Source organism: Micromys minutus (genome assembly GCF_963924665.1).
Source record: "Micromys minutus genome assembly, chromosome: 21".
In the NCBI taxonomy this organism is placed as follows: Eukaryota; Metazoa; Chordata; class Mammalia; order Rodentia; family Muridae; genus Micromys; species Micromys minutus.
In genome coordinates, this window is record NC_137956.1 from 28,257,153 (window position 1) to 28,401,331 (window position 144,179).

A 144,179-nucleotide genomic window follows, 5' to 3' on the forward strand; every position below is an offset into this window, starting at 1 on the left:
AATGGGATCTAATGCCCTCTTCTGGTGTGTCTGAAGACAAGTTACAGTGTTCTCATACAAACATAAATAAATACTTCTATAAAGGAAAGAATCTTAAAAGCTTCACTTTAGCCTAAATTAAATGACCCTGGTGAGTTGAATTACAGTCATTATAGAGACATTTAGTGGTCCACATTTGTTGTTTATTTCTTTAAAATGAGGGCAGTACTCATGGATTCAGTTATAAGGAGGAGAAATAATATTAATTCAAGGTATTATTCACCATATAATTCAAGTAATTATACACTATAATCCAGTGTGTAATTCAAGATATGATTCAAGGAATTGAGTGTATTAATGTATTAATGGTAATACATTTGTTTTATAGTGGTATAGTTCTTGTTTTTGCAAGAAACTGTACGCATGCTGACATGGTTAAGCATGTGGACTTTGACCTGGGAATATAGTTTAGTTGTCAAGTGTTTGCCTAGCATGCACTAGGTTCCGGATTCAATACTGAAAAAAAAAGTAGGCATTTATAATGTCTGTTCTATTGGTATATTGTGCTGTGCCATCCAAGTTCACTGTGAAGGTGGTTCCGCAAGCCCTGCTTCCTTCCGATCTAAGCCTGTTTGTGTCAATAAGTAGAGGCCTCCAAGACCTCTGTCTGGGGGTGAGCCAGACTCTTAACTTTGTTAAGAACAGGAGGGAAGAGAACAGCCCAAGAGTTAAAATGTATGATTTTGAGGACAGCTAGAACCATCACCAACAACCATTATTATTGTTTAGGTCACAATATAAAAATATAATAAAAATAAAAATAAAAATCCTGCAGTGGGAAAGGGAAGTAGGGTTCAGCCACAGGGAGCTCAGCCACAGGGAGAAAGCTCAGTCAGGAACTCCAGCTGCTGCCTCAACATCCCCAGCTGGTTTCTTTCTTTTTTTCTTTCTTTCTTCCTTCCTTCCTTCCTTCCTTCCTTCCTTCCTTCCTTCCTTCTTTCCTTTCTTTCTTTCTTTCTTCCTTCCTTCCTTCCTTCCTTCCTTCCTTCTTTCCTTTCTTTCTTTCTTTCTTTCTTTCTTTCTTTCTTTCTTTCTCTCTCTCTCTCTTTCTTTCTTTTCTCTCTTTCTTTCTTTCTTTCTTTCTTTCTTTCTTTCTTTCTTTCTTTCTTTCTTTCAAGACAGAGTTTCACTGTCCTAGAACTCATTTTGTAGACCAGGGTGGCCTTGAACTCACAGAGATCCACCTGCCTCTGCCTCAGCTTCCACTCTGGTCTTTAAAGCAGCCAGTCACACTTGGTGTTTTGGTACAGCAGTCCAGACTGAGGCCGGGTAGAAAGCCTGCAGTGCTGCTTGCTCCGAACATTCTCCACCAGCTGCTTCTAAATACTTTCTGAAGGGCAAGCTTCAAGTGCGCAGACCCTGCAAATGTTCTCCATTAAGAAAATTTGTGTTTTAAAAACTTACATTCTGTGTGTGTGTGTGTGTGTGTGTGTGTGTGTGTGTGTGTGTCCAGAAGGTCTGGAATTCCTTTCTCAGGGACAAAACCAGGCCAGCATCTAGCTATATAACAGGAAAGCTGCAGGCATGAGGTAATGTCTAAGGAAGAATGTCCTCTGGCACGAAGGGGACCATAGGGACAGCAAATGGCAGACAAACTCTGATAAAAGGTCACAAAGACTTTTTGTTCAAGCTTGGCTGGCTAAATGCTATATAAACAGCAACGGAGGATAAACAAGAAAACGATTGTTCATTTTTAAGTAAACTGAGTCCTGTGTCTCTGGCTAGCATTACCTTTTCAGTTTCCTGTGCTGCGCTGGGCTGTGTTAGCCACGGCCCTAAGTGTGAGTCCCAGAATGCCACAGTGAGTGCTGTGGAGGTCAGAGGACAGTTTAGAGCAGTCAAGTCTCTGTTTTTGCCACGTGGTTTTGAGAATTAAAAACAGGCTTCTCAGCTTGGTGGCAAGTGCCTTTTACTGAGCCCAACAAGTAGGTTTCTGTTCTTAATTATTTTATTTAGGGGGCTGGAGAGATGGCTCAGCAGTTAAGAGCACTGACTGCTCTTCCTGAATTCAATTCCCAGCAACCACATGGTGGCTCACAACCATCTGTAATGAGATCTGACGCCCTCTTCTGGTGTGTCTGAAGACAGTGTTCTCACATACATAAAATTAATACATCTTTAATTATTTTTCTTAAATAACTGGTCCAAGATATTGCTCACTGGTGCAGCAGGGACACAAACGTTTATGGGAGTTACCAACTACATTCTGCTTAGATATGATCCCAATCCATGAGGTGGAACTTATGCCTGGCACTGTTTCCGGGGCCAAGAATACACGGCTGGGTAGGTTATAGACCAGGGGGTGAATCCCTAATGCTCTGCTACGGTGGCAGAGCCTTGTAATGACCCCTAATGATTCCCTATTGTACTCATAGATTTGAACACTAAAGATACCACCCTCTTCCCCACCCCTCAGGAGCTGTTCTGTGCTTTCCCATCTCCAGGGTGGCTGGGATTCGGCCATGCTCCCTTGGGTAGAGCTGCTCTGACTGTTACCACCTCCCATTTCCAAGGTGACACTCAGAAGAGGGAGAATAATAGCATTAAGCTCTCTCCTAGGACCTGTAATTTATTTAGCCGCAAGTCCTCAGCCCCATTAGCAGCAGCATCCAGAGGATGTTAGGTCGGATCAGAAAGTGGCTGGTGACTCCCAGCACATCTGTGTCACCTTTGCACTGTTCAGTCCTTCAGAGAAGCTTCTTAAAGTAGATAAAGAGACCCTTATCTGGTCAGGGTGTGGGGATTACGAGAAAATGGAATGCTGGCCACTAGAAGGGTTATACATACCACACCCTTTCTCCCAAAGTTGAGGGAACTCCTCTAAACTCAGGGCAGAAAGATCCTAAGAACAAGAGGTACTGGGCGACCTCATGGAGACCTTGTTTCCAGACACAGCAGAGCAGGCACACATGTGAATTCACAGTGTCGGTGACAATGTGCACAAGAGTTCTATAAGCTCAACCCAGGCAAAAACCATCGCACGGAAGGGGGAGGGGCACTAGAAAGTCCCTCAGTAGCTGAGGAGTGTACACTGGGACTTGTGAAGAGGAAGGAGTGGGGAGAAATATGATGAAACAATATTGCATGACATTCTTAAAGAACTAACAAATATTATTTAAAATTATTTAATGAGAGAAAGGTGAAGGGAGGGAGGGAGAGGAGAGGAGAGAGACAGAGACAATGATGGAGACCAGATGGCAACCTAATGCATTGCCTGCATCTATAATTTGTTCGGTACTGGAGATCCAGCTCATTTTGGTGGTTAGGCTGTTAGGTCAAATGGTGCTGAGACAACCAGTATTTTGCCACAGCACTTTTTTTTTTTTTTTTTTTTTGAGGTCCTTTCTGCAGGCATTTGGGGCCGGGTGCTCCAAAGTACCTCTCATTAATCCCGAGCGAACAGTCACTGAGGTCTCAGCTGTGAGCCTTACCTGTGTAGCTAGGCTTTATCATCTCATCTGGAGGCCACTCTCCTTCCGCGGCCCCTCACTCTGGAAACAGGACCAGAGCACACAGTCAGAGGAGGTGGGAGTCAGCGCTCAAGGGAGCAGAGAACCCCAGGTACCCTGGAGACAAGGAAGCGCAGAACAGGTCCTGCGGGGGTGTGGGTGGAGTGAGGAAGGAGGGCAGTGTCCTCCTTTGAAGGACCTTTGAAACCCTGGCTACCCACAGGTGCAGGTCCTGAGCTCTGTCCAAGTGTCGCAGTCCTGTTTCCCCGAGTCAGCTGTCTCCATAGAGACGGAAGCTAGAGCTTGCGACAGAGGCTGAATGCGAAGAGGGAAGTAAGTAAGAATCTCGCCACAAGCAATGGCTTTGGAGTTAAAAAACCTTCCAGGCCTCAGGAAATGGGGAAAGGCCTCGAGGGAGAGACGTTCCCACCCTGAGGCTTGTGGCAGGCCTTATCTGGCAAAGACTGCTCTGATCGGGGGTCCGAACCGTGAGGACAATACTCTCTTCATCCTGGACAGTCTGGATGGAGCCTGAGAACCTCTCAGTCTGTGGTCAGGGACCGGGATGAGACAGGAGGACTCTGTGAAGCTGCTGGATTTAGAGAGGGAGGGAGGAACAGTGGAGCCAGGGAATGCGAGCGGCTTCCAGAAGCCGGAAGAGTGGAAATGGATTCTCCTCAGAGCTCCATAAAGAAAAGCAGCCTCGCAGAACCTGCTTTGATTTTAGTTCAGTGAGACCCCATGGGGCTTCTTACCTCAACAACACACATCTCGTCCCTCCCTCCTTCTTCCTTTCCTCACCCCCCCCCCCCTGCATGTGTTCACACAGGTACGTACTTCTGTTCAGGTGCACATGATCTCCAAATAAGTTATCTGTACACTTATTTATTTGGGACAAGGTGTCTCACCCATCCTGGAGCTCACCAATTCGGCTAAAACAGCAGCCCCCCAACCCCGGGGCGGGGTGGAGGATCCTCCTGTATCCAACTCCCCAAGTGTTAGAAATTGCATCCCCATGGCTTGGCCCTGGGACTTTTTATGAGAGCCGGGTATGTGAACTCAGGGCCTTGCATTTGCGCCTACGTCACGGCGGGCTTTGAGGGAAGCGTCTGTGCTTCTGTGGGAAACTGGTGGAAGTAACCCTAGTAATCGCACTGGGTCCGGACCTTGGGGGTGTTACCTTGGTCTGCTGCTGGCTCCCTATCTGGGCTGAGTAAATCGTGTCACATGACATTCCACATCTTGGCTCCTACTCCAGGAAGTAATTTAAAGGTAGGAGTTAGACAGCGTTAATAAGATATCTATTGCTTAGATCCCCCCACTATCCCCATTCTAACCTTATTTGCATAACCACATCCAGCCACACTCAGTGTCCAGCTGACACCCCATAATTCAGACACTCTGGGTTGAAGGATGGAAAATGTGATGAGAGCTTGGTGCAGGAGACAGAGATAGAAGGCAGGGGACACAGATCCCTGCACCCGAGCTCACTGTAGCTGGCCCCCAAGCCTCGATGCTGTAGCTATAGACGGGAGTTGTTACCGAATATGCTTCTCACATTCTAGATCTGCCAGAGACAGGAGACTGTCAGCCCTTTGGTTTGCTCTGCACGGGACCTACCTCTCTTTGTTGACACCCCCAAGCCTTCTGAGAGCTCCCCACAGCTAATTGGCTAGCATCCCACTGCTACCAAGGGTTCAAACTGGATACGTTTAAATTGTTAATTCCCACATGACAGTCTGTTTAAAGCTAATTAACCCCAAATAAGCAACAAAGCACCCGTGCCTGAACATTTTTCACTCTTCCCATCCCATTCTTGGAAGGATGCTGGACCACAAGATCATGGCTGGAGACAGTAGATGTCCCCTGGCTAGCTGCTCTGCATACAGTGGTACTATCAGCTGCTCTAGGCCATGGTCGATCTCAACAATGGCCAGTTAGAAATGTGTGTGTGTGTTTTTTTTTTTTTTTTTACAAGAAATACTACCCCTAAGTCTCAGGAACACAAGTCTCTCACTGTGTAATGTAGAGATGCCTGTATACCCCTGAGGTGCAATTTCCAATAGATGCGGCTCCCACAGTGGGGTGGGCATTGAGGTTTGTAGGTTGTATGGCTTCCTAAATAACACTGAGGAACTGCAGAAGGGGGGGAAGGAGGGGGGAGGGCCTGGAATAAACAGCCAGCTGTGCTTTCCCCAGAGAGCCATATTTTTCATGCAAAGATGCTTAATAGAGTGTTATTTATACATATTAAATATGGAAACTGTGTAGGTCAGAAAAGACAGTGCATTATCTGAAGGAGAGTCATTGGAATTAAAATGAGAAGAACTGGCTTCCTACCAGGTCTGTCTGACTCCAGGCCCACGTTCTTACGGCCAACCCTTCGAAGAGTTTAACAAAACTAACGACAAGCACTGAGAGTAACAGAAAGCCTCCCAAAACTTCAGAAAACACCTAAAGCACCACGGTGCTCTGCTCTCTAGAGCTGGGACCAACGGGGAGTCTCCTGTCCTGTCCACTTTCCAGCTGCCCTCCTTTGTCCCTGCTCCCGCTGGAGAGGGAACCCAGGGCCTTGTGCATGCTAAGCATGTGCTGCACCACGAGCTGAGCCCTAACCCTCAGCTGTCACTTTTGGGAGATCGGTGGACTATTCTGAGATCCTCTGCTTGACTCTTGCTGATAGGGTGAACAGCTGAAAGTTTGAACACTATCTCCCTGGGTTCTGCCAGCTTTGCTGGATCAACTGTCGTAGAGGAAGTTAGTCACATCTGGACAGCAGGAACCAGCCAAAAACTTCAGCCAGGGGAAGGGCGTGTGAAAGGAAGCACGGGAGAGAGGCAGCTCTTTTGCTTCAGGTCATTGTCTGAAGCCGTGCACCCTGATGTCATCACTCACTATACTGCAACCGTGCTGCCTGGTTACACTTCTCAGGTCAGCTAACTTCTAGAACAGTCTGTCCCACCCTCTCCCCTGATCTTCTGTGGCACAGTTAGTAGAGTTAAGGGAAAGCCTGATTCCCAGTGAGTCTCTCTGTTCCTTAGAAGCCCCCAAAGCCATGCTTCCATTTACCCAGAATAAACACAGCACGTTCTGCTTAACATCACCGGGCCGCTCTGTTTGCTTTGTAGGAAGGGTGCCCAGGGACTCATCCCGCGGTGGCCGGGAGCTCCTCGGCTCATTTCGGATGGGTTACTCAGAACTGTTCATGCCTGCCCGGTTGTCTCTCCCTCAGGACCTCATTTATCACAGAGCTTACAGGTACTGCTGGAGCAGCTTCAACAAACAAACCCAATCACGTTGCTTTCAGCTTTCATCAAAAAAACAAAAATATAGTCACTGGGGAAGTGACTCGGGGTAGACCAGTTACTTAGCCTGTGCAAGGCCCTGGGCTCCATCTCCAGCACTGCAAAGAAATGGTAACAGCAACAGCAACATTATTATTATTATATATTCATTTATTTAATGTGTGTGAGTACGCTGTAAGTCCTGGTGGTCCAGAATGATGTCCCTCACAGACAAAGTCTACTCTCAGCCACTTTCGCTTTCACATTCATTTGATATTTTTGTTTGTTTGTTTGATGGTACTGAACTGCAGCTCCAACCAACAACTCTTCACATGAATCTCAAATCAGCTGTTCAAAAGCCACAGGAAGTTCTGGTGGGAGTTTGATCTCAGGGCCAGAGAGGTGACTTAGTTGGTACAAGTGCTGGCCGCACAAGCCTGACAGACCGAGTTCCATCGCCAACCCAAGTGAAGAGCCAGGTCTTTATGCTTGTCTGATTTAGCGCTCCTACAGTGAGAGGGGAGGCAAAGACGGGAGCTGCGGCAGCTCAGGACAGCCTGGGAGCAAGGCCTGGACTTCATCCGAGGTGCTTTCTCATCCTAAATCTTCTGGTCTGCTGGGGGTCCGGAGCAGATCTCAGATTCAGCAAATGCTGTAGCAGAGGGGGTGGGGGGTTGGCATCCCTAGAGCCTCCAGGCCCGGGGAGAGGTGGTGAGGAGTGAGAACATCCAATGAAGGGGCAGTGGAGGATCTAGAAGCGAGAGGGAGTTCAAGAACCAAGGCTTGCTGGTGGGTCAGTTGGTGGCTTTCAGGCTAGCTTTCAGTACGAGTTGGCTGGCTTTCATCCTGACCTCACAGAAGCACTGCCCAGCTATTTTGTATAAATGGCAGATAGTAAATGCTTTATTATATCTGTTGAAACCATTGCGGTCTGGCATTTAGTGCAAAAGCAGGAGGCTTAGGCGATGTGCAGATGAGGGGATATAGTGTGTTCAGGAAGACAATATTCATGAATACAGAATTTTGAATTCCATGAGATGTTGTTTTTCTTCTGATTTCCAACAGTTAAAAATATAAAAGCAGGGTTGGGGAGATGGCTCAGCAGTTAAGAGCACTGATTGCTCTTCCTAAAGGTCTTGAGTTCAAGTCCCAGCAATTACACAGTGGCTCACAGCCATCTGTAATGGGATCCGATGACCTCTTCTGGTGTGTCTGAAGACAGCTACAGTTTACTCATATAAATAAGATAAATCTATCTATCTATCTATCTATCTATCTATCTATCTATCTATCTATTTATCTATCTATCTATATATATGAGTAGTTCCTGAGGATAGTGGCTCCTTCCTGTAACCCTTGGCCTTTCAAGGCAGACATAGAAAGATGGCTGCTGATTTGAAGCCAGCCTTGTCTTCATAGTTCTAAGCCAATCAAGGTTACATAGCAAAATTCTGTCTCAGAGAGAAAAAGAGAAATCATCAGAGGTGGGCACAATGGCCCATCTCTGTAACCCAAAGGGTGAGGCAAGAGCATCTCAAGTTTGAGGCTAGCCTGGCCTACACAGCAAGACCCTATTTCAGTAAGAACAAAACAGAACCCCAAACAAACAAAAAATGGGTCTGTCTGCACACCTTTAATCACAGCACGATGGAGCAGGTGGATGGCTGTGATATTGGGGCCAGCCTGGTCTATGTAGAGAGTCCCAGGCTAATCAAGATGATATAGTGAGACCTTGTTTAAAAAACAAAATACAACAACGACGACAAAAACACAAAAAAGCAGGGTTGGAGCTGTGGGGGCTGGGTTGGTGAGATGGCTTGGAAAGGTGCTGAGTTCAATTGAGTCCAACCCTGGGCCTTACATGCAGGAAGGAAAGAACTTCCTTTGGCAGGTTGTCCTCTGACCTCCACACCTGTCCTGTGGCACACAAGTCCCTGTGCTTACTCGTGAATAAATAGCTGTAATGAAGGGAACTTTTTAAAGAATACCATGACTACTACCAAATACAGAGAGAGAGAGAGAGAGAGAGAGAGAGAGAGAGAGAGAGAGAGAGAGAGAGAGAGAGAGGAGGGAGGGAGAGGGCGCACACACAAATGTTGCTGCAGGGACCCGAGGAAGCCTTTGTTCATGAGTATAAGCCACTACAGAAAACAGTGTGACTTAAAATAAGATATAGAATGACCATATGGGCCAGTAATTCCATTTCTGAGCATATAGCTCCAAGATTTTGAAAACAGGATTTGTTCCCCCATGATCCTGGTGATATTTACAAGAGCAAAAAGGACAGACAACCCAAATGTCAGTGACAGATGAGTCACTGAACAAATATGGCACACACCCAGCTTTACACAGAAGGAAATTCTGACACACACACACACACACACACACACACACACACACACACACCATAGGTGGCCTGGAAGAATAAAGTGAACTAAACCATTCCTAAAAGATGAGAACCATATTCTACAAAGTTCACAGTAGACTGGAGAGACGGCTCAGTGGTTAAGAGCACTGGCTGCTCTTCCAGAGGTCCTGAGTTCAAATCCCAGCAACCACATGGTGGCTCACAACCATCTGTGATGGGATCTGCTGCCCTCTTCTGGCTGTGCATATAGGACATTGTATACATAATAAATCTTAAAAAAGCCCACTGCAGGGTCTGGTGCCTCAACCTGAGGACCTAAGTTCAAATCCCTCACACCCATGTAAGAAGGCTGTAAACCCAGTGCTGCAGAAAGATAGCAACAGTCTTCAAACCAACCTCAGGTTCACTGAGGGATCCTGACAGAAATATGACAGAGGTGATGAAGATGGGCACCTGACATCCTCCTCTGGCCTCCTCTGGCTTCTGCACTGGCTCAGGGACACCCATGGCTGCACACACTGCCACATACACTCTCACAGAGTTCATATACTACACATGCTTACACACAAACATCAATAAAACAATTTTAAACGTTCATTGGACTAAGAGAATGGTTCAGAAAATAATGACTATTTGATTTCATTTACATAATTTATATAGAGCATAATTTATACATCCCCATGGACAGAATGTAGATTGGTGACTCCCAGGGCAGGAGGGAGTGAATATGGATCATTTAATAGGATTAGAATTTCAGTGCACTTAGTGCATTTTAGCAAAGGTATTAGTTGTGTGTGTGTGTGTGTTTTAGAGAGACAGGGAGAAAGAGAGAGTGAGCAAGAGACAGACAGACAAATAAGGGGGCAAATGTGTGTATACCATGGCCCGAGTGCCACTGTGAGTGCAGCAGTGTCTTAATTACTTTTCTATTGCTGTGGACAGACAGCATGACCAAGGCAACTTACAAAAGAAAGCATCTCAGACAGGCATGGTGCCAGAGCAGCAGCTGAAAAGTTACATCAAGCCGGACACACACACACACACACACACACACACACACACACACACACACACACGGGGTGGGGGGGGAGCGCTTAGTATAGGTTTTCGAAACCTCAAAGCCCACCCCTTCGATACACCTCCTCTAAGAAGGCCACCCCCTCCTAATCCTTCCCCAAACAGTTCTATTAACTAGGGACTAAGCATTAAATAACTGAGCCTAACCACACACATGCCTGCATGTGGAGGCCAGAGGACAATGTGGTAGAGTTGATTTTCTTCTTCTGCATTCCCTGTTGGTTCTTAGACTTAAACCCAGGTCAGCAGGCAAACAGTTTGTCCCTGGCCCATCTCAGCAGCCTGAGTTTCAGTTTTGCAAGATGAGAACATTTCAGAAAATGGTTGTCCGACTACGTGAATAACGATCTGTACTTAACACTCTGAACTGTACATTTAAAGGTGGTCAAAGTGTTAAATGTTGTTTTTCTGTTCATTTTACCATTTATAAAATTTTACCTTTTTTTCTTTTTTTAAAAACCAATTTACCCTTTTGCCAATTTTGAAAACTGAACTGGGGCTGCTGAGATGGAGCTCATGTTTGGCCTCACAACCATCTATTTCAGAGATTCTGACACCCTCTTCTGGCCTCTACAGATACTGCGTACAGGTGGTATATAATACATGCAGGCTAAACACCTATGCACATAAAATAAAAAGACATAAAACTGAAAAGCTAAAATGTCCTCCAGAGAACCGAGTATACAACATGGTTGGCCCTTGTGCTGTAGTTGGCCAATCCTGTCATGGGAAACTGAATCAGCCTTAGTCCTCAGTGCACGGATGCTGCAAATCCCATGAAGTGAGACAGCCAACCCTCGAGGCCCCCGAAAAAAGATTAGGGAATGTTTGCTTCCTAGCGAAGGAAAAGGCGGACATAAACTTGGATATACCGCATTCCCATTTTTCAGTGGGAGAGCTCTTCCTTCTAAGGATGAAGGAGTTAATTTCACCTGGGTCCAACCTCCCACCCCAGTCACTTGTCTGGAGTGAAACTTGTCAGGGCCTCTTCACCCCAACTGCTGCTCTCTCTGCTACTTTTTTGGGAAGAACTTTCAGCTAACTGGTGCTTTTCTGGCTCCTTGACAAATTGCATTGTTTTCTATAAAAAGCTCACTCATAAACTGTAGAAAAGGGAGCAAAGGACTATAAAATGTCAGCTGCGCATCACGTGGGCCTCTAAAGAACTGCATGTGGGGCCCTGGAAAATATTCTTCAAATAGTTTGAAGGGGAAAAAATAAATGGGACCTCAGCTGGTCTAACCTTGCACCATATTACTGAGAATGGAAAGTGTTCTTAGGAATCAAGAGGTTGGGAGGCATTCGGCTGCCTGTGGCTCTGACGTCCTGAATCTGCAGTCCTTTGTCATCTTTGATTCCTGCTGGGTCTCATTTCTACCTCACGGGCCAATGTGAGCACTGAAATATCATCGCAGAGTGCTTATAATCACTTTAAGGCAAGGATATTTTTGGTTAATCACACATACTTTTATTATAAAAAGTTTCAGAAATAAATAAGCACAAACCAAATCTACTTGTAAACCCACCAGCTAGAAACGGTCCCAGCTTGACATCTTAGAGGACGGCTCTAATGCCCTGTTATAAATTTTGATCACCTGCCACACAGTATTTTCCTGACACTAATTTCACCCTCTGTAAAGTAAGTCCAATAATCCTATTTAGAAGTCATGTGAGAGTTAACAGTAAGACACTGTGTAAAACGTTCAGCCTGGCAGATCATAGGTGCTCAAGTTGTTGACTGCTCACCTGTACTGTCCCAGAGGAGAGGAGGTCCTTATTCTCTGCTTCTCCTTCTCAAAGACAGGTGCGCACTTCACCCAGAATACACACACTCTCCCTCCCTCCTTCTCCCCTCCCCCCTCCTCCCTTCTTCCTTCTCTTCCCTCTCTCTCTCCTTTTCTCCTCCTGCCCTCCTCCCTCCCCTTCTCTCCTTTCTCCCTCCTTCCCTCTTGCCTTCCTCCTTCCCTCCTCCCCTCCTCCTCTATCCTTCTGTCCTCCCTTACTTCTTCCCTCTTCCCTCCCTCCCTCCCTCCCTCCTTCCTGACCTCTCTCTCCCTTTCTCTGTCCCTTAATAGCAAATCACAAACTTTTATCTGGGTCCATGATTCATTCCAAGGCAGGAAGAAAAGCGACACTAACAGAAATGGGACCTTTCTTTCAAAGATGCAGATCACCACGCCAAGCCTCCCCTCCACCCCCCCCCCCCCCGAATCTGCACACAGACACACCATGCACATGTGCTACTGACATATGGTAAACTGGGTAAATTTGAGTGTATAATCTGACACATATTGACATATGAACCGCTCATTAAATTAAAAGGGAGGAAAAACATCTTCCTAGTTGGGGATGATGGTGAACAACTGTAAACCTAGTTCTTTCGAAGCTGAGGCAGGAGGATTACTGTGAGTTTGACAGCAAGCTGGAGCTATACAATGAGTCTGAGGGTAAGCTGAGTTACATAACAAGACCTTGTCTTAAAACAAACAAGCAAACCAACAAAAAAATCCCCAAAATAGAAAAAAAGTGTTTAAAGTTGTCTTGGATTTTATGGCTCAAGACTCTGTAAAGAAAAGGCTCAGAGGGCAAAAGCACACATGTCCTTAATGCAAGCTGTGAAAGCTACGTGGGAGACTCTATGAGAAGAACCTGAAGAATGAGTTGAACACACATATGTGTGCACTTGATTAGCATGAACACTGGCTGGCTGATGTCTGACCCTCCGCTGAGGGCTGGGCATATGCATCCTGGTCTGTTTGTTCATGTTCTTTTCATTAAAAGAAATATTTGTGTGTGTGTGTGTGTGTGTGTGTGTGTGTCGACAGAGGCCAGAAGAGGTCATCATATATCCTGAGTTGAAGTTATGGTGGCTGTAAGCCCCCAGATTCTCTTCTGACCTGTCCTGCAGGTCGAGGAAAGGAACTTCCACTTGAGGGTCTCATCACCTGCTTCAAGGGAAGGCAGACTGTGAGGGTGACTTTCCTGTTTCTGCCATTTGCTCAGATCCCTTCAACCTGAAGTATTTCATCTGTCAATGTGCTGTATTTGCAGGATCTGAAGTCGGGCAAGCACTGAGCCACATCTGCAGGCCTCACTATGCTCTTCCCGGACTGTTTCCCTTTCTGTGATGTCTCATAGCCCAGGGCAGCCAGCCCTTCTCACTTGCATTAAACCCTCATCGTGGGGATCAATAGGGATTTTCAGGCAAGAAGTTTCTGGTAGCTATTTTGTGGCACCTGCAGTTAAGAATCCACAAAGCCAGGTTGGCTTGAGGCAAGACTGGCAGTCTTTGTCCACAGCCACCTCTGGCTTCTCTCAGGTCCTCTTTGTAACAGAGAAGGAACTGGAAACTTGCACAGAAAAGGCACTGTGATTTGAGATTTGAGGCTATTGGGCCAGGCCCCCTCTGTCAAAACTGGCTTCTTTTCCCACTTGCCGATCTTACACTTTGTTGAGACACAAGATGGTTGTAGTCTTGACACTAAAACGTAAGGATTTATGCACTGGGGTCTCCATTAGAAGGGAATGGCTACATTATTCACCAGTTAATGCTCATTCCTCCTTAGGCACAGGGCTTTAGCCCCAGGGTTCTATAATCTTGTACAAAATATTTCCACCATTACGAATCTCATTCAAAAATAAATAAATATCTGCAGCCCCGCAGATGTTTCCTTATTTGCCGAAGGTAAAAGAAGATAAACACACTTACTGTGATTCACAATATTTGTGTAAAAGGCACCACACTAGAGCTGTCCTAAGTCCGCTCAACAATAATATTTGGAGAACTTTAATTTCTTATCTTGCATGGCTTCTTGCCACATGGTTGCAGCTTCAGCCTTCTCCCCCAGTGTCCTGTTGACGCTTCCCAAATCAGAAGAACCTGAGCTTCCAGGAACTGCCTTTCTCCAGCAAGACGAGGACAAGTCTGGGTTCCCTCCTCAGTGGGTATCAACTAGAGGCTGGTTGCTCAAGGTCTGCCACCCATGGCCACTATTCCAGACCAGTTCAGTATGGCTCACATGGGCTCTCCAACTTGAGGAGCCTCTAAACCCCTGGAAGGCACATTATAGAGTCTCTTGCTGGGCTCTCTGTTGATACAGGGTGCCTGGGTTGGCCTGAGGGCCGGTCCCTCTAGTAGGTGCCCAGGTACTGTTAGGGCCTCCCTTTGGGAACAACTAGCTTAATACACTTTTTTTCCCCTCTCAGTGCTTCTAACTCATGGCTGGGAAACAGGTTTGCGAAGGTTGGAGAAGGGACCTGTTTGCACTTTACTTAGTTCAGTTCATTCTAGGCCAATGGTGCATGCTTTTTTGACCATGAGCCTCTGGAGGCAGAGACAGGAGAATAGTGTGGAGTCTGAGGCCAGTTTATAACTGCAGGATGAGTTCAAGGCTAGCCAAGACTATTTAGTGAGACCCTGTCTCGATAATAAAATACTCATTAATTAAAACAAGGCCACCCTGGCTAGTTCCTCCGTGTTGGGCACAGAGTCACACTCAGGGGATCAAGGATCTGCCTGGCACCATACTCCTGGGTAGACTCAGATGCAGGAGACACTTATTCTTTTGTAGCTGGCTGAACTTGCTAAGGTTTGGGTACTTAAGCCTGGTGGCTAAGACTGAGACAGAGAAAGGAGGAGCCAGAGGACAGCTCTGTTCAGGTGGTCAGAGAGGGTGTTCACAGGCTGGCTGAGTCTCGGAGCGTGGGGGGAAGGCCCTATGAGTGAACGAAGTGTTGACAACAAGTAGATTCTGGTTAAAGGCCTGGGGACAAGTGCTGACAATGGTCAGCAAGCACATTAAGGGAGCTGAGCAGGGTGTAGGGAAATGTATGTGAGGACAGTTTGCAGCCAAAGGCCTAGAGTGACAGCCCCACTGCAGCAGTGCCTTGTTCTGGAACTGACAGGCAGGGCTGACCTTAGTTATCTAGGCCCAGAGCTGTCATTTACTGTATCTGTCATATGGGGCTCTGATGACTGGCGTGGTTATCCCTCGAATTTCCTATTGGCCCCACTCAAACCTCAGAGGAACATTTCTGGGTCGTGTACTGTCAGATGATGGTTCTGAGCTGGATTGTAGGTCAGACCTCCTGCAAAGGCTGACCCGTGAATGCTTTCCTGTGGGGGACCGAGGGCTGAGGCACTCACCGGGTGCCATGCAGTTCTGAAGCCTTACACTCGGGTTTGCCTGGCACCAAACTTGCCTTCTCTGTTTTTGGCGTCTTTGTTAAGAATTATACGGCTATAACTGCATGTGTTTATTTTTGAGCCCGTTATCCAGTTGTGTCCATCTGTGTTTTGTGCCAGGCTCCACGCTGGTTTGGAGCTCCAGGATCCTTCCTACAGCTCGGCTGTAGAATGTGACACGGAGCAGTCTCTGCAGTACCATTTCTCTTAGCTTTGAATTGCTTTGACTATTCAAAAATTTTTGTTTACACTTTAGGATTTTTTTTTTCTATTTCTGGAAAGAATCTCATTGAAATTTTATAGGGATTATGCTGAATATGTAAGTTATTTTTAGTACTATGTTCATTTCTACAAGAGCAATTCTGACCCATGAGTACTGGGAGGTTTTTTAGTTTCCTAATGTCCTTGTCTGACTTCCTCTTTTTCCTATTTATTCTCCCTTTCATCCATCTTATCGCTCTGGCCAAGGTTTAAGCAACCATTTCTGAAGCAGGAATAGAGAACAGACATGTTTACCTCATCCAGTTTTTCCACTTAGCATGGTTGGCTATTCATTCGTCCTATACAGCTTCTGTTATGCTCCTTTATGGTTTGAGAATCAACATATGTGAAATTTTGTTAAAAGCTCTGCTCTAACTGATGTTTTATTTGGGCTGTTATTACATTTGCTAATTTGTGTATGTTGAGGTATCCTTAAATTCTGTAGTGAGATCAACTTGATCTTGGTGCATGATTTTTAGCGCGCGCGCACATACACACACACACACACACACACACACACACACACACACACACATCCTGTTTGCATCTGTTGCTGAGGGTTCCACACTGGTTTGTCAGTTACTTTCTTCACACACACACACACACACCTGCACAGTCACACACACACACACACACACACACACACACACACACACACACACACACACACACACATCCTGTTTGCATCTGTTGCTGAGGGTTCCACACTGGTTTGTCAGTTACTTTCTTCTCTAACTATAAACCACACTGCTGACTATTTAATTCCCACTTCTTTTCTCAGCCCCATTTCCACCGGCAGATTCTGATCTGCCTCTCTGGATCCAGGGACTCCATCAAGCATCCATCCCAAATGAGGGCTCCTTACCTTTACAGGCAGTGTGGTTCAAGATAGGAGTTGAGAAGTGTGTATTTGATTTAGTAGTTGTCTCTGCTCCCAAGAATTCTTTCTTGTTGAGTAAAATTTACACATCTAAGACTGAACTCCATCTCAAAGAAACAAGTCACAAGTCAGGGAAAAAAAAAAAAAAAACAACAAACCCAAAACCAGAAATGTTCAAATAATATGAAACAATAATATTCTTAAACAGAAGGCACAAACCAAAACATACTTAATAGGGCTTTAGACAAGTTCGACCTTCTCAATGTCAGTGTGACATATGGGCCTCAGAATACAGATGCTGTTCCTAAAGTTACAGGATGCAGCATTTTAAGGCATGAGCTTTTTAGTCACTGTTAGTTCAAAACTGCCCCTCAAAATGGCAGGATTTTTGACTGGGTAAACAGAGGCTTAAAGGTGGGTTTCTGCTAACCAGAAACCTCTTAATCTTGGCCCCAAAGGTCAACTACCTTGGGCAAGGGATCTGGTTCCCTGTCAACATCAATAGTCTGTATCAGCTCAAAGACTTCCACCCTGGTGACTCACATAAAGATCTCTAGCTTTCCCACCATTTTGCTCTTCTTTTTGCCCTTGCCACCTCCCAGAGCCTTGGCAGTTTGATTCCCAATGAACCTTTCTTTCTGCCCAGAGACTGGTCCAGTTCAGTGGCTTCACTGCACCTTACATTTGGTGCTGAAACCCTGGAACCAAAACAGTCACCAAAGATGGAACTTCAGGTGAAGATGCATATGAAAATTAAGATCAAAGGATACTAGTCAGTTTAAGAATATCAAATCATCCAAAAAACTCACTGTGAAAAGCTTGCAGAGGAGTGTAGCAACAGGCACATGCATGGACTAGAAAGGAACTATACTTGGTTTTAGGCATTTTTTTCATTCTGAAATCATTTAAGTTGGGGAAATTCAAACTATGGCTCCTGTCTTTAAAGAGCAGCATGTTTACTCAGGATACAGAGCTGGATATGGTGGTGCATGCTTCTAATACAGCACTGGGAATTCAGGAGGATTAGGAGTTCAAGGCCAACTTGGCTACGTGAGAATTAAAAAAAAAAAAAAGGAAACCAACCAATCAACCAACCTCTGCCCTGCTAATAAACTGTCAGAAAGAATACTGGTATTTATTACAAGTTTTAGTCCAAACATGACTAGCATGAAAGAGGTTCAGACCCCCAACCCTTTGTTAATGTTAAATTCTTACGGGCCCACAGGGGCTGTTGTTTATTTGGGGGTGCTACGGGTTGCTGAGGTACACAGGGAAAGGTCTGCTTCTCCTGTGGGACATCAGTTATCTCTAGTCGTTAGTGCTGCCATATATATTCTCAAGATAACTTGTTAACATGGCACATGGTGAAGTGTTAACACCCAGAGGATGAGGTACTGAGGTTACACAAATGGGCAGCTACACTAACATGTAGGCTTTGAGTCATCAGTGGCTTTAATGTTTGTTTTGCTTTTAAAGAGCAGAAAGACCTTCTTTAAAATGTCAACAGGCCCAGTTCTGTTTGCCCAGACACGAGTGGAGTATATCCTTCCGCGCTTCCCTCCGGGAAAGACGGGAGCGGCACTGATGAACTGCCAGGTCATAGAGAAAAGTGAACGAATAAACAACAAACAAGAATGGGCCTGGTCAAGTGCAAGCAAAGCCCAGGGCTTCCTAGCTGCTGCTGCTAGAGCTTTACTGTCTGTCTCATCCACAGAAGGCAAGGTGCAGACATTTTAAGTAAAAGTAAGGTTTCACAAAGAACAGGCTTCTTGTATTTTATTTGAGTTATTTCCAAATGACAGTTACAAAAGCTTTTAATTTTATAATACTCTTCATAAGAAAATAAAATTTAAATAAAAATACATTCTCAACAATACAACATGGTTACACAAATTCACTATATTACGTTCTGATAACTTACATTTTCCAAACAAGACATTGTAAAAACCAGTATTTACTAGCAACACATTAATTCTCAAGTTAAAAATGAAAGCAGATAACATCAACCAAGATCAGTCATTTAACTCTAGAATGAGTCACATATGTGAGGACACTAGAAACCTTTACAGAGTCTATATAGGCCATTCAACAGTATTTAAAGCAATTTAGAAGGTGCATTCACTTAAAAGAAATCTGGTTTTTAAAACCTAGCTTGAATGAACTTTTCCAGCAGAAGAATGCAATCAGGTCTTGGAAACACAAACAAAACCCCAGCCATCAACAACATGATGTTTTTTGTTGGTAAAATAAGAGCCCAGTTTTGATGCCTAGTTATTACCCGTGATATTAAAAACATAGTTCTTTGGTAAACAAAAATAGTTTGATTTGATAAATTATATTCCTGGGAGTAAAAAAAACCTTTGTTGTTGCCCAGTGTCTTATCAGATGATGGTTTAAAACCAAGCACACAGAGCACGCAGCCGATAAGTACAACCCCAATAGATGGACGCAGCCCCGCCAGGAGTCAGAGCTAGTGAGTGTCTATGGAGAGAGTCCCCCCGTCATCTTTTGTTCTTTCTGTCCTTTCATATATGTATGCTTTTTCAAATGCTCTTTGTAAAAGACAGAGAAAGGAGAACATGGAATTAAGACTCTAAGTACTCAAGAGCATAGCATAGCAGAAGGGCCCCTAGAAGGGTCCTGATTGTCTTAGGGTCCTGTGGACATAATTTCTGATTGGAAGACTTAATTGAAAGAAAATCAGCTTTATATTTCTCTTTTTACACTGTGCCAAGCTGGCAAATTGATTCCAGTCAAGCTGGTTGTTTAAAGGATCATGTGAATAAGAGAACGAGGACATTAACTCTTAGAATTATACATGTATACAGCTTTGGCCCCTCTGACCCTATGATCATTAAAAATATTTGTAACTGGAATTTAATATTAGAAATGTTAGGTGAGTAGGTCGTGGTGGTCTACACATTTAATACCAGCACTCAGGAGGCAGAGGCAGATGGAGTTCTATGAGTTCTAGGCCAGCCAGGACTGCATAGTGAGACTACGTCTCAAAACAACAAAAAGAAATCATTAGGAAATCATCCTTTTTTTTGGAAAGTGTGGTGGGGAAGAAAAACCACAAACAAAACAAACAACAGATGATTCAAAATCACTCAAGAGTCTTCAACTCTTTAATGTCCTTAGCTCTTGTCCTTTTCAGGTAGACATTTTGGAGAATCTAAGTAGGTATTTTAATATGAGGTTCGTGATTTATTAAATGGCTAATCTTTTTAAAATTTGTAATAGTATAATTAATTAGGTTTATAAGTTTGTCAGATTTAAAGTAGTCTTTTAAACTTTAGTACAGACAGAGTTACAATCTAGCACAATGCAGGCCAGTACTCACGTAAAAGTCATTTTTAAAAAAATACATTTTTCAGTCATGATTTTTAATGGGACAATTCTCTGTGTTAATGATCTTTAAAAGAAATACCTAACAATGAAGCAAAAATAATTACCCAGCAACAACATAGTTGGTAAATATATTCTGAAATACAGCTTAAGCTCAATGAAATAGAAGATCACAGCTAGTTAGACTTACACCAAAAAAGTCACAGTTTTCAACAAAAACATATGTAAATAACCCAAGGTCCAAAGTACCACACTCAGAAAATGTTTTGAATTAAAACAAGTAAGTACCATAGTCTTTAATACTGATGAAGCCACGTGTATCACTCCTCTTCAGGGAGCACTGGCCTCAACTGCTTATTTACAGTTAGGGTTTTTAGGACGTCGAGTAAGGAAAAACAGGTATCCCAACAGTTGCTGCCCCCAGTTCCCTTTGGCTAGCAGGCAGTGAGGAAACAGCAATACATGTCAACATTTTCAGGAAAGCACTGTTCAAAATCTAAACACTGATCATTCAACTGATCAAAAGATAAGATACTATGGAGTATCCAAACTACAATCTGGAATGTGCCAGATTATTATTAAAGTGCGCCACGTGACCATTCTCGAGTTAGAGCAGGACCTAACACTATGGAGGGTATCCTGACACACTCTTACTATGATGTAGGACAGAAGGCAACGTCAAGTGATCTCCTCAGTACTCACTGCTTCTCTTCTGGGTGTGAAGAGGTGCCCTCAGGAGGAGTGCTAAACTGAATTCTCTAATCAAGAAAACGAGTACCTGATAGCTAAACACTGAAGAACACTTTAGTGGTCCACTGTCTCGTGCACCATCACTCACTCTAATGTAAACATGGTGCACACAGGAGTACACATTCCCTGACAGCTGAGCACTCTCACACCTGGGACCAGGCCAGACACCCACCAGCTTCCAAAGGTGTTCTGACATTTGTGCGTCTGTCTCTAACCTGTAATGGCTAACACAACAGAGGAAAAGTTTTTGTTGTTCTTTTTTAAAGATTGAAGGTCCAGATGAACTTAATGAAAAGTCCCGAACTAAAACAAGGAGCTGGAATTCTCTGGTAAAGCTCAATGTTGGCAGCACAGAGCAGGCACTAATGGTAGTGAGTCACACAGGAGTGCTCCAAGTAGAGATGGCTTCTTACTATCAAGTGCTCCCTTATTACAAAGCTTCTTGGGAACCTTCCTATCAAAAGGAAGCTGCAGAGACATGGATTTGGATGTATGGATATGAAGGAAATCTTGGTTTTCAAATTCTTTAGTAATAAATACATCAGTATCAGGATCCCCAAACAGTTAATTTCAATCATTAAATATTAAATACATTGTGAGAGCAGGTGTCATCGAAGCCAACGTCTGCTCTTACACTATGAACAAGATGAAATGAATTGAAAAACTCGATGAAAGAGTATTTCCCAGTTCGCCATCAGCTGGTCAAACTATGATATTTTTCCAACAATTGGATTTTCCCTAAAAAACAGTAAAAAAAAAATACTCTTTAAAAGAAATACACAAATTAACAATGTGACAGACACAGAACCCACCAAGTAATTTTGACTTTCTTTGATTGTTCATGCCGAGTCTTGTTTTGAAGGACTTCAAGAAAACTAGATTAACTTTTGTTGACAGGTATTCAAATTACTAATAAAGAAAATGCAGAATTAGAACATTTACAACACAACTTTTGTAATGTGCCAAGCTTTCTACCAAGGAAGAATGTATTTATATCAATGAAATTGATTTTTTTAAAATTCAGAAATATAAAAGTACTAACCAACATAATTTTCAAAGACTATAACAAGGATTTAGAGTCCTCCCACAAAGATCTTGGGAAATCATCCATCTTCCTTGCATCTCAACTTTCTACCTAAAGTAGGATGGAACCATGCTAGGCTGGCATGGGGATCAGCGACAGAGGAGCAGACACCGTGGAAAATACTGTTAATTGCTGGTCCACGAACCAACTTTCCCCATCTACTGTATTACCAGCAGGTCCTTGATCACACTTTGAACGCTGTGTGTCAGGGAATGCTGGAGGTTAACTGTAGACAAATTTTTTTTCTAACACTAGGGAGAAAATAGTCTTTTATTTTCCTCCCCGTGGACATTAAAAAAGAAATGGGGCTCTGAGCGACTGTGGCTCCTCGGATGGGATAGAGCTCCCAATGACAGTGCTCAGTGGTTACATTACCCACTGTATAAGCTTGCTCTGCAGTGGTGAGACTGAAAACTTCCCTCAGGAGACCGCTGCTGCTGCTGCTGCGAGGAATCTAGCCGACTGCTGTCCTGAGAGGAAAAGTCCCACTGCAGGTCAGCTGTTGCTGTCCTTAGCCGACTCATCCTCTTCATCTGAGATGCAGCACTTGAAACCAACCTTCAAGTGCTTCTAGGCACTGTTACAACTTACTTTTGTGGTATTTGTTATAAAGATATTTTGAGAAATATGAAGGAGACAACAAAAAGAAAAGGCTACAAATGATTCAGAGTGAATTACAACTGACATGGCACTCAAAGCAGTGATGCAGCCCAGCACTACCCTGCAGACAGCTGCTGCAGACCAGGGAGGGAGGGGCGGGAGGCACGGGAGAGGCAGGCCTGGCAGATGCAGGGAGCGAGCCCGCGCCACTTACTTGCTTCCATATTTTGCACTACTCGATCTTTTCTTCCTGTATTTCTCATGAGGCTCATCTAGCTTCTCTATGGTGCTTTTTATCTGCTGAATTGTCTTAAAGGTTGCAACAGAATCCTCAATGGTGAACTTAGAATAACCAGGTTCTTCCTGTGGCCCCTGATAGACAGCTATAGACCCACAAGCCTCTGTAAGAAACAGTGAATCTCTGATCAGAAAACTAAATTCCACAAATGTTATCTGTAGTGCAATTGAGGAGTTTCTTTGACAAGAACACAGGCGCTTATATTATAACAAAACTGTACGAAACAGAACAATCACATTTGCATAATTTCTCAAGCAGACAAGATAAACGCCTCCTCTGAGGGTTTGTAAACTCCATTATCAGTAGCAGGGAATCTATAAATATTCCCAAATTTTTAAAAAAGAAATAACCCAGAAGTGAGTAATGAAAAGTAATTGGTTTTATAAATGTAGAGTGTGTGTTTACCTTCCATTTTCTGCAGCTTAAGTAAACTGAGGGTAAAAATGGAATAAATTCTTTCTGTTTCTCTGTCTTCATCGATATCTATCTGGATGTCTGCAGGGATACCCCTATGGTAAAAAGAAATATTAAGGACATTGGAAAAATTCTTTGTTAACATTAGAAAGATTTTTGGTGAACTGAGACTAAAACTAGGATTAGAATTTTGCAAAAGAGACTTCAGAAATTAGTGTCCAAAATTTTAATTTAAGTTCAACAGGATCACAGGTCTTGTTAGTAAGGACAAGACCTTCAAGTCTTAAAAAGGATTTTGAGGTAAAATCATTTAAAAAGTATTTTAATGTGTATATGTATATATGTGCATGTGTGTGCATATGTGTGTGTATGCAAGTGTGCACATGTGTGCATCTGCAGAGGCTAGAACAGGGTATCCAATCTGTGCCCTGGAGCTGGTGTCACATAGTTTTTGGAACTAAACTTGGGTCTGCTTTCTACAAGAGCAGTTCCTATTAAATGTTTTTTTAACCTATGGTTCTCCACAAGACAACGCACCAACAGTAAAAGGGCGACAGTCCATCTAGTTCCTGGCTAACACTAGTTTACATTTGTGTCTATAGTAACTTACTCACTCTCTACAGTTTACTTTTTGTGATCCTAGGATTCAAACAAAGCCCTTGTGTGTCACTAGGCAACAACCCAAGCCTGTCTAGACACGATTTATAGAAATGTTTTCAACAGTATGCAGCCTTTGTGTCCAGCTACTTTTACTTAGCATCATGTTCCCATATCCACGTCCACATATGGTCAGGGGTCATCACAAAGTTACTTACGCAGTACACGGCTTGCAGCCTGGTGTATTTTCACTTGACTCCTGGCAGCAGAGCCAGTTTCCATTGAGATACGCTGAAGGATGGAAAGAACTGAGCCTGTTGTGGTTGCATCTGCTCAGCCTGCACAGCATATCTATCCACTCATTAGCTTCCACACAGTTATTTGCTTGGATGTACAGCGTTTTCTCTGTATGTATCACTTGGAACATCTTTATTGGCAATTAAGATAAAAAAGTTAGAGAAGCCTTAAAAGCAACATGTCATACACAGACGGAAAAGGCACTTAGAAGGAGACCTAGCTTGTTGGCTAAGAGATGGCTGCTAATGTGTCTTAATGAATGTAAAGTGTAACGCCGTACAAGTGTGAGGAACTACAAGTCAGCGAGGGGATGGTACGGAACAAAGAGCCATCTTAAGGACTGCAGGATCCTGCACCAGCTGAGTGGCAACAGCTGACCTCAGTTGGGACATTACTTGGAGATCTGAATGGCAAATACTACAATGACTTGCACGTGATGATTTAAAATGTTTCAATATTTATACAACTTACATTTTTCTTGTTGAAAGAGCTTTCTTCCAGTTTTTCCACAGCAAGAATGTTTTTTACTGGAATAGTGTAAATTGCATCTTTGCCTAAATAATAAAAGACAAAATTAAAAGAATTACTGTAATAACCGAAAGGTGAGACTTTGATTCTGTAAGGCTAACTCCATAGCTGATAGAAGCGCGTGTATCTTCAGTAGATGTCTGGTGATGGTGTTTCTACAGCATCACAGCTTTGTTTTCTCTTCTTCCTCAAGCCTTTCTTCAAGGACATGAGGGTTGAAATATAAAACGCTAATAACATTCTATTTTATATTATTCAAAGGAGTAATGCTATGACCTTCTTTTGACAAAGAACAATATCTGGTTAATTGTGATTTAGGTTTTGTTGTAAATAAAGACATTAATACAAAACAGTTGTTTGGTCACTATCTTGGTACAAAGCCTAAAAATTTAAGGTGATTCAGACGTGACACATAATTTTTAAAATATACACACTGATTGTCTACTATATGCCAGGTACTGTTTTAATTTAAGACAGAACAATAAACAGAAAACAGGTTCCTAGTGAAATCTGTATTGGGTTCTGAAAAGACTGGTAGAGAAATACTAACTAGAGATGAACACTATGCAGAAAATAAATTGAAGTGATGTAAACAGAATGTAACTGGAAAGTTAGGTGAAACTGGGTGGTCAGAGAGAACTTCTTTGTGAAAATAACATTCAGAGGATGGTTAACAGATGAGCTCCATCTGCAATGGTTGGGCCAAGCACACACAGGCTGATGTATGCAAGGCTGGAGGCTGGGCTGCAGGGCAGCACAGTGTGTAACCTGCCCCTCCCTCATGATCATGTGAGCATGTTACTGAACCCTAAGGTAGGTAAATGGATGACAGAACATAAGATGAGCAAACTGTCAAAGCAAATACCAAATAGGTAAGAAAACTAGCATTCTAAAGGAGATACGTGTACAAGACAACATCTGAGGGAACCAGAGGTATAATGAGTTGGGGGACAAAGGAGATATTATATTGTTGGGTGCCAACTATACAGGACATCAGAGGCTCTAGCCAGAGAATTTAGAAGTATTCTGTCTTTAAATTTGTTACATATTTACAACATGCCCATACTCCAAAGTTGTTCTATTTATTCATTTTGGAACAGATCCTAATACTGCAAGTGTTAGATGCTCTAAGGAACATCTATCTGTTCTCACTATGAAGGCTAGTTTCTGTTAACCACGATAATGGGAGTAAATTACAATGGGAGTTAGAAACAAAAGATCTTTCCAAGAAGTTTCCAAAAATAAAACACAGGATGACATAGAAACACAAAGTACAAGCTTAGGTTCACTGGACTTGGAAGTGTTGACAAATGACTAAATGCTCTTAAGAAAAAGATAAGGAACTTTTAAATGGAAACATCTATCAAGTGCTAGGCAGGAATAGAAGAAAAAAAAGCAAAAAAGAAAAACTTCTAAATTATGGGTCATAAAGTAGCAAAACTTACTAAAGAAATGTTATAAGAGTTTTCAGAGAGATGCATCAAAAGTTTAATAATCAGATTTGATATAAAAATTTCCACCAGTACCAATGGAAGCTAGTAAACAATGGAGTATTATAAATAAATAAATACACGTACATATATATTTATAATACACACACACACACACACACACACACACACACACTTAAGCCTACAGCACCTGTTATTCCTACGTGGCTTTCCATCTAACTACTAACCAGGTTAGGGACCTACTTATTTTCTGAGGTTAAGTCAAGAGTGGAAAACTCAAGGCGGTATGGCCATAGGTCAGAGTATTATAACTTTAAAGTCCTGGGGAAAACTGAGAACCATTAAACAAGAAGGATAAAAATGTCTTGGAACATGTAAAGACTCAAACAACAACAACAACAACAACAACAACAACAAGAGCAACATCAACAAACCACTTATTTTAAAAATATTTCAAGGAATTATCCCTGTAAAATTGTAGCGAATCCAGGAAAAAGATAGGTAATATAAGAAGTTATGTTGGATAAAGAAAGAAGAAACACAGAAACCATTACAACATATGTAAAAGAGACAGTGTTCTTCTACTGCCTGGGTAGAGCAAACTCATCAGCTGATGGACAGTAGGTTGGTTCCAGTTTTTGGCTATTATAAATAATGCTCACCTAAACATTCAATAATGAAAGTCTCTCTGGGCATCTGTTTTCAATTCTTTTGGGGCAGATCACAAGCACAGAACTGCTATGAAACAGTTTTATGATTTATGATTAATCATTTTAATATTCTTTTGTATGTTTATTAGCCTTGTTAATATTTATTGCCCTTTAAGTTAAAAAAATCCTGGATAGAAATTTTATCAGGTAAATGTTTTGAAAAGTTTTTTTTTTTTTAGTTTTGTTTATTTTGTGTGTGGGTATATGTGCCTAGTGCCCACAGAGCTCAGAGCTCAGAAGAGGCCCCTATGAAACTGGAGTTATAGATGATTGTGAGCAAACGTGGATGCTGGGATCTAAACCTGAGTCCTCTGCAAAAGCAGCGAGTGCTCTTAACTGACTCATCCCTGTAGCCTCTTAAAGGTATTTTTTTTTAAGTTGCCTGTCATCTTTTTTCAGGTGTGTGTGTGTGTGTGTGTGTGTGTGTGTGTAAATGTGTACTATTACAGAAAATGGATGCCTGAAGTTGACATAACATAACTTTCTCAATGGCTCTCCACTGTATTTACTAGGCAGGGTTCTTCACTGCATCTTAAGCTTACCAGTTCGGGAGGCAAAATAATTACCAATGTAGGCTATCGAGAAAACTCTAGAAGACAGAAGTAAGCGAAGCTGCTGAGCAGCTATCAAATACAAAGCTCGTGCACTTTATTTATGAGGAAAAGTCCTCAGAGCTGTACTCAGAAACTTTGATTTTACATGTACTTTTGCAATTGTAGTATCTGCACCTTAATCCACAGGACGTTAGCAATAAGGAATGAAGGCTGGTATAAGGAAAGGGAGTGAGACATGTCACTGAGAGCAAAAGAAACTTACGGTGACAGCCTGACTGAAAGGTGAGAAACTGTACAAAGCCAATACATGGACATGAAAGCACAGCTTCTTTGTCCCTTTGGGGACAAAGGCTATCAGCTGGGAAAAACAGCCGTGCCTACCCTTCAGCACTCTAAAAATGCAGTAACATTACCAACGACCATCTCAAGAAATCAGAAAATGTCAACTTATGTTCTATGAATTCTTTTTTAGACAGTAGGAAAGGATGTAATACAATTTAGAAAAATCCACCAAAATAGTTAAAACAATAAGCATACATGCTTAGAACTATAGGCCTTGGCAAATAATCTCACAATCCTATGTATTTCCTCCAAGACAAAACCAACACAGATCCAATACATCATTCTTACGGCTCCACTAGCTTAATTCTGTGAAAGTCTATACATTTTTAGCATCACCATATAGAACAAAAAGCTAAATGTGACAACTGTAGGTGCACTTTTGGCCTATGAGGTCCATGAAATTCCTATGCAAACTCCATGTCTATGTGTACATAACTGCACCATTCTCAGGTAATTCACCATGACTACCATCTGATTAAAAGGGCTTTCTAACCAGCAGACTTTGAAATGCTGGCTTAGATTAGACAGTGCTTTAACTGGGGAACAAATAACTTGTTTATTCACACAAGATGACTAATTTACCTTAAATTTTATTTAATTGCAATATTGTTGTTAGTTTTTTTTTTTTTAAAGTAGTCTCTCTTTATGTAATTCGGGCTGTTCGAGAACTCACAATGTAGACCAGGCCGGCTTCAAGCTCATGAAGATCTGTCTGTCTCTGTCCTATAATTCCCCCACCCTTAGAGCCTGGATTAAAATAAACATTATAAAGAAAAGTGGTATCCATAGGTGAGAATATTTATATAAAATTCAATATAAACTAGAATTCTGAAACATTCAAAGACAGCTTTAAAAAGAAAGGTAAACCTGTTGATCTTTGGTTACATATTTATATACTGTAACAAACTATGTGGATGCCTAAAATTCAACACATTGTAAAGATTTCTTATTAATATATTTGGATATATATACACATGCCCGTGCGCGTGCACACAGACACACACAGACACTCAGCCACTCACTGTTAGCTGATACATTAGTACATGCCAGTAGTCCCTGCTATTTGGGAGGTTGATACAAAAGGACTGCTTAAGCCCAGAGCTCTGAGTCAAGACCTCATCTTCATCTCTCTCTCAGCTGTTCTACCACTCAGGAGTTCCCAGTGAAGCACTCTATATTCTCTTAACCACCCATGTCAGGTATTTATGTCATCACTTCAGTATTTATAGGAGAAGCTCTCTTAGTTGGTGTTTACCCATCAGATTTCATGGGACTTCGAAACCTACTGCGCACCATGATATGCTGAATGCTTGTGTTTGTGTGCTAACCTGTTACGTCTGTACTTTTTTGCTTTTATTGTTGTACTGTCTTACTAAGTCCGGCAGTTTTGTTCTTACACTGATTTACACCAGACTTTTATGTCATAGTTTTATTATATACTACATAATATGTTAAGATCAACACTTCAGTTTGTGTCGCTGTGAGACACTCTGAGCCATTTCCTGTGCAATGATCCACCGCAGCACCAAGAGCAGCAGAGTAAAGCCACTGCGAAGCATAGACAACTCTACCTTGTTGTTTGTGGTAGGTGAGCTCTTTGCTTGTCAAGCAGAACCATCGTTTCTTGAAGTTCTTTTTTCCAATACGGGTTCTTCCTTGAGCTCTCTTATACATCTCCCTGCCGACATATCAGACAGAAAATAAACACTGAACACTCAGAGGTTAAACCATCACCTGGACCAAAGAGCTGACCTGACTGTTAGTGCCATTGGCAGTCATGTATAGTTCCTAGTGCACTGCAGTGACTTCCACTGATGGTTGGGAACTGTCTTTATTAATATTAACGTACGGCTGTTTTAGCTTTACTTTTAGATAGGGCGTAGCCTGCATGATATCAGTGCACAGTGTGTATTGTCTGTGAAAATCAGATCCCTTGGAGCTGGAGTACAGACAGTGCTATACAGAATAAAAAGGGTCATGTAGGTAATTTCCATCTCATGATTCACCTGACTGGAAGCTGCTGGAACAGAATGAAAACCCAGGTTTCTTCATTTTCAAAGCCATGTTCTTTGTACTTACTGTCTACAGTGACATATAATGTTTAATTAATTACCCTTCTTTCAGGTGCACAGGCTCGCTCATGCCACTGGACTCTTTCGTTTCCGTAGATGAGATCTCATCCAGGAACTAAATGGGGAGATGGGGAAGTATTACAGTATGTGAGTAAATAAGATACATCATAAAAAATTGCTTTATCTGCCACATGGTGGCAGCAGTGCACACCTTTAACCCAGCACTCTAGAGGCAGAGGCAGTCAGATCTCTGAGTTTAAGGCAGCCTGGTCTACACAGTGAGTTCCAGGACAGCCAAGGCTACATGAAGAAACTGTCTTGAAAAACAACCAACCAACCAACCATGTTTCATCTTGCATGTCATTGATTGTACTAGGAAATTCCTCATTACTAGAGACTATATATAATGCAGGTTGAGAATCTCTTTTATACAAAATACTCAGAACCAAAGTGCTTTAGATTTAGGATTCTAAATCATTTGTATATACAGTAAAATATCTTGGGGACTAGACTCATAGCTAAACAAAATTCATATACATAGCCTAAGGGTAATTTTATACAGTGTTTTCTACTACACCTACATTTTGTGACCTATCACGTGAGGTCAACTGGGTATTTTCCATGTGACATCATGTCCACTCAAGTTTTAAATCAAGAGACTCATCTACAGTAATCTATAAAATAAAATACATTTGGTTATACAAAGATCCCAATTTACAAATGAAAGGTTTTCTAAGAAGTTGTTTCTTAACTTACTCAAATTCTAAATGGATTTCCCTACAGAAATAACTCAATCTATAATCCTTAACTGTAATTCGTTTTGAGACAATGCCTCACTATTTCTGAGGCTGGACTTAAACACACTGTAACCTTCCTGTCTCAGTCTCCTCAGTGCTAAGATGACAGGCACATACTACATCTGTCCCTTATCCACATTTTTGGTACCATGGCTGTCCTAGAACTCACTCTGTAGTCCAGACTGGCCTCAAACTCAGAGATCCACCCCCCTCTGCATGCCAAGTGCTGGAATCAAAGGCATGTGCTGCCACCTTTCTCAAAGCATTTATTTTTAACATTTGAAACTGTCATCTTCGATTTTCAGCAAACACTGGCACACAGCTCTCATGTATCCTCTTCCAGTGTATTTTACATTGGGACAAACACTGGGGTGTAATTGCTGGATGGAACAAAAGGGCTGTTTAATATAGCTTGTTCCCATTACTTTCTGAAATTCTAAAAAATTAATTCTGAAAATTCCCAAGTCCATAGATTTTTACTTATAGGACCATGAATGTTTCTGATAAGCCAGTAACACAAAATTATGAACTGAGCCAAATTTGACCTGAAGTTTGCTTTTATAAGAGCCACAGTTATGTGATAAAGCCAAAAACGAAATATGGTCTTATGCAACCAATAAATCCTACCATTTGTTGGCTAGTCACAGAAAATAACTCGCTGATTTCTATTATATATAACCAATGACCTCAACAAGTGAGATAACCTAAAATCAGATATAAGTATTTACAAACTTTCTATGCAGAATGTGGGATGTGGCTCAAGAAGATCTGTAACATCTATTGCTAGAAACAGGCAGCCACTTAGTGAAAAGCATTTAGCTTCATGAATATGTAACTTGGACTAGTCAAGGGCTTCCCAGCATGTGGACTCCTCTTAAAAAAAAAAAAAAAAAGTAACTCTTGCTCTTAAAGAGGAATTCTATTTGCCTCCTAAATCAACTATCCATTTGCTTATCCATGAGATATTATGATCCCAGTTGTCTGGCCTTCATTGCTTTCTTCCCTTTTGTTTCTACCTTTATTTTGTTTAAGATTTTATGACATAAACAATACAAGCATATAGTTTTGTAAGAACATCAAGGGACTAGTGCTTCCTCTATAGGACTGAAGGCATAGAAACTTAGGCCAAAGAATGCTATGATTTGCCCTCCAGAGCCCACCGAAGAGGCTTCCCAATGTGTTCCTTCTAGTTGCTGGAAGGGAATGTGGTAAGTGACCAAACTAGAACAGAATCATTTTGTCCTGTGGGTGACGCATGATCCAGTATGGGCCATCTGCCAGTGGAGTTTAAGATTGCTTGAAAATCTTACTTCTTAGTATCATATGAAGACGTGTAAGATAAAAAAAGTGTGTGATGTGAAATGTAAGAAAACACTAAGATGAAGGGAAAGTAACTGTAGGTAACTAGTAGGCTCAGGTTCACTCTACTTGGAACCATAATCATCTTCATTCTTTACAGTGTGTGGTTCTGTCACCGAATTGTATAACCACCCTGTGTCCGGAACTCTTCTAGTTACCCTTCCTGTACTGTGTGAGCAACAGCTTAGTCTCTGAAAGTCACTAGTATAAATGCCCATGTGAGTGAGAAATACATGGACACGCATAATTCCTTAATTATAGAGGCTGGAGACAGAGCTCAATCTTAAAAAGAACAGTCTAGGATATGTAAGGTCCTCGGTTTAATCTACAGACAGACAGAAAGACACATGGACACACGCAAAGAAATAGTTAAGATTTTAGGGCAAACAATCTTATGTTACCTAAGGTCTACAGATATACATAAGACAGTAAATGTACTATGGTTAGAATCTATTTGTGAGTATACAAAACTTGTAATTTTATTTTACAAATTAAAAGCATATTTTTAAATTTTCTTAAAAGCTTTCAACAATTACTTTTAAAAAGTTTTAGTTGAATTTCCATTATTCTAGATAAAAAAGAAAAACCTAGGTTCAGCAGAGTGGTGTAAACCTTTAATCCCAGCATTTAGGAAGCAGAGGCAGATGAGTTTGAGGCCAGCTTGGTCTATACACCAAGTATTAGGATAGCCAAGACTATATTATAAAACTCTGTAAAAACCAAACCAAACCAAACCAAACCATCTGATGGCAGCGTTTTCACTCATGGAGTCCTTGAAAAAGGAGACCACCAGTCTAAACATGTAGTTCAGAAAAATGTTCTTGGCAATTAGCAACTAGATCATTTATAGAAATTCAACAGACTTTGAAGACTAGGCTTGATAACTTGGTTCACTGAGTTAGGATTGTGATAATGAAGACATAGTACTTTCTCAAAGTTTAGTTTAGCTATATCCTAAGATAATTTTTCATTCCAAGTTTTTCAGGTTTATAATACTGTATTTTATGCGGATGACTAATGAATCAAGGACCAAAAAATTAATTACTTAAACAAACTTCTCAGTTTCTAATCACACCCCTATTTACATTTTGTAGGCCTTATATATACTCAATATATTGAAAACACTATTTTACATTTTTATGATTTTATGTGAAAGTGTGTGGAAATGTGAGTGTCTCAGCACGCATAAATGGCAGTTAGAGGATAACTTATGGGAGTTGGTTCCCTCCTTCCAATTATGTGACCCCAGCGATCAAACTCAGGTCATCAGGCTCTGTAAGAGGTGCCCTTACCTGCTGAGCCATCGCTGACCCATTTGGTTTTGTGTGGCAATTGAGTGCCCGCTCTACTACATAACAAGCTCTATTAAGCTTTAGTCCTAGATCAAAGGTTCTTAACAAAAGATAACTCCATCCTCCAGGGGACATTTATTTAGTAACAGCTAAGATCATTTCTGGTCTTCCAAACTGGGGATATGCTATTGGCATTTAATTCATGGATGTTGCTAAATATCCTACAATGCAAAATCAAGAACTACCTAGCCCCAAATGTCAATCGTGTTACATAGGAATTTGTATTGTATAGCTAAGACAGCAACAGCAGTTATTGCTAAGACTTGCTTATCTCACAGCTTTATTTGATAGAACTGGAAGACTTTTTAAGAAAAAATTATTTACTTATTATGTTACACAGTGCTCTGCTGGCACATACGCCTGGAGGCCAGAAGATGGCACCAGATCCCATCACAGATGGTGGTGAGCCACCATGTGGTTGCTGGGAATTGAACTCAGAACTTTTATGGAAGAGCAGTCAGTGCTCTAAACCTCTAAGCATCTCTCCAATCTGAAAATGACTTCTTGATTGGCAATTTCAACATGATTTTTTTTTTAAAAGCTGGAAACTGACTCTTTGGAAGAATATGAGATGTTAATTCCTTTAAACTACATGACAATAAAAAAAACCATACCTTTTTCACATCTGTAAAATATTTTTCTTCTTGAAACATTTTGAGAAATTCACACATGACTGACTTTTTGGACCGTGACTACGAGAAAACAAAGGATTTATGTATGTTAAATATGCACAGTTCTTAAACTCTTAGTTGTGACTCCACATGTGGTCATGAGAAATTTGTCAATAGTTCAGGTTTCTAAAGACACACACAACAAGAACTAGTTCAAAATAAAAAATGTCACGATTCCGAGGTGTTTCTGGGGTACCTGTGCTGCATGGTTCTGTGTCCGACAACACACATGCTTTGCACACTGCATGCTAATACATCACACACCACCAGTCACTGCTACCCGGAAGACCTGAGCACAAGGCACTGGGCTACTGTATACTAGGAACTGGGCTATTTTTACCTGACATGCAGGCTTTTGCTCCAACAACAACATAACAGCTTAGTTACAGGAACAGAAACATATACTATTCTCCCACACCACTTGTCAGCATGTATCAATTAGAAGTTTTGGATTTTATTAGAATGTCTGACTTTAATTGCTTAATGTTGCTGACGTAAGTTTTACTAAACAAACAAACAAATCCCCAAGCCAACCAAACAAAAACAAAAAAACACTAAGTAAATTCTGGCTTGAGATTAGGACAAAATTTAAAAAAGGGTCTTAAATCTACTCCTGCCACTTTATACTATGTGTTTATGCAAACTGAATGATTATAAAGTCAAAATACAATCAACTCTGAAAAACAAGAAGATGCTCTCTATACTCCACTCTAAATACTCAATTACTATTTATTATGTAAATATAAATAAGTGTATCTACCTTATTAGTATGCAAATTTATATTTTGTCTCCAATAAGTGGTAAGACTATATATACAAAGAATGGTTTAAAATGTTTGACCAATATACAATGTAAATATGTATCAAAACATATTGCATATATAAATTTATATAATTATATGAGAAAAATAAAAAATTTAATACAGAATTTGAAAACGTACTTACAAATGAGTGGATAGTTTTAATCAGCATATAATAAGGTATAGAACCATCATTACTCAAAGGCTTAAAGGGACAAGTGAGAAATGCAAATCTACTTGGGGTCTCCTGACAAGAGCAACTGTGGCTCACAGGCTCTCCCGCGGCACAGAGTAAACAGGAGGGATATAGATCTGAATGGGCAGATGAAAACTATGCAGCCCAGTGTCTAGTTTCTTTTTTGCTTTAAAGATGGTAGTGAGAAAGAGCCCCACCGGGCCTTAGGGAAGGTCCATGAGTCTCCCTCCTGCATAGCCAATTATCCAGCCACTTGAAGATATGAAAGATCCTTGAGCCCCCTTCCTGTCCAGCTAATTAATGTAAAGGTCACCAGGCCCACCAGTCATTATGTGCCTAGTTGCTGCTGCTATAACCTGCTCTCAAGAAACTGTATAAAAAGTTTATAAAGAATGAGAAGAGGTTGCCTCTCCTCTGGATGCAGCACACTCCAGCATGATAGAAAATAAACTTCTTGCTTTTGCATTGAACTCCATTCTTCAGTCTCATTTGAGGGGTCTCCCGGTAGCTAAGGCTCACTATGAGTCTTACAGTAGTAGTGGGGACTGAACTCAGGGTTTGATTTATATGAGATTAGGGCTTTACCACTGAGCTACATACAGCCCAGCCCTTCAATTTCTAGTTTCAAGGGAAAGGAAGAAAGCAGGTAGAGAAAGAAAGATCCTCAGATGTGAGGATCAGTGATAAAGGAAGGTGATAATGTACGGGTGAAGCCTCCAGGTTACGGGGTCTGCTCCCACAGCCAAACAGGAATGGGCCCAGCTTAGGAGTATTCAAATGTACTTATCACAAATGAAAAATAGTGAAAACTGTTCTTCATAAAATTTCCCTGTATAATCTGGAACTTACAGCACTCTAGTGTGGGAGAGGATGAGGCACAGGGTGAATGTGAACTGATGACAAGAGCACAGCCATGTCAAGGACTGAGCTGCCTCAGATCCCTGTGAGTGACAAAGCCTTCCATTTACTGGGATCCAAGTACTAGTGTTTATCTAAAACCCGAAACTAGCAAATAAAACTTCCTCCTCCAGGAAGTTTACAGCCCAAGACTGCTCCCTATAGCCTTCCCTTTGTTATAATAAAGGTACCTAATTTATAGCTAGTTGGTAGCTATATATATAATATAGCAGCCTATTCTTTTGTAGAGTCAGTGAACCCCAGTTACTTTATTAGTCAGAGCCTTGCTCTTATCCCTTTGTTGAACATTCTTAGTGAGAGAGAGACTGAGGAGCAATGAAGGTCCTCCAGATCCTGGACACAGCTTTGACCTCTCCTCCTAGATCTTAAACTAGGGAAAATCCCAAAACAGCAGCTGCAGAAGCAAATGGAAGAAAAGGCTCCTCAGCATTGGGGGCTGGGCATTTCAAAATGCTAAAGTAAGTTATTACCAGTAAACGTTTGATTTTTTTTTCTACCTAAGATTGCATAAAAGTTTGAGTAAAAAGTCTTCATGAGAGAAGTCATGAAGCTCTGAAGTAGAGCACTGAGAACATGATGAAGAGTTTATAAGAAGATAAAGGAGGGATGTGGAATGTTCTATGGAGGTGTGGGGGAAGGGGGTGCCTCTGGCGGGCCCATGTTGAGGCATCCTTTTCCCCTGAGAGACCAGCCACAGACAGTATCTATAGATAGAGTCTATCCAGGGCATGGGAAGGGGAGTGAAGAGGGTAGTAGAGGCAGAGGGAGGGAGGGGGGAGAGAGAGGAGTAAAGAAGTAGAGGAACAGAAACCGGCCATGAGCACATGGAGAGAGGGGAGGGGAATGGGGAGAGAAAGGACAAAGGGGGAAGAGAGCGAGAGAGTGAGGAGGGGGCAAGCAGCCCCTTTTATAGTGTCAGACATACCTGGCTACTGTCAGGTGATTGTGGAGTGGAGCTCAGACAGAATGCTAACACATGATGGGTCTATATTTTGGAGCTAAGGATCAAGCCAGTCGCACATTTCCATGAATCATTCATCTTGGAGCTAAAGACTTGTTTCAAAGCTGTTAGGTGACTATGGCACAGACCATCACATAACTCAACTGTGTCTGTTTCCTTTCTTCCTAGTTGTTCCTCCTACCATGGGTATTCAGGTTAAGTACCATTGTCTCCTTCAAAAGGTGACTACAGCAGAACACCTACTGAAAGATAATTACTGCATCTAAATATGTATTCTTTTCAGTTTTATTTTTAATATGGAAGAAGGTAAGTGAAGAAGGAATCTTAGTGTACAATAAAATTTGTTAAGTATTCAAAGAAGGAAACAATTATACACTCACCTTTCTTCTGGATTGACACCCCCAGTTTCCAATAATCTGAATGGTTTTTGAGATGAGAGTTAATGTCCGAACTGTCTGTGTATCCTAGGAAATGTAAGAATGACCACAATTCTTGTTAATTTTTCAGGAAGCAGAGTTTATATAAAAAGCAGAATAGAGTGAATGGCTATATGGCTGTAAAATAATGGCTAAAAAATGTTCAATCAAACCAAGGTAGTTAAGATGCAGCTAAGCCTAGGACACCTTATAAAACGTGGGGTTAGGAGATGATGAAGGAAGTTGGTGGTATAGGCCTATGACCTCAATTCCTTGGGAGGCCCAGACAGAAAGACTGTAAGCTCAGATCTGTTAAAGCTGCAGAGAAAACCCAGTCCAGGCAACTCAGTGAGATTACCTTGTATAGTATAGTAAGTACAAAGAGGGCTGGGGGTACAGCTCAGTGGCAGAGTGCTCGCTAACATGCATAAGGCCTTAAACTCCGTTCTCAGTACCATTAAAAATAAAGACAGAGATTAAGAATTTAATAACTTGTGCCTTTGAAAGACATAAGTAATCAACTGTATCTTATGGCTTTGTGTAGTCTAAAGACTGGATTACACTACAAATTTTATTTACTTTTGGAATATCAGAGATAACTACTTTTTTCTACCTTATAGATGCTTCCAACTTTCTGTGCTTAGTCTGCTTCTAAGCATATTCAATTAACACATAAGACTTCTGCAATCACCTGTTTCCACCACAGGGGTGGAGGGAGAATACAAATTCAGACAAAGAAATGAAGTCACCCACTCACATAGGATCTTACCAGAAGGTAACCATTTGGGTCTGTTATCCAAGTTATCTTTCAAGTCTGTCTACCTGATAGCAGTGTAGTTTACATTAAAGTAAATGTAAATAAAATGGACTTTATTGATCTACATTTCTACATAACCAACTATCCTACCACAGTAAACAATATTATCAAAAGACATATCCAGGATAATATAGTTAATACTATTTTATTTTTTAGTATCTCACACTGAAAACAGGCAATGACTAGAGTATGGGAAGAAAGGACCAAAAAATGGAGAAATCTGAAGAAGGAATATCTGGTATATGATCATTATATCTGGCAAAAGTTATAAATTATGGTTATCCAGATAGGATTTCAGCTGGGGCACCCAGGACTCCAGCCCATCCTTAGGAGCCCCACTACAGCTGTGCCCGTGAAGGAAGTAACATTCTTTAAAAGTTCCAGTAACACTAGTTTGAACTGAATTTCACAAGACTTCTCCATTTAAATTTGTTAATTTGTTTTTTTTTTTTTTTTGTGCAGCCCTGGCTGTCCTGGAACTCTGCCTCTGCCTCCTGAGTGCTGGAATTAAAGGCATGGCTTAACCTTGGCTTTTAAATTCAGTGTTCATTTTATCCAGTTTCAGATAACCACAGGCTGAGACCCATCTACCTGTGGCTACGGCTGGGCAGCCATGTCACCCGGCTACTCTCATTCCTTGCTACTCTCTACATGGAAACATAATAAAAATTTCCCTTTGACATATAATACCCAGAACCCTCATCACCTGGCTTCTAGCACACAACTTAGCAAACACTAGGTAAAAACTATTAAAGTCAATCAAAATATTAAATTTTTAATTCAGGGTAACTCAGCATACATTCTCTTTTTGCTCTTACGTTGTTGACTCATGGAATTGTGCCATTTGACTGTCTTTTGTCTACAAAAAAACCAGTGTCACAGGTTTTCTATAATCTTTCAAAGAGCGGTCTCTCTGTTCTAATTTCATGCCTTTCCTTAGACTCCTGTGGGTTCTGACCTGGAGGCAGCAAAGCACTCTTTTCACTTGTCTGCCTCTTCCCCTGGATTTAAACCATGAATCTGTTTCTCCATTAAGAAAAGACTCACTTGATGATTTCCTTCTCTCAACTATCATTTTTATTAATTAAACTGAGCATGTGTCTTAGCTACCATATGCTTTGGATACACATATTTGGAAAGATTCTGCCTTGTTCTGGAGATACTGGCAGTCTGTGTGCAGAGATCTGTTACACACAGATGTTACTAATCAGAATACAAAAGCCATCCATGGCAGAGAGTGTGCACAGGGTGTTACACGGATATACAAGAGACATCAAACAAAACTAATGGTTAAAGAGGTCTCCACTGCGAAGGTCTTAAAAGGGATTATCACGGGAAGAATGAGGGACATAATAAGAATCATCCAATTAGTTTCCTTTATGAAAATTTCAACAGTGGTTTACCAAATGTTCATATAATCTGTATTAAAAAAACACAACAATTGCAAAGGAGATTCAAGTGAGGGGTTTCTGTTTTCTTTCTTACAGTATTAACAGCTGAATGCAGGCCTCGCAAATGCTTGGTAAATGCCTGAACATTGAGCTCTAGTCCCAGCCCTTAGTGCATCTCATTATTTACACTTCCAAATTTTATTTTTAAAAAAGATTTATTTTGTATGTGCATATGTGTATCTGTGTGTAGGCATGTGCACACAAGCGTGTGGGGGCCCAGAGGGATTAGATTCTCTAGAATTTGGGTCCTTTGAGAGAGCAGTACATGTCCTTAACTGCTAAGCCATCTATCCAGCTCTTTTTTCTTAAAGATTTATTTTATGTATATGAGTGCACTGTCTTCAGACACACCAGAAGAGGGCATTGGATCCCATTATAGATGGTTGTGAGCCACCATGTGGTTGCTAGGAATTGAACTCAGGACCTTTAGGAAGAACAGTCAGTGCTCTTAACTGCTGAGCTATCTCTCCAGCCCTATTTTTTATATTTTTAATTGTTGGAAATCAGAAGAAAAATAACATTTCATGGGATTACTCTGTACTCTCAGCTTGTACAGTAGTGCTTACTCATACTTCTTACTTGGTACTAATTAAGTGCTAGCTTTAAGTTGATACAACAGTTTCAGTTATTCTCACCTCTACAGCACCAATGCTAATACTGTGTGTTCTCTATTCCCACTACTTTAAAATTTCTTTAAAATGAAGGGTTACAGTTAAAGATCTGATGGAGATGCTGTGTGGTGGGAATGGGGGCAAACAACAACAAAAAGGGACCAAAAGAAAAGATGGATAATCTGGAATGAATAATAAAGCTTCATGAAAAGTGACCTAAAAGTGTTTCTGGTTAGAGGGATTTTATTCAAATTCTATCTAGGAATTCCATATTTGAATATGAGGCAGAGTCACAGTTCAGAGGTGGGAGCTCTGTTTATGTACAAAATGTCCCTGCCCCACGTCATTATAGCTTTAGTTAACACAGCCACAGGAAGGAGTCCAACAGAAGGATAAAGGCTACACAGAACATCTATCTTCTGCCACTATCTATGCATCATGGCTCTCAGCTAACACTGTGAGGTACCCAGAGGAGAAGTGGGCATTTGCTGTTCATTACTTGATAGGCCATGAGTACACTAAGGTAAGGAATGTAAAGTAAGGCTGCATGTGTCTCCAGCACCGAGCACTGATTCAGTGGTTGCTGTGAGATTTAACACCAGTCTGCTAATAGACTGTGGAGACAGGACTAGTCTCATTTGAATCCAGTACAAACGGTGTAGGATCCAATCATAATGTCTTAATTATGTGAGCCTAGAGAAGTTATTGCATGGTGATTTCCTTACCTGTGCATGGGACTAATAAAATCATTTACTCCTACAGTGACTAGGAAGACCTAGGTGAGTTAACCATAGAAAGTGATTAAGGCAAAACTTAGAACAAAGTTATCACTAAGTGTTTCTTACTATTCTGTGATATCCATCAGCAGCTAAAAGCATCAAGAGTATAGATAAGATATTTCAAACACTGAAAGGCTAAAGAGTGACTAAATATATGCTGTATGAAGAAGGACCAGAAATAGGTTAAAAGAGAAAAGAAACTTCAAAATAATTAATATAATATTAGGTATATATTCAAAGCAGATTTAGACTTAGGTAACTGAATAGAATTTCATTTTAAATCTCATATTTTGATATAACTTAGGCAAACAGAAAGCAAAAGTATAAAGATACCAAGTAAGTTGGGCTCCTATATATTTTTGAAATAAACTTCATTTTTATTCAAATTTCTGAGACCTTAAATACTGTCATGATTAATCCACTATAAACGGGGTGCAGCAGGTTTGCCTGACCTCCTGTTCGCTGCAGGACAAGGCAGGAAGGCTGTTGTGAGTCACGGTCCATCTCGGCTATATAAGATTCTGCCTCAAAATGTAAAACTAAAAAATAACCTGCTGTAATGAACCAGGAAAGGGTCTGTTAATAACCAGCCAAAACTACGCCTACCAATCAAACCCACCACCCTGTAACTAAGAACCCACGGCACTTGAGCAACAGCAGAGAAAAACCCTGATGCAGGATCCCGTCTGCGCACCAGCAGACTCCAACTTCTCAGCATTTTATTAATCATGAAATGTCTTAGCATAGCAAAATAAAAGTGGCTTATTTCTTTCTTCATTTTACTAAAAGTAAATAAAATGGAATAGAGCTTTGAGAGGAGCAAACACTTACTGGATAATGAGGTCGCAAATGAAAAGCATGAGGTGAGAGTATCGCTACAGCAAAGAAACGAAGGAACACAAAGCTGCTCACGGCAGAGTACTGAACATGAGGGTTATCTGCGGGGATAAAATGGGGACATGTCATGCAAAACACTAAAAACCAAGGATGATAAAGAAAAAATCATGTAAACTGTGTAGGAAAGGAAAATAACTTGTAAAAACTGAGTTGAGAAGTGACTAAGAGAGAAAATGCTGAGACTGAACAAACAAGAGCAAAGCTGCTGTTTAAAGAAACATTTTTAATTTGAAAAATAACTTCTTGATAGAAAAGATTCTTGAAATGATAAAAAAAGTAATATTAAAGCACTATCTAGCACTAGCTAGTGGCAACACTGAATACCTAAAAACAGCTTCCAGTTTTATATTGTTTCAAATTCACCCCCAAAATGTTCATGGTGTCTAAGGTTATATTATGGTTAGTCTTGATTATCCAGTTCATTGGATTAAAAATGCCTATGAGACCAGCAAACCACCATTTGAAGTATTTCTGTAAGAATGTTTCCAGAGATGATTAGATGTTCTAATCAATGCTTACTACACTGATGGATTCCAATTAGGCTGTTGTATTAGGTGGTGAAGTTGTGGAAGGTGGAGGCTTATTAGAGGAAGCAGAGTACTTTGGGTATGTCTTTGAAGGGTGTATTTGGCCCTGGCTCATCCCCCCCCCCCCACAAGATGCTGGCACAGTATTTTTTGCCTTGCCTCAGACCTGGCTAAAGCAAGGAATCCAGTGGGTGTTGGACTGAGGCTTCTGAAACTATGAACCCAATATTACCTTTTATGTTGTTTTTCTCATGTACTTGTTACAAAAAGAAAACCAACAACTTAAAGACTAAAAGCAATTATGTAGGGACATTACTTTCAAAGCTACCAATATTTCACACAAAACTGCAGGTAAACTGAAGGCTACGTAGAGCGCTGATCAGTCACTGCCAGGACTTGTTTTAGACTGGAGAAAACAACTAATTCAACAACCAGATGCTGGAGAAGTGGGTGGTGAGGGAAAGACTCTCTGGATTTGACTCGGGGTTTAGCTCTTACAAATCACTCAGCAGGCAGCAAGCTGCCCATGTTCTGACTGCTTGCCCGCCTGGCAGAGAAATAGGAGTCCAGGTAGTAAGGACAACTGAGACCTCAGTTCCATTAGCTAATCAATGGGTAATGGCTTCAAACAGTGTTTGGAGTAAAGAAAGATCAGAAAATGTGGTTATAATCAATCTAGCTCACTGCTTGAAAACAGAATCTAATTCCCATTTCATCTTTATGTATGCAAAATCAAGTCTCTGCCACCTCTATTGATTATGAAGATTAGATATGTTTATTTAAAGCTAAATGTTTTATCTCTTTATTTTAATTACCCAAAAGACAAAAACCTGAATTCAAGTAAAAGTTAGTATTGGGTAAATTAAATAGAGGGACAGATAAATGCAAACTTAACAAAATTAAAAAAAAAAAAACCTTTTTAGATGGCTAAGAAAGTTAATTTACAGTTTTATGCAGATAGATAAACCCAATTATTCATTAGGTAGCTGCCTTGTCTGCACCTCCCTCTCTGTTATGGGTAGATCTGCAATACGCTTCGGCAAATTTGTCTGTGTAGCAGAAATGAAGTGAAGTCTGAGCATCCCGAGCACTAAGAACAAGAAGTGCTGCTTCCTAACTTTACAAAGCCTTTCCAAGCAAAGTCTGAATGGAGCTAATTTTGCAAAACTGGATCGATGATCCCTAACAGTTCTGTGTATCCTGTGACAAGTACTCACAAAGCCAAGACTATTACTGAAATATTCTCCCCACAGACATGTTAGCATCCCACACTGTCAAACCTAGTCAACTGTATAAAACTAATGATAACTATTGTTTGAAAATATGGAATTACACCAAGGTTTATTCCACAATCTGTTAATTATATGACACACAAAATGTTTAATTACATATTATAGAGAATTTTACAGATAAAACTTTTCCTTCTTGAAACTAATGATTTTGATTTGCTCTCTATATAGTTGCCATTATATTGAACTAACGTGAATTGCATGTTTGAGATTATAGGAAAAATAAATCATGAAGTCTCACAAAGAAGCTAGCACCATTTTGAAAAACTTAGAAGATTGTACCTATGCAAAAATATTTCATACAAACCAAATAAAGAGCATGGAGAAAAAAATTGAAAAAGAAAATGTGATTAAGTATAACAAGGCACTTACTAGGAAATCTCTTAGCAGCCATTTGCCTCAGAGAATAAAAAATATCACACATCACAGTGGGGCAGCTCACACTTGATCCTACAATCGTATTGAATACTTTGTCCACATAGTAGTACAGATTCTCCTGCAGGTTTTAACAAAATAAATGCTAAGATTTTGATTGTCACACATCTTCAACACATTCATAAAAAAAGTAATGGGCATGAGATTTATTAGTGGGGACTATCTTGTCTCCTCAAGCGCTGTTGCTTGTCCCAATTCCCCAATTCCGCTAAAAGGTCGATCAGCATTTGGCTTAATTTAGTAAGTTAAATTCAGACTTTCAAGACAAGCGAAAGAATATATGAGTAATTTTCACAAGAAGCACAGTTAAGAAACCAGGGAAATAATTCATGATAGTCAGCGTTAGTACACAGTGACACAGTTACATACTGCAGTGAAAACTTGTGACCCCCCAATACAATTATAGATTTCCCAGAGGCAACTAAAATCAGTCTAACCTAAAAGGAATAGTCAGAATGGAGATTACAACTAGCTGCAGTTTAGATCTGGTTTCATTGGCTATTTCCAATACTGTGGGCTGCTCACTAGAACTAAATGGTAAGACCCTACTCTCCTTGCTAGTTAGATTTCAGTGTTAGAAGGTACAATGCAGGCTGCTCAGGGAGAACTGTCATTAAGAACTGTTCAACTGAGACCTCGTGTACTGCACTACTGACCTGACAGGCAATGGGGCCCTACTGTTTCGGGGATAAAATAAGCACTTTCTGATATGGATCTGATGCCTGCTTCACAGGAGAGAATCTCACCTAACCCAGTCAAGAACCCATAGCTGGTAGTAAGAGCCATGGTGTAGTGAAGAGGCTCCTGCTGTTGATTTGCTAAATGGCTATACCTATCAAACTGCCCACAGATTAGTGATGCTGTTGGCTTTGGTCAGAGAAGCTTCTTTTTGCAGTGGGTGGCAGTCAACGCAGAGGCTCACAGTGCTGGGAATAAGTGACTGTTGAGTACTTAGCCCTAAAATGGGCCATCTATCACACCATCTATCACACCCCCTCAAGGTTCGAGTGGACAGAAGAATCTAGGAGAAAAGAGTGATTGCTCCCTAACAGGTTTTTAAGGATCACATGACCACTGTACTCTTGAATTCCGAGTAGCTATGATCACCAGAATAAGACCTATAGAAAATCAGGTCCACAGACAGTTTATCGACTTATAAATCTCTACCAGCTCTTGAGAACTGACAAGCAATCAGTGGTTGCCGGGGGAGGAGAAACACTTTTTGTGGTACAGTTGTCTATGTGACTATCGTTAACCCTTGCTTCTTGTACCTAAGTAAGCTTACTTGAATACACATGAGGATGCACACACTCGTGCCATGATGGTGTACAAAAGCAGAAGGGTCAGTAATTAAAAACAAAACATTAAGAGGAAAGAAAAGGCAGGTATCTAGAGAGGCTCAGCGGCTAAGATCACACATCCTTACACAGAAGCACTTAGGTTCTCAGCACCCATGCCAGGCAGCAACTGTCTGCAACTACAGCTCAAAGGAATTCAGAGCCTCTGCATCCACAGCACCTGCTCTTTCACATGCACACAACCACAATTATAAAGTAAAAGAGAGCTGGGCAGTGGTGGCATACACCTTAATCTCTGCATTTGGGAAGCAGAGGCAGGTGGATTTCTATGAGCTCAAGGCCATCCTGATCTATACAGCCAGAGTTCTGGGACAGCCAGAGCTAGACAGAGAAACCCTGTCTTGAAAAACAAGAAAGGAAGGAAAAAGGAGAAGCTGCAGGGGAGGACTTTCTGGGACTAGGGAAGAAATCCGTAGAAAAAGGACAAAAAGGACAAAGGGTTAACATGATCAGACACCTTGTATACATGTATGAAAATCATAGCAAAATCTGTAATTAATTTATGCTAACAAAAGATTAGCTTCCAGAGAACCAGAGTTCAGTTCCCAGCACTAAACTGTAACATCTGCCTGTAACACCAGCTTCTGAAGATTCCCATTCAGGCCTCTGCTGGCACCTGCATTCATTTGCACACATCCGTACGCACACCTCCAAAACACAGATATAATTACAGACTCTAAACTAAACATTTTAAAAATAAGCTAAAATCAGCACTATGGCATGCTTTGGAAAGTAAAGGCTAATGTAAAGAATAAATAGCCCTGTTTCCAGACACATGGCATTATTAAAGTTTAAGAGTGTATGTTGGAGGGTAGAAAAATGGCTAAAAGGTTAAGAGCACTTATGTGTTTGCAGAGGACCTGGTTTGACTTTAGCACCCACATGACGGTTTACAACCAGCTATAACTCTGTTCTCAGATGACTCAACACCCTTTTCTGACTTCCACAGGCATCAGGCACACATGGCACACTGCATATATGCAGGCAGAACACTCATACATAGAAAATAAAATAAACCATTTATGGGAGACAGGCTTAACATTAAGATCAAAAATTAATGTAGTTATAAACTCTATTATGTAGCCATACCTTATTATTCTCTACATTATCTCCCTCTTTCAACTTAACAGGATCTATTTCACAGGATTTCGAGGAGTCACATATCTGGAATATACAAGTATTTTTCAGTTACTCTTCTTTCTTAGGCAATTTAACAACATGAAAATAATCCTTCTTCTGACACTATAAAAAACAAATATAACAAAGTTTAAAGCCCCCACCTGAAGATAATACAGTATAGACAATTTTCCAAAGAACTGTATTAAAGTCCTAGTAAAATAAAAATATAACAATATAGATCAATGTGCCTTGTGAGTAAAAACCCAGAGGGTAAAGTAATTTTCTTATAAAGTGTCTATACCTATTTCTCCAGTAGCCCATCAGTGGACAGAACCTTCTAATCAACACATTACTTCTCTAAAGGGAAGTTCCACAGCAGTGGTTCTCAGCCTTCCTAATGCTGGGACCTTTAATTCACACGGTGTGGTGAGTCCCAGGCATAAGGTTATTTTTGTTGTTACTTCATAACTGTAATTTTGCTATTTAAACAAAACAGAATGTAAATATCTTTATGCAGATATGCAGATAGCCTCAGATGACTCCTGTGAACGGGCACTTGAGACACAGTTGAGAAGGTCACAGACTGTACCTCATCCAGAACAGGCTTCAGCGTGACTTTCAGGTAGTGCCCTCCTACTATCTTCATCATCTCAGTCAGACACTGGGTAGCCAGGGAGTTTCCTCTAAATATTGCGTTTGCATCTCTGAAATGGAAGGAGGCAAAAGCCATTGATAGCAAAAAGAAGAAATGTTTTCAAACAGTAACATATTTGACTTTGATCATATACACAATTTTAGTAATTTTTACTACTAGCAGGAACATTTGCTGCCATTAGAATTTCTAAACCTATCAAAACTACTTTATAAAAATGTTAAGACTATGTTTATGAATTTAAAAAATGTAGTGTGGGTCTTTAAATAATTTAAATTTAAATAATGATGACGCTGTCTTGCCACAGTAGGAATGGAAAGGCATTAGACTGTTCTTTGTAATATCCTATGTGTGTCTACAAGTGTACCGTGTAGAGTTGTTACTGTGACATGTGAATCACTGCACCCAGCGGCATAGATCAGTAATAGTAACAAAGGAAACCACGCCACTGAATTATACACATTCCTGCACTAACTGGTTGGATTCTGTTTGGTTTTTGTTACGGTTATTTTTAACCTAGTGTATAGTAAACTTGGTCAATACAAAAGAACCGAGACTATACTAACAATCTGGCAAATTGAAATTTAAACATTTAATGAAATACAGTTCTTACTGAGTATCCTTCAAGTCCAGTTCAGCCACTGAAGTGATAAAAGGAACAAGCTTATTGTGATGCAGCAGGAGTCGCACAAGGGGCAAAACAGCGTCCTTCTGATCCTGGCAGATTTCACCCAAAACATAAGCAGCTGAGGCAGATACTGGCTAGGATAAAGAATATTAAAAAAAACCCAGCATAAAATCAAGGAAACATGGTTGCATGCTTAATCACTAACTTGAGGATATAATTTAAACACACTCATTAATTATAACTGATATTTAAGATAGTATTTAGTTTTCTAAATTATAATCAGAGATAAAATTTGAAGCACACATCAGTATTCAGTATCAGAGAAATCAAAAACAAAGCACTTTGTAAGAGCTGACACTATGAAATCTTTTATCATTACAGAATTAGTTTAGCTTTTTTCACTAAGATTGTTAAAGTAGTTCCCAGAGCTGACCACAGGGCTCCTTCAACATGTGGACTGATGAAGCTAACCATTTTTCTGGGTTTATACCTTGAAGCTTTCTTTGTGGGTTACTACATACAAATCTAGAATAAATCACAAAACACTTGGGGGCATAGGATTTTTAAAGTACCTGAACATCTGGTGATTTTAGCAGCAGAGTTTTCAAAGGTCCATAGTACTCGGATGGAAGCACATAGTCTTCTGTATAACACAGAGTTAATAGAAGAGATCCTAGGTCATCAGTTTTAGATGACTTGTTTCCATTGTCTCTTGGTTGTAGCAGGTACCTAAAGTAAAAGTACAGCTCACTCCATGTGATGGTAGAGTTGACAGGCAAGTGGGATAAGCAAACAGGTGAGATACTGAAGAATAAAACACTGGCCAGACTGCAGCTCAGCAGTGAAATGTATTCTCAGTGTAGTCAATCTTCAGCACATCCACACAATAAGTACAAGCACAGAGCAAGTGGTTACCGTGAGGATGGGATCTGAATTAAGGCAGTTTGCTCCTAGAGTATCAGTCGTTAACCACTATCAAGAGTTAACGCATATCTAAGTGTTCTACTATACTGTTAAGTACAAGCACTATATGTGGGTATGTAGTCATGTGTGCACCTAAAGCAAGAGGACTATGACTCCTAGGCCACACACAACCCTAATTTCAATAAAACAAAAGAACTGACGAAAAATATACACATGCATTTGCCTAAGAATGCAGAAAATACTTCAGGATTTGGAACAGTGGCTATCTCAGAACCACAGGGCCTAGTTGAACAGCACTGGGGAAGGAGGCAGGATTCTGTTAAATCTTTTTAACCTAAAAATGGTGTAATTCCTACTTCAAAAAAAATCAAATCACGTTCTGTTATCTACACATGTCAAAGTGAAAATTAGTATGTACACAAAAGACAATGCTAACATCTGATCTAATTATCACCAAAAAAAAAAAAAAAATCAATGTTAAGGAGGTAAATCACTCAGAAAAGTTGGGCTGGCAAGATGGTTCAGTGGGTAAAAGCACTTGCTCAGTGTCTGAACACAGTCCAGGAACAGAGTCCAGCAAGGGAAATTCTGAGTGCTTGTGAGAAAAGGACAGGAGTCTTGTGATCTCAGTTTTTTAAAACACACAGACTTGTTCTTGGAATGGGTGTTCATTCCTCTCCCAGGTGTAGCAGTTCAGACGGAGTCTGACTGACTCTGATTATTCATTACAACCGGCTGTTGTTACTTGATTATATGCCTCTATGGAAAAGCATGGTTTTTGGCACATGCAGCTTGTCTTTGTGACTAATTGTACACTTTACTCATGTAACTCTCCTTAACCCTCAGAGTATAAATGTCTGATGCTCTGACTGCAGTTGGCTATTGTATGAGACTTTGGTCCGTCTCATTCTCTCAGGTTCCACCACCATCGAGGACCAATCTGAGAGGTAAACATCTGACACCTTTCGTTCAATACCCAGAAGTCAAGTGAGAAACAGACCAACAATCCCTACAGGCATTCACATGCTGTGCACACTGTGAATTATTAAAAGTAAATAAAGAAGTGTAACAAAAAGGTTTTACAAAGCAAGGGGAAAGTGGCTTGAGTCATATTATAATCTGCAAATAAAATTAAATGGGAACTAGGGCTGGAGAGATGACACAGCAGCGAATACTTGTTGCTTTGGTAGAGGACCCACAGGTTAGCTCACAACCATCTAACTTTAGTGGCAGGGTTTCTGACACCATCTGATGACCATAAGCACCATGCACACATGTGGTGCACAGACATACATACATGTGGTATGCAAACATTCATTTTTCCTGTCCACATATTACTGCCATCAATTTTATGACCCTTCGCAATATCAAAATTAGAAATAATTATACCTGAAAGGAAACGAGTTTTTGTGCAGTTACCTTTCATACCACTAGAGGATGCTACAGCTCTAGTAAGTAATAAAGGAGACCAAGATCTTGAATTAAAATGGCATCACCATTTTTGTATTTCCATACAATGTACATTAATACATATAGATGAGCAGATTCTTTCTTTTATGATACATAGTTTTAGCATTTATGGTTCTGACAGGCTACTTTAAATTAAAATATTCATATTATTGGGGTCTAGAGCTAGCTCAGTGGTTGAGATCATATACTGCTCTTACAAAGAACTTGAGTTCAATTCTTAGCACCCACAATCAGGCAGCCACAAAGCACCTGTAACTCCAGCTCCAGAGGATCCAACGACTCTGACTTCAAAGACACCAGCACTCAAGAGCACAAAAAGTATTTATACTATTAACAGAAGAAGATGAAATAAAATTATTCATTGTCTGTTAATATTCCTTTAGTCGACTAAGGTAGAAAGTCTGTCAAATTTGAAAGTATATGGAGAGGCAGTGTCACTGAAATACATGTTGAAGGGCTGGGAGACGGGGCAGAAGTATTTTTATTAGAATGGGCTCTAAATTCAGCTGTGGGAGTCGTCACTCTCCAGCTTATAATCCAACAGGTTGACTATGGTCTGTAACAACTGATGGTACATTTCAGCATAGTAATTCTCCAGGATCCCGACACACAGAAATGGTATTCAGAGATAGAAATTCTGACTATACTGATCTGGCGTTACACAGTATTTACATGACACTTAATAAGCAAGCACAAATATTACATTTCATTTTAAAAAGTGATCTCTAGAGGGAAGCGATAGAGGTTTAAAGAAATGGCTCAGCTGACAAAGTGCTTGCTATGCAGAGCATGAGGATCCAAATTTGGGTTCCCAGCACCTATGCAAAAGCTGGGTTTAGTGGTGTGCACATCTATAATCCTTGCACTGGGCAGGTAGTCAGGTAGGTTCTCTGGAGCTCAGTGCCCAGCCAGACTAGCTAATCAGTGAGCTCCTGGTTCAGAAGTCCTCTCTCCCGAAACTGAGAGTGACCGATGAACATGTGTGTCAAGCTCTATTCACTACACGCACATGTGTGTACTGATACCTACATGTTCACATACTAATGTGAACAAGTACCAAAAACTGAGAAAGCATGTTTCTACATACTCCATTAAAATACCAATCTAGGAAGAAACACGGGCCAAGACACAGGAAGAGGCAGAAAACACTACTTTTTAAGGGCTATAGCGGACAAACAGTTTCACATTGAAATAAGTATGAATTTAATGTTAAAACATTAAGGTTATTAACATCAATTTAGTATCACTATTAGAGCCATGAAAAGACCAAATGACAGTGTAGTCAGTACTGACTCCCCAGAGCTCCTCACAGTCAATCAGTTCAATGCCAACACCCTACACTCAGACAGTTTTCTGCATTTTTAAGGGTGTGATGACAGAACCCCCCCCCCCCCCCCCCCCGCAGCTGTGTCTTGTAAGCCCTTTGCTTTCTACCCACAGTTCTTGGGACTAAAATGCATCCAAACTGCGCAGGTGATGGCATGTGATTAGCATCTCATGAGTGCTTCATTTGATGTCTTAATGCTCTCATTTCTTAAGACATTTAGTTAGTGTGTGTGTATCTGACTATGGTGCCCAACAAGACTGACATGAGCGGTGAATTCCTTAGACCTAAAGTTAAAGTCTTTTCTTTCTTTTTTTCCTTATTTTGGTGAGTGATCTGAGGCAGACACTGAAATAGAGCAGTCAGCCATTTCTACAGCCCCAAGATTTTATTCTTAAACAGAAAAATATTCCTAGACAACTAAGTTCTTTTATCTCAGAATCACAGATCAAGTGATACAACTATTAAAGTATTTATTTTTTCTCTAATAACAAATTCATAACCAAATCAGTATCAGTAACTTTTGACTTATTTATTTCCAGCAAGCATACATTTGTATTCTTTATTAAAGAGAATTAAATTTGGTTCATTAGAGTATTTGTTTTCTTACCAGGCTTGATGAGAGGAATCATTTCTTAACACATTGACAGGAACCTTAATCTCTCCCAGGAAAACATCTTGAACTAGGTTTTCATTATTCCACAAGTCAATCCTGAAAATTGAAAACCTAGCTTTAGTTTTTGCAAACCACACTGAGTAGTTTCAAGTGATTTTGATTTGTTCTATAGCATTAATTTTTACATGCTTTTAAAGGAGCTGTTAGCATCATCATATAATGCATTAGCTAGTCATTGAAAGCAAAGTTACCACAGTAACTTTTATTGAAAAAAAATCACGACTTAAATTCTAATTTATATCTATATCAATTAAATTTGGGGAAAGGATGCATGCCACTGTGCACATGTGGAGGTCAGAGGACAAATTTGTTACTTTCCTTCCATTGGGTGGGTCCAAGAAATAGAACTCAGTTAGACTGGTTTGACAGCAAGTGCTTTTACCAGCTAAGCCACCTCCCTGGCCAAATTCTAAAAAGTATAAAAGGAGAAACTTCTGATTTGTGATATGAAAGCTTAGGTTTTTTTTTTTTTAAATTTGTATTATTAGGACAAAAGGGTTACTTTACTAAACTGAGAAAACAATACAAGACTACACTTTCTCTTTTGATGATAAATTGATAAATATGTAAAGATCAGTGATTTAGAAAAATATTGCTTAATACTGTGAACATATGATTAATATGCCTTTTAGACAACACACTGTTAACACCACACCTACACATGCATTTGCAAAAATTTCCTTTCCAAAACAGCATAGATACTTAAGACCTAGGAAATGTCACCAACGTCAACCACACACACCTGTGTAGTTATCACCTTACCTGACTGAAATTTCTGACAGTCAGCAGATATGCTAAGAAGAATAAAAAATTATTTCTAAATTGGATTAAATATAATTGGTTTCCCATTCATTATACTATAATCCAGATAGTTAAGGAGCAATTAAATTAGGGAAAAATGAAAAATAGAATAGGTGAAATTAGGTTGTCTTTGCTCACACAAGAAAAATACTTTGTGGTATTTCTGAAAAGAATCAGATTTTGAAAGGATAAGTGGATTAAGTTAGATACTGGTTCATCTAAGTCTCATCAATCATCTTGCTATAGAGTTTTTTCTGTCAAGGTCTACATTGAAACAAGCCTTTCTCTAGTAAGACAGCACGGACCTGATCTCCAGCTTCTCAATGTCCTCCTCCTCCACCTGGAACTGGGACTTCTTGGTGTAACTGCTGGATCTGGTTACCTACAAATGAAGTATTTTAGTAAGAACAATTTAAAATATCTTCTTCCTTTATGAGTTAAAAATGTTCAATTACAAATGTGAAAGGAGTCAAGTGTGAGAGTTTCCAAAGCACTACGCACCTGCACCAGAAGGTAAGAAAGACTGGCATAAAAATCAAAGGCCTCTTTGCCTCAACACCTTCAGCTCCACTTAGAGCCACATCTGGTTCCCTGGTTTACAGAGTTCTGCACGTGTCACATCACCCTATACAGTCTTCCCAGCTTTTACCAAGTACACACCTACTCATATATGCTTCTCACATTTTTACTGAAAATATCAAGGCCACTGGGCAGGAACTTCCTCCACGGCCACCAAGCTGAGCATCCACTTCCCTCCCACCCCCAGGCCTTCTGAAGCAGTGGTGATTCTATAATTACCTCCCAAGTCTGTTCCTTCTGCCACAGTATTTAAGAAGCACATGTTTAGGAGTTTGGTCTTCTCTAAGTACAGCTGTCCTTACTAGTCTGGTCATTTCTTTCTATTCTAAGGAAAAGTCTCCCCTTAAATCACAGTTGTCCTGTCTCTTTTTCACACACCCATGGGTACTTCTTCACCACCTCCTCAGGACAGTAACCACTTCTCTAGCCTCTTTATAGATCATCCTCTAAAATACCCTTCATCACCAAATCAGTGGTCAACTTGTACCTGTCAGTGTCCCTGCCACCCATCCCCCCTCTGACCTATTGCCAGAAGAGCTTTTTGCATTCTGTTACCTGTGGACTAGCCCTCCACCTCTCCCTGCTCTTTCCTGCCTTGGAATTCCCACAGGTGGTTCTCCAAGGTTGTTTTATTTTGTTCTAAAAGTAACTTTTAAAGCCACACTGTGTTGCCTGGCTTACAAAGTGCATCACATTTCTTTGACTCATCAGAATGTTGCTCTGAGGCAGGCAGGGTTAGATTTATTACCCTAACGTTAAAATTACGAGGAAGCTACAGTATAAACTTAATCGGCATGTTTGAAGCCAGAGCTGCGTTGGTTTTCTTCTCTGTTGCATCTCTTCTCAGTTGGCTCTCCTGCCTCTGTAACAAATTTTGTATCCTGATCCATAGTTACCAACGAGCATGTTTCAGTCATGAACTGTCCGGTTAGCAAATTTTGTTTTCTGAGATAAGGTGGTCTGAGACTGGCCTTGAAACTCTGATCTTCCTGCCCACACCTCTCAAGGACTGGGATTACAGGCATGTGTCACATCTGATGCCTGGTGGAGAATTTTCACAGGGATCCATGGATGCTTTTGATTTCTTCCCCCCTTTTCTTCCAAGACCAGTTATCTTGACTTCTGCCCACCTCTCAGCTCTTTCTCTGAACACTGAAAACATAAGCCTCTAGGCACCTGCTAACAGGTCACAGCTACTTCTTTCTAGTTCAAGTGTATTCAATGGTTAGAATTAAAGCCCCTCCGGCCAGTTTATTCCATCTTTTTTACTTTTTCTGGTTAATTTCTTACCAAACTCACATAAATCTTTACTTGACATTCTTTGGGTTTAACTTTCAGTTCTTCTGTCTCTGTGCCCAAAATGTTCTGTCTTTGTAATATTATCTCTGTTCTCACTTACAAAACATTTCTTTGGACTGTTCTGACCCTGAGCTCAAGCAATATGTGCTACATGTTACAGCTGTTTAAGTGCACCTATGTGTGCTTTTTTATGTCTTGCTCTGGTTTTACTGAACATACCTGTCTTTGTAACCAGTTTAACAGAGGGCTGGATGGATAAACATTTTAAGGCCCGATAGGTAAACTGGTAAGGGGAGCAATCCAGACCTCGATTTTCAAAGTTACCTGCTTGTTACAGATTCTTCCTGAGCACAGTGAATTCTAGCCCCTCTGAGGTGTGAACTATGTGCAGTGAGTGACTTTGGACAGCAGCTTTTAAAACTGCCATCTTCTTCATATTCTCATGGTTAGAAATAAGTGCCATTAATAAATGTAGAAAACTGCACCAAGTCCTTACCCAGGAAAGGAAGTCTCCCTACTCAGGAGGTTTTCCTTTTCTTCCATTCTACTCCCTCACCCTGCCCCCCCCCCCCACATTTCTTATGTTCCCCTTTGCTTTTTTTTTTCAGCTCAGACTCCTTTTTATTAAAGAACAATAATCAGACATGAGTAGAGATACTTTGGTGCCCTCTCCCCCCCCCCAAAAAAAAAAGAAAGAAAGAAAAGAAAAAAAGGAAAACATCAAGATGTAATCACCCACTTTTACAAACTGTTTTTACATGTTAATATCAATTGCAACCTGTTCTGTTACTACAATCTTTTAGATATTTTGATTTTCAAATTTTTCTATAGTCTTCAATTAATAAAAAAGGACCAATTACTTGAAAGAATGCTAAAGCACTTTATTTGGGGCAGTTCCAAAGCAGCTGAAGATGCAAACTTGGTGGTTTAGTGGTTAGGACTCCCTTAAGGCAGCTTATGTTTTAGAGATGTTTATGAACAAGCTACATCTACAGAGTAAATTAATTATGGAGAACTTAATGGTAAGAAGTTCTAATCACAAAGTGTTTCAAACTCTCAAGGCAGTCTCATATTTGGCATATTTGCTACTGTTCTTCCTTATAAAATTACCCTTCTACAGGGCATGGAAAGATGGCATTACATTTAATTGATCATTAATGAAAACTGGGAAAAGATTCAGATCTTCCAAGTAGTAATATTTAAATTTCTATAGGTTTTCAAAGCATCTGCTCAGAAGAGTCACTGTGTGTCAGGTAGCCTGGAAAGTGTGAAGGGAGCTGTGACAAGGAGGGCAGGAACTCTAACCCTCCTCACTTCCAAACCAACCAGAGCTACAGGTGTGCCATCATGGCTCTACTGCTTTCCAGATAGAGATTACTAGTTACATTAACTGGTAAAACCATCACTAGGCTGTAGTTTACAAAATTAAATCAACTAGAATTACATATCAAACATTAACATTTATATAAAATGAGAAATTACCTCAAAATAGAAAATTTCATTGAACTGCGGATTGCTTGTTTTCTTCTTTACTTTTGTCTTCTTTTGGTCATTCCTGTTCCAATGTGGCAGAGTTTTACCTTGTAGAACTTCACAGTACACAATTATAAAACAAGCTATTTCCAACTAGGATGCCTGACCTTAGTCTACAAGTTAGATGACTGATAGAAGACAATAATTTACATATTATGTAAGGGAAAAAAGCCAAGGCATATAAGCCTCACAGACTTGAATCCAATGAATATCCATACAAAGGATACATGCTTATGTACCTATACTTGCCAAGATTAGGTTATTGTCTCCATGGCTGTAAGAAACTGATTCCAAATTATTTTTGATATTTTAGAACACACCCTATTATGAAGCAGAAGTGGTAAAAAGAGAGGCAGCGAGACTCAAAGTGCCTTTACTGATGTTGGAATAACTAAGAAACAGGAAAAGTAACTTGAATTCAGTTTACTTCTGGGGGCTGCAGCCAGGACAGTAACTTACAAAAACAAGGGGGAAAAAAAGAGCCTGTCAATTCTCAAGTGAGTGTACAAATTCAAAGGCAGTTATAAAGAAATCTACAATAAGTCTTGTGTCTTTAGCTAGACTCAATCAATGTGAATGTCTTGTGCAACTGTAGTATAATAGCAAAATCAACTGTGATATAAAAAAAAAAAACGTTTCAGGCTGGAGAATGGCTCAGTGGTTAAGAGCATTGGCTGTTCTTCCAGAGGATCCAGGTTTAATTCCCAACACATACATGGCAGCTCACAACTGTCTGTAACTCCAATTCCAGAGGCTCTGGAGCCCTCATATATACATACAAGCAGGAAGAACACCAATGCACGTAAAATAAACATAAATTATGAAAAAATAGTTTCTGTGGAATGTTACTTTAAAAGTCCCATTAAAGAACTTGTCAGAAAGAATTAAGCAGAAAACAAGAACAGCCTCCGGAGTTGAGAATTTATCTCACTGGCAGAGTAACTGCTTAGTATCAATAGTCTCATTCAATTACAGAACTAAAAGAGGTTTACTCCTGACAAGCAGCTCCTCTAGGCTGACTTGCTTCCCTTCTCATTTCTCTGTGAGACTTGGCTGTAAAGTAGTGCAGGCTGGCCAAGAATTTGTGATCCTCTATGTCTGCCACCCAGGTACAGGGATTATCATTATGTTCCAACACCCAGTGAGGTTGAACACTTTTAAATGATGGGAAAAGCCCTTAGACAGCAATTAGTGCCATATGAACTTTTGCTTTTAAATTTAAAACCAATCTGCAATAAGAGCATATCAGTATTTCAGCTCCATGGTATCAGGTGCTTACACACACACACACACACACACACACACAGTCTCCCTCCCTCCACCCCCCCCTTCTTTAAGACTTCATGACTAGGACTGGAGAGATGGCTCAGATAGTTGAGTACCAACTGCTCTTCCAGAGGTCCTGAATTCAATTCCCAGCAACCACATGGTGACTCACAGAATCTGTAATAGATTCTGGTGTATCTGAAGACAACTACAGTGTACTCTTATACATTGAATAAATAAAATCTTTTAAAAAGAAAGACTTCATGACTAAAAAAAAAAAAAAAGAATAGAGCTTTAGGTGATAAAGGGAAGTCAAGGTGAAAAGCGTAAGGAATAACAAATTTTGTGCTTCTGTTTCTTGATTCGAACAGCTTCAAGTTGCAGACAAACTCCAGACTAGTCAGTATTGTAAAGAAACCACAATGAAATTATAGATTCTGCAAAGTGTTACTGGTTTTTCATAAGTTATAGACCAATTATACAACATCACACCACTTCACCATAGTCTGGGAGCTCGTTAGATTTTCTAGAGCTTGGAGTGCTCTTCATAAAGCACCAATACCATGAGCAGAAAAGGCTGGTCTCAGTTCTAAGCGGCTTTCCAGATACTGGTATGGAAACTGCTTTGCTATTTTGAGTTGACATTCACTAAAATGTGCTTTTTTTACTCATATAAAGTTGAGGGTATTTGAAAGTAAGAATGTTAATGAGTAAAGGCAGCCACGTGTATATTATTTAGGGTTTTTTTTTTTTTTTTTTAAAGACTCTGGATGGTCTGTAACTTATTATGTAGATTAAGGTGGCCTTGATTCAGAGAGCCACCTGCCTCTGCCTCTGCCTCCCAAGTGCTTCAATTAAAGGCATGCATCCCCCCACCTGGCCCAGGAATATATTTTAAAGTACATATTACATTGCTATAAGACTGAAGTTTTTACCATGGCCCAATAAGCACATAGCAGGTTTGAAATGACAACCTGCATCTTTCTGTGAAAACAGAATTCAGTTGTTTAACAAGTATACTCTAGAACTTGCTAAAAATTCTTTTAAAGCATTATTTTATGTCATAGATACTCAGCACTTGATTTAAGAACTTTACATTTCCAATTCTTTTTTTAAAATGATTTATTATGTACACAGTGTTCTGCCTGCGTATATGCCTGCATACAAGAAGAGGGCACCAGATCTCATCACAGATGGCTGTGAGCCACCATGTGGCTGCTGGGAATTGAACTCAGGACCTCTGGAAGAGAAGTCGGCACACTCAACCTCTGAGCCACCTCTCCAGCCCCCTACTTTTCCAATTCTTAAATCCAACTTTAAACTTGAAAACTCAGTAAAAGTTCAATAAACATTACCTAGAAGGGCCCACGAGGGAAACTGTTGCATAAGGATCACAGCTTTGACCATTTATGAGAGGCAACCCATGGCATGCCTTGATGCTAAGATAGAATAAAACAGATTTTAAAATATTAGAGTTGACACCATAACATATTATCTACATCCTTTCCCCCTTTGCCTTCTCATGGACTGTGAACAGACCCTGGCTTCATATACACAGGATAAGTGCTCTGTAACTGAGCTGCACTCTCAAATGTAAAGCACCATCTGTATATAGAAATCCATATAGTCAAAGACCTTAGCATTGTTTACCATTTTTGTAGTTCTAATATATCACCTACTCCAAATGATGTATTTAATTATTTACATGATTACTTCCCAAAGACAGGAATGACAACTGGTACTCAGACTACTGTAACAGTTCTTCCTGGGAAATGCTCAAGGTACATTTTGTGGTTTGATAATACATCAAAACTGTTGCGGTTTCTAAAACGGAAAAGAAAGTGGTGTAACCTTACATGAGAAACTACAAACCAGGCCAGCTCTGTGGCACCATATCCTCTGCTAAAGCATGAATGACACACAAGGAAATGGTTGTGGTTTTACTTAAAATCTGATTCATAAATATAGGGCAAGCCACACAGAATTCTCTAGTCTTTCATGCTGATTCTCAACAACACATTCTGTACAAAATGTGCTACACTACAAAAGCCAAGGCTATCCAATCTACTTTATGGATTATAGTTGTACTTGTAGAAAGCAAAGACAATCTAATGATTTGAGTCTCACAGTCCCTCAGTAATTATTACTAAGCTTAGCTGGTTTAATGTCTCATTTCCTGCTACCTCGAAGAAGCTCATGAATGTGAAGTGTTTTGTTTTGGCTTCTACAGACCCTACTGAGCAACATCCTCTATTTTGCTTCAAGACTCACTCATGGGTGAACTGCAAATGGTGTATTGCCAAGTAAAGAGAAAATTGAAAATAAGACTCATTCTAACTAAACATGGCATCAAAAATTTAAAAATTTCTGAAACTAGCAAAAAAAGTACAGGCCAAAGAAATATTATAGGGTTTCTATTTCCCCATTAATGGTACTTTTCATCAACTACCAGTTTTCTTTTGTGGCTGGGTGGGCCTCTTGCAAGCTCTGATATATGTTGTTCTCATCTGTCTAACGAAGCTTTAAAGCAAATTATAAACAGAATGAGCTGTTTCCAAGTAAGTTCACTGATACCGAAAAATAACTTAAGCACATTACAGGAACACAAAGTACTTAGTGACTTCAATGTCCAGTGCAAACAATGAGTATGGCCTCCAGTGAAAAGAAAAGCCACCAAAACAGAAGCAGAAATAACAGAAAATAACTGTAGACAAGGACACTGAAAATTTTTTACTTCAAATAGCCTAGACACAGAAAACCTTAAAGAATGAAGGACGATGGAAGGTCTGACATAGAAACACAGGTTGTCTCAGTATCTGCTACAACTGTGGAGAGGAGCTGAACAAACACGAGACTAAGATGTGTAAAGGTGTCTGTGTAGAAAGGGCAATGTTGTGACAGTGCAGTGGGTATCTGAGACTAGGACTCAGTCAGGTTTCAAATACAGTGTTTGAATTATAATTGCAAACTTTCAAACAGATGTAAGATAACATACAGAGTTTCAGTAAACTCTAATACTGGATGTCAACCTTCTGTGTAACCAAGGTGAAACTACTGAAATCAAGAAACTAACATTTAGTGTTACTAATGCTAATTAACCTTCAGATGCCAATCTTTGCCAAACTCCAGGATGCAGTGTGGGATCCTACACTGCACTCAGTTGCCATGTCCTCCTAATCTCTGACCCTGTGATAGCTGCTTTCATATTACTTAACCTGAATTACCTGACATCTGCTCTTGACCAGATTGGGATCAGATGCCTTTTTTCACACATTATAAATACTTTACAAAATAAAAATGATTTAAATAAACACATGTCTAGATTCTAGTTCCAATCACATGTCTAGATTCTAGTTCCAAAGAGGTTCTATTTGGGGTGATGTCCCAGCCTAAATATAGTCTTTTTGTTTTGGAAATTATTTATTTTTATTCCAAATATTGCCCCCCTTCCCAGTCCTCCCTCTCAGAGTTCTTCACCTCATTCTCCCCCCCCCAATTACCTTTGAGAGGGTACTCCCCCATCCTCCCACTCCATTCACACACTCACTTACCCACCCCTCCCACCTATTCCCCTAGCATCCCTTTCCCTGGGGTATCAAGTCTCTACAGAGGTCTGGGTTAGTTGATACTGTTGGTCTTCCTGTGGGGTTGCCATCCCCTTCAGCTCTTTCAATCCTTCCCCTAACTCTTCAATTGGGGTCCCCAACCTCAGTCCAATGTTGGCTGTAAGTATCTGCATCTGTCTCAGTCAGCCTCTCAGAGAACAGCCATGCTAGGCACCTGTCTGCAAGCATAACATGACATCAGTAACAGTGTCAGGGTGTGGTGCCTGTCCATGGGGTCAATCCCCAGGTAGGTCAATTGCTGGATGGCCTTTCCTTCATTCTCTGTTCCATTTTTGTCCCTGCATTTCCTTTAAACAGGAACAATTCTGGGTCAAAGATTTTGAAGCTGGGTGGGTGGCCATGTCTATCTACTGGAGATGGACTGTTCAATGAGATAGCTCGGTGTTCTTTTCTGTGCATAGTACCACAAGAGACTGGATATGCTACTGTGAAGTGTTAGCTATGAAATAACTTTCTGGGGAGATTCCTTGAGACGATGCAAATATGTAATCATACTCAGGCTAGCTACTTAGTACTCTCTGATACTTCACACTCTAGTACCCTTTAGCTATTTATTTCTATGAATGTTTATATGCATGTATGTACACCACCTATAGCTGTGAGATACCTCCCATGTAGGTGCTAGAACACCTAGGTCCTTTGAAAGAATCTCAAGTGGTTTTAACCACTATGCCATCTTTTCAGATCTCCAGTTATATTTTAATTATACGCTTTTATTTTTAAATTATTTACCTTTTTATTTTATGTGCATTGCTGTTCTGCCTGTGTGTATGTCTATGTGAGAATGTCAGATCTGAAAGTCACAGATAGTTGTGAACTGCCATGTAGATGCTAGGATTTGAACCCAGGTCCTCTGGAAGAGCAGAGTCAATGCCCTTAACCACTGTGCCATCTCTCCGGCTCTCATACATGCTTTTGTTTCTAACTGACAGTAATTGTACATACCTATGAATACAGTGCCACAACCAACACATATGTATATAATGTGTAACAATCAAGTCAGAGAAATTAGCACATCTGGCAACTAAACATAATTTCTTTGGGGAATGTTCAAAATTCTCTCTACTAGCTGTGCTGAAATACCCACTTGCCACTCAAACTTATCCCACTGTGTTATAAATTATTAAAAACTATTCTTCCTACCCTACAACTCTGTACCCATTAACAATCCTCCCGTACATCTTCCTGAGGCTCTTCGATAAAAGCTTTCTGAGTATCCATATATAATTGAGAGCATGCAGTACTTGTCTCTGCTTGAACCCAGCTATTACTGTTGTATTGCCAGTGCTGATTCAATCTCCATCATTCTTCCTAAATTCATTAATTAGAATTATACTATAAGGAAAAATAATCGTTTCTTCCTATGTATCTACACAATAGTGTTTATTTGTATCAGTAGTGACTCATGAATGTTTATTTTATTGTTCAAGTTTTAGTCTATTATGATCATTAATTTTGAGGCTGTCTCACAATGTCGATGTCTCTTATTCACATGTGTATATATATATGTCTGTTTTATACATACATGCATATATATATATCCACATCTATTATTTTGGAGTATTTCCTTACTTTTAAATTTCATATAAGATATTCTAGCCTCATCATATATTTTGCTTATGCCAGCCCTGAATCAGCCATTGCTGAAAAAGATCCCAGGCTTTCTGTTTTTCTATTGGAGGTATACTAATATTGCAAACACTAACCATATTTGACTATTGAGTTAAAATTAAAAAAAAAAATCAGTCACATAGGCTATATTTCAAGTCTTTAACAGCCACACATGGGTAGTAGGTACTAAACTGTGAGAGAATATGTAAATGTTTTTATCATATAAGTATCTATTGGTCAACTTTGATATTATACACATTTGTGTATAATCCTGTGTATCTTTAAACAAAATGTCTTTCAGAAATCTGCCTCCAATGTAGAGCAAGAAACAGGGCACCGGCAGAACAAACCTGCAAAGCTAATGTCCACGTGTTCTCCACCAACCAAAAAACAACTAATACTATCACTCTACACACACACACCCATAGCATAAATGGTGAGAAAGGAACTAGTTTTACTTTGTGTGTGTATATATAGAGAGAAAAATCAAAACATTCTGAGAAGGAAAATGCAGAGTATTTGTCACCCTATATGAATGGGGAAGGTGTCGGGTGTGTTTAAGCAGAATGACAAAAGGAATGTTGATTCAGAAAGAAAGAAAGGAACATGCACAGAGAAAAATGGGTAAATAATATTGTGCTTTCCTTTTCTTCTGGATTAAGTTAGATGCCTGAAGCAAAGAATTCTAACACTGACATGCTTTTAAATATTTAATACAAAATATATTTAAAGTGGGAGCAAGGGAAACAGAGGAGGTAGCATGTCTGTAACTGGGGAACCCCTGACAATAGGAGGTTATACTTTATGTACACAGTCTCATAATAAAACAACCACTTAACAGGACCTATGTAATAAGATACACTATAGATAGAAAAAGACTAAAGGTATCTTATGTTCAGGTAATTCAGAAAACAGAAGACAGCACACAGAAACAAGACAGAGTCAAGCCTATCAATAATTACATTAAAAATAAATGGTAAAACCTCACAGAACAGAACACAGCAGCCTGTGACTCCAACTTCAGGAGATACAACACCTCTGGCCTCTGTAAGGACTTATACATGTATGGCATACACTCACACAAACACACAATGCACATAAATAGAAACTAGATATAAAAAAAACTAAACCAAGAATCAAAAAGAAAAGCCTAAACAAGTATGTAAATAAAACAAACTAATCCAACTAAGAGTGCTTTAAATGACTATAATAATCAAACTCAAGCAGGGAAGGGAGAAGCAGAAGTGCCTCATCCAAAAAGTTCCACTATAGGCTCTCAGTCTGGGGGTAAAGTCTGTGCATAAGTTTTCAACTGTCTTTTTCTTGTTTTGTCAAAACAGGTCTCTCTGTGTAGCTCTGACTGTCCTAGAACTCTCTATATGACCCTTGTTGCCTCAAAGTCTGAGACACCTCCTCTGCTTCCAGAGTACTGGGATTAAAGGCATATATCACAATGCCTGGCTTCAGATTATTTTTAATAGGCCCACTGAATTTGAAAATCAGTAAGACATAAACTAAGCAGATAAGAAAACTTTATTACATCTATTAAAAGTTACTAATATTATAAAACTTTTAGGAAAAAAATGCCTTAATAAGCATACTGTTTTGGAATTCATACACACACAGCAAAAATCACTTAGTCTATTATTTATGCATCCAGACAGCTGACAAAAGCAAAAAAAAAAAATTGAACACCTCAGATCATATAGTGTTAGTACACACAACACAGAAAGAAAGAAAATGCTTCAAGCAATTGGCATTTTCATCATTAGTGTGAATTATAGTGTGGAGCAGCAATAGAAAAGCAACTTCTTGAATTCCTTGCCCTAAGGTATATATGTGGGTATGAACCTCATAACCTCAGGGGACATTCAGTTATCAGCTGAGGCAAAGACACGGAAGGTTCCAGAATGAGAAATGCTTGGTAGCTTACAGAGGGAAGAAGTAGAAGACTAGGCTAGAACATGAATTTCCCAGCACAGTCAGGCTACTAAAAACTTCACAGAAGAAAAAGCGCTGGCAATCTTAGGGTCTCTTAGTTTGAATGTCATGTTGAGTGACTCTCTCACCCGGACCCCTGGGTCCCTAAATCTCTGTGTAGTCACTGAATGCTCTGAGAAGACACCCTCAGGAAACACTTCCAAATTTCTATGGCTAAGAAGCCAGAGGTTCTTTCCTATGACCCTGCTATACCTTAATGATTATACATATTTGCCGTTTAACCCAGTCAATAAAACTTACTTGAATAATTACAGACTCACCATAACCTGAGTGAATTAAATGAAAAAATAAACTGGATTATCAGGTTGGTAAAAAAATGATGTATGAGAGTCTTATTTTCAAGTTTCTAAAATGTTTAAAACAAGAAATCAGTCAAGAACATAAAATAGAGAATTATTTCTAGGTGGTTTTGGCAAAAATAAAAGAATAAAAATGATATGCTTACTGTACAACAAGCTGCTGGCACACAGTTCCATTTTCTGTTATCAATTCATTCAGTTTTAATTCAAGGTGGACTTTTCCCTAAGACAAAAAGAAAAAATGTCAAACTCAGTCTATTTTATTTTGCTAACAAAATATTAGAATGTATTTCTACCCAAATGGCACATACTTAACTATTTACTAGCCACTATCATGTGTCTCTGCATACATTTTAGTTGTTAAATGGTTAATAATCAACAATGTACATATCAAAGATCTGAAAGAATAGTCTAATACTTATATGAAATATGACATGCAGAAACTTAGAAACTTCATACCATGCTTAATAAATGTTTATGTACCACAATGACCACAGTAGTTCCTTAAAGATGGCGTTTATATTTTTGAAAAAATAAAAAGAAATTCATTTGTAAAGCTATAAGTTAAAGACTGTAAGAATCAGTTTTTATAACATATTTCTGTTAGCTACTGAAGACTGATTTATGTCTGCTATATTTTAGGAAGCACTATGGGGATAGGGACATACAGATGTGTTAGACATCGTCACTGCTGGCCAGGGACATGATAAGATCGACAACATATGGCCAAAAGCATTGATGGAAGGACTGGAATAAAACAGAGTTCTCTCTGATACACAGCTGTTAGGAGATGAGTTTAAAACACAACTTAGTAAGTTTGAGGGAATTCAAGCCATCAGCTTTCTCAAGAACGAGCTTAGGAACAATGTAATCCAGAGCTTTGCATAAGCAATTCTAAACTGGTTAACAATTAGTGCCCCATTACCTCCACATAGCTTACAAGACAAACTCCACAGTGCTAAGTGGAGATGTGGGGTGCGATGTTCAGGGCCTGCTGTACTAAGTGATCTTATCAGGGGTAAGGATATTTATGCACTAGCTACAGCTTCTCTTCTGAGCCCTTTCAGACATTCATTCAAAGGATATAATCTAGGTAAGCTTTACTACTTTATGTGGACTTGTCTTATGAGATCGAGTCTCAGGACCATCAGCTGCGAAGTTCAGGTTAGATGAGCTACACCACGAGCAATGAGTTATGAGTCTCAATACAAAGGTCTGTATAAGAGAGTTATACTTGAATACAACAAAAGGCATCAATGAAAAAACTGCTAGCAGTTATGTAGAGTTGGAACTCAACTGAAAATTAGTCCAGAAAAAAAAATATAGGTATAAATACTGATAAAATCATACATATTTTGCAAACCAGGTCTTTCATGATCCCTGCATTTAGCATTCACAGCCTCTGCTTTTTGATACTGACCTTGAAGTTCCATACCATGCAGTCATTCCTAATATTACTCAACCAGAACTTTAAGTCATGTTCTCTGTGAGGCCAGTATGTGTGTGTTACTTAGCAAGAAAGGCAGTTTACATAACTGGGCAAACATCTACATGTTAAAACAGTTTCACTATTTTTAAAAGAATTTTAAATTTATTTTATGTAAGTACATTGTTGCTGTCTTCAGACACACCAGAAGAGGACATTAGATCCCTTTGCAGATGGTTGTGAGCCACCATGTGGTTGCTGGGAATTGAACTCAGGACCTCGGGAAGAACAGTCAGTGCTCTTAACCGCTGAGCCATCTCTCCAGCCCGCAGTCTCACTATTTTAACACATACATTTTATAGTACTCCCAAATGTCTCTCTGCAATGTCTCAACAGTTAAGAGCACTGGCTGCTCTTCCAGAGGTCCTGAGTTCAATTCCCAGCAACCACATGGTGGCTCACAACCATCTATAATGGGATCTGATGCCCTCTTCTGGTGTGTCTGAAGACAGCTACAGTGTACTCAACATATATGAAATAAGTAAATCTTAAAAAAAAATAATGTAATATATATATTTAAAGAGATTCTACCAAGAATTATTCTTACTGACTCAAAACTGATCTAGTATGTTGATTGTTCCAACTAAATTGTCAAGGGAACATTCCTTTGGTATTAAATAATAACATAACTGTACATTGACCTGGTCAAGAAAAGACTGAAGACAGAACAAGCAGACATATATTGTTAGGAAGAAACACTAGAATTAAAAGACATTTTAGTCCAAATTAAGGAAAGTATAATTTATAAATAATAAAACTATGTAACTGTTAACTGAAAAATTATTAATTGTGTGTGTGTGTGGCCATGAGCACACTATGGTGCTATGTGAAGGTCAGTCAATTACGTCCCCTCTTCTCACCTTTACATGGGTTTTATTAAAACTCAAGCTGCAGATGTGAGTTACCCACTAAAGCATCTTGCCAGCCTTCATTGTCTACTTTCATAAAAAGATGAAAATTGGCTTAAAAAAAGAATAGTTATAAAAATGGTGTATGTTAACTTGGTGTGCAATTACTATACCAATATTCACCCAAATACTGTATGTTCACCTTTGGTTGATAGGACACTAACTTAGACTTTGAAATTTTCTAATGTTTTCTAACTTTCTACTACTGGGTTGCCTTTAGTAAAGAAAACGTGTATAAATTTTAAATCACACAGAGCCACTTTTTAGTGTTGAGAAGGCAAATCATCACTGAATGCAGTGGTACACATCTGTAAAGCTGGAAGCAGGACGCTGAGGCAAGTTCATCTCAAACTTGAGATCAACCTGGCTAATCATTAGCTCCAGAAAATTTTTAAAAAGGCAAACCTGTGATCATTTTAGAGAAACTAGTTTTCCTTGATTATTTTCACACAAAATCATGTATATTTTTCATCACCGTACATATCTGTGCTATAGAAAAACAACCCTCCCTCGGAAAAGAGTCATGAGCACAGCAGAATCTGGTATTGCCAGCCTTCCCTCTGCCCAGGGATAGTGGGCATTTGACACAGGTTTGATCGATGAGATAGGAATAAAGTTGCTATTTTGTAATTTTACTCTTAGAAATATACCATTCAGAGTAGTCTATCAAAAATTATTAAACAGTTGACAAGAATAAAACACTCCATGTGCGGGTGCGTGTGCATATGTGTGTGTGTGTGTGTGTGTGTGTGTGTGAGAGAGAGAGAGAGAGAGAGAGAGAGAGAGAGAGAGAGAGAGAGAGAGGTGTGACAAGAACAGAAGACTGTAAGTGGGGTGGGAGTTTAAAATAGTTATCTTAATATTTTTAACATAGTTCAGGACAGCTTCAAACTCAAAATATGTACTACCATTTTTTTTGTTTATTTTGTCTTGTTTTTCACAAAAAAAATAAAGTGAAGAATCTAACAAAATAACTGGGAACTAAGAAATGAGTTAAGAAAAACTTTAGAGCTAAGTCAGAAAGTAACTGAAATGAGACATAGTTATCACATCAGCCGCGATGAAGAATAATACACAGCAGAGAAGGCTCATCAGTAGAAAATACTCACAATGAAGCACAGAGGGTAGAGCCTACAAAGCACGTGACACATGCCAACAGTCTGGTGCTATACCGGTGTGACTGAAATCCCAGGACAGAAAGTTGGAGGACGGAGAATCAAGAGATAATTGCTTTAAATTTTGTAAAACCTAAGAAAGACATTATGCCATAGATTCAAAAATTCCTAAAAACACATCAGTTGGATAAATAAGAAGACAACATACCAAGGCCCTAGTGAGATAGCCGGAAAGATAAAAAGGAGCCTCAGAGTAGCTGCTATCTCCTGGTATCAAAAAATGCACAGGAAACAGAGGTTTGTAAAAAATGGGCAAAATACAATGCATAAGGATAAAATCCTCTCACATCTAGATAGTCTTTAAATAATGAAGTATTTAAATATTAAGAATTTCCTCATAAAATGGCTGAGTATGTTTCAGGGCTGGTGAGACTGCTCTGAGGTTAAGAGAACCGGCTGCTCCTGAAGAGGACCCCAGTCTTACTCCCAGCACCACAAAGCAAATCATAAATGTCTGTAACTGCAGCTCTGGGCCACCTGATACTTCTGGATTCCAAGAGTACCAAATATGCACACGGTGCATATACACACGTGGAGACACTCATAAAAACACATAAATCTTAAAAACAAATAAAAAAAGAACTCTATGTTTCAATTGGTTTAAAAAAACTTATGAGGAACCAACAACAACAACACCTTATGGCTCCTGCCAGATTTTTACTGGTTGTTTTTGAGATGAAGTCTGCTATACCGCCTAAGCTGTTCCTGAAGTCAGCGTAGACAATCTTACTGCCTCAGCTTCTGGAGCAGCTGGATTACAGGCATGCATCAATCACCACAGCAGCCGACACAGCTTTATTTATAGGAATTGCCTCTAAATAATTACACAACTGCCTGTCAGATGAAAGATACAGTTTCACTTTACAACATCTCTTATATTAATGGCAATGTTTTACAAAAGGCGTTTTTTTCTCCTTAAATAATAATTTAATGAGATAAAGAGTGGAGCACAGTAGCCCACACATGTCATTAATTCCAGCACTCAGGAGGCAGAAGAAAGCAGTTATGAGCTTGAGGCCAGCCTGGTCTGCACAATGAGTTCCAGGCAAATCAAGACTACATAGTGAGACCTTGTTTCAAAAAAGTAAAAATTAAATGGTTGTTCAAAACAGTAAAACAAAGGTTATCAACAATAAGCATGTACCAATCAATAACATAATATGATCCAGATGGTCAAGCTTATCCTGTTACTAAGTAATTTCATCAAAGAACATAACTAACATTACATCTGGCATAACAACTGGGTTCGCTGCCTGTACAAGTTATGTGAGACACCACCCATAATTAACAGTTTTATGCAAATACATCCTTTATCCTGGTACCTAGGAAATAAAGAATGTAATGATGCTTAAAACCTGTGAGTTCCAGCATCTTACAGCTGAGAGGAAGGCTGTATTATCATTATTTATATGGAAGAAAATAAAGAAAAAGGACACCTATCATAACCAGGAACCCAAGGAAGAGAATGCTTCAAAACCAAACAAATCAGTCAGTCAGAATCAAGACCTTAAACAGTGAAGGAAAGACTGGAAATACCCATCTGCCTAGGGCACAGACTCCTAAGAAGTGAAAGCCAGTCATGTTTTTCCTCAGTCTCACTGTGGAGCCCGGATACCATGGCACATTAGAAACATTAGAATGGTTTCAGAAGAAAAAGGTTCAACCCAGAGGAAAAATAGCAAAAAAAAAAAAAAAAAAAAAAAAACCAAAAACAAACCCAGAATCAAGAAAAACATCTGTATTTTATTAAAAAGGCGGAATGGGGGCTGAAGAAATGGCTCAGCAGTTAACAGCAAGCACTGCTCTTTCAGAAGACTCAGGTTTGACTCCCAGAACCCACACAGTGAACACACAACCACGTACAACTGCTGCCCTCAAGATCTGATGCCCGTTTTTTACTTTTGTGGGATTTGCATACATGTGCTGCCCATAATGCACTCAGGTACAGACACATATACATAAAATAAATATTCTTAAAAATTCTGTCAAGGAGTTGAAGACATGGCCCAGCAATTAAGATCATTGACTGCTTTTTTTGTTTTGTTTTATTTTTAATGATTTAATAACTTCAATAACTAACCTTAGTATTTTCCAGTAGACTATAGTGATTTGTTATTTGATAAGTTTTATATACTACTGCTAAAAATCTACAGATCATATACATGTTATATAAATAATCACAACATCATACAGATCCACTGTACATCCCAGATATTTGAAGCTGATGTATTTCAGGATTTAGAATCTGACTTTAGAAAGGTAATCTGAATATAATGTAAAGATAAACAAGATTGATACACAGTATCATTGACTGCTTTTGTAGAGATCCTGGGTTCAATTTTCAGCACCCCCAAGGCATTTCACAACTGAAACCCCAGTTGTAGGGGTCCATCCCTGGCTTCCATAGGCACTAGGCATACATATGGTCCACACATACATGCAAGCAAAACATAAAGTATTTTTATTACAATTCTGTCCAAAAATGTAGAAAATGCACTCATTAAATACTGCTACCATGAGCTTCTGAAAAGGAAATAATCAATAACTCCAATAAGAAAGTGATAAGGGGCTGGAGAGATATCTCACCCGTCAAAGGCTAGGCTCACAACCAAAAATATAAGAAAGTGATAAAGTAAAAGGTCAAGATAACATGTCAACTGACTTGGTATAAAATTTGAGTTACTCATAGGAGCTTCCATCTGAGGAGTAAACTACATTATGCATGTCACTTCCGTGTCTTTACAGACAGATGGTCCTTTATACTGAAATCCTCATTTCATAAGTGATCTTCCAGCAACAAATCAGTAATGATGAGTTACAAATACTAATTAGTGGTAATGACAGATAATTAAACTGCTTCCTCTCTGAGATAAAGATACTAATAATTTCATCTACTCAATTCCCTAAGCAAACAGGCCTAACACAAACTCCAGAATGTACTGCCCTGCAATGTTTCCTCCAACCACATTAGACTTTGGTGGACAGTGACCCAAATTTAGCCAACTTCTCTCTGTAAATTATGAGTCAGATCTTTGAGGATGAGGAAACTAGATGGACACAGAGACTTAAAGATGAATGTAGCATTTTAAAAGAGTCACTGAGAGAGTAAATTCACAGAAAGAAACAAAGGAAGAGATATGTACTCTCATTAGGCAAACAAAAAGAATGGGTGAAATCTTTAAGAATCATTAAGTGAAGAGATAGCGCCATTATTAAAGTGTCTGCCACTTTACACCAAAACACAAGGATGAGTTTAACTCCCACTGGCTACCCAGGAAAATGGTGTATAAAAAGATGGGTATCTAACACATTTGCTCTTATCAAGACACTTCTCTTTACAACAAACTAAGAACATTAAAGAAAACCACAACAAACAAAATGCAGAGCTGTGGAGCCCAGTCCCAACAGATTCATCAACAATGAAGCTCCTGCACTTAAGGCTCAGGGATCATTGTGAAAGGGGTGAGGGGTGGAAAGATTGTGAGAGCCAGAGGATTAGAGAGGCTGCTATGAAATTACATCTCCTAGTAATGTCAGAAGGTACACCCATGAAGTTTCACACAAACTGCCTAAATATAAGCAGAACAAGAATGACTACAGACATGCCATTGTGGGTTGGGGTGAGGGAGCCCAGGAGGCCCCAACCCTGGCAGGGTAAATACTTATCCAGAAAGATATACCAATTGTATATCTGATACCAAACAGTCACATACACACCACACACACACACACACGCCTAAAATATTTAATGAAAAAAGAAGTCAGAAATTTGAAAAAGATGAATAAGGGATGTATGGGAAGGTTTGGAAAGAAGAAAGGGGGAAATAATATAACTATATTATAATCTCAAAAGAAAAAAAAGAATTGTTAACAAAGATGTTTGTAGTAGTGCACTTGTAATCCCAATTAGGGAGGCAAAGACAGGTAGATCCCTGGGACTTACTGACCAGCAAGCCTAGTAATAGTGATCTCTAGGTCCCACCAAGAGACCTTGTCTGAAAAACCAAGATGAAGTATTTTGAAGAATGACACCCAAGGTTATTCTCTGGTCTCTAAATGCACAAGCTCACACAAAGGTAGGCACCTGTACACATATACACCTATCACACACAACTCTCCCCCCAACACACTCCCAGAACCTTTTTTCTCTTTTGTTGGGAATTGGTTCTGATGCTTTGTCTTATTTTGGCTCCCCAAAGCAGCTGTTACAGATTTGAGGGTCCCTGCCCCCAGCTGGCTTTGATTGATAATAAAGAACAGCCATACAGCCAATGGCTGGACAGGGAGATGGAGGTAGGACTGTTAGACTGTGTGGGCAAGGGACCAAGGGAGAGGCAGGGAATTGCGATGATGGGGAAGCAGAAAGATGAAACTTAAAGGCACTCTGGCATGTTGAGAATCTGGGAAAGTGACCCTGGGGGCCACTTCGCCCATTGGATCTGGGGTAGCAGAGATGAAATGTAGATTTTAAAGGATGTTGGCTCAGGAATACCAAGAGGGGAGTGTTTGCTATTTACAGGGAGGTCTAGAAGTGCCCAGTCATTGAGCTAGTCAAAGTGTATCAAAATTACAACTGGCATGTGTGTGTTTGTCTTTTATTCAAAAATCCAGAGAGCTGTTGGGCAGGTGCTACAGGTGCAAGTAATTTAACTAATTCACTGCCACATTCCTTATTTTGTAAATATACAGTTATTTAAAAAAGAATGAAAAAAGAAAACATTATTTATTTTTCAAATTAAAGGTAAAAAGCCATAAAGATGAAAGAAATACGCCAGTGGATCTCAATTTCCACCTGCCTTACAGTACACACTGCTGCAGAGTTGGGACCTACTGCTAAGGATGGCACTACACAGCTTTCATTCATCAAAGCCCCAATAAAAACTAATGTTCTCTGTGGCAGTCAATGAGGACTTAGAGTCAGTTCAAGAATCACTTATAACTTATGTGCATTTTTATCTTGTCTGCTATTGTCAGAACCTAACTGCCAATTAACATACAGCATCTGCAAATGTCTGGTAACTACGTAGCTCAAATTCCCAAGGAAGTTCCTATAATTTGACTTCAAAAAGCTCCCTACGCACACTTTCTAATGCATTCCCCTTTGCCCACTAATTTGGGAAAGCTTCTGTTCTTATATTTTGATATTACTTGAGCAATTTTAATCTGTTTGCATTCTTTTTATAACTAAGAGTACATATCATTGAAAGATAGTACAGTGCTGTGATTAGAAGTTAGATCTTGAATGGAGTCAGTTTCTATGACTAAATAAGTCACTGTACCCTTTAATCCTAATAAAATAATCTGTAAAATGAGGTATTACGTACCTCATAGTGCTACTATGGACCTTAAATGCGATAATGTAATTAAGCACTCACTACTATACTTGGTACATACTTTTATAATTACTAAAAGTAAACATTAGATTGAGTCCCAGCTAAATGTAATCTCACTGCTTTCTATAGTGTCATTTATTTTTATTTTTCATGTCTTTAAAAATGTTATAAAACTTATTGGGGTACACAAACAATAACTGAGTAGGTTCTGTATTGTATAGCTCACAAGGCTAGTGCAGTGTTTTCAGATTGTTTGTGTCTAAATAATAATATTCCCAGTGATGGTATATTATCCTGAAAAGTATTATCCCTCCCTCCTACCTCCTACAGCATTCCTCTTCTAAAATCTATTTTAAGTAGTGGGTAAATCTTACTAATTATCATTTAAGACAAAAGTTCTGGAAAGGCTAATGACTAATGCTCATGAAAACTAGAGTTTAAAATGCCAATACTATGTATAACACATAAATGCTACTTAAGTCTTTTCAGGGTCCAGAAGTGATGGTTTTATATATACACTGTCAAATAAAAGCCCGTGCCACAGTATTAGTTTCTGCATCATCTCCAAGATTTACATAAAGAACACACATAGAGTTCTACATTTTCAGAATCAAATTCTTAAATCCTCCAGAAAATTATGCTGGTCATTAAGAACATACTTAATAAATAAACAAACTGTAATGAATCTTCTAATTTGAGATTTTGATCTGAACTGAAATAAGATAAAGATTTTAAAAAAAGCCTCTTTTTATCTTTCCTTTTGTTCAAAATTATTGAAAGATTACATGGATGCAGAGGTGTGTGCCTATAATCCCAATGTTAAGGAGCTTTGTAAGAGCAAAGCCAACCTCAAGTACACATGAGCATCATCCTCACGTGGTTAACACCACACTGGTTTCTCATGTGGGTTGTAGATAGAAAATGTATTAAATCATGTGTCAAAACAAAAATGGATAATCTGGTAAAGCTACATTAGAAAGGCACCTGTGCTGGCTAGTTTTATGCCAACTTGATAGAAGCTAGAGTCATCTGAAAGGAGGAGAAAAGGCTTCCAGAAGACCCAGCTGCAGGGCATTTTCTTAGTGATTGATGGGGGAAAGCCCAGCCCACTGTGGGTAGTGCCATCCCTTGCTCAGTGAACCTGGGTTCTGTAAGAAAGCAGGAGTTGTAAACAAACCATGAGGGACAAGCCAGCACTCCTCCATGTTCTCTGCAATCAGCTCCTGCCTCCAGGTTCCTGTCCTGTTTGGATTCCTGTCCTGACATTTTTTTTTTTTTTTTTTTTTTTTTTTTTTGGGAAATTGAAGTGTAACTCCGTTTTCCTCCTCAATTTACTTTTGGTCATAGCGTTTCATTGCAGCAGAAACCTAACTAGGGCACCAACAGACTAAGTAGTGGTAATAAGTTTACATTTGAATAGAAGCTACCAGGTTTTTGTTTGTTTGTCTGTTTTAAAGATAAAGGTTTATGCAGCCTGGCTGGCCTTAAAAGCCTGCCTTCATTTCCAAGGTGCTGAGATGACAAAATTGCACAGACAGCACTCAGTTTCTGTGGTAACAGGGATGGCACTCAGAGCTTTGTACATGCAGCTAGACACTCCCCACGGAGCTACAACCCAGCTCAAAATTAAGTTTTAAAGTATTCTTAATCCATAGGAGTCCAGCATAGTGAAGGAAGCTCAAGGTCATTACATATAATGACCCACTTAAAAACACCATCAGCCCACTCCACTTCCTCACATGGTTTCTCCCTTGGCATGTACAATGGGGCAATGCTCTTTTACTGAGAGCTGAATGATACTTATGGCCAAATAGAAAGAAAGATTAAAATGGGTAGAGTAGATAAAACAGAAAAAGTACTTGGCTATATTCTGTATTTAAGAAGAAATTTTAGCATACAATACTTTTTTTTAAAGAATTTAATTACAGAGATTACATTAAAGGTTATGAAGAAATGAAGACATAATTTATTTGCAAAGTATCTGTGGCTATGTTTTTTTTCTCCTTGTCTTGAACATTTGAGTCTTAGCAGCAAATTATAGCCTGCTTAAGAGACAAAGGATGCTCCTTGCAGTTATGCCCTTGCAAATGGTTTTGCAATCATTACCGTATTTAATAAATAAGATTACAAAAAAAGGAAAGAAAAAAGAAAAGATTCCCTAAGAAATAATTTCTATGTCATAGAGACTTAAGCTTTTTAGAAACTTCAGCAATACATTTCAATACTTTTCTGGCTAACAATACATTTTTGTTCACATATAGAATTTATACAAGGCCTTTTAACAAGCATAATGATAGCCCTTCAAATAAAAGGAGGTGAACAGAAGGGGAGGTAGGAATGAAGGCTATGCATTGCAGATTCTGTATGGTTTAAATAATTAACATTTTCTCTCCCAGTCTACTCTATTGGAAATAGAATAAAAGCATCCAAAGAAGAGTTTATTATTTTGTGGCAATTCCTGTATGAATACACATTAATACATGTATGTGTATAGGTGCCATGCACAGATATGGGGTTAGAAATGAGTTGGTTCTCACTTTCTACCTTTACAGGGGTTTTGGGAATTGAACACAGGTCAGCTGGCTTGGTAGCAAGCACCTACACCCAGTGAGCTGTCCCACTGGCCATACTTTTTGTTGTTGTTTTAAATAAATATCCAAAAGGAAAAGCCATTTCCTCCCAGCTCTCTATTACTTAAAGGTCTATGTTTGGTATTAGAACATAAAATAAGGTACAACAAGTTCTAACAGTATAAACTAGTATAATCAGTTGGTTTTCTGTATGTTATCATCTCTTGCACTATTTAACTTACCTGAACTTCTGAATTTGAGTCAATAGGCTGCAATGAAAACCATGTTTCTTTCCCACTATGACTGCACAAGTCTTCTTTTTTGATGGCTACTTTTCCTATGGAAAATAAAATGATGAGAAATCATAGTTTATATAATCTTATGGCTCAGAAGCATTGTTATATATGTTATAGAAAATACTTTAGAATAATTTATATCTGTTGATAATAAAAATCCGCCATTACTCCGCCCACTCTTTTTGAAATTGGATGTTGCTATGTAGCCCTGGTTGGCCTGGCACTCTCTATTTAGCCCAAGATAGACTTAAACTCAGGCTAATTTTCCTGCTTTAGTCTTCTGAGTACTGAGATTATAGAATTTAAAAATTTGTTTCTATGACGTTTTCTCCTATACTTTAAAAAAGAAATGTCTTATTTCTTCCTGCCTACTGAAAGACCCTTTTGTGGGTCATTCTGAATCAGGGCATTAGAAAAACTCAGAGTTTAATGTAACTATGTTAGCACTTCCTCAGACTAATATTCAGGATAAAAAACAAAATGTAAATGGCAATGCAATATAATTTTCCAGCTTCTGTAACTGTGGATGAAGCAGATGTGCAGTAACATCTGCATTTAATAAGAAGTTAGATGCTCCAAGTAAGTGAGAGGCAAATGGTATCACCAATCACTAACAGAGGTCATGCCTCAAAGGCCACCGCATCAAGCTGGCTGAAGTGCTTCAATTCATACGATAGCCGTTGAGGCTGCACTCAAGCCTGTGTCTCTCAGGGAAAGATGGCGTATTATGAACAGAGGAGGATGAAAGGAAGGAAGGAACAAATATCTTCAAATGAAGTATTTAGTGTGCTGGTGCAAAGCACTTCCTTCCTCAATGTAAGCTTTGAAGAAGCAGACTTAGTTTTGCATATGACTAACCATTCAAAGATTGCACAAATGCTCCAACAAAGAAGATGTGTGGTAGCTTAAAAGCAATTCACTTCTTTCCTTGTTTAAAAAATACATTCCTTTTATGTATCCCAACTATATGTTATGTCTTACAAAATAATCTTACTTTTAGTTCAACAGTTGAAAATTTTAGAAATTATAAAGAAATTTGTATGTGAAACTGTGTCAACTTTAAGATATCAAATGAGAAGAAGATAAACAAGCAGAACAACGTACATATAATGGAAGCAGGTGGTGATTATACAATTGCAGAATATACTAAAAAACACAGTATGCTATCAAATTTTACAGATATTTTATTTTGATAATCCCAGCACAAGGCCAGCCTGGACACGGTGCGTTCTAAACAGCCAAGGATATAAAGAAAGTCCCTGTCTCAAAAAAAAAAAAAAAAAAAAAAAAAAAAAAAAAAAAAATTTCAAATTTGAAGCTGCCAAAAACAGTACACAAAACTTCTATTTTTCTTTACCCACGATTTCCAAAATCTTACCATTTTCTCATGTTTTGCTCTGATATGTGTGTGTACATATTATATCTATAATATGTATATGTAAAAATGATCCTTTCTCTAAGCCATTAAAAATAAGTTTTAAATATAATACACTTTAAAACAAGAAATTTTTCGTACGTAACTTACAAAAGTTGTTACTTAAACTTTTAAAAACATACTACAATTTTATGTTTATATCTACAGTTATAATGTAAAAATAAAACTACAGATATACAATCTAAAGAACAAATGTTCAAGTACAGAACCAGGTTTGTATTGGCATCCCAACTGTAGCAACAGTCCTTAAAGACTGAAAATCCAATCAGTCTAATTAACACACAAAATTCAAAACACATAAAACTTTAAACCTATGGATCTGTTTTCTTTTAAATATTTTCAGTGAAATCTAATATAAAGTTAAAAAATCTTTGTGTAACAGCTAGAATTGTAGAAAGTGACACTAGAAAAATGTACTTCAGGATTTTCTAACTGAAGTTGAAGATGAGAAATGAAGGGAAACCTGAATGTACTCTAAATCAAAATACTGATAGTACTCTAAATCTGAATATGCACCGAATGTACTCTAAAACTGAATATTCACTGATAGTACTCTAAATCAGAATACTCACTGATGGTACTCTAAATCTAATACTCACTGATGGTACTCTAAATCTGAATATGCACTGAATGTACTCTAAAACTGAATATTCACTGATAGCACTCTAAATCTAATACTCACTGATAGTACTCTAAATCTAATACTCACTGACAGTACTCTAAATCTAATACTCACTGACAGTACTCTAAATCTAATACTCACTGATGGTACTCTAAATCTAATACTCACTGATGGTACTCTAAATCTAATACTCACTGATAGTACTCTAAATCTAATACTCACTGATAGTACTCTAAATCTAATACTCACTGATGGTACTCTAAATCTAATACTCACTGATAGTACTCTAAATCTAATACTCACTGATGGTACTCTAAATCTAATACTCACTGATAGTACTCTAAATCTAATACTCACTGATGTACTCTAAAACTGATGCACACTGATGGCTGATACAGAATGCAGGCATCAACTAAAGACAAGTATTCCTTATACTGACAAAGGGATTTAGATTAAAAGTCAAATTATATAAATTTCTTGATACATTTTATCACCAATTGCACAAAATTCCTAGCAAATCAATATACCAGAAATGGCCGAGAATACAAATAATGAAGTATTTCAATTTAGTATAGCAGTAATGTGAGATAATGTGAGATAATCATAATTCCAATTTTCACTAATTCTACATTAAAACTAAATTTTAAGGGAATGACCAAGAACTTGGTACTTAAAAAATTCATATATATGTATACACACACATACAACAGATGCACATACAGACACACACAAATGCCCTATAGCTGAAGTTCTTATCTTCTAGCCATTCCTTTCATTTTACAGATTTTTTTAAGTGAATATCTTTGTTATCCTTTCTCCCCAAAAAGGTACAGAAAATATCTAGCATGCAGTTTTTAACATCTTAAATTTATATAGTAATATTTTTTAGTTTCTTTTTGTTATTAGGAGCTCATACACACTAGAAAGCACTTTGCAATTGCACTATAATCCCTGCCCTAGCATGAAATTTCAGGAGGATTTATTAAGCCAGCCATGGGAGAACATGCTTATAATCTCATGCTCATGATGCTGAAGCAGGAGAGTTTTAAAGTCAGTCTGGGTGAGGTGGGTGTGGGGGAGAGGGAGACAGAATATATATGTTTTATTCATATACATATTCATTCAGTCATTTATATGTTTATGAATAAAGTCCTACATGTGTGCAAGTGTACACACATGCAAGCACATACACAGACACACATACACAAATAGACAGACCACACACACACACACACAGAGCAAGCCAAGTGAACTTCCATGCTTGATGACTTTTACTTTAAAATTGAGCAAATACCAAAGGCGACTTTGAGAAATAATTATTATTTATACCTAACATGGAATCATATATCATATTTGACTAAGGAACTTTAAAGGAAGGGTTTTTAAATTTTGTATTTGGAACCTTATTCCTTTGAGCAGTTCATGCCCACATTCTAAAACCATATTGGTATAGTTACAAAAGTGATTCCATTTCCACGTGGTCTCAACTTAGGACTATTTAACCAAGCATGTGCCTAAAAGGTACACAGGAATGAATCTTTCCTACTACATCTTTCAGATCACAGGAAATATACCTGACACAGCCATCTTCCCAAAAGACAACCCAGGCCCCAGGTATAACATTTTACAAGAGAATTATCTGTGTATGTCCTATGCTTTTTAACTACAAACCACTTTTCTTAAAATTAGTATTTGCTTTTTAATAAAAATATTTGTTTGTTTGTTTGTTTTTCTATATGGGAATCTGACTCTGTAACCCAAGAGCCTGGGATGGAGAGCAACCTTTCTGCTGCAACCTCCATGCTTGATGATTCCTACTTTAAAAACAAGCAAATATCAAAGGTGACTTTGAGAATCATTATTAGTCATAGCTAATATGGAAACATGTCATATATGACTAAGGAACCAGCAAAGGTCTGCTCACAGAATGTCATTTAAATACCAATTTAAAAACTCAATGAACATAAAATCTAGATAAAAGGATTAGAAATGTTGAACATATATTATACTGCAGTTTTTAACACCTCCTTACTTTCAGAAAGAATGAACATAACATTAATGTTGCAATCATAAATAACTATGAATAGTACCTACCTATACGGAGATCTCTTTGTAAAACATTTTTATCATAAACATAAAAAGACAAATACTGGAAAGTTCTTGGAATCTCAAAATAAAATTCTTCACTGAAATATGGACTAGAGAGAAAAGAGAAAGTTTATTATGTTAAATAATACATATTATCATTATTTAATATTCATTAATACCACTATTAAAATGGTACCAGTAATAAAATCACATTCAAATTTCACTTCCAATAAACTATGAAAGCTAGAAGATCCTGGACAGACTCTATCCAATAAGCATCAATGAAATTAATAATTAAAATTCTTCAGAGTTTCAAACAAATTCTATACAAATCAAGCTGAACTGAAATGACTTCAGGTGCCAAATGAGTTCTAAACATATAGCTCTTCAGAAGGTCCTGTGAGCAGAAGACCTAGTAACTGCCTAGGCCATGCTCACCTAGTGCTGACCTACATCAGAGCCAAGAACAAAGCCATTCATATCATTATCGGGGAAAGATAGAACAGCAAGAAGCTGTATTACTCACAATAACCCCTAATATCTAAAATGAACAATGCTATATAAAATATGTTAAGTGTATTAGAAATAGACTATTAAGTATTTTCATTATCTTTCCTGAGTTATTTTGAATTCTATATAATCAAAGCTGTTCTATGGAGGCTGATGGCCTTTGATAAATTTACAAGCCTGTGTAATTTCCATCCCAATCAAAATATAGAATACTGTTACCACCTTAGAAAGTTCCTTTATGCTCCCAATAGTACCCTAACACACCACAAGGAACTAGTTCTATAAGCAGTGGATGTGAGTTCCAGAGCCCAAGACCTTGTGTATCTATGCAAGTATGTAAATGTATCTTTTACTTGCCTCAGAGACTTACTGTTAAATAATCTCATCCTTTCTAGCTCTTTCTGAACTCTGGCTGGCTTATTCAACTCAGCTGTTCTGGCCCAAACTCCTCTCCAAGCTGACTGACTCAAACTGGCTTCTCTCAGCTTATGATTAAATCGCTCTGCTTGGCCTCAAAATAACTCTGGCACTCTGTTCTAATCTTCCGGCTCCTTCTCATTCTCTGTCTTTTATCTGCAACCTATCTCCGTAAAACTCTCCTGGCAAAACTCTCCCCAACCCTCTATGCTGCTTTCTTAAGTCACCTCTTTTATGGTGCTCTCATGAGAGCTGGGCATATCCTATCATTCACTCATTCTGTCAAATCTTTTTCTGATTCGCTACTTTGTCTACCCCTCATGGCTGCTTCCTTTTACAGATTAAATTTACCTTGTTTGGGATTAAAGGTGTGTGCTAAGGGTGTGTCTATATTCCAGCCAGATCACAGAGACCTAAAAGATCTTTAGATGTGATCCCTTGCCAGAACAGGCATGATGCTGGATTAAAATCCCTTTCCATCTTCCTCCTTTCTGTTTAAGCTAAATACTATACACATTTTAACTGTTATAACACTAGTGCTCTTTTACTGAGCTATATTCTTGGCCCAGTGATATGATTCTTTGTATGTATGTACATATGTGTGCAAGTGTGACTGTTTGAGTATAAAGGCCAGAGGTCAATCACCTAGTTGAGTGTTATCAGCTAATTTTTTGGCATAGGGTCTTTCCCTGGGTCTGAAACTCCCTGTTTGGCCATATGCTGGCTACTTAGCTCCAGGGCCCCTCCTCATATGAGCCCAGTTCATTTTCATACCACAGCAGTACAGCTTTATGAGTGCTGAGGAGCCAAACACAGGTCCTCGTGCTTGTATGACAGAACTGAGATATTTCCCCAGCTTTAGTGATCTGATTTGTGTGTACCTGTGTGTGGATGTATATAGTCCCATGTGTGCATCAGTATAAAGATGAGAAGTAGATATCAAGCATCTTCCTTCATCTATTTTTACCTTATTTAAAAAAAACAAAAACAAAAAACCATGGGGTTTCTAGCTGAGCCTGCAGCTCACTGATATGGTTATACTGACCAGCCAACAAGTCCCAAGGATCTTCCTAGCTCCAGAACCTCAGCTCTAGGATTAAACCACTAGTCTCTGGCTTTTTACATGGGTGCTAAGTATCCAAACTGAAGTTCTTTATTGACTAATCAAGCACTTTATTGATTAATCTATCATGGTTGGGGAAGAGGCTTGGGAGACCCCACCATCAGTTAATGGCTACTAGAAAGAGGGAAATCATTTTCTTTGGTGGTATAGCCATTTCTTCACTGCCCATGCTCCAGGAAATAATGCTCTAGCTACACTCATGCAAGGAGCCCTAATTAAACTCAGTGTCTCATGTACATATACACACACATGAAATTAGGAGAGCTGGCTGGAAGAAACAAGAGTGCATGGGGGGTCCTATGAGGGAGGGTAACGGAGTGAGCATGACTTAAAAACAATACATACATGTATGGAATTTTCAAAGAAAGAATTAAAAATAAAACCTATCACCTAGTTCCCAGATATTTCCCTGTACCCTCTGCAATCACCCCACAGACAGCCAACTGGGGAAAGTTCTGTCATTGCAGATTATATCCTAATAGTGACAAAAAAAATCGTTTTAAACTGTATTTTCCTGATGGTTAATGGAATTGGATCTCTTTTAATGTGTCTCTGAGATGCTTGTATATTTTTTATGAAATATCTGAATCTTCTTATATTTAAAAAAACCTTAATTATTAAACATTTGCTTTGATTTGGATATTTAGAAGCAAAATCTCTTAAATCTTTTTAGAATTCTAAAGTATTTTCTCTTTTATAAATTCAAAGTTATAAAAACTGAAGAAAAAATTCCAAAGGTAGAAAAAGTTATAAAAACCTACAGTGCAGTTATTTCCATTTTAATGGTTGATTACAATTTAGACAAGTATTAAGAACATTATAATAAAATCAAAATGAGAAAGGAGATTTTTACTTCAGATATTTTGCCCTATTCTAGAAGGGAAGATTAGGGGCATTCAGAATCCAAGAATTATCTAGTCTAACTAGCTATACCCTTAGATGTCTAAGGTAGTGACAGAGCTAGCTAGCTTGAAATTATCTTTCAAATTGTTTTCTTTTTACAGGTGGAAAGGAAGAAAATGGGTTTCACCATTTTTCCACTATACAAACATTCAGAAAGGTTAAGGGTTATTTTCTCATAAATGGTTATATATTACAAACTGTAAGTATTCAATTTACAGAATTACTATTTAATTTTATAATCATTGATATAAAATTGTGATATAAAATTGTGACAAACTGAAATTCAAAGAATTTCAGATCTCAAATCCCAGCTGTGCTTTTAACTTCCTTCATTATATGACAAATCATACAGCCTTTTAATGGCATGGTTTCATTATTCATAAATGTAAATAAAAAGGCTATTTGTGAATTTGAATGCACAAATGTGAAAAATATCAAGATTCAAAATCAATATGGGCATATGACTTGTGACAAAAATCTTTGAAGTTTATTACACCCAATAGTTTTGGGCTACTAAGACACCTTTTTTTTTTTTTTTTTTTTTTTGGTTTGTTTTTAATTGTGTACTTCTTCTTCTTCTTTTTTTCTTTTAGGCGGGTGCACATGTGAAGTCAGAGAACAACCTGTGGGAGTTGTTTCTCTCCTTCTATCATGTGGGCTCTGGGTACTGACCTCAAGTTTCAAGCTTAACAGCTGGTTTTTACCCACTGACGGAGCCACACAATGACTACTTTTAGTTTTATATACTTTTCCTATAAAGAGTTCAAAATTGTAAGAACCAAACAACAAAAAGTTATGCAGAGGGGTATGTCTACAACACCAGGGCTTGAGGCTGAAGTAGGAGTAAGAGTTCAATACCAACGTGGGCTATGTGGCCCTGTACAAAGAGAAGAGTAAAAGGGAAGGAAGGGAAGAGGAGAAGAAACAAAGAAAGAACAGGAAAGGAGACAAAGGCAACCATCAGAGAAAAACACAGTCAAGTATGTGGAAGAGGGTAACAAAGTACCAAAACAGATTCCAGAAGGCCAATGGAATAAAATACAAGTTGTGACTGTTTCATTCACATGCTTGTTTCAACAACTCCCAGAATCCTCCATGCTTTGTCTCTGAAGATTCTTTTGGTAGTTTGGTGATGGTTTGGTTGCTTTTTTTGGGGGGGGGGGGTGAGATAGACTCTAATTACTATCCCTGACTGGTCTAGGACTTGTCATGCAAACCAGGTTGGCCTCAACCTCAACAGAGATCTGACCACCTCAGCCTTCCAAATGCTGGGAAAGCATGTATCATGACACTTGGTTTTATCACAGTTTTATGTCAAAATTACAAACACAAACACTGCTACAAGGCAGAGGAGGCAAAAAAGAATTTGCTGTAGTACTTTCAAAGTATAATTACACTTTCCAGGATTAAAAAAAAAAAATCTACCAAGGGCTTATTCCCTGATAGTATGTTAGTAAGTTAATTTTATATATGCAGATGCAGAGAAAGGATGGTGTGTGTGTGTGTGTGTGTGTGTGTGTGTGTGTAGGCCAGAGGTTAATGTCAGTTATCTTTCTCAGTCATTTTCCACCTTTTTCTTTGAGACAAGGACTCTTGTTAAACAATTTGGCTATACTGGCTGGCCAGCAGGTTCCTGGGATCCTCCTACCTCCATGTTCCCAGCACTGGGAACTCTACGTGGGAACCATTGGACCTGACTTTCTTACCTGGGTACTGGGGATGGAACACTTGACCTCAGATTTGTGCAGCAAGTACTCTGCTGAGAAAGCCAGCTCTCTCTCTAGCTTCAGCTTGTGGGAACTTGGAGCTAATTTATTCTTTGGGGAAATAATTATGTGCTTTGAGGAAAGCTCAAATAGGCAATATTTATCTTAGAGAACAAACTGAACACTTTTAATAGTTGCTTTCAAACACTTAATACTGTCATGTAAACGATGGACTAAAACTGTTCCCCAGAAATATAAGGGCCAGAGCTAGGACAACTAAGAAAAATACTTTCTAAGGCAATGAGAAGCCACATGAAAGCAAGCACTTCACTGATGTCATTCTTATAGTCAGGTGAGTAAACAGAAGCCAGAACTGAGCAAGTGTTTGGTACATGACTGGATGTCATTTTAATAATCATTAACCAATTAAGCATAAACACTTTCTGAGTCAGAAGAGTTCAAAGACCAAGCAGACTACTTAGGAAGAGTAACTTCTTGGTGACTAAAACATCATTAGGTAGATACCACATAACCACTTGCCAGAACCAAGTGGACCAGAGCTAAGGAGACCAATGCTGTCAGTTCAAGGCCTCTTCAAATGTTTACATTCCACAAATATAAAAAAATAAATTAATAATAGAATAGAAAACCTTTAAATAAAAATATTAGCTTCAAATCAAGAAAGTCAATTTGATGATAAAAATCTGGAAAATACATAAAACTATAAATATATATCATATGAATAATTTCTAATTTTTCTACCAACCTTAAAGACTTCTCAACAACTTGGGTGCGATAAACTTCTTCCTGGTCCAAATTTATAGTGCAGAAACAATCTCGCATTTTGTTGGGTCCAAGATACGGCAATAAATTTTTTGCTTCATCTGTTGGCACAAAAGTGTAAATTGATGTTAAATTTTTTACTTGTATCACCCAAAGCTTATATATGAATTCAATCTGGAAGAAGGTATAACATGGAGTACAGAGAGGTCAAGGGGGTCTAAAGGAGACAAGGGAAGACTAAGGGATATAGCTAAAAAGTAGTGAGACGTTCCTGAGAAGTCTAAAAAAAGGAGTATCTTTTACTATAAGAAAAAAAAAAAAAAAAAAAAAAAAAAAACCTGGGGCTGGAGAGATGGCTCAGCAGTTAAGAGCACTGTCTGCTCTTCCAGAGGTCCTGAGTTCAATTCCCAGCAACCACATGGTGGCTCACAACCATCTGTAATGGGATCTGATGCCCTCTTCTGGTGTGTCTGAAGACAGTGACAGTGTACTCACATACAAATCTTTAAAAAGTAAAAGAAAAAAAACCTAAGTGTTTAAAAGTAAAAAAGACCAGAGGAGCTATGTATAGACATATGGGGTCATATTACATCACTGCATCCTCCCTCTATAAAAGGGTCGTTTCTCTCCATCCTGTCTCACCAGAACCATCTCAAGAATTTTCCTGCAATTAATCTCTCCTGAATCAGCACTAATTTTGCTTTCTACCAGCTTGCTCTCAGCAGCATAAAAACAACACTTCACAATTAAAACAAACAAAAGGAGCAAATAATCATCCTTGGTCCCACCTCTTCTCTCGTCACACCTCCACTTCCAGACTTCTCTGTCAAAACTTCTTCAAAGCACTGTCTCTCGCTTTCTCACTTTCCATTCAAGCTGTGACCCTCTCTAGTCAGCTTCCAATTCCAACGTGACAACGTGTTCTGCCTGCTCTCACTATTCCCACACCCTGCAGCTCGGCTGAGCAGAGTGGACATTCAGCATGCTCCCTTTCTTGGACCCCACAGCACATTACTGTAGCCTCTCCTTCTATGTCCTCCAATCTCCTTCCCAGTTCAATGCTGTAACTGCCTCAGGGCTGCACTCTGGACCACCCTTCCTTTTCTGCGAGCTAGCAGCTCCCAGTTCTGTGCTTGCAGGCCTGACCTTCCCTCATCCACACCACTGGGTATCTGGCGGATAGCTCATATTTAACAAGTCCCAAAAAAACAATCTTATTTCCTCTTCTATAAACTCTTCCCTTGGTCTACCACCATTTTCTTCTTGCTCATCATCTTCCTGCCTCTCTCTTCCTTATACAATCCAGTTCATTAGCAAATCCAGAAGATCTTTAAAAAGACAAAAATCTAAAATTCAACTACTTCTTTCCTTCACTAGAATCACCCAAATCCAAGCCACTGCGACTTTTCCTTTGTACAAGCATGGCAATATCGTCTGCCTCTTCTACTCTCCAACAGCCTGTTCTTCACCAAGAGATGTGATCTTTTCTTTTCCATGCTGGGGGTCAGACCCAAGCCGTCCACATGAATGCATGGCAGATGAATGCTCTCCACTGAGCCATATTCCAGAGCAAGCGTGATCTTTTCATCAGATTGGACTCAGTCACTTCTCTGCTCATATCGTATGTCTGAGAATAAAGTCTAACCTCTAACTCAATCTACATAACCTTCTGACTCCTTTTGTTCTTCTCATGGTTCACTTTTTCTCCCATTCATCAACCATGTCAAGTTTATTATGATTTCTTCAGGAATCTTTCTACTCTTCACGAGGCTGGTACATTCTTAGCATTCAGGTCTGAGCTCAAATGACACTTGACGGAGAACTCTTATGTTTGGTTTGCTTGAGAGTGTTTATAACTGGCTAAACTTCTGTTAAGAGTTTCTGCAGCTCCTGTATGAGGCCTGAGAACTTACCAGTGCCCAAGATCTAAAACAGTAAAACTCTGGTGATATATTTGGTGAAGCTTTGGGCTATTTGTGTACCAAAATGACACACAAGTTTCTACACACTAAAATTACACACCAATGTACAAATCTATGTAAGGAAGGGGCCAACGAGAAAGTTCAGTGGGTAAGACATTTGTGCGCTCCTGACTAATTGGATGCAGAGAGTGCACATAAATGTTTCCAGCATTTCTACAGTAAGGAGGTGACACTGGAGACCCAACCAGAAGCTCTTGGGCCAGACAAGATAAACCCTGCGGCCAGGTGGTGGTAGTACATGCCTTTAATCCCAGCCCTCAGGAGGTAAAGACATGTGGATCTCTAAGAGACTGAGGCCAGGCTGGTTTATAGAGTGTGTTCCAAAACAACCAAAGCCACACAGAGAAACCCTGTCTTAGGAGAAAACAAAACAAAACAAAAACAAAAAGGGAGACAGAAACCATGTTTCAAAAACAAGATGAACAGGCGAAAATGGTGGTACATGCCTTTGATACCACCAACTGGAGTCAGAGGCAGAAGGATCCCTGTGAGTTTGAGGGATCCTCTTAGTGTGGCCTACAGAGCAAGTTCCCAGAGCTACACAGTCAGGGCTACATAGTGAGACCCTGTCTTAAAAACAAAACAAGATGAACTGACTCTGGAAAGCTGCCCTTTGACCTCTACATACATGCCACAGTATGTACACACAACCCATCCCTACCCCACACATCTCCAGCACCATAGCCCATCCTCTAATCCTCCACTTTTACTCAAACCCTAACCATCTACAATTAGCTTTAAGACTTTCCTTTGTCTAGAACCTTTACAAACACTAAGGCACTACCAAGTCAAATTATTGCCTATCAATAGCCACTTTATTTGGCCACTTTTTATTATCTGGTAACACTACCCTCACCTCAGTTTGGGTAGCTCATGCCTTTGTTTTACTCCTCATTCAGACTTTTTACCCACAGAGCACATTTAAATGGAAGGAATAGAACTTGGAATAGACTACTTAACTCATTAGAGGTGAAGGACCACTTTTAGGTAAAATATGCCATTATAAAATGAAAGACTCTCCAGACATGGCGGCACACTTTTAATCCTGCCACTCAAGAGGCAGAGGTTTGTGAACGGATCTCTGAGCTCAAGGCTACTATAGTCTACATTGAGTTCTACTCCTAAGAAGAATCAAGTTTATACAAGAGATGGTGCGTTAATTGGCACATTACTTGTTTGCCTTTCCATACTATGGAGACTCTAAGACCAAAAACTAACTCTCCTCTTCTGCAGCTATGTTTATGTTCCTAAGTTCCAGTAATTTAAGTTCTACTAATCAGATTCATTCACTAGAAAACTGGGAGACAGAAGGAGGACACCGAGTTTCAGCAGTTTCTAGTAACAAGTAGTACCAGTTACAGGTTTCATGTGTATTGAGAAGGAATTCAAAGGGCGCCCATTGGATGGTAAAGGCTATGGGAGGTCTGGGCTAGATGCTGAGCCAGCAACAGTGGTGATGAAGTTGGCCTTGGACTTGCTATGTTGTGCAGGAGATGGAGAGACAGCCTTGCACGCTTCATCTTCCTTCCTCTACTTCCCAAGTGCTGTGGTTACAGGCCTAGGCCAGCATTCGTAGCTAGTATCAGTTTTTATTCTAATTTAACATTCTGATAATCTTTACATGAAAGCACTAGTTTTCCGTTTCTGTTAACAGTTACTATTTCCACTGGTATTTATTATCTTGCTTTTAACTGTTTACTTTTTGACAATGGCAAAAAGTGACTGTCTGCTGGTTTCTCCCATTTCCCTAGGTATTTATTCAGAAGCTACCTTCTCAATGAAGTCCTCCCTGACTATTCTCATCCTCTGTCATTTTACATAGTACCCACTCCTATTCCCACTTACTAATGTGCCACATAATGACTGTATACAGGACTTACTGTTAACCTTTGAAGTGTTGGCACAGATCAATTTATATCAAAGGAGAAATTTACACATAACTCTATTGCTTATTTATTTTGAGACAGGGTCTCATTAAGTAAGGCCTTGGCTGGTCTTAAAACTTTAGTAATTTTTATTTTAAATACTCTCTCTCTCTCTCTCTCTCTCTCTCTCTCTCTCTCTCTCTCTCTCTCTCTCTCTCTCGTGTGTGTGTGTGTGTGTGTGTCTGAGCACAGTACCCACAGAAGTCATAAAGAGCATCAGATCTTCCTGGAGCTGGAGTTATAAGCTATTGCCACCCACTATGGATGCTGGGAACCAAACTCAGGTCCTTGCTAAGAATAGTATATGCTCATAATTGCTTAGCCTCTACTCCAGCCCCAATGTTATGGATTTTGATGATTGTCCTTAATGTGTAGATTGTACAGTAACTTCATGTAGGCAGGGAGGTTTGTTTGCATTTAGATCCTATCATGGAATTCTTTAGGGAACAGAGCCTCCCACTGAACCTGGAGCTAACAAGTTTGCCTAGACCTAGTTAGCCCATGAATCCCAGGAATTCTGCTGTTCCATCTCCCCCCAAGACGGAATTACAAGTGTGAATCACCATATTAGGTGACTTTTTAAATATGGGTTGTGGGAATCAAACTAAGATTCTCATGATTTTGCAGCAAACATTTTACCAACTGAGCCATCTTCCTGGTCTAGCATATAAATTGTATCTGGCGCTAGAATACTAAACATCAAGCTGCTCAGAGACTTTGGTATGTACAGTTTATGTATGTGTGTGTGTGTGTGTGTGTGTGTGTGTGTGTACATATCTTAGGGAGGATTCTGTATATGTATTCCTATCAGTAGGTTTTGTTGTTGTTTAAGAATGTTCCAGGTGAACACAGGACTGGATAAGTTATCTCTTAAATATCTGGATGCCCTACAACTAAGAATTTTCTCAAATGTCTCAAATGTTTGATCTGTACAACAACCCTGTTAGAAAAGCAATACTGCTCCTTTTTATAAAGTAAATCAGCAGCAGCAAGGGCATCAGTGAATAAATCATAGTCAAAAGCCAATAGCATGATTATCTTTCCACCCTATTCTTAAAAGAGTTTCTAAAATAGTAGTTCTGAGACTCTATCCTTGTCTGAAAGAGACATGGTAAACCCAGCCCTACTTCAAAGCATACCTTTAAAACAAAGAAGAAAAGGATCCAACACAGATCCTAAAAAGATTAAGCCCTCAAAGGAAATTATAATAGGTCAGGGTCCTGGAAAAAATAATACTTAAAAAAAAAAGACTATTTGGAGCAGGAAAAAACCAAGCTAAACCACAATAAAAAGTGCACCATTCACTTAATAAATTAATGTTACACATAGCAGATTTTTTTTTTTAAAAAAAAAATGTCATGTTATTTTACTTAAAACTCACAATAAATCTTCCAAGTGATATATTTTCTTTTTCAAAATTCAGAAATCAATATTGGAAGAACAAAGTTCTAGCAGAAGGCCTGCCACAGACCTTATATGGGATTTGACTGTTATCTTTGGTAATGTATATGTAAAGAAGAGAAGCATCTTAAAGGCAGCAGTGAACAATACAAACTAAGGCAGGTGGATGAAAGAGGAACCAGAAGGATACAGGATGGAGTCCAACAGAGAACCTAAAATGGAAGGTTCTAACTTAAACAACAAGGGTTACTAAAAGTTGTTATATGGTCTACTTCAAGAAAATTACTCTGACAAAGGTCTTGACTGAGGTAATGAAAAGGAAAGAGATGAAAGAAAAAATGGAAGAGAAACTACAGAGAGAGAATTCATAGAATCTCGTATAAACTGGCCTAAGTGACACAAAATATGTCTTCAGAAATGTCAATCCAAACAGAAGCTTTCAGCTTCTACATAGTGAGAAGATATGACAGTATGTGAACTTCCCCATATCTTTACACTAACAACAACAAAAAAAGAAGGATCAAACACACTTAAAAATATACTGTGGGGGCAGAGATGGCTCAGCAGTTAAAGCATTTGCTGCTATTGTAGGGAACCTAGGTTTGGTTCCTACAGCCAGATGATGGTTCACAATCATCTGTAACTCCAAGTCTAGGGAATCTGGTGCTCTCTGAGGGTATGAGGTACACATGTAGTACATATACATACATGCAGACAAAGCTCTCATACACTTAAATAAAAAAATAAATCTTTAAAAAATTTAAAAATTTTGAAAATATGGACTCAGATGGATAAGCTTGGATAAAATTAAAATGTTATCTAATTATACATCAGACGATTCTAGCTATATGATATTATATAATAAAGTCTCGAAATTTTCTTCTAATTTTAATTTCAATTTCTGCAACAGGGCAATTCTAAAACGGCAAGCGGTACTGACGATACCGCAAGTTAAATGTATTTTAAGACGGACATCCGAGCTTCAACATAAGCTGTGTAGTTTAGAATCTGTTATGTCCTTAGTTTCAACTTCCTGTGAAAAGAGGTAATACTTAAGAATGTTGTGAACATTAACTGTGGTAACGCACTTGGCACAATATCGAAAACAAAGTAAGCACTTAGTAAATCAAAACAAGAACTAGTATTCTTGCTGGGCTAGAGATTCTTAAAAATTAACATCTACATAAAATCCCCATATCCAAGCCACTAAGTCCTGATCAACGATAATGCATAGTAACTGTTCCAGTTATCTATACTGTAATCATATTAATCACCATGACTGAAGCCTAGTCTAGAACAAGAAGTTAAGAAACTCCCGTACATGTAAAGGCTAGTTTCACAAGGTATTGCCAGGAAGTGTCCATAGGCTAAAGAAGTCTGTTACCAAGTGCAGGAAGGATCTTCCTGTGGTTTGCCTTGCTAACTTCTGGTGTCAGTTTTGAATGTGTGCTGGTTTCTAAGGTCCCCACCGGCCCCTGTGCACAGTGAGAAAGCAAGCAGGGATTATGGTGTGATTCCTGCTGAGCTAGGTCATTGGTCCCTACAGCTACAGGATGCTTAGCAAAGTTCACATGGCAGCCTGAAAGGCCTGGAATGGTTAAGCCAAAAGCTAAAAGACAGATGCTGATGGAGCCTGGGACACATGGACGGGCCTTACGTGGGTGGTGACTGTTGTCTTTGGTACTGGAACTCTTATCAGGTACTTTTTAAAAGTGAAAAGCCAGCATCTGATAACAAAGAAGATGCACAGAGCCCACGTGTTTATAAAAGGTGTGTACATATTAGGGGAACCACCCAAAGGCAAGAAAGTGCATTAAACAGTCGAAAGAGCTCAGTGGGTGTGATGGCACACACCTGCTGTTCTAGCTCTCACCACACTGAGGGTGTGAGGCCAGCCACAACTACATAGTGAGATCCCATGTCAAAAAACAAGGAAGTAGAGAAGGAAAGGAAGAAAGGAAGGGGAAGGGAAGGGAGGGAGGAGGTAGAACAGAAAACCCCACAAAAGAAGGATTAGGAAAACAAAAGATTTTTAGAAATCCCTAGGCTCATTTTTACTGCATTTGACAACAATCTAACTTTACTCGTTATTTACTTCATTAGGCCTCTGCTAGTTCAGAGGAATCACCATGTCCTGACCACAGAAATGATTTCTTGCCAACAAGCTACTAGACAGGCAACCTGGTATAGGGAACGGACATTAGCCTTGTCAACAAGCCTGCTGAAATTGGTGTTGCTAAAGAGCCTCTCTGCTGCTCTTAAAGAATCCTCCAGTGAAACAAAGCCAATGATCCTAGCCAGAAAAGTATCCTAGCCAGAAAACAACAAATGATCAATAAATACCGCTTCACTTCCCCATATGTACTGAGCAAACTTTGTAAAATGAGGCTGCCCAACTATACAGGTTTAAAATTATTCAGGACCTCTTTATAACATTCCTCTGAAAAGTATTAACTTTTTGATAAGTCAACATTCTTAACATAAGCAACTGATCAAATAGGTAAACTACACAGAGATTCGTTGAAGTTTTCTAAGTTTCACTTTCTTTAACTTCAAAATAAAATTATGGGGTGACACATGCTTCTCTTGAAGACCCAAGTTCAGTTCCCAGCATCCATTATAGGGTGGCTCACAACCACCTTTAGCTCCCCTAGCTCCTATAGGTAGCTACACTCACCTATACATGATTAATAGAAATCCTTAAAATTGCCCAAGAGATAAAAGAAGGGCCGGTGAGATAATTCAGCAGGGACGGGCACTTGCTGCTAATCCTGATGACAAGGTGGAGCTGAAGGAAGAGAATCAACTTCTGCAAGCTGTCCTCCCCACACAATTAATGTAGTGAGTAGAAACTGAAAACAGAAAAATTGATATTATTTACTGCAATGCATACTTAAAATGTTACTAAATCTGGTGTTCAATATAGTATTCAATCAAAAGTTAAATTGAGCCTCACAATATCTAACATTATCAAATTCATTTGTACAAATCGAAAATTTTGATAATGTCTCAAATACACACTATACTGCCTATTGAAAATCAAGTCATTACAGAAGACCAATTCCTGTTGCCCATCATTGAAAAAAAATCAATATACATCTTTCCAGGCATTTTAAAATAAAATTTATCTATTTAAAAAAACCATTGTTCCAAGAGTTTAAGAGCATGCACTAGGGGGCTGGACTGTAGTTCAGCGATAGAAACTTAATTTATACTTTGCATTTGTGATGTCTCAGGCTTGATCCTTGGTCATCATAAAAACAGATTAAAGGGATAAATGGTGGGTGGACAGATAGATGGATGACAGACAATAAATATACATATTACCCTAACAATTCACTTTTTTTCAACCAATAATACATCTTGGGGTCATTCTAATATAGATGTACTTCATTGTGTTTCACTGCTTTAGAATGTTTTCATGAACAAACCACTTTAACCACTTTCCTGTTAAGAGAAGTTCAGTTGTGTCTTTTTAAAAAACAAGCAAGGTCAACACAAAATATCTTTGTGCCTGTAAGATGATACGGCAGAAGTAAAAAACGTAAGAGAAATACACCTAAATTTTAATAGGTACTACCAAAATTTTCAATATGGTTTTATAAGTGTAAAATCACAATGAAAGTACAGTATCTGTTTCCTTAAGCACTTGTTAAATACTGAAATATGCAAGGTTTCCATTGTTTTAAGTGTTGGGGTATTTATACTTTTATTTCTGATTCATTTCTGTTCACTTTCACCAGCATTTTAATATATGTACTAGATAATTTATTTTCTTCTGTGGAGTGCCTTTACATATATTTTTCTATTGGCCTCTTTAATTTAAAAATCTGTATGAAGCCCTGTCATGGTGGTGCACAGCTGTAATCCCAGCACTCAGCAACTACAAGAGTCAAGAGTTACATCACAAATTCAAGGTCAGCCTGGGCTACAAAGTAAGAGGCCACATTTAAAATCATATACCGCAGCCAAGCAGTGGTGGTGGTGGTCATCCCTTTAATCTCAGCACTCACGAGGCAGAGACAGGAGGATCTCTGATTCTGAGGCAAGCCTGGCCTACAGAGTGAGTTCTTGGGCAGTCACAGCTACAGAGAGAAACCCTGCCTCCAAAAACATATATGCATGCATGCATATATACATAGCCTACAGCTTGGCTGCAGATACAGCTTGTGGTAGAATGTAAGTAAGACCCTGCATTTTCTCCCCAGTACCACACACCCACACTCACACCCGACACATACGCATGATAAGCAGGGCCTTTTACTGTGGCACTATCTGTTACTGAAAGACAACAGACAATTTAAATTGCAATCAATAGATGACTGCTGGTTACCTAAAATGCAATAATTTAGATGAGGTGAGATATTATACATATTATGACTATATCATTTTTAAGTGAGGATATGACAAATCTTTAAGTTATATTTAAAAACATGGAGAATGCTGCATATTTTGCTTCTATTTCTCTGAAATGGAAAAGCTACAGTACATAAGCAATTGTTTATATATACTTAAACTACCTCTCAAAGGATACAAACTAAGCTAGGAGACCCTCAAAATGATGACTCTAGACTGTGGGTATCAGAGCTTCTGAAGTACACTGATGACTGTGTACTTGAGAGCAAGCTTCCAGATTAGTCTCCACAGAGCCCATAGTACTGCCCATCCTAAACACCACACAGAGTTCTTAGCAGAAGCAGATGCGCATGTGTACAAAACTCGATGATGCTCCACCACTCTAAAAACTATCGGGGGTGTAAAGCAGTCTTCATATCTTAATGTGCTGCATTTTCAACACCCATAGTCATAAATCAATAGCACTCTAGAAAAGACAGTGCACTGGTGTCCAGCAAGTCATTAACGTGTGCCACTTGGGTCCCTAGGTCTTCAGATACACATGAACAGGACAAGGATGTTCTTTTTCTTCCAATTCTAAAACTTTATAACTATGCAGAGAATGAATGAAAGCTTCTGTATAGTATAAACTTTAGAATAAAATGCTAACTGGGGATTTTCTCATCCTACTCACAGCTTAAACCTACTTTACAGTGCTAAGGATTGGTATGCCCTAACAGATACTCCAATAATTATGACATACTACTACTGAATTAACTACTGGCCAAATAGAAAATGTTTAAGATTCAAATAACCTTAATAAATCTTAGGCAAATTTCTTAAAAGCACTAAATACAAAACAGGCATATTAAACAAATTCAAACGTTAAAGCAAAGATCTCTGGTGTATTATCTTAAAGCAAATGGTACACTTCATGAAGCAACTATGAAATAACTAGAGGGGTATTTGTTGAAAGACACATCCAATTCCTTGTTTTTGAGGTAAAGAAGCAGGGCCTCCTCAATCTGCATAGTTAGTCTATCATTAATAACATTAGAAACCACTAGCTGTGAACTCAAAGATCTGCCTGCCTCTGCCTCCCAAGTGCTGGGATTACAGGCCTATGTCAGCACCACCTGGCTCACATTTGATATAATCTTATAGTGGGCCATTTTGGGGCTGGGGGAGAGATCAGTTAGTAAGGTGGTTGCCTCAAACATGAGGACATGAGTTTAATCCCTGGAACCCAGGCAAAAACGCTGGGTGTGAAGGGTCATATGCATGCAATCCAGCACAGAGGGATCCGTGGAGTTTGCTGGCTGGCCAGCCAGGCTAGACTAATTAGTAGGGCTCCAAACCATAGGAGGTGGACAGTGTTCCTGAGGATGTCTGAGATTATCGTCTGGCATCTACATGCACATATACACACATGCATGTGTATCTGTGCAAGCATGCATGTGCACACATACACACACGGGGGGGGGGCAATTTAGCTAGAGATTTTTGGTGATTAAAACATCACACAAAACTAGATGTCATAAAAATTTAACAAACAGAAAATGTTCTCTATTTAACAATAATACATGACTATATAACAAAACTTTGTTACCAGTTCTTAAAAGGGTATAAAATATATCAGTAGGCAAAACACATAATTTTCAAATATCACACAAAGCACATTAACAAGGAAATAGGATTAGGGTTTTTAATTAAAGGATAAAAATGATGGTTTTTTTCTAGCTACATTACTTCTATATAGTCACTTCAGGACTATTCAAAGAGTTCTCAGTTAAAAAAAAAAAAAAACTCTATGACCTCTCTGAGGATTATTCCTGCTCTCCACAGAGCAAATGATTAGCTGAATGCTCTGTGAACCTTTACAAAGATCCCTTTTTTCTCAATTTCTATCTATCTCAAAGATGGATTCATCTTCCATCCTAAATAACTCATCATCTCATTTCAAATTCCTGACAATAATGAATTATTAGCCTGAGCAAACCCTCTTAAATCCCTCTACTAAGTTTTGATCATCTCATTTAAAAAATCTGATAATAATGAATTATTAACATGAATAATCCCTTTTAAATCTCTTCCTCTCAATGCTCGAACAGTCAATAAAATGTCTTGATTTACATCTTATTACCAAAACATTTAAACCTGCCATGTCAAATAAAAATACTTCTGGGTAGAGTATGAGTTTACTATTTTCTTTTCCAAGCACCAGGACCAATTAGTAACAAAGCTCATGAACATAGTCAGGCAACAATTAATATTCTAACTAATAAACCAGCATTTTAAAAAAGTGTAATCCTTTTCTTAGGGAGGCAACTTTGGACTCAGTGCAAACCTAAGATTAGTGGACATCACAATTTTCCACAGAAAAGAATAAAAGAAGTTCCTGAGAGACCTGTATGTTCTCCTTTATAGAGGCAACGCTGCTAATCTGTTCAGTGATGTGAAAGTCCTTATCCAGATAGAAAGTATCTGCCATGTAAGACTAAAAGACCTGCCCTGATCTAGTGAGACTGTTAAACAAACACCAACAACAAATACTAAAATAAAAAATGAATTCTAAAATTAATATAACAGGGGACATATTATATAAATGATTTCTATAATAAGAAAATGGTCATGAATTATGATTTTTTTTTAAGCATCAAAGCCGTACGGCTAGAAGCGAGGGTAAATTTGGCTCAAAGAAGACTTGGATCACATGGAGCAAGCTTTAGAAGGATATATGGCTCTCTGACATAAATAAGGGTAGGGGGACACAATCTCAGGCAGAAGAAACATGAGCAAAATGTCTGGTGACAAAGCATTAGTCCACTCCAAAGAAGAGAAAGAAAAACCACAAGCTCAAGTGTAAACAAGCTGCCTAAAGTCACAGGAATATTACCTAACAAAGTATAGAGCAGAACATAGGCTTTCTGCTTTCAATCGGCTTTGTACACCAGGAAATGCTAGTGCTTGTTGGACAAGAGCATCAGATAAGGCTTATCTCCTGCTTCACTCCTTCCTAAGAGATGGCCCATGGCTGACCCAGATTTTTTTTTGGGGGGGGGAAGAGAGAGAGAGAGAGAGAGAGAGAGAGAGAGAGAGAGAGAGAGAGAGAGAGAGAGAGAAGGTACTGACTACACTAAGCTCCTAAGCTTAAGGACTTAACCTATCTGCTTTGTCAAACAGCCCTACGTCATGCTTGGTCTGAGAATATCAAACTCCTAAGTGAGCTCTTAGGTCACATCATTGTCTCAATATATCAAACACTTCCCACAAATCTCCCCAATCTGGTGCTGTTATAATGTGATATCCCTGAGGGAAAAGCCTTGTGAGTAGGGTAGCGTAGAGGTGTAGAGCCTTTCAAAGCGTTTACAATTGACTTAATTAGACAAGGGCAAACTGAACAAAATGGTAACCAAAAAGGAGGTCACATCAAGTCTAAAACATTTCCTTCATCTGAATATAGGGTGTAATGGGGGATGTATACAAACTACCTTTAGGTATACCACTTACATCAAAGTAGTTCAGACCAAAAATACTCCTAATTTTGTTTACTAAAGGCTCAGATGCCAATTCTAAGATTATAACAACTTTCTGTCTTGAATACAGGTAAGGAGGCTGACCATTCAAAACATTCAGGAGCTTTAGGACACTAAAATGTCCTAAGTAAGAAACTGGGCATTAATCAGTCTATAACCCAAAATACTGTCTGCAGTAATAAGTGTGTATGTGTTAATATACTGACTGTGTACACTAGCTGTACGCACATGGCCATATCCAGGGTGTGGGTGCCTGAGACCGACATCTGCTGTTTTGATCTCTCTCTCTCCACCTTTATTGTTTGAGACAAGGTTTTCCTATGAACCAGGCTGGCCCAGTCAATAAGTTTCAGGGATCTGCCTGTCCACACACTCCCCAGTGCTGGGCCCCTCCTTCCACACTCATGCCTTTTTACTTAGGCTCTAATGATCTGAAGGCAGATCCTTATGCTTGCTTAGCAGGTACTTTACCAGCTGAGCCATCTCCCCACCCTACAGCTTTCTGATCTGTCAACTTGATACTATGTATACCTTGTGAAATCTATGGGACACAAACACATTAGAAATGAAACACTGAAGAAGGGTGTGGACCATTCCCTGTAGAACTTCAGCAATATACATACACTCCATCCATCCTCACTTTCTCAGGGATGATCCGGACTATACTACCCAGGAGTGTTTCCTCTCAGGTGGGTTTTTCAGCTGTCTGTGGATCTCTAACTCTGCAGATCAGAGGCCCCAAAGAGCAGGTTTGAATTTGATAGCACATCTCTAAGCCAACAGGCGACTATCAAGTTCTCTCCCACGGTGTCTCAGTGTGGTAAAAAGGAATGGTGACTTCAACATCCCCAAACTGCTTAGAATCTTCATTGTCAAACTGCCATCAGCCCATTTCTGTGACTTCAGCACCTGTTAACTTCTGCCATTTCTCAGCCTCACCTTACAAAGCCTACTTGTCAGGTTCAGGAAACAGAAGAGCATCTCCTTACAAAGATCCTGAGCTCAACCTTAATTATACCAGCTAAAAGGGCTAAGAACAACAATATTAACCCCAGAGCTCCCAGAGACTAAACCACCAACCAAAGAGTACACATGGAGGGACCCATGGCTCTAGCAGCATATGCAGCAGATGCAGCAGAGGAGAGGCCCTTGGTCCTATGAAGGCTGAATGCCCCAGTGTAGGGGAATGCCAAGGTGGGGAGGAGGGAGGGGGAGTGGGTGGGTGGGTAAGTGGGTGCATTCTCATAGAGGCAGGGGGATGGGGGATGAAGTAGGGGGATTCCTGAGGGGAACCAGGAAAGGGGATAGCATTTGAAATGCAAGTAAAGAAAATATCCAATTTAAAAGGGGGGAGGGGCAGAAATGGGAAGGGTAATCTTGATTTAAATGTTTTCTTGTGAAACAGTCACAACATGGCCTGAACTGTAAGATGAACAATTAAAAAAATAAACTGTCTAAGGTGGAAACAGTGTAATACTTTAGCCCTGATTAAACTAAAAATATTCCCAGGAAATTAATGGTCAATTTCTGGGCAGTGGGACTACCTAAAGCACAAAACCAAAGTTGAGTTTTTTAATGTGCAGATCTGAATGTCACTTGGAGTACTATTCTTACCAAACGGTTCACAGAACCTTTGCTCTGGACCCGGTCAAAGCAGAAGGTAACCAACACCTAGAAACAGTCCAACTCTAAATCTCAACTCCAACAGTGCATGTTGTCATCACACAACACAATCTGCTTCTATAGATCAGCAAGGCTTCAATGGTGTCTAGCATCAATTCACAGAAAAATATAAAGTAGTAAAAGTTTGGAAAACCAGTAGGGGGAGAAAATTCTGTTCATTTGGCTTTCCTCAAACATTACATACATACAAATATTAAGTGTAGGAAAGCTAATTGTGAAAAAGTTTACACCCTAAGAAAGTAACTTAAAATATTGGGAACTTAAGACTCATAAAACATCCATTGCTCTAGTGTAATTTTCCAAGTTTTAATACTTAATAGTGTCCCAGGAAGACATCAGGGAATTTAAAAGTAACATTGAACATGCTTGCTCCTAGGGTTTTAATAGAATTCCAAGTCCTTGAAAGGAGAGTAACATCAAAAACTGAAGTGAGAAAATCCAAAAGACGCTAATAGCATCAATATTTAAGAAGGGAAGTTTATATCCTGCTGAAGAAAGAGCAAGTATCAGCCATCTAACACAACAGAATTTAAATAGAAAATATCTCTTACAGCCAGGGATTATTTAGGAAACTGATTCCATTCTGAGGATAAAATAACCAGAGTTGGAAAAGGTTTTCAACAAAAGTAACAAGCTCCACTGATTCGCCTGTCATACAGCGAAAGGGGGTCGTCTAAATAAGTTGGGGGAAGTAAATCTAATATCCGACGGTCGTTTTAAAGACTCGGGATAGCAATGACAAAACTGGCCAGTCTCTGAGTAAGATTCTATACTCATCATCAGTAAGGCTCTCACAAGAAAACAAATGCACCGGTTAAGAATTAAGTCAAGTGCGGACTGGATGACTTGTGTTTTGAGACCTGCTCACAGGAAGCCACTACATCCTGCCCGAAGTCCCAGTCAGTCACGCCGCCTCGCGATTCAAGTCCCCGCCGCAGCAAGGTGGGGCGGGCACAGGTGTCCGGCCCGAGCCTCTCCCGCGCCCCACTGGCCCGCTCGCCCCACCAGGCCTCGCCTACCCCAGCCCCCGCCGCCGGCTCCCGCAGCCCCCTGCGCCCGCCTGGACCTCGCACTGGCGGAGGAGCCCCGGGACGCTCACACCCCCTCCTCAGCCCGCCGCCCGGCCCGGCCCCGCCCCGCCCCAGCCGGCCTCCCTCCTCCTGCCGCGCCTCCCTTGTAATTACCACGGGGCTCCCATCTCGGGCCGCTCCCGTCCTCCGCGGCCGCCCGCAGGCCTGCGTCGGAGGGAGGCCGGAAACTCCGCGCGCCCCCGGCCGCGCCCGGGGCTCCCGCGTCCAGGCCGCGCTCCAGGCAGCGCCCCTCACGCCGGTCCGCGCATGCAGGTCCCCACCCGGCTCGCTCCGAGGGGAGCCCTGACCCGCGCCCGGCGGCCGGCCGACGCGGCGCCTCCCCCAACACACCCCCGTCCAGTCTCACCAGTCCCCGGCCGCCGCCGGTGCCGCCACCCCCGCGCGTGCCCGCCGCCCACCCTCCGCCGCGCCGCCCCGGGGTCCCCCCTCAGCCCCGGCCCCGCTTACAGATCCTGCCGCGCAGGCTCTGCAGCACTCGGACCTCACGACTGTCCTCGTCTCCCGCCTCGGGTTCTGCGGTGCCCGTGACGGCCGGCGCCTCGGGAGAAGCCGCCGCAGCAGGCGCTGCCGCCGCCATGGTGCCGCCCGGCCCCTACCGCAGCCCTACCGCCTGCGTAGCCCGTCAAGGCGGAGCCGGAGCCAGGCCCAGGCCGAATGGAGTCGCGCTCTAGCCCCGCCTCGGCCTCCGGCTGGCTCGCCACGCCCCTCGAGCCGTGCCCGCCCTGCATCCGCCTCGCCCAGCCTCCCTGCGACCCGGCTCTGGCTCTCCTCCCTGGGCAAGTGGTGAGAGTCACTCTGAAACCCCCGCGGGGAGGAAAACCCTGGCCCTGCTGTGATCCCCAGAACCCTGGGTACTGGACGTCCCCCACAAACGGATTTCCAGGTTCTCTAATGCTCAAGGAAAATAGGAGTGCCCAGTCAGAACGACTCCAGGTTCAAAGACGAAGTTTGGCATTTTAGCAAACATTAAGAGATGTATCAGACTCTTCCAACCGTGTCTAGATGCTCCCGCGTGTGGGGACAAACCACTCCCGCAACCTTTGCTCTGAGAACATTGCTCCGCAAAAGTTAGGTCAAGAAAAGGACCACAGACTCTGTCCAGTCCCGTCTGAGACGTAGAAAACTTCTGAATTTGTCACCAGTTGTGTATTTCAGAATTAGAATGGTGACCTGTTTCCCACTCCCAGAAGCAGGCCTTTAAGAAAGTAGATTGGCCCTGGGAAGTTTGTAAATCTTCAACTAGTTGTTGCCATATCTTAAGGGAACTATTTACAGTGAGTAAACTGTGTGAATAATGCCCTGGTATGTGATGAGAGGGATGATTTCCTGGTCCTGAGGTTAACTGCGCTGCCCGAAGAAGGAAGAGACGGATTTAATAGAGCAGGGTTCTTTGCCAGGTATCTACTGGAGCCAGCCAGTCAAGGAATGTTGTTTTTTTAAGGGTCAGACATATAGGAATGGCCTTAGGGCAAAAGACAGTACAAAAGGTGTCCAGACCTTGAGCACATCAATTGGGAAGGACACCCGGTTAGAAGCAAGGTGTGAAAACAGAGAAAAGGAGATCCTTCCTGGGAAAGACTCCTCAGACCCACAAGCTTTGCGCCAAGGCCAGTCAACCAATGACCTAAGCTTGCTAGGTGTCTTAGGCTACAGAGCAAAGCTTCTAACCCAGCTTGGGTGCATGAGGATGCAAGTGCCTTTTCCTGTTTGATGGATGCAGCCTTAGAGAAAAGGAGCACACCTCCTCTTACAGGCACTTCGTTGTCGTTTCCAGCAATAAGTCCAAATTTTACTTCCCTTTCTTCCCAAATCAGAGCTCACGCTGTGGGCAGGAGACTGTCTTTTTTTTTCTATTTTAAACCTTTTAATGCTTTGTTGTTATGTCTTACACACAGTCATAGTGTGATACTGTTTTCACACGCACGTATAAAGTATTTATTGTCGTCATCACCCAGTCAATACCCTCTTCATCACCCTCCACTTCCTCTGCACCCCTTCCTCTCTCCCCAGCTAGCTTTCTTCCACTAGGACCCAGCAGAAGGTCAGTGGATGACAGTTGGGAGTTGATTCTCCATCCACCTCAGGGTTTCCTAGGGATAAACTCAGCTGCCTGGTTTGGTATTAAGAACCTTTAATCACTGAGTCATCACACCAGCAATTTTTTTTTTTTTTTTTTTAGTTCAATGAGTTTTGTTTCCAGAAGCATAGGCGGGAGATTAATTACAGGAGCATAGGAAACTTATCAATAGAGACTGAAGAAAATGTTCCAGCAGTCATTAACTGCCAAAAAATCTTGTAACAGGATGCTGACAGCCCAGTATTGCACAGATCTTGTACAGTGCAGATAACCACAGTTGCTATCGGGTAAAGGGTATAACAGCTCCAGAGATGGCTGAGGGGTTTAGAGCACTTACATCTCTCCCAGCATCCAAGTGGTGGCTCACAAGGATCTGTAACTCTAGTTCCAGGTCCTACTCCTGACCTCCAGGGACACTAAGCACCCATAAGGCATACATCCATGCATGTAAACACTCATACACATAAAAATAGAAATATCTTTGTAAAAAGAATGTGGGGGGGGCATGTCATGTCATGCCAAGAAAAATTCCACAACACACCACTCTATCCCCTGACTCTTACGTGCTTTCAGCTATCTTTTCCTCAGTGTTTCCTGAGCCTCAGAGGGGGTGACATACAGGCCTTATTCAAGGCTGAGCACCCAGAAGTTCCTTATTCTAGGTGACTAGTTATGAGTCCCTGCATTTAATACTGCCCTTGAGGGGGAGGGGGACTTCTCTAAGCAAACATGGCATCCTCTCGAATCCATGTGCACAAGCACAGTGATCAGAAAACATTTTGGTGTATTCATCACATCCATTTAGCAGAACAACATCTGTGCCTTCCCTACTAGGGCTAGGACTTCCCCAGCCTTTTAAACAGGTTTGTAGTACTAGATGTGAATTCCCTCTTGAGGAGCAGGCTTCAGTTACATTCAGGAAATGGTAACTCCCATAGCAGACTTCCCATTAGTGCATCACTAGGTACACTTTGCCTGGCAGGTCAGTGATGTAGCAAGTAGGGACCTCAGCTGAGTAAGACTATTAATGACAACTCTCTACCAGCAGCCCGCATAGCACGTTCTGGCACTATGAGGGGTTAGCTAGCTGGGGGCAAGCTTCCCTCTCCCTGTCATCTTGATTTCTGTATGTCCTGTGGCCTCTTCAGCACATGTATCTTCAGCTTCACAAGTCTAGTTCTGGTGGTGATGGCCTATACTGTTTGGAAGTCTGATGGGCCTGTCTGGCCAACAACAGCTCATAGGGCAACGGTCCACTCCCAGTATGGCGTTTACATGAAATGACCTATGGCTTCTCAGAGCGAGTTTTATCTACTTACACTGGATACCTCTGTCAAACTCTTTTTTTATTTAATTCAATGTTTTTGTTTTCATACCAAGGATCTGGTTTGCTTGTGGCTTTTTCATAATCCTTAGCTTTGGTTGGCCCGTTCCTCCTGCACTCTCCCTCATCTGGAGAGTAATTTTCCTGGGCCTTCTCTTCACAGTGTGTCCGGCTGCAGCATCCCGCAGACGGATGAAACCTCTTCTTCCTTCTCTCCTCCTCTCCCTTCTGTCAAGACGCTGCTTTAAAAACAGAAACAAGGCCTCGTCTCAAGAGTGTTCATATGTCCATTTGTGTTCAAAGACATGACTTTTTAGACCCAGTATGGAACCTGCTCCTATCCTTTTACAGTTGTGATGTCTGGGAGTGACAGTCAAGCTTTGTGAAAGTACGTTTTCCCCCTTGGGGTTGGAGAGATGGCCCCGTGGTTAAACTGGCTGCTCTTCCTGAGTTCAATTCTTAGCACCCACATGGCTGCTCAGGACCCTCTAGGATAGGATCTGATGCCCTTTCTGATGTGCAGACACATACACGCAGACAAAGTACCCACATATATAAGACACATAATAAATGAATCTTTAAAAATCTTTTCTTAAAATGTATTCTCTGATAACTTCACGCACACACACACACACACACACACACACACAGTATTTTGATCCTATTTACCCCCTATCCCTTTCTGACTCCTACCAACACTCTTCTTTTATCCTTGTGGTGTGTGTGTGTGTGTGTGTGTGTGTGTGTGTGTGTGTAGAGGGGGGATTGTATGTGATTCAGTGTGTGTGCATAAGTGCCCAAGTGTGCCACAGAATCTAATTAGGGCTATGGATCAAGGCCTATTTATTAGAGCAATTTAACAGCAGCTGCACCACTCAAGAAAATGATTCCCCATGCCCCAGCAGCTATTCATCAACTCCCAAATAGCTCCTCAGAGAGGGGAGGGTGCTTGTGAGCCCCTCCCCCATCGGCTTTGGAATGTTGACCCGGTTAATCGTGTGTAGGTGAGCACAGCTGCTTGGAGTTCATGAGCACAAAGGCCAGGTCAAGTCCAGAAGGCAGCATTGCACAGCCCTCCTCCCCATCCTCGGGCTCTTACGCTCTTCCTGCCCCATCCTCCTTGAAGGTCTCTGGACCTCAGAGGTGGTTGGCATGGATGTCTCATCTGGGGCTGACATATCTAGCAGGATTAGTTCAGTACATGCCACGTCATGCTCTTGACATGAATGCTTGTAATAAGTCTCCCGCCTCTCTCTGCACCAATTAGCCTTAATTAGTCTTCATCTAAAGCAAAACACAAAAAACAAAACAAAACAAAAAAAACACAAAACAAAAAACAGGAAGCTTGTTTGGTTTGTGGCAAACAAACCAAACAACAATAACAATAGCAAAAATCCTATGAATGGCTTCATTCATTGTATCAGTCTGCAAGCAAGTGTGCAGTACAGGTCATGAAGCGTGTTAAAGATGACTAATAAATCGAGTTCACATTCCTCAGCCAGGTGTTCAGGGTTTAGACGGGACCCAGCCTACCTCAAACCCGTCTTACCTCAGTCACTTTGAGCCACTTTCCCCAACAACTTGTTAAGAATGGCTTCCTAAGCCAGGCATGGAGACACATGCTTTTAATCCCAGCACTTAGGAGGCAGTTGCAGGCCACTGTCTGTGAGTTCGAGGCCAGCCTGGTATATATATCAACCTCTATTCCAGCCAGGGCTACTCTGTCTCAAAAAAAAAAAAAAAAAAAAAAGTCTGGCAGAGGATTGCCTCATCTTCCTCTCCTTTCTCACGAGAACCATTGTATAGTTAGTTGTATATAATATTGACTGCCTCCTATTCAATATTATATGAAACCCTCCCAGCACAAGGAGGGAGTAATGAAGGGGTGGTCGATTAGGGGTTTTATCCCCTGCACTCAATGTTCCTTAATGATTTCAGTGTGTTCAATGCATGAATGAGTGATGTATTAACTCACTTCCTCTGTTCTGCAGACTTGGAGCTTCCTTATTTTGAAATTTCTCACTCGTAATTTGTTATCACAGCCGTCCAAATGGCAGGCGTCTCTGACTTGAACACTTTAGTGACATCCTCCAGTTAGACATCCAAAGCTAGCTTTTTTGTTTTTCCTTTGAAAAACACCAGCGCTTATGCCGGGTTCTTCTAATTTCCCTTCTTTCTCATGAACCCTGTTACTAAACGGATACTAAAGATACAAAAACAATTTTACTTGAAGCAATGTTAATTTTTCCTCCCAGGGCCTCTTCCTGTAGTAGAGTTTAAAAAAATTACCACATTGTTCCACTAAGACCCTCCAACTCCCTTTCTTGTTTATTGGAAGTCACTTCCAATTACTCCATTTCTGAGTTTTTAGGAATTAAATTTTTTTTCAACCGGTGCTGAAGAAATCTTTACTAGTTATTGTTTCCTTAATATAAAGCATCCAGGAAATGGAGTTTTACAGACTAAGGTCTGCATCTGAGCTGCTAGACTATTTTTCCATCTCTCTTTGGCTATTGCTTGTGCACTGGTTTTTGAATTCGTCTAGAGTTCCTCTCCTCGTTGTGTTGGGTAACGGGAACAGTATTGCAGCAGACAAGATCTTGCATTTCACTTCCTTCCCCAAATTATTAATGAATGTGTTAAAAACCTATCTCTCCCCACCTCTTCTCTATTCTGATGAGCAATCATTCACCCCTTTGCCTTTTCTGATTTCTTTGCTAGTTTTAAGCCCATTCATCTGTTTGAAACCACAAATCAGCTCATTCATGGCGTGTTGTGTAGGAAAAAAAATCACCATTTCTGTTAATGACATGAATGAATCCTGATGCTAGAAACTATTTCTAAAGCTGGTCAGTTCCAGACTATTTCTGAATAACCCACTAGTCTGTAACTAACCTATGAGAGCTATCTCTTGGGCCTAAGTTTTTAATTTTATTATTATTATTATTTAGATGTATTTATTTATTTCATGTATATGAATACACTGTAGCTGTCTTCAGACACACCAGCAGAGGGCACTGGATCATATTACAAGTGGTTGTAAGCCACCATGTGGTTGCTGGGAATTGAACTCAGGACCTCTGGAAGAGTAGTCAGTGCTCTTAACCACTGAGCCATCTCTCCAGCCCAATTTTATTATTTTTTAATACTTGTTTTAATAAAGAATTTTTTCTGTGTTTATGGGTGCTTTGCTTGCGTGTATGTGTGTGTACCACATGAGTACCTGACACCCCTGTAGGTCAGAAGAGGGCATTGGATCCCCTGGAACTAAAGCTACAGTTAGTTGTTAGCTAGCCTCCATTTTGGTACTGGGAATCAAACTCAGGTCCTTTGCAAGAACAAGTGCTCTTTACCACTTAGCCATTTCTCCAGCCCCTGTTTTATTTTACTTCTGAGACAGGATCTCATTATGTAGACCTGGCTGGCCCGGGACTCACAGAGAACCCCTGCCTCCTGCCTCCTGGATGCTGGAGTCAAATGTATTGGCTGCTGCCCTAGGTCCCTCAAGTTACTGGTGTTTCTTTCTTTGTTAAGTCAGGAGATGTGACCGTGGCTTTTAGTAGTTAAGTGTGGGTCATTTTCATATATCCGTGCATTAACAAGGCAGAATCATTTCCCCTAGGCTGGCTGGGAGGCAAACAGCTTCCATCAGTGATGATCTCCTATTCCCTCTTCATCCCATCTCATTACTTTGGTGAATTAAAGTTATTCACTTGCCCTCTAAGTCCAGATGGCACTTTTCTTCTTAGCAAAGCTGGGCTTGGGGAAGACGATGAAAGACTCAGAGAACTTTTAAGATTTTACTTCAGAACCAAACAAGGCCATGACAAAACTGGTAAAAAATGTGGATGATTTTTTTTTATTTATCCTTCAGGCTCCAGCTCATCTATTTAAAATACCTTCAGATAAGCTTAGCTCCTGAGGAAGCGGTTAAAGGCCCGGATGTTGGAGCATCAGGTAGCATATGCCCTTTGGCCAGAGTGACTTCAGGTGTCCTGAGGCTCCCTTCCTTTCGAATTATGGTGGCATGTTCACCCCTCCTCCAGTCCACTCTTCTTGTCACTTTCAATGATAAAACAACAGCCATGAAAGGCTAGAACTGTTGAGCAACCTGCTCTTGGTTCATCTACTCTGTGCCAGGACATCTCATTTGTCTGGGCAGATCTATCCATTCATCCAGAATCCCAGAGCTGGCTAATGAAGCTGGAGAGATGGCTCAGTGCTTAAGAGCCACTAGCTGCTCTTCCAGAGGACCCAGGTTCAATTCCCAGCACCCATATGACACCTCATGACTGCCTGTAACTCCAGTTCTAAGAGGATCCAATGCCTTCTTCTGACCTCTTTGGCCTCAAGGTGCACACATACATGCAAACAAATAAAACATAACTGGGGGTGGGGGGGTGGCGCTAAAGAGCCCAGAGACTCTAGCAACAAAGCCTGGAATGGAAGAAATATCAATCAGCAATGAATTAGAGTCAAGAATTCAGGCAAAAAGGGGGAATTCTTTGCAAACTCTCTTTTCTTTCTCCAGAGGACAGGAAGTATGCTGTCTGTTAAATACTGAACCAGGCTCCTCGAGTGGGCCTCTGCAGGTCGATGTTACATGCTATCCTAGGCTGTCCACACAGTATGGCTAACACCAACATTTGCTGCTGTTATTCTCAGGCTGTCTCTGAGCGAAGTTGATGCACGGACTCTCTAGGATTTGAGCCAATGCACCCTGACCACAGAGCACAGTCCCAGTTAGTCCTCTTTGTTAGCATCTTCAGAAGCTGCATTGCCCACTGGGAAGTTTGCCAACGGCGAGGACTGGGGGAGGTCAGCTCTGGGAAACAATCATGCTGGATAGCATGTGCAAATTCTGAGCCACTTCCACGGCATTCTTGATGTGGAAGGGCTGAATGGGGGTGTAGCCCCAGAGCAGCAGAAAGAGAAGTATTTGAGTAGAGAAGTAAATGTCTTCCAGGAAAGAGGACCTGCTAGAGGGGTGGGGCAGCCCCTTGTGTGAGGAGTCTGCAGTAGCCAAGGGTAAGCAGGGCAACAAAACACAGGCAACAAAACAGTTTTATTTGCCATCTTCTCTCGATGCTGCCTCTTTCTAGCTCTGAGTGCACGGTACTCTGATGTCATTTCCACTACCCTTCCAGCCTCTTTTAGTTGCCCCCTAAAATATCATTTCAATAATTTAAGCATCGTGTTGAGGATTGACTCTTTTTGTACTCACTGTGGCTTCCATTTTCTCTGAGGGAGGCAGGGTCATGGGGAAGAGAGGAGAACGGCTCAGTCATAGACGGTATGTTATTGCTGCTTACATTCTAACAGTGCTCTGAGCAGTGTCCCGCCTTCTCGTGTGCCAGTGATGCTGGCTGCCGCGATATTGTTCTGAACTCCGGTTCTATCTCTGTCTCCTCCAGTTACCAGCTGACAGTTGCAAACATGCATCTCCCACATTTCCTCAGTTTACCCTTCAGCTCCTCTACTTCCATAGCTCACCAGCTCAGTCCCTGGGGGAAACTCTTCCCAGGACATCTCTCCTCTCCACCCTTCCTGTTACCTAGAGCAGGAGCCTCAGCCTGGGACTCCTTCAGTCTTTCATACTCCAGAGACATCTCTTTACATTTTTACAAAAGACTAGCAACATGTCTAACACTAGCCCCAGAGTAGGCCCCAGACTCTTACAAATCATGAGCAGGGGTCCTCCGTGCTCACTGGGAAGTGAAGAGGGGAGGGTCACCTTGTCATTTATCACCCCACACAACAGAAGAAAACACAGCACCACCAAATGGGGGGAATCTTTGAGGACCGTCAAAGTTCAGTGGTGGGTAGTTCAGAGATGCTAGCTGATTTTTTTTTTAAGACTTATTTATTTATAAATACACTGTAGCTGTCTTCAGACACACAAGAAGAGGGCATGGGATTCTATTACAGATGGTTGTGAGTCACCATGTGGTTGCTGGGATTTGAACTCAGGACCTCTGGAAAAGCAGTCAGTGCTCTTAACCTCCGAGCCATCTCTCCAGTCCCTGGTTTCTTACTAATAGAAAAAATCTAGGAAAGCTGAGACACAAGAAGTTGATTAAGCCGATACCCAGTGATTTAGGAAAGCAAAGTACATCAAATGCAAGGCCACTCCTGTATACCTGTAGATTGTACAGAGAAACGCTCCCTCCAGAAGGGACTAGGTTCAGGGAACTCTCATTCCTAGGGACCATTAGAGACTAGAATCTGAGTAACGTACTGTTCCTGGGGAAGATAGGCAAATGGTTGTGTTTTCAGAGGTATCCTGTGAAGCCCCATGTCATTCCATTGAGAAGGGAATGGCCTGAACTCAGGTGGTTTGTTCACCATAACAAAGGAGGACTCTTAACCCCAAGTCAGTACAAAATGTCACCAAGTCTTGACAACCACAGGTACCTGCATCTAATTTGTCTGGTCCAAAAGTGTATTGGTATTGTAGCTGTGTGCATTTGTGTGGAGGGTAGGGGGCTCGACTACTATTCCCGACTCAAGTTATTGTGGCAAGATCTTTCTGAAACCAGAGTCTCTTGGATTCCCCTGTCTGCCTCCAGGCATCTGGAACGACAGATGCATTTCTGTACCTACCTGGACTTCATGTGGGTGCTCAGAATTGGAACTCCAGACTCCATGCTTTCTCTAGTGAGAGCTTTACCTATGAAGACACTCTGAAGTCCCAGGAATTGCATTATTTTAAGGAGTTTTCTATCCAGGTGTAATTTCAGGTTTATATGTGCCCTTGACTCAGTAATACTAATACTTTCTCCTTGGCTTTGCCGATACCTTTCCTTCTGTGTTCTCTCCACCCCTAAATAGTGTATGTTTCTCAAACCAAAGAGTTCTCTTACCATGTATACTTACAAAGTATACTTACAAAGCCTGAAAATCAATATTGCAAAAAAAAAAAAAAAAACACTAGATAATCTACAGGCTTTATTCACTTTTCTATTAACTGGGTAATCTTCATAGAAAAAGAAAGTCCTGGATCTGATGGCATTCACCTGGTGTCTTTGCTTCCCTCTAATCTGGAACAGTTCTTCAATTTTTCCATGTCTTCCTCAAGCTTCATATTTTTTTAATTGAAAAAAGATAGTTTTTTATACAATAAGTTCTGATTACAGTTTCCCCTCCCCCAGTCACTTCCAGATTCTCCACACAAGAAACACACACACACACAACCACAAGAACACAAAGATGAAAATGAAAGTGCACAAACAAAAGACCCTGAAAACAAAAATTGTCCAAGTAGCATGGCGCTTACACGGAAGTTAATATAACCAGTGAGACTCCAGTGAGGAAAACTGACTTTTCCTTTGACAGCAGGTATCAATTGCAGACAGTTTCTTGGTCAGGAATTGGAACCTGTGTCCCCTTGCCCCTCTCAATGCTGGAACCTCATCTGGCTTGAACCCATGCACACAGAAGCTATGCATGCTGCCACAATTCATATGTGCATTCGTCCTGCTGCGTCTGGAGAGCACTGCTTCCTTGGAGTTATCCATCACCTCTGGCTCATACACTCTTTCTTCCACCTCTTCTGAGTAGATGTTGAGCCTTGAGGGGAGGGGGTTTGATGAAGACATCCCATTAAGGACTGAGTGCTCCAAAGTCTCTCACCTTCTGCATACCGCCTGGTTACCAGTCTCTGTTGTCAGCTCTTCTCTACTGCAAGAGGAAACCTCTCTGGTGATGACTGAGTAGGACACTGAATATCATAAAAGTCATTTTATTGCTGTGCTCCTTTAATAGAGCAATAGTGTTTTGTCTCTCCTTAGGCATAAGGCCTATCTAGTCTCAGGTTTTTGCCACCAAAGTCATGGCAGGGAAGGGTTCCATTTCATGAAGTTGGCCTTAAATCCAGCCAGGGAGTGACTGGTTACTCCCACAACATTTGAGCCACTATTGTACCAGAATATCTTGCAGTCAGGTACATTGCAGTAGCTGGGTTTGTAGCTGGGTTGATGGCTACCCATCTATGGCAGTACACAGTGCACCTTCCAGTACCATAAATGCAAGCTAGTAGAAGTGAAGCATTTAGTTAGGCAAGGCTTGATAGTCTTAATAGATTCATGTCTGTTGCTTTGTGGGATATCCTTGAATTTCTGTCCATGTATATATTGGCTTGGGAGAAGCTATGTCAAGGTTAAAGTCTTGCTGATGGATGAGAAGCATATGCACAACTGAAGCTTCTAGTCACAGAAAGGTGAGAGAGAAGGTAGGGCTGGAGAAGGTTATACATTGAGGCTGACCTTGGTATGATGTCTCAGAAAAACCTCAGCTAGTAGAAGTCAAGCCCTAGGCCACTGTTCCTGCACACACCACAGCGTCTGTGTGCACTGGCCATGTAAACTGGTTATTGTTTTTAGCTAGAACATTTGCAGTTTCACTCTGACTCTCCAAGGGATTCTTAGCTATCTAACACATTTAAAGCAGTCATTTCTTACTTGAACTAAGCAGAGGTTTCAGTTGCTTCAAGCAACTTGAGGAACATCCCTGGACTATCTGTGTGAGGTACCAAGATGACTGTGATCCCTTAAATGAACCCAGTGTCTCTCTTTATACAGGGCACTCCTATACCACGTCCTCTCTACAACTTTCCCTCCAAGTCCCATCCCCCATGGACACAGTTAGTAGACCTGGGCTGTTACTAACAGAAAACTGTTCAGAAATGTCATAAACAATGATACCTTTCTTTTCATAGGGAAGAAATGTTTCCTGTTACTCTGCAAATGAGAAAAAGAACTACCACCCATTTCAACACTTTGAGGAGTCACTTGTTCATTAATTTCCTCAGCAGCATCATTCACCGCTGCCAAAAAGTGGAAGCAACCAAGCCCTCACTAAAAGATGAATGAAAAAACAAGCTGTAGTGTAGACACACGGTGGACTATTACTCAATTGTTAAAAAAAAAAAAAAAAAAAAGGAAGTTTTGACACATGCTACAATATGGGTAAACTTCAAAGACAATGGGCCAAGTGCAATAAGTCATAAAGCATAAAGCTGTTATTCTACTTATATGTGGTACCTACGGGGTTCGAGTTCACACAGAGAGAAGGAGAATGGGATTTCTAGGCATTGGGGGAGGGGAGAAACAGGGAGTCGGTGTCTGATGGGTGAAGTTTGAGTTTTGGACATGGAAGAAGGCTGAAGATGGACGTTGGTAAAAGCTATACAACAACTCGAACATACTTAACTATGTGCTTACTGATGCAAAGATGATGGTCTTGGAAACAATTCTATTTCATTTTGTTTTACATGTGTGAATGTTTTGCCTGTGTGTATGTAAGCACATATGGTGCCCACAAAGGGCAGAGGAGGGCATTGGACCCCTCAGAATTGGAATTACAGTGGTTGTGAGCTACCATATGGTTTCTGAAAACCAAACCCGGGTTCTCTGCAAGAGAAGCATAAGCCATCTCTCCAGTCCCAAGATGACACATTTTATGTGACATGTATTTATCATAGTGGGAAAAAATGAAAAGAAAAAGGAGTTGTTGATGTTGAAGGTGGCCCCTGAGTTAGTGCCATTGTACTTTCTTGGCTTTTGTTTCATAATCATGAGGTGGCTGTTATAGCTGGAAACACCAACATCTGGTGGTGGGGTACACTAACCAGGACTTTTCCTTAAGACTTACAATCATTCTGAATGTGTAAACTGTCTTAATCTATTTATTGTTAATATCCCTGGGACCGAAGACAGGCCCTTCATCACAAGATAACCTGCATTGCTTGTTAGCAGGTAGTCTGGACCAAATCAATGTTTTATTGAGAGGGAGGGGATTAAGATCCATGAAGTCAGAGAGTTCTGTCCACTCTTCATGTCTTCCTATGATACTGCCTGTGTTCAACTAAAAGTATTGTGATATACACACTGCCCAAGGCTCCTTCTGAAATTGCCCCATAAACCTGCCTCTTCTTCCTTTGGTCTAGTGTGAAGCCCTGTGTATACAGACATTGCCTGCAACGCTCATAGCAAACGAGTCCTCTTTGTTCAGCTGTGTGTGCAACTCTCAAAAGCTGGATGATACTGTGCCCATGACTTGAACATACATGGAAAATGAAACAGACACAGGAGGTATTAATCGAACGAGTTAGGAACAGGTGAACAAAGGCACAAGATGGGATGCTCAGAGAAGTGGTTCACCAATGTGCTAGAACCCTGCACCTAAAGCTGGTAAGAGAAACCAGAGCTCACCACAGAGCCAGAGGGCTTAAGCAAGAGCTTTGGCAAAAATTTAGGGCCAGAGGGCATGCAAGATGTCAGAAGTCAGGTGAGGAAGGAGAAAGGAAAAAGACAAGGCATATGGTTTGAAGTCTTCATTATCAGCTGGGCTGTATGTTACAAGAAGGCAGAGGATAGAAGCTCACTGGTTATACACTGTTCTTAGCAATGGCTTAGAGGTAAATGTCTTCTTCTTCTTCTTTTTGTCAATTGTTGCAGAATGTAGGAAAGATGAATGCAATGTTGTAAGCTGTCTTTGGACTTAAGAAATCTCCAAGCAGCCTATCACTCTGTGGCTACAAATTGAATTCAAAGTTTTTCATCTTGAGGCTGCCTGCCACCTACCCAAATACTTCAGTCTCTTCCCAGTTGTTGATTTCTAGGAGGGCCCATGGGGTTGTCATTGATTCTGGGGGTTGGTTGTATGGTGTGAGGAGGGTGGAGTGGTTATGGTCTTTCTATATTCAAGACCCAAGCCAAGAATATTGTTTCAGAACCCACGGGGCAACACTGGCAAGAATGGTTGCTCTTCTATTTCTAAGTCCAAAGTAGCACAGTGAGGGCTGAAAGACTTGTAAAATCAGTTCTCAGCTTTGGGGTTTCCCCTCTTTCACTCTCAGGACTATGCTAGTCTAAGCAGCCAGGCTCCATGTGTGACGCCTGCATCCTGCTTAAAGCAACGAACATTCCAGAGCTTCTTCCTTACGTGTTCCAGGAACCTTGGCAGCTTGTGCTTGGTTCTATGACTTGGTGAGGTGAGACTTGAGAGGGAGTCTGCTTTGATCTTCCAAAAGGCTTCGTGTTCTCCATCAGGAAGGATGCTTAAGACTGTCACCGTGTCTCCCATAGCCCCGCCATCTCCTTTTGTTAAATAAGGATGTCTTGTGAGCCAGCCGTGGACTGCATTCCTCAACCTCAAGTCCTTTCTTTTGTTGAGAGAGAGAGAGAGAGAGAGAGAGAGAGAGACTCTCCCTGTCTAAGCCATCATCTGTCAGTTATTGAAGCCCCAAGCAGCTCCTTTTAGTTGCACCTTTGACTTTTGCACAGTATGTGCTGATGCTGTGCCTTCATCTCATAAGGGCCAAGTTGTTCATTCACAAATCACCTGATGGACAATGGTGTGGAGTCATTGAGGGGCAGACTTGCCGGCTGTTTGTTGTTACCGAGGAGGTAGGTCTCCCCAAGGGCAGCGGAGATTTCAATAGCCTTGGTGCTAGGACTAAGTCTTCGGGTAAGTGCCTCTGGCCACATGCTCTACCGCTGGATACTTGATTGTGTGCCGCTAGAGAAATGTGGAGGTTTGGAGCATGGCAGGCCAATATCTTGGACTTCATAGATGAAGTGTTGATATTAATTTTCAAAACATAAGACCACATTTCAGGTAAAAGACAAGGCTATAGAGCCAGAAAAGAAATAGAAGTTTGGATAAATTTGTAGCTTACTGGAATAACTGAACCAGTGATCACCCAAAATGTAAGCATTCTAGTTTGTTTTGTTGTTTTTGAAGCTTTAGAGTGTAGATTCCTAAGACTAAAGTCTGGGGATATCTTCACAGAGACAGAGAGGGCTGATGGGAACCAGCCAGGGAGACTATAATAAAAATTTGAAATTAATTATGCAATCGTTTCCTAACACCTTATCCCACTAGTCCTTCTTGATGAGTGTATTACCTGCAAGAAGCAAAACAAAGCTCTTAGCCCCTGTGTGGAGGAGCTGGGAAAGAGATTCTGGGACTTCACATTGGAGAGCAAAGAATGCAGAGAAGTCATCATTTTCCATCATGGTCTTGTCTTACTCATGACAGCCCCCCCCCCATGTGTTTGTTTTATGCTCTGTCTTAGTAGTGTTTGGGTCCCCAGAACCCATGAAAATACTGGGCAGTCATTGCAGCCTGCCTGAAATTTCCTTGACTAGCTAGACTGGAGGAAATGGAATAATGTGAGAGCAGTTGAGGGAGACTCCTGAGTTAAGCCTTGGGTCTTACACATATGTACACACACACACACACACAAACACACACACGTATAGATGTGCAAAAAGATATTCTATAACTTTCTTCATTCAAATCTCTTTTTCCCTACAGGGTCTTAGATTTTTCTTTTCTTTCTTTGTTTTTCAAAATAGGGTTTCTCTGTGTAGTCCTGGCTGTCCTGGAACTTGATTTGTGGACCAGGCTGGCCTCAAATTTAGAGAGAGATCCTCCTGCCTCTGCCTCTGGAGTGCTGGGATTAAAGGTGTGTGCCACCACGCCCAGCTGGGTCTTGGAATTCTTAAACAGGAATTTTTTTCCACTTTAATGGTCTTTACAAAACCAGTTTCTATTTAAATTACCAGATTAGAACTGACACGAAGGACTAATGAGATGACCCTGAAGGTAAGGCACCTGCCACCAAGACTGGCACGAGTTTGAATCCCAGGACCCATCTGGGTAGAAGGAGAGAAACCACTCCCCAAAGTACCATGTTCCCGGGACTGTGTGACCTCCCCCATCCCATCCCCTGTGCTTTCTCTCATGCAAACACTCACCAAATAATAAAATATAATAAACATTAAAAAAATAATATTATAAACGTGAAGGAATGCTTAAAAAGGAGAAAAGCTGTCTTTTACTTTTTGTCACTAGCACGAGATGACATAAGAAAACAAGCATTTTTTGGGTCATGTTTCTACCTGGGACACCTTGCATATTGAAAAGTACTTATCAGTGCCCTTGGCCTCTGTCCATGTGCCACTCAAACATCTTAGTTGTGACAACTAAACATGTCTGCAGGGGCTGGAGAGGTGGCCCAGTCACATACATACTGTAATCTCAGCACTCTAGAAGCACACGTAGGAGAAACAGAAGTTCAAAGTCCTCACAGGCTAAATCGTGAGTTTGAAGCCAGCCTAGGATACATCAGACCCTGTCTCAAGTGTCCTCTGGAAGACGAAAACAAAACTAAACAAAAATCACCCCCAGTTGAGGATCTTTGCTCTGTATTAGCCATTTGGTATACAGCACCAAGGTCACTGTGGTCACCAAGCTGTGAAAGCTGAGAGCTCTGTTTACCAGTGACTGGTGGGGTACAAAGAAATAGTCTTGATGGGAACTCCCATAGATCTCAAGGAGTAGCAAAGATACAAGAATGGAATTCACAGCAACTCCCATTCAAAGCCCTCTTGTATCTCCTCTAATGTACAACAGAATCTGGGCTCCTTACTGTCTGTCCTCAGAATACCATGCTCTGTTCTTTCTCTGTATGCCTTCCTTTCCCCCTCTGATACCTTTGGACACATTCATGTCCTGTGCTCTCTGGAGGATCTTTCAAGACAAACTGACTATTTGTTTCTCTTCAGAATCCACCCATTGGCTTTTCCGTTTCTTGCCTCCTTCTTAGTCCTTTAAATTTGGCACCTCAAAGCTCAAAGATCTGGTCTGGACCCTCTAAGCTCTTCTGCACAGTTGCATGTGGGTGGATGGGAGGAACTGAGCAGTCCAAGTAGCACCCAATTTAGCAGTGGGGAGGAGGCTGGAAAAGGCTGCAGATTCTTGTCACCCCACTCACAGATGTGCAGAGATGGCACACTATCTTTGTTTCTCTAAAACTGTTGTCTCCTTTCCACATAATAGAGGCCTGTATTCAAATGAAATTATTTAAATAAACACAACAGATAAACACTCCATCTCGCCCAGTCAAAAACATAAAAATACTCTTAGTCTTTGGTTATCTGCTTCCTCTTTTTAAAAATCTCTTAGAGATGGTGTTTGGATCTGAGATAGAGTTGTGGCTAGCAGATTCTTTGGAGACAGAGAGAAGATGGGCTCCCTGGGTCCACTCCTGCTGACTTTCGCTAGGTGGCTGGTCTGGATGCTGCCCATATTTAACCTGCAAGGGTGAAACTGAATCTGCTCCTAGGCTTTTTGTGTGCACCTGCTGTTGTGCAGTGATTCTAGTGCCTGTGGTCTGGTCCTTCCTGGCCTGGAAGGACCTGCGTGTGTTCCCCGATGACTCAGTGCAGCTCTGGCTAGGACTCTGACCCCACATCCTCCATCTGGCTTGTCCCCAGAGTGTCCGCCCCCACCTAACTAGTGACTCACCTTTCTCTCGTGATGCTTGGCACATGGGGAGGCCTGTTGGCTCTCAGCTCAGACAGCTTAGCTACTTTTCTACTGTGGTCCTGAGGGCAGTCCAGGACATTGTATTCAACCCTTGTCCCTAAATAACCTTGCAGTCACTCCTGGGGGCTAGGCAACATGGCAGGTGAACCCCTCCCTCCCAGGGTCCCAAAGATGGGATCTTTAGGTGCCCTCCACCTTCCCCCACCAACCCGATATAGGCAGGGCCAGGAGATAGGAGACAATACTTGAATCAAATGGTGACCCCTCCCCCATCTTTCTGTCTCTTCCATTAGAGTTTATGGGGCCCAGCAGGATGAGCTTTTTTCTCTTCCTGTCTTCTCCAGCACTTCTGACATAAAACTCCATGATTAACTGGCTCTGGTGCCAACAAGCAAGGCAAAGCAATCTGTGACTCTGGAAGATGTTCTCTCCTACACAGCTTGGCTGTTTAAGCTACTATTTGATTTAAAAAAAAAAAAAAAGTCTGAAAATTCTATTGAGCAGCATTTCTTCTGTAAAACTCTAAGTATAGCCAAGGCAACCGGAAACCTCTAGAAGGGTAAGGGGGGGAGGGTCAGTATATGGTAAATGAGAAAGGAGGCCTCATAGTTGATATTTTAAATGCTGTTTGCCACTGTGTATATGTTTATAGTTTACCTGCCACACATTATGTTCTAATGTAGATGTTCCATTGAGGTCTGTCTGTAGGCTGAGACCACAGCTCTGTGGGCTGACCACATCTGTCCAGGCAGTGGCCGGAAGAAGTACAGATCCCCAGACAGGAAACTAGAAGACTCGGAGCCCTGCTGACAAACAGGAGAGAGGGGTGCTTTGCTGTCCTCAGGTCTGGACTGTCAGCATGAGGAGTCTCTCTAGTGTGGGCAAATTTCATCACAAACCCAGTTAGGCCAGGTTCTTTGAAGAGAGACGTCCTTAGGTCCAGTTTCAGAAGATTACCAAAACAAAGTACTTATTTGAAAGGAGTAAAATAGGGATAATGATTTTTCTTCTTTCATGGGTAAGTTTGTTTAAAAGGAATCACTATTTGTGGTTTTATATCATCAGTGTTTCTGTTGTTTTAAAAAAGAACTTCGGGTCTGGAGAGGTGGCTCAGGTTAAGAGCATTGGCTGCACTTCTGAGGACCCAGGTTCAATTCCTAGCATCCACATGGCAGCTCACAAATGTCTGCGACTCCAGTTCCAGGGGATTCAACATCTTCACACAGATATACCTGCAGGGAAAACATCAATGCACATAAAATAAAAACAAAGAAACCTTTTAGAAAAAAATTTTAAAAGGACCTTTTCAGGCAGTACAGATGGTTTGGTGGTTAGAGCAAAAATTTGAATAGTCAACACCCATGTAAATGTCATGTAAATGCCATGTAAATGCCAGGAGGGTGAGGGTGCCCACCTGTCATTCCAGCCTGGGAAGGGAAAGACAGGATCCTTGGAGCAAGGCAAGACTAGCTCTGGGTTTTTCTGAGAGACCCTGCCTCAAAGAATAAGGTGAAAGAATGATGAGAAAAATTTCTGAGAGCAACCTTGGACACACACACGCACACATGTACGCATGTGCACACACGCACACACACACAACACATACACAGGCACAGCACACATACATGTACACACATGTATTTGAATATGTATGTATACCTGCATACTACACACACTCACGTGTATTTGAATATGTACATACGCATGCATATTACATACACATGAAAAGAAGAAAAAGAATAATTTTAAGGGACTTTTAACATCTAAAAAAAGAAAGATTGGGGGGGACTTTGGTGAAAGACATTGCTAACGGATGGACAAGTTCAGAATCCACTTCAGACAGCCAGAATGCACTGAGCAAAGGAGGAGGAATGGTTGATGTCTCTCCAGCGGTGGCAGGTGTCCATCTCTGACCACAGGGCTTGTGAGAGACAGGACTGGAAGGCAGTTGTTGAACAGGCTCTGGAGATCTGAGTAACAGGATAAGAAAGCAGCAGATCAGCTTTGAGATGGTTCAGTCTGAAAGGACCTGGCAAGTAGAAAATCAAGTTGAAGAAATGTATGCAGGTTACCATGCAGCTTCTGGTTGGAAGGAACACCAGTTAGGAGAAAAAGCTGAAGTCCAACCTAGCCTCAGATGAGTGTAATGCTGTGTCCATAAGCGTGAAAAGAGGGGTAATTTTTCAGAGGGTCACAGACATATCTTAATAAACAAACAGACTTCTGAGCATTCTACCCAATTTCTCTTTCACCTGCATAGAACTTAGGCTGGATCTGTGCAGTTCTTTGGCCTTGATTTACCTCATCTTGATATCTCTGGTGTGTTTTGCCTTGTGCTTTTCATTTGACTCACTCAGCCCTGTTTTGGATGACTTTGTCAACAGGAGCCTTCGATAGCTCGTGTTTTTCCCACTAAAACACGTCACACGTAGACACAGTCATCAACTTCCTCACCGTTGTCACTCCAGTATCACTCCTGGGTCTCTGATGAGTTAGTCTTCACCAAACGTGACAGTTATTAAGTGGTTGAATAAGTGGATGTGGTTCTGGGGGGAGGGGGAGGGGAGCGATGGACACCACGCATACTTGTCAGCGGACTGTGGGTTTTGTTGTTTGTTTGCTTGCTTGTTTATTAAGTAGATAGAAGGATCTTACAGACTGATGTTCTATTCTGGACCAAACTAAGCTTCCCCCCCCAACCATAGTTTGCCTAGCTAGCTCTCCTTCCCAGAAGGGGAGAAGCACAGTGTGGCTTAGTGCCCCCTGTTGGATCAAACAAAAAATCCAGCTTTTTAATACAACCACATTTTCCCTTCATGAAGAAATCTGTAATCTCACTTGAACATTTTATCCAGACTCTTCTTTGAGCCTTAATTTCTTTTTATTATCTGAAGATAAGCTTTCTTTGCTTGATTTACTGTCTTAACTACTAGCTTTGTTTTACCTCACAGTTCACCTGTCAGATAAATCCTATTAAATTGTGAAATATCTCTTACACAAAAGTACTTAGGGAATGAAGTATTACTAAGATTACTTTATGTGTTGTGTATGAATTACCTGATATTTGTGGTAGAAACACACACTACAGCAAAGGTATGCCCATACTGCCCTTGATCCAAGACTGCTGAGCAGTAATTTTGGAGGCACAGAGTTACTATTCTACCTTGTTATACTTGGAAAAACTATGACAACAATAGTTGCTAGAGCCATGGCTAGACATTAGTGACTGTTCTTTACAGCCAATCAATCGTTAAACACTACCTCAGCCATCTGGTCTACCTTAGGAGAAATGCTCATTGACTCAAATGATGTTATCACTGTCCTATGCTGTGACTTATCATGTGACCTTAAAATAGAGTCCTTGGCTTGTTTGTCTTTATTTTTGGACTGACTGTTAAATGTTTTAAAAGTCTGTGGTTTTGTATTTGTTTTGTTTTTCTTTTCTTTTTTGGCTACTGGCTCTATATTGACAGTGAGATCTCCCTGTGGTCATGTTTTTGGTGATCTCTCTTAGTGGTTCTGGGGGAAAATTGTGTATAGTTCTAGAGACTGAACCTTGAACTTATACACTTACTAGGCAAGTGCTCTATCACTGAATTATATCCCCAACCCTTAGAAACTCCCCCACACACACCTTATTTGTGGTATTTTTTAAAATAACGATAGTCAACTTTTATGAATACATAACCAAACTTTTCCTTTGTAATAATTTATTTTCTGCCTATTCTAGAAATAGATCTGTAGACCAGGTTACTCATGAACTTAGAGAGTCCCCTGCTTCTACCTCCCAAGTGCTGGGATTAAAGATGTGTGCCACCAAACCTAGCTTGTTCTTTGTGATAATTTCTATCATGTCATTTCCTGTCTAGCTATCTGGTACATATGTGTTTAGTTTTATTTTATTTTTATGATTTATTTTTTTTCCTAGCCATTTAATTCATTTGAAATTTACTTCTGTATATTACCAAAACATGTGCCACAGATATTCTCCAAGTACAACCTCAGCACCCTCTGCTTAATAGACTATTTGCTTTTCCATGGTCTTGTAGATAGTGTCAGCTGTCAACATAACTCAGCCTGGAGTTATCTGAGAGAGCCCCAATTGGGAGACTGACTGAATAAAATTGGCCTGTAGATAAGTCTGTGGGCTATCTTCTTGACTGCTAATTATAAGGAGGGGTCAGTTCACAGTGTGTGGTACCATCCCTAGGCAGGAAGCCTGGACTACATAAGAGAGCTAGCTAAGTACAAGCAAGAGAGCAAGCCAGTTAACAGCTTTGCTTTGGGGTACTTGCTTGTGCTCTTTCTTGAGTTCCTGTCCTGACTTCCTTCAGCTTTGAACTATAATTTCAAAGGGTAATAAACCCTTTCCTCCTATTTTGATCATGGCCATAGCATCAGAAATCAAACTAGAACACATGGATTGTGCTCTTCTTTTATTAGAAACAAAGTTGATGCATGAATAAAAAGATTATGGTTTTTCACTTTGTTCCCTGAAATTAACTATTAATGAATGTGCCAACACAACACAGTTCTAACCCTGATAACTATTCCATACCTTTATTGTTTTATATTTTTCTGAGACAGGATTTGGTATCAGGAACCTCTCTCACCCCCAGTAGCACTGCTGCCCATAGGCACTGCCCACAGTCGATATCAGCTGACAAGGACCCTGCACATCTGTTGCCATGGAGAAGGTAAAACATTCCCAGTGTACACTGGTTTAGACTCCCACCTACACCTGGAAGCAAGCTACGTCACAGCCTACATAAAAGGCAGACCCCCGCCCCCTGTTGCCTGCTTGCCTTTTCCTCTCTCCTTGTCTCTGTTGGCCCAATAAACCTCATCTATGTGGAATTGTGTTGGTTTGGTGTGGTTTGTTCAGACTCGAGCCGCAATTTCTATCCCAACACAGAGTCTTTTTACAGAACCCTGGGTGTCCTGTAACTCACATGTAGACTAGGCTGGCCTCAAACTAACAGAGATCTGCCTGCCTCTGTCTCCAGAGTGCTGGAATCAAAGGCATGCACCACTACACCCTGCTTATTCCATACACAAGTCTTCCTTACTATGATTTCCTTTAGAATTCATCCCTCCAGACAAACTATTAGGATCACTTTGCCATTTCCTAAAGCATAATTATTAGGATTTTGTTTCACTGCCTTTACACCTATTCAGCAAGGTTCGTGTTTGTTCATATTTTAAAGCACACATATGAAGAAGCTACAGAGTGTCAACACAAATAATGGTCACTACACTTATAAACACCTATATACACTTCATATCTACAAAGCACTAAGGAGGCTTAATGTGAATTATTCATGCATGCATGCATGAACATAAGAAAATTAAGGTTGGTTCATACAGGGGAAATCTTTTCAAAATACACAAGGAAGTGAACTAGGCTCGTTGAGTACAGTTAGAATTCAAAGCCTCTTTAATTTATGCCAGAAAGTTAGATGCTATATAAAATAAATGTAAAGGCAGAAATTTGGAATGGCAACACATGAGTCTAAAAATAACCATCAGGGTGGTGGTAGTGAACACCTTTAGTGCCAGCACTCAGAAGACAGAGGCAGGTGGATCTCTTAGAAAGCAGCCCATTGGGAAAACCTTTTGAACAATGTGTGATGCTCTGTCTATTCAATTGTTGATTGCCAAGCCAGATGAGTGCTGAGTACTGGCTAGGTCTTGGTGGTGTTATTCCTATGGACCATCACCAGGTATTTTGTAAACCTTCATCCTTCCTTCCTTGTTGACTGGCTTACTAAAGAACTGATGGCCAATGGCCATGCAGGAAATGGAAGACAGAACTTCAATGTAGAGAGAGGGTCTCCGAAAGAAGAGATCAGAAAGGGGATTCAGCCAGTGGGTGCAGAGGTGGATGGATGATTCAGATTGAGCAGAGAGGCAGACCTGGTCAGGTGGCAGGATGTAGGCCAGAATCAGTTAGGTTAGAGTAGCCAGAGGGAGCCCAGCAAAAAACCCAAGCTTTAAAAATATAGAAAATTCTCCATGTCTTTATTTAAACTGATAATGGATTCGTGAAAGTCCCCTTTCACCAGCCTTATCTAGAGGAGCTAGTTCCAGGACAGCCAAAGAAACCAAACAAATAAAACCAAACAGACAATAGAATCCTTAGATAATAAACCCACATTCTGCAATGAATTGCAGCATCTTGACCATTGTTGGAGAGGTGCACATCCTAAGTCCTTGTTCCAGGACTGAAAAAGAAGGTCCAGGTTGGACACTAATGGTCTTTACATTTGTGAGAAAAAATGTCTCCTAGCACTCAGGAGTCAGAGGCAGTGAATCTGTGGGGACACATTCTTTATTGCTAATTATGTAGAAGAGCCCACTGTAGTCTCCAAGTTCTAGGCTAGTCAGAGCTACATGATGAGAACCTATCTCAAAAAAAATTAACAAACAAATAAGAAAGCTTGGGTATGGTAAAATAAATAGACCCATATTGTTAAAAATTGAGGTCAATATGAGTTCTATAATCATCACAATAATCTGTGATTGTTATTTATGTTGTTGGAGAAATTAAGTAATTAAAAAAAACCCTTTTAATTATTTTTAATGAATTTCACATCATGCACTTCAGTCCTACTCATCCCCTGTCCCTGTGTATCTGCCCTCTGCCCTTGCAACCGAACCCTCAAAAGAAAAAGGAAAATAAAAAACAAACAAACAAAACCACCCCAATAAACAAACAAAAAAATGTCACCATGGAAGCTGTAGTGTGTCACAAAGTAAACTTTTTTGTCCAAATAGCTTTACTGGCAAATGTTTGTCACAATGAGTCATTGGTTTGAGGCCTCTGGCTTCTGCTACACTATCAATACTGGATCCTCACTGGGACTCCTCTCCGATATCTGGTTGTTCCCCTGGGTCATGGAGATCCTGCTGTTTTGGATCTGCAAGACCAGCCTTTTATGTGCTTCAGCAGTTCATAGATGGGGTGAGGGCTGGAGAGATGGCTCAGTGGTGACTGCTCTTCCAGAGGTCCTGAGTTCAATTCCCAGCAACCACATGCCCTCTTCTGGTGTGTCTGGTGTGTCTGAAGACAGTGACAGTGTACTCATATACATTAAAAAAAAGGAGAGGGAAAGAAAGAAAGAAAGAAAGAAAGAAAGAAAGAAAAAAGAAAAAGAAAAAAGAAAGAAAGAAAGAAAGAAAGAAAGAAAGAAAGAAAGAAAGAAAGAAAGAAAGAAAAGGAATACATAGATGTGGTGGGTCAACTCAGAGCTCTGGATTTGGCCCTGGGTGGAAGCTGACTTGGTCAGCCCACCAGCTCTCCTGCACCCAGGCCACCAGAGCCATCTCTCCTGTGCTGCCCAGGCAAGGTGTGGGGTCTGCTCTCCCGGTACTGCAGCTGAGGAGGGGCAGGGCTGGTTCTCCCACCCTCATGCCTTCAGGGCCAGCTCACCTGCCTGCCACAGGTGGTACGGAGCAGGTTGTAGTGGGGGGGGGTAACAGGTGCATCTCTCCAGTGCCACAACACCAGAGCCAGCTCTTCCAAGGTGCCCAGATAAGAGGTGGGACAGCTCCCTCCCACCACAGGCTAGGGGTGGGGCCAACTCTCCCAACGCAGGTTAGGGGCAGGGTGAGTTCAGCAAAAAATGTTCTGACCTCAACATGGCTCTAGACCATGACTTTTTGGGTAGTGAATGGGCCTCAGACAGCAATATAGACTCCTTCTGTGATAGGACCACCGAACCAGACATGGCCTCTGGCAGCAGCAGAATGGGCCCAAATGTCTCCATGGCCTCAGATGATCGAAGGCCACTCAGATCAACATATTCCAGTTCAGCAGCACGGCCCTCAGGCATCCACATGGTTTCAGGTGGTATCCCAGACTGTAGACATCTGCCTGGCCTTTGGTGGTATCTTGGGCCATGGACATGAACATAGACTGTTTCAGCAGGACCATAGACGTAGACATAGACCAGAAGTGGCAGCCTGGGCCATGGCCTCAGGAGGTAGCATAGGCCACCCAAATCAGTTTGGCCCCCAGTATTAGCATGGCCCCCAGACGTCAACATGGTCTTAGGTAGTAGCTCAGACCACCGACATCCAGATAGCCTTTGGTGGTAACACGGGCCATAGACATTTTTGTTTAGGTAGGGCCATGGACACAGACATGGCCGCTGGCGACAACCTGGGCTCAAACGTTGCCTTGGCCTCATGATAGTGCAGGCTCCCCATGGCTGCCCGTTCCTCTCTGCTGTTGCGTCTCCGGTTCCACCTCTCTCTAAGGTGCACAGACTACTTGGTTCCGCTTCCTCTCCCATCTCTCCACAGTGTACTGCGTTTTTCCTAGCTTTAGATCACATATTCATTCACTGTAGTGATGCCTGTGGGCAGAAGCTAGGGAGTCTTTCTTCCAGCTGCCCCACAAAATTAAGCCATTTTAATGAAAAGCTATGCCTACTTTTTTTTTTTTTAGTGTGTTTGTGTGTGCAGATTTACATGCATGTGAGTTTTTTAGTGTTTTGTGTGAGACATACATGCATGTCTCAGTGAATGTAGTAGAGGTTTGAGGTTGGCTTTCAAAAGTGGATTCTCTCCTTCCACTGCATGGAAACCAGGTGGGTTTCCTCAGTCTTAGATGGGTAGAAATTCAAGTAAGGATGCGTAAGACACGGATCGCTGTCCGTTCTTGTAATTTTGCTAAACAATTTAAAATATCTTCTCTTTGGTATGTGTGTGGTATGGGTGTGTGGAGTCTGACGCTGTGTTACTTGTGTACTGAGGCAGGCTCTTTTATTTGAGGTTAGAATTCCTGGATTCATTTAATCTAGCTAGTCAGCTTGCTCTTGGGGTCCTGGTTCCCGATATTTCTGGGTAGGAATTCATGCAATGCTGGGGGTCTGACCTCCAGTCTTCAGGATTTTGCAGCAACTTTCTTTGCTGAATCATCTCCCCAGCTCCACAGTTCACTTTTTATAGCATATAGTGAAAATTTTATACTATTTATTTAGAATACAGACATCACCAAAATTTTGTATTCTCCTCACCTCCAAAAGAAATGCCTCTCCCCCCCCCTGCACAACTTCAGACCTAAAAATTGCCAATTGACTATAGCTATAAATTTAATTGTTGCTATCATCCCGTGTTTCAGATCAAGTGCTCATAACATATTTGGTTTACTTTTCCACTGACTGATGAACATTCAGGTTTTCACATTCCTGGGCCATTATGATCAATGCTGTCAGTTTTCCCATGCAAATGTTGACAGAGATACATTTCCAGATTCAGACATGCAAGTAGAATTTCTGGGCCATGTGATAACTCTATGCTTCATCTTCTGAGGAACTGCCAGGCTGTCTCCAAGGCAGACTCATCATTTCATATTCCTACAAGCAATGCACAGAGGTTTAACCTTTTCTGTATTCTCTCTGGCTCTTGACACTGTTCTTAAAAAAACACTCCAATGTTATGAGGTTGTATCATAGTTTTGATTTGCATGTTCAATCAAGGATATTGACCATCAAATGCTGATGACCGATATGTAGACTTTTTGAGAGGGTAAAATTTAATTTAGGTGCTGGAGGGATGGCTGGGTCTGCAGAGTGCTTATCACGAAAGCATGAGGATCTGAGTCTGAATGCCCAGCACTCACAAAAAAAATCTGCGGATGACTGCACGCATCTGCCTCCAAGTGCTGGGGAGCCAGAGACAGGAGCACCCCTGAGTATCACTAGCCAGCTAGTCTAACTACATTAGTGAGTTCCGGGTTGAATAAGAGACTCTGTGTGTCAAAAACACAAGGCAGAGAACAATGGAAGACACCTTATATCATTCTGTCCTGTACATATGTGTGTGTGGACGTATGAACATACACACTCTACAATACAATGATACCCAATTTAAATAATATCTCCATTTTAATTGGGTCGTCTTTCTTTGTTATTGACTTGTAACAGAACTTTTTATAGGTCTTGATGTCTTTCTCTTATTCTGTGACTGTGTTTTCATTTTCTGTTGCAGGATATTTGATCACATCCTGAACCCCAAGACAGTGTTATTTTCCAGAAAAACCTGTTTCTAGTTGTAGTGTGGTTCAGCCTTAGCACACACTTTTATTTTATTTTTTATTAGATATTCTCTGCATTTACATTTCAGATGTTATCCCTTTCCCCCAATCTCACCCCCACCCCCCTCTCATTGCCTCCATGAAGGTGCTCCCTCTCCCAACCACCTTCTCCCACCTCAGCACCTTGGCGTTCCCTTACACTGGAAAAGCAAGCCTTTGTGGGACCAAAGGCCTCCCCTCCCATTAATGTCAGAAAATGCTATCCTCTATGGCATATGCACCTGGGACCATGGGTCTCTCCATGTGAACTCATTGTTTGGTGTTTTAGTCCCTGGGAGCTGTGGTGGGTTTGGTTAGTTGAACATTTTGTTCTTCCCAACAAAATGTTCCCAAGGAGTTGCAGACCTTTTCAGCTCCTTCAGTCCTTTCTCTAGCTCCTTCATTGGGGTCCTTGTGTTCAGTCGGATGGTTAGCTGCAAGCATCCTCCTCTGTATCAATATGGCTCTGGAAGAGCCTCTGAGGAGTCATCCATATTAGGCTCCTGCCAGTAAGCACGACTTGGCATCAGCAATAGTGACTGGGTTTAGTATATGGGGTGGATCCACAGGTGAGGCAGTCTCTGGATGATCTTTTCTTCAATCCCTGCTCCTCTATTTGTCCCATCATTTCCTCCCATGAACATTTTGTTCTTTCTTCTAAGAAGGACTGAAGCATCCACCTTTTGGCCTTTCTTCTCTTTGAGCTTCATAAGTTCTGTGACGATTTCTTGGGTATTTCTAGCCTTTTGGGCTAGTATCCGCTTATAAGTGAGTACATACCATGCGTGTTCTTTTATGACTGAGTTACCTCACTCAGGTTGATAGCTTCAAGTTCCATCCATTTGCCTAGGAATTTCATGAAGTCATTATTTTTAATAGCTGAGTAATAATTCATTGTGTATATGTACCACAATTTCTGTATCCATTTCTCTGTTGAAGTACATCTGGATTCTTTCCAGATTCTAGCTATTATAAATAAGGCTGCTATGAACATGGTGGCACATGCATCGTTGTTAGTGGAGCTTCATTTGGATATATGCCCAGGAGTGGTCTAGCTGGGTCCTCAGGTAGTACTATATCCAATTTTCTGAGGAACTACCAGACTGATTTCCAGAGTGGTTGTACAAATTTACAACCCCACCAAGAAGGAGTGTTCCTCTTTCTCCACATCCTTGCCAGCATCTGCTGTCACCTGAGTTTTTGAACTTAGCCATTCTGACTGGCGTGAGGTGGAATCTAAGGGTTGTTTTGGTTTGCATTTCCCTGATGACTAGGGATGTTGAGCATATATTTAGGTGCTTCTCAGCCATTTGATATTCCTCAGTTGAGAATTCTTTGTTTAGCTCTGTACCCCATTTTTAATAGGATTATTTGATTCTCCAGGGTCTAGCTTCTTTTTATATATTGGATACTAGCCCCTCTATCAGATGTAGGATTGGTAAAGATCTTTTTCAAATCTGTTGGTTGCCATTTTGTTCTTTTGATAGTGTTCTTTGCCTTACAAAAGCTTTGCAATTTCATGAGGTCCCATTTGTCAATTTTTGATCTTAGAGCATAAGCCATTAGTGTTCTGTTCAGGAAAATTTCCCCTGTGCCTATGTATTCTAAGCTCTTCTCCACTTTCTCTTCTATTAGTTTCAGTGTATCTGGTTTTATGTGGAGGTCTTTGATTCACTTTGACTTGAGCTTTGTACAAGGAGAAAAGAAAGGATCGATTTGCATTCTTCTGCATGCTGACTGCCAGTTGAGCCAGCACCGTTTGTTGAAGAGGGTGTCCTTTTTCCGTTGAATGTTTTTAGCTCCTTTATCAAAGATCAAGTGACCATAGGTGTGTGAGTTCATTTCTGGGTATTCAATTCTATTCCATTGATCTACCTGCCTGTCTCTGTACCAGTTATAATACAGCTTGAGGTCAGGGATGGTGATTCCCCTGGATTTTTTTTTTTTTTTTTTTTTTTTTTTTTTTTTTTTGAGAATAGTTTCTGCTATCCTGAGTTTTTTATTATTCCAAATGAATTTGCAAATTGCCTTTTCTAACTCTATGAAGAATTGAGTTGGAATTTTGATGGGGATTGCATTGAATTTGTAAATTGCCTTAGGCAAAATGGCCATTTTTACTATGTTGACTCTTCCAGTCCACGAGCATGGGAGATCTTTCCACCTTCTGAGGTCTTCTTCAATTTCCTTCTTCAGAGACTTGAAGTTCTTGTCATACAGATCCCTCACTTGCTTGGTTAGGGTCACCCCAAGGTATTTTATATTTTTTGTGACTATTGTAAAGGGTATTGATTCTCTAATTTCTTTCTCAGCCTATTTATCATTTGAGTAGAGGAAGGCTACTGATTTGTTTGAGTTTATTTTATATCTACCTATTTTGCTGAAGGTGTTTATCAGCTGTAAAATTTCTCTGGTGGAACTTTAGGGGTCACTTATGTATACTATCATATCATCTGCAAATAATATTTTGACTTCTTCCTTTCCAATTTGTATCCCTTTGACCTCTTTTGCTGTCTGATTGCTCTGGCTAGTACTTTCAGTACTATATGGAGTAGATAGGAAGAAAGTGGGCAGCCTTTTCTAGTCCCTGATTTTAGTGGGATTGATTCATGTTTCTCACTATTTAGTTTGATGTTGACTACTGGTATATACTGCTTTTACTATGTTTTGGATTCCTGATCTTTCCAAGACTTTTAACATGAAGGGCTGTTGAATTTTGTCAAATGCTTTCTCAGCATTTAGAGAGATGATCATTTTTTTTTTTGAGTTTGTTTATATAGTGGATGACATTGATAAATTTCCATATAATGAACTATCCTTGCATCCTTGGGATGAAGCCTACTTGTTCATGAAGGAAATTGGTCTAAAGTTCTCATTCTTTGTAGGGTCTTTGTGTGGTTTAGGAATGAACCTAATTGTAGCTTCAAAAAATGAGGTGGGTAGTATTCCCTCTGTTTCTATTTTGTGGAATAGTTTGGAGAGTATTAGTATTATGTCTTTTATGAAGGTCTGATAGAATTCTGCACTAAACCCATCAGGTCCTGGGCTTTTTTTGCCTGGGAGGCTTTCGATAACTGCTTCTATTTCTTTAGAGGTTATGGGGCTGTTTAGATGGTTTATCTGATCCCAATTTAACTTTGGTACCTGGTATCTGTCTAGAAAATTGTCCATTTCCTCTAGATTTTCCAGTTTTGTTGAGTATAGGTTTTTGTACTAGGATCTGATGATTTCTTGAATTTCCTCAGTTTTAGTTGTTATGTCTCCCCTGCCATTTCTGATATTTTTATTTTGAATACTCTCTCTTTGCCCTCTAGTTAGTCTGGCTAAGGGTTTATAGATCTTGTTGATTTTCTCAAAGAACCAGCTCTTGGATTTGTTAATTTTTTGCCTAGTTCTTTTTGTTTCTATTTGGTTGGTTTCAGCTCTGAGTTTGATTATTTCCTGCCATCTACTCTTCTTGGGTGTATCTGCTTCTTTTTGTTCTAGAGCTTTCATGTGTGCTATCAAGCTGTTAGTGTAAGCTCTCTCCAGTTTCTTTTTGGAGGTGCTCAGAGCTATGCATTTTCCTTTTAGCACTGCTTTCATTGTATTCTATAAGTTTGGATATGTTGTGCTTTCATTTTCATTAAATTCTAAAAAGTCTTTTATTTCTTTCTTTACTTCTTTTTTGACCAAGCTATCATTGAGTAGAGCATTGTTTAGCTTCCAAGTGTATGTGGGCTGTTTGTTGTTGTTGTTGTTATTGAAGACCAGCCTTAGTCCATGGTGATCTGATAGGATTCAAGGGATTAGTTCGATGTTTTTGTATCTGTTGAGGCCTGTTTTGTGACTGACGATACAGTCAATTTTGGAGAAGGTGCCGTGATGTGCTGAGAAGAAGGTATATTCTTTTGTTTTAGGATGAAATATTCTATTGATGTCTGTTAAATCCATTTGGTTCATAACTTCTGTTAGTTTCACTGTGTCTCTGTTAAGTTTATGCTTCCATGATCTGTCCATTGATGAGAGTGGGGTGTTGAAGTCTCCCACTAGTAATGTGTGTAGTGCAATATATGCTTTGAGCTTTAGTCGAGTTTCTTTTATGAATGTAGGTGCCCTTGTATTTGGAGCATAGATGTTCAGGATTGAGAGTTCATCTTGATAGATTTTTTCCTTTGATGAGTAAAACGTGTCCTTCCTTATCTTTTTTGATTTTTGGTTGAAAAATCTATTTTATTCGATATTAGAATAGCTACTCCAGCTTGTTTCTTGGAACCATTTGCTCAGAAAGGTTTTTTCCAACCTTTTACTCTGAGGTCGTGCCTGTCTTTGTTGCTGAGACGAGTTTCCTGTATGGAGCAAAATGCTTGATCCTGTTTACATATCCAGTCTGATAGTCTATGTCTTTTTATTGGGGAATTGGGTCCATTGTGTTAAGAGATATTAAGGAATAGTGATTGTTGTTACCTGCTATTTTTGTTGTTAGAGGTAAAATTATGTTTGTGAGCTTTTCTTCTTTGAGGTTTGTTGCAAAAAGATTAATTTCTTGCTTTTCCTAGAGTAAAGTTTCCCTCTTTGTGGCGGAGTTTTCCATCTATTATACTTTGTAGGGCTGGATTTGTGGAAAGATATTGTGTAAATTTGCTTTTGTCCTGGAATATCTTAGTTTCTCCATCTATGGTAATTGAGAGTACTGTTGGATATAGTAACCTGGGCTGGAACTTGTGTTCTCTTAGGGTCTGTGTGCCGTCAGTCCAGGATCGTCTAGTTTTCATAGTCCCTGTTGAAAAGTCTGGTGTAATTCTGATTGGTTTGCCTTTATATGTTACTTGTCCTTTTTCCCTTACTATTTTTAGTATTCTCTTTTTTGTTTTGTTTTGTTTTGAACATTTGTTGTTTTGACTATTATGTGTCAGGAAGAGTTTCTTTTCTGGTACAATCTCTTTGGGATTCTGTAGGCTTCTTGCATGTTCGTGGTCAACTCTTTCTTTAGGTTAGGTTTTTATATAATTTTTATGTAAGTTTTCTATAATTTTGTTGACAATATTTATTGGGTCCTTTACTTTGGAATCTTCATTTCCTTCTACACCTATTATCCTTAGGTTTGGTCTTCTCATTGTGTCCTGGATTTCCTGGATGTTTTGGGTTAGAAGCATTTTGATTTTTGCATTTTCTCTGACTGTTATGTCAATGTTTTCTATGGTAGTTTACTGGCTGGTTTTGTGTCAACTTGACACAAGCTGGAGATATCAGTTATCAGAAAGGAGCTTCAGTTGAGAAAATGCCTCCATGAGATCCAGATGTAAGGCATTTTTTCAACTAGTGATCAAGGGCAGAGGGCCCAGCCCATTGTGGGTGGTACCATCCTTGGGCTAATAGACCTGGGTTCTATAAGAAAGCAAGCTGAGAAAGCCAGGGGAAGCAAGGCAGTAAGTAACATCCCTCCATGGCCTCTCCCTCAGCTCCTGCTTCCTGATCTGCTTGAGTTCAAGTGCTGACTTCCTTTGGTGATGAACAGCAATGTGGAAGCATAAGCTGAATAAACCCTTTCCTTCCCAACTTCCAACTTGGTCATGATGCTTGTGCAGGAATAGATACCCTGACTAAGACAGGTAGCTTCTGCTTCTAAGATTCTTTCCTCCATCTCTTGTATTCTGTTGGTGATGCTTGCATCTATGACTCTCGATGTCTTTCCTAGATTTTCCAACTTCAAGGTTGTCTCCTTTTGTGATTTCTTCATTGTTTCTATTTCTGTTTTCAGTTCCTTCACCTGTTTGCTTGTGCTTTCTTTAGCTCTGTAAGTGGTTTGTGTGTGTGTGTGTGTGTGTGTGTGTGTGTGTGTGTGTGTGTTTCCTCTTTAAGGGCTTCAACTTGTTTGTGTGTGTTCTCCTGGCTTTCCTGTACTTCTTTAAGTGTGTTATTTATGTGCCGCTCAAGGATCTCCATCATCATCATGAAGTATGATTTTAAGTCTAAATCTTGTTTTTCTGGTGAGTTGGGATAGCCAGTATTTGCTGTGGTGGGAGAACTGGGTTCTGATGTTCCCAGGTTGTCTTGGTCTCCGTTTATTAGATTCTTGTGCTTGCCTCTTGGCATCTTGTTATTGGTGATGTTAGGAGATCTTGTTGTCTCTGACTAGAGCTTGTTTCTCCTGTGGGTTTGAGGGCCTGTGGTCTCCGGAAGAAGATTGCTCCTGGGTGTTCGGCTCTCTGTTCCCATGACAGTGCCCAGTGCTGGTGCAACTTGGATGGCTCTGACCTTGGGCTGGAAGTGTCTGTTCCCAGGCAGCACTGCCACCTGCACTCAGAGTTCCTGGGGGCATCTCCTGGGCTAGTCAGTGGAGAGGGAGTGTGGACTCACCCGTGCTCAGGAGTGAGAGCCCTCCTGCTGCTCTTCCGGGTGCCCAGCAACCTGTGGGCAGACTGCCAATTCTAGCACACACCTTTAATCCAAGAGCTTTCTGTTTGAATATTGTAAATAAAGTCAACCCTAGGTCAAGAGGCAGAAAAAGCAACCAGTTGGCAGGAAGTCAACATATGTTATTAAGAAAAAAACATAGAGAGGGAGTTGGGAGGACAGATAGACGAATAGAAAGTAGAAGAAAAGAAGATTCATTTTGGAAGAGCTTTCTTTTTTTTTCTTTTTCTTTTTCTTTTTCTTTTTTTAAAGATGGCATGAGGGAGGAGATGCCTTCTGGGATGTTGGCTGAAGAGGAAGGTCAGCTGGGTGTTTTCTCTCCCTCTGTGGGCTAGCAGGCTTTCACCCCAGCATCTGACTCCTGAGTTTTCATCGATAAAAATCAAACAATTAAGATTTCGTTAAAAAACAATTTTCCCTATGGAAGTTGAAGTGGGGGAGGCAGCTGGTTTTGTGAGAGAAAGAAGAAAGAGTGGTGCCTATGGACACAGGGTGATCCTTAGTGTTGGTTAATCGTAACAGGTACAACTCATCTTCTGGGCCTCTGGCCCTGCTACTCCCTCCTGCTCATACTCAGATACAGACCTCCCCCTCCCATTCAGAGTAAACTGGGTGCTACAGAAGTGCAGAGAAAGGGTGGGCATAGATCATTGGTAGAATCATTGGTAGAAGAGCCTCTTAGGTGACATTTTTCATACTTCCTGGGAAATCACCCTTTGCCCTTCCCTTGGCCACTTTCAGGGTCACTGCCCATCCCCCTGCCCCAAGTCTTCTCTTCACAGTAAGTTATTGAGCTCATGTGGGTGAGCTTTTGAGGTGGGGGTAGCAAGAGAGGCTCTGGAGGATTCTCAGTTCTGCTTCCAAGCTGTGGCATTTCATTGAGAAGGAACAAACGGTGACTGTTCTGCTAAGCTATACAACGAGCTGCTTTCTCCTGCCCGTGACCTTTATCCAGGAAGAGGCCAAGCCCGCTTGTCAAGTCTCTTCATTTGCTGCAAAGAATATGAGGTAAACAGAGCAAGAAGGGTCTCATTGTCATCAAGTTTATAGAAGCTGCTGGAACTTTTCACACAGGGCTCTTGGTTGCTTACTCAATGGCTGTGATACAATTTCCCCCCTGTGGAAATGGGTCACTTGAATAATTTATTTGGATGGATTTGGGTTGTCCTGGATGATGGCCAAGATCTTGGTAATGTGGCGATTCCAATGACAAACTTGTTGGTTCACCCACAATCTGTGCCTTTTCCTACAGTGCTTGCCCACAGAGCCCTTGTTCTGCACAGCTATTTCCAAGGGTAATCTTGTAAGGGCTCATCTGCTTCTGCCTTTCCAGGACTTCTCTGTGGTGGACCACTGAGGGCTTGTGAAGAAGGCAGAGTGCATTGGCATGCTGCCTTTTCTTCTTCCCATTGATCTCAGTGAGGTCCTGATGCTCGGACTGTCCTTGATCATTGTCTTAGTTAGGGTTTTACTGCTGTGATGAAACACCATGATCAAGGCAACTTTTATAAAAGAAAACTTTTGATTGGGGCTGGTTTACAGTTTCAGAGACTCAGTCCATTATTATCATGGCAGGAAGCAGGGCAGCCTGCAGGCAAATGTGGTGCTGGAGGAGCCTGGAGTTCTTGACTGGAAGGCAGCCAGGAAGAGTCTCTCTCTTCTGCAGGCAACTAGGAGGAGCATCTTTTCTGCCCTGGGCAGAGGTTAAGCATAGGACTTCAAAGCCCACCCCCACAGCGACATACTTCCTCCAACAAGGCCACACCTCCTAATAGTGCCGCTTCCCATGGGCCAACCATATACAAACCACCACAGTCACTTTCATGCAAGTGCAGACTGAGTTGAGAGGTGAATAAAGGACTGAGTCCTTCCTAGCATAACTGAGCTCCAGAAAAGCATCCACCTTGGGATTTCTTGTAGACTTTTCTCTGCCATTGTCAGGGCATCCTTGCTGATGATATACAAGTGTCTCCTTAACAGGTCAGAAATAAAACTAACTCTTCAGCAAACACTAATCAATACACTGGCTTTGTTAGGATCTCAAACAAGATGCTGCACCCCAGAGGACTCCTGAGGACTTCGTAGTTATGAAGCTGGAAACGGATTTGAATGCTAGGCATCCAGCTAAGGACCAGAGAATCCCCCTTTCTTCAAGTCAACAGCTTCTTATGCCACATCTATGTCTTGTATTTAACTATTTGTTTTCTCTCCCTGAAGGGTTTAGAACTGAGATCACGCTCTTCCTTCCCTCTCCTTCTCTCTACTCCCTTCCCACCTTCCCGGCATCTCATCCACACACTAAACTCTATCAACATTCTCCATGTGTTTCTCATGCTTCTCATATTTCTCCGTGTGTTGGTGATGGGGTCTCTGGGTCCCCTCTGCTGGGTACGATGTGCAGTGTGGGCTGTGAGCTGTGTACTGGGGGATCTTTGCTTCACAGCCTCCTCTTCCTCCTCCACCCAAATCTGAAATCTTCTGGAGACAGGGCCAGAAGACCTTTAGAGTCTAAAGATGATTTATTCAGTGTCAGCTCTGCTGGTATCACTGCTTTAGGTATAGGGTAAAAGCCACACTGCAACTGAGATTTAAGAGCATCTATACCAAAATACGGAAAATAAATGTCACTGGCTTGGTTTCCGAAAAACAAAAAGATAATATATGCTGTCTCACTAGCATTTACTCAATAATGAGGATGCCCAGAGAGGTCAACTCTTTTATATGTGTTAAAATTTATCAAGTCACACACAAGATTTTTACTCTACTGTGAACATGTTTTACTTAACTTAAAAAGTAATATAAAATGCCTAAGTGGTTTATTTTTATTATTTGATTTTATGTGTATGAGTGTTTTGCCTGCCTATGTATACCATGTATGGTTCTGAGATCTGCAGAGGTCAGAAGAAGACTTCAGAAAACCTGGAACTCCGGTTAGGGTTCTGGGAGCTAAGTTCAGGTCTTCTGCAAAACTAATAAGTACCTTTAACCTTTGTGGTGGTTTGAATAAGGATGGCCCCTCATAGATTACTATGTTTGAATGGCTTGGTCCTCAGTTGGTGGAATTGCTTGGGAAGGATTAGGAGGTATGGCCTTATTGTTGGAGGTGTGTTTCTAGGGTTGGGCTCTGAGGTTTCAAAAGCCCTTATCATTCCCGGTTAGCTCTTTTTGCTCCATGGTTGATGACTCAACATGTAGGTTCTCAGCTACTACTACAGTACTGTGTCTGCCTGTCTGCTGCCATGCTCCCTGGTGTGATGGTCATGAACTAATCCTCTAAAACTGTAAGCAAGCCTATAAATAAGCTATTTATTTAAGTTGCCTTGGTCATAGAATATCTTCACAGCAATAGAAAAGTAACTAAGAACCATTGAGCCATCTCTCTATCCCCACCTTCTTTTGAGATGGGGTCTCACTACATACCCTTGGCTGGCCTGGAATTTGCTATGTAGGCTGGCCTTGAACTCACAGAGATCCCTCTGCCTCTGTTTCCTGGTTGCTGGTATTAAAGGTATATGCTATCATGCCTAGACTTAAACAAATCTTTAAAAAAGAAAGGAATAAACAGGAATCTTAAAGGTAGTAACATCAAAATATCCATCTTCTCTCCTACCCAAGAAGAACTGGAATGCAATTCTAATCATCAAAGGAAAAATTCCCTTGGCCACTGAAAAATCCAAGTGTATCATAAAGATCAGGTATGGCTTGATTTGATGCTCACAGCATGCTACTGGGACTCAATTTCCAGGCATTTTGGGGCTCTTCCATGTTTGTTATATCTCAGGACTTTTATTAGTCAGGGTCCTTTACAGTAATGGTTCTCAACATATGGGCTGAGACCATGTTGTGGGTCAAATGACCCTTTCACAGGGGTTTCATATCAGACATCCTGCCTGATGTTTATATTACAATTCAGAACAGTAGCAAAATTACAGTTACGAAGTAGCAATGAAAATAACTTTATGGTTGGGAGTCACCACAAATGAGGAACTGTATTAAATGGTTGCTTCGTCAGGGAGGTTGAGGACCACTGCTCTCAAGGAATGGAATCAATAGGATTTATTGTCCTCGGAAGTCTCAATCTGGTGCTGAAAACCTTGAAGAGCTACAGGTTCGTAGTCAACAATGAAAGCCTAGAAACATCGGTTCTGATCTCAGAGACGACATCGGCAGCAGCAACAACAGAATAAATCAACACAGCAACAAGAGAGAAGGCCAAGGAAGCAAGGTGAACAATCCTCCCGCACCTTTGTATCTGGGGTGCTGTCCACATTCGGGGTGAGTCTTCTCCAATCAACTAAGGCAACCTGGACAATTCCTCAGGTAAAACTCTACTCAAGTGATTCTAATTTGTGACAAATTGACTTTAAAACCAGAAATCACAAGCCCCAACACTGTCACTCAGTTTTGGGAAGTCTCTCCAGATCCATAAGCCCTCAGCAACTTGTTGGCATGGGGGAGGGGAGAGATAAATGTGTCCTTTCTCTTACCATAGTCCTAGAAGAATCCTTAAGTATCACTGGTTCCAAGTGGATTACATGCACACTGATGGACCAATCACTGTGACCTTGAACAGACAATGCATAGCCTAAGTGACATGATTTTCCTCAGCATTCTTTCAGGGCAAAAAGACCATGTCCTTTTCTTCCAAAGAAGTCCCCTGAAACCACCTTGCCCCCTTCCGTCCTTCTGGCATACAGGGTTATCACCATCTTTTACTGGTGCCGATGAGCTGCATTTACCTGGCTGTCCCATCACCCAGATGCTTGCATGGGAGACAGGCCACAATCCCACTGGCTCCTCGCTGGCAGCATCTTCATCTAGGACAATATATGAGGCAAGTCCTGTCCTGTAATGATGGATGTGATGATGCTTAGGGGCTCCACCACCCTTCCCTTCCCCCTTTAATAGGAAGGCCAATCAATGATGGCCACCCAGGCAGGCTAGCAGATCTTTCCATTGTACACAACTGTGGTCCATAGATAGCCTGACACCCTGAGTGGCTCAGATGCAGATAGTCCACAGGTACCACCTCTTGGTGTCTGTACCACTCCATGTCACATCATGGCGTTCATTCCTACTCAGTAGGAGGCTTTGTATGTAAACTCAAGCCATCTGGATGTGTGTGTGTGTGTGTGTGTGTGTGTGTGTGTGTGTGTGTGTACATAAGCATGCATGTGTTGGAGAAGGTAGTACCTCCCTTAATTTCCAGGTTAGAAGCACATACAACTACGTTTTAACCTTTCAGGCCAGGTTAAAGTTGGTGATGTACAATCCAAGGCTGCTTTACTTTTGAGTATTAAATCAATGTTAAAATCAACAGCCCCAGGTTGAGGGTACCAAAGGTGGGCCTCACTAAGAAATTCGGCCAACAGCATGCCCACACTTCACACTGATTCCTTTCAAAGGGCAGGAGCCAAGTGTGAAAGAGCTGAGGCGGGTTCCCGGCTGGTACACCAGTGACCTCTGCTGGTAGGATTTCCCTCTCCCTGTGCACAGAAGTAAGTGTCCCCTCCAAGACAGTTGCCTTCTGGGGCCACACTGCAGAGCTGGAGGGCTTCCCTGCTAACACTTTTATGGGGAGGGGGGCAGGACTGCAGCTGCTAGAAGTCTTTGCCCCCACTGGCTTCCTTTCAAAGCATGTTCACGTTCAGATACAATTATATTCATTTAAAAATTCTCAAAGAGGGTGCTGGAGAGATGGCTCTTGCGGTGAGCCTGAGTTTGGTTCCCAGGGTTCATGTCAATCACTTACAAATGCTTGTAACTCTGACTCCAGAGGGATCCAGGGCCGCACACACATGCACACGTCTGCACATAGATCTGCAGAATAGGAAAAGAATATTAAAACAAAATTCTCAAGAAGGGAGCCGGCCAGATGGCTCAGCCTGAATACTGGAACTCACTCTCTGAGACCCAAGTGGTTTGAAGGAGAGAACAGACTCCTGAAAGTTGTCTTCTGACCTCCACGTGTGTGAAATGCCATACGTTCCTGGATATGCACACACATACACAAACACACACATATGCATACATTAAATTTTAAGTCTCAAAAATGAACACGTCTTAAACCAAATGCTACTAGTTAAACAAGTCTAAACATATGTAGCCCTGGCTGTCCTGGAACTCGGTATGTAGGCTAGGCTGGTCTCAAACCCACAGAGATCATACCTGCCTCGACCTTGTGCATGCTCAGGTTAAAGGCACTTGCCACCATACCAGCCCAAAACTTCCTTTAAAATAGCATATTTAACAACACAGCGAAGTGAATCAGCAGTGTCAGAGTAAGGTTACTTTGGGTCCACGCTGGGCAGCTGCTGGGGTACCCTTTATAGATGTACAAATTCACATCTTCCATCGCTGCAGTTCATCTGACTCCCAAATCAATGCAAAATTCTGCTGTCGCTCACGCATTAGCTCACAGCTAAGTCAAGCAGATCTTTGATTAACGGTCCAGGCAAAGTCTGTCCTGGGGGACTCCAGCCCAGGGAGCTAGGCAGTCAAATTGAAGCTATGGTGACAGCATCCTGCAGGATTGTTTTTAACAGCTTTTTTTCCCCCACAAACTTCTTGTCCTTGTAGGGCCACGGGGTGGCACTCGAGAGCCTTTTCCAGAGTGACGTTCATCTGTGGGTGGGGCCTGTGCAGCCATCTTCCCCGTGGGGCTCTGACTCTACAGCGAGGGCTCATTGGACAAGGGGCAAACTCCTGACCACGGAGGAACCAATCCTCGCATGCGGGGCATGGCGGCTCGGAAACATTCGTATGCCTGGGAAGTGGGGAGACCGCATCTTCCACTCACAGCCTGGAAGAGCAGAGGTGGCTCCTCAGCTCAAGGGGAGCACAGAGATGCCTGGAGAGTGAGATGGGATGTCGCAGGGAGAGCTTACTGCTTCGAGCTCAACTTTTGCCCAACCTCTTTGTATAGGGTTTTTCCCTTCCACCCTGGCATTTGTTCAAACAAGGAACGTTCTCGAGGACACGAGCGTTTGTTTATATGACATTCAAAACAAAGAGCGGAATTCTGAATAGCATTGAGAACTCTGAACTAGAACTCATGCAAACCACCAAGAAACCTCAGAATGGGATGGGGTTTTTTGTCTATCAGGACTTTGTGTTTAAAAGAGAGCGAGACACAGAAGGACTTTCTCCCTATTGGTTTCTATATTTGCTATTTTAAAAAACGTCTATCTAAAATGTGTAAATAAAAGCAAAAGATTGAAAACAAATGCTCACCATTAGGAAAGTCGTTACACATCCATCATGCAGTTACGAATCAGGCACACACACACACACACACACACACACACACACACACACACAAAGGGGATGCAGGGGGGGCAAGAGGGGTCTCTGACATCTATAGAATGATTGTACCATGTGAAAAAAAGTGTTCCCATGTACATGCATTAGCTCTTTCAACACACAGCGGTTACATATATACACACAACTATGCTAGGCTGCTTTTCACCTTTATTGAGTTTATAGTTAATATACTTTATAGGAGATACTTCTCTTAACCTTGAGAGCCCCTGGAAATTAGGTAGATCTTCATATCTGTCCATCCCGCTTCACTCCTGCCAGCTGATCATGCAATCAGGAAGAGGCCGGATGTGGACGTTCACGGTTGCTT

The 144,179-nt window shown here is 40.7% G+C and overlaps 1 protein-coding gene across 1 annotated transcript; it reads right to left on the minus strand.

Moving 5' to 3' along the window:
* Window positions 1-21,327: 21,327 nt before the first annotated feature.
* On the minus strand, window positions 21,328-102,914 carry RASA2 (RAS p21 protein activator 2; the record flags this gene model as incomplete). The annotated part of the gene is made up of 24 exons (XM_080934631.1): window positions 21,328-21,379; window positions 22,540-22,726; window positions 23,029-23,132; window positions 23,853-24,061; window positions 24,403-24,485; window positions 29,088-29,194; window positions 29,630-29,703; window positions 33,711-33,788; window positions 37,022-37,105; window positions 41,547-41,653; window positions 43,801-43,924; window positions 46,311-46,385; window positions 46,930-47,044; window positions 47,606-47,754; window positions 48,193-48,349; window positions 51,949-52,050; window positions 53,121-53,197; window positions 56,176-56,248; window positions 58,848-58,931; window positions 65,176-65,252; window positions 76,744-76,838; window positions 80,949-81,052; window positions 86,368-86,485; window positions 102,785-102,914. 24 exons carry the CDS (start codon window positions 102,912-102,914, stop codon window positions 21,349-21,351), a joined length of 2,544 nt encoding a protein of 847 aa, XP_080790757.1. The 3' UTR covers window positions 21,328-21,348.
* Window positions 102,915-144,179: the final 41,265 nt, after the last annotated feature.